Source organism: Gavia stellata, chromosome Z (assembly GCF_030936135.1).
Source record: "Gavia stellata isolate bGavSte3 chromosome Z, bGavSte3.hap2, whole genome shotgun sequence".
Taxonomy (NCBI): Eukaryota; Metazoa; Chordata; class Aves; order Gaviiformes; family Gaviidae; genus Gavia; species Gavia stellata.
The window spans coordinates 14,205,466-14,349,644 of record NC_082637.1 but is presented as its reverse complement, the minus strand read 5'-3'; the positions used below and the strand labels follow the sequence as shown (position 1 = coordinate 14,349,644).

General features: G+C 38.3%; 1 protein-coding gene across 4 annotated transcripts; it reads right to left on the bottom strand.

Moving 5' to 3' along the window:
- Positions 1–54,615: 54,615 nt before the first annotated feature.
- Positions 54,616–117,862, bottom strand: SLC1A3 (solute carrier family 1 member 3). Of its 4 annotated transcripts, XM_009814330.2 has the most exons (9): positions 117,682–117,862; positions 99,095–99,232; positions 73,039–73,243; positions 71,601–71,643; positions 62,526–62,821; positions 60,646–60,879; positions 57,841–58,035; positions 56,258–56,392; positions 54,616–54,820 (listed from the first exon to the last, which is right to left on the bottom strand). In XM_009814330.2, exons 1-9 carry the CDS (start codon positions 117,860–117,862, stop codon positions 54,616–54,618), a joined length of 1,632 nt encoding a protein of 543 aa, XP_009812632.1. The 4 variants fall into 4 exon arrangements, with proteins under 4 accessions (XP_009812632.1, XP_009812633.1, XP_009812634.1 ...); XM_009814331.1 differs by lacking the exon at positions 56,258–56,392; XM_009814332.2 differs by lacking the exon at positions 99,095–99,232.
- Positions 117,863–144,179: the final 26,317 nt, after the last annotated feature.

Sequence of the window (144,179 nt, the reverse complement as noted above, 5' to 3'; positions counted from 1 at the left end):
GCCTCCACTTCTGCTGTAGTCCTTATTTATTCCATGACTATTTCCTATCATCAACCTTGCAGTTCTTCCTTTAAAACAATCTGTAAAAAAAGCCCTTCCTAAATTTTGGGAAACAAACTACTTAGCTACTTGGGGAGACTGACCATATTAGATTATTTAATCCTCTTGTATTTTTGTAGAGTACTAATTTTTTAAAATCTATATAACAATTCCCTCCCCCAGTCCAATTTTTGTATCCATCTCTTCTTTTTATTCCGTCAGCTGCTCTGATCTTGTCTTCTTCTCAGTGATTTTTGCACCTGTGAGAGAAGAGATGTCACTAGTGACATTGCTTTGTCCTCCACGAAACTGAATCTTTGGATCTCACTTTAAAGCCTTCTGTTTGTCTTTGACCTTTCCTTATTGTTTCATAGTATTATACATATTATGAATATTACAGAACAGCAGGGAGTGGTTGAAGACTATATTGTATTATGAAATGAAATTCAACGCTTGGACACATTGAAAGATTATATTATCTGTTCAAAAAATAAGATTTTTTTTTTTATTGGTCAGCCACTGCCAGCACTGATAATTTCTGATGCAAATGCCTTGGCTAATGAAGCTCTGATATTTCCTTTGTCTTCTGTGTTTCTCCTTATCAAGAATGTAATTTTACTGTAATTATTTTATTATGTTTTATAAGGAGATTACTGCAAAGAATTTTTAAATTTCTGTTTTTTGAAAGGATTACTTTTTTCCCACTGTCTTTTTCTGAGAAGCGGATTTCTTCAGGTCCACTTTCTGAAAAGAGAAATGGCCTTTTTATTTTTAAAGACAATAACATTTTATTCAAGAAAGTATGATTTTTCAAATATAAGCTAAAAGTAGAATCTCTTTCTTCTGTTAATCACTTATCTGGGGAAAGACCCAAAAGCAAGGGTGAAGTAAGATCACCTGCAACACTTCACCTCTATATAACAGTTTGAAGTTTCCTGTAGAGTTACTGCTAACTGGTTTTGTTGCAGGTCAGTCCCATTCCTTCCTGCCATCCCACACTGGGAAATGCTGTACACAACCATAACAAAACAATGGTCTCCATTCTTACAGCAGTTACAGCAGGGTAACTAGGGAGACGGAGGTAATTAGTAATTAAGAATAATACAAGTGAGAAGCACTTTCAGTTAGGGGCTAGGAAAAGCAAAAATTGTTCTTGAATAAGAAAAGTAATAATCATCATGTTTATCTTCACATAAATTTGGTTTTGCCTCACTAAAATTAGTAAGTCAGTTTTCAGTCTGGAAGTTTAGGTGTATTCCCTGATTACCCAACTTTCCCACTGGTAACATACTTGTGTCAAAATTTCAAAGGATTTAATGAACGTCATGTAAATATTATGACAGACCATTGTCTTTGAGCTAAAATTCTGTGACAGCTTCTGATCCTGCATACGTTAACCAGAATGACTAAAACTCCATGAACATCAGTGATGTAAGTTAGGGCCCTAAAAACACATTTAGGATACCAATGTACTTGTTGATTATGAATATGGCTTTGTGTTTAACTCCACGGAAGACTTGCATATTTTTCTTAACTGGATATTTATTCGAGTAGAATGTTATAGATTGTCACATATTTTGAGTGACAGCTGTTCTAACGTGGTAGGATGTTTCTCTTAGAAGTTCTTCTAAGACAAGTGGGATAGGAAATTTTAACGTGATATAATTTTAATATAAATGTTACTACATATTGCATTGTGTTCACTATCTTTATTCTGTAAGTTAAAAAAATGACATTATTCAAAAATTTTTACAGGCAAAATTAGTATTTTCTAAATACCTTAGTCCTTTGAAATAGTGTTGAGAAATTGATTACCTTTCTGTTTATATTTACAATTATCAAAATCTCCCATACAAATTAGCAAATAGTGGTGTTTCTGAAGATTCTGTAGGTGAGCCTGTAATTCAGTGAAGGAAATCATTATCAAGAATAAAATAATTCTATTTATCAGCTGCATGAAAATTTAGAAGGCAGTTAATAAATGTTTCTTGTATTTAATGATGCAGGCAGTAAAAAGATCTTCACATTGAGAACTGAAACGAGAAATTATCGTGAGACACTCACATGCTGAAACCTTGAACACAATAAATCCTATGACCAGAACAGAGCATTAGCTTTCTATTCGGACAAGATTAGGTAGAGTTCAGTGTTGAAGCTCATGATTACGGCCGAGAAAGTCATGTAATCTACCTTAAGTGGAAATTGCTGAAGAGGTTTAAAGAGAAGATGCCATATCTATGTAATCGCACAGAACGTAATTGTATATATTCTCAAATCAATGACAAAATAATTGCTGATACCAATAGAAGCAGAACTGAGTCAATAATTTGTGAACAGCAAAATTTGTTCATAGATTTTTTTTTTAATATATATGTAGCTGGCACATGCATGTACAAAGAAATGAAACTTACGGGAAGTATGACAGACCAGTAAAAAGTTATCTTTGATCTAGGGTCAAAGAAATGTGAAACAAAATAAAAATGTTTTAGCCATACGATATTCTGATGTTCTGCATTAAAAAAGTATGACAACTCTCTTTCAAAGTTCAAAGGAAGAGCCTACTTTATATTCAGCATACATCTTGTAATTTCTAGGCAGAGGAAAAAAAACAGTGCAGGTTACAGTAGTAACCACTAAACCAAAGTGGTAGAAGAGTAAGCTGGTATCAGTCTTAGCTATGAATAGAATACTGTAACTTCTCGATATCAAGTTATTCTTGTGTAAGAGAATTGGGATGATGAAGTATTGTGGTTTTGGGAGGGAACACAGTATTCTTTGGGGGATTGGCTGAAATGCTTTCTGTTTATACTTTTTGCTATAGAGGAGAGACACCAGTTGATTTAATCTGAGCAGTTTTACAAATTAATAGGCAAGCTGTATGAGAAAGTGTATGTAAAACATACACTTTAAGATTGGTTGCTGAAGAATTATACATTTACTTTACTAGCTTTTGTATTTAATAAGTAAGTAGATTCACCATGTAGCAGCAGATGCAACATAAAATATGGTAAATGTCATGTTTTAAACTGAAGCAGTGGAAAGATAGGGGACTTCTGGGTGTGTTTACAACATAAATCTTACAGGTAAGATATGCAGTCAAGCAAAAGGAGACCCAAAATGAATCAGATACACTTTTCTGTTACTGCTACCCAACATACCTTATTTATGCAAGCATATCACAGAATCTCAGAATCACTAAGGTTGGAAAAGACCTGTAAGATCATCAAGTCCAACCATCAACAAAAAAACAAACAAACAAAAAAACCCACAAACAAATAAACACAGCACGCACCACCATGCCCATCAAGCCACGTCCCACAATGCTACGTCCACACGTTCCTTGAATACCTCCAGGGAGGGTGACTCCACCACCTCCCTGGGCAGCCTGTTCCAATGCTTCACCACTCTCTCAGTAAAGACATTTTTCCTAATATCCAGTCTGAACCTCCCCTGGTGCAACTTGAGGCCATTTCCTCTAGTCCTGTCACTACTCACTTGGGAGAAGAGACCAATGCCCACCTCTCTGCAACCCCCTTTCAGGTAATTGTAGAGAGCGATGAGGTCTCCCCTCAGCCTCCTCTTCTCCAGGCTGAACAACCCCAGTTCCCTCAGCCACTCCTCATAAGACTTGTGCTCCAGATATTTGCAAAACTAGTATAATTTATTATTTCCTCTCATTTGATTTATTCTTGCCACAGAACAACACCCTTTCAGTATTTTTCCCTTCATTATAATTGCATCATTACCAGTTACAGTCCCAAGCGAAATCCTACTAATTTGAACAAAAGCAGACTGTTTTTCTAAGCACTCTTCTGTGGGTACAGAACACCTATTCTCTATTCCACTCGTCCTCAGACATCACCTCAGTAATGTCTCTTTCATCTTCATTCATAAAGAGGCAAATATTGGACATTTCATAAATATCATAAAGCCTACACCAGCAGTGAGAAATAGGTTGCAAAAATTAGATGTGATGCAAATTATGCTGATCTCCTTCTCCCTGATTCTGAAAAAAAATCCACCCTGAGCTTCACTGCATAATTTTGTTGCTCTGCAGTTGGAATGATAAACAACTTCTGTGATAAACTTCTGTGCTTTGCTTTCTTAGATTTGTTTGCTTATTTGTTTCTCTAGGTTGTGCTGGGGTATGTGATAGGTTATACTTAGAAGTGGGACCATTTGACACGTTGAAGAGAGGCAGACTGTTAAAGCTCGAGACCCTTTGACAGATTCAATTTGCTTATTTCAATAATGTTAGGCTAACTGTGCTGTGTATCCTAAATTGTGATATTTATATGGAATGATGTTATTTACACCACATAAAGGAATGTCAGTTTACATTTGTGTTTAAGGTCTATACATGGTAAGGAGGAGTTAATTACCAGGATTATAGCAATAAACTGTGAGAATAAGATTGCTTTTTGCCTTTGTCCACCTGAGAATTACATCAAATACCTGACTATTGCATATGTTGACATGGCTTACAGCTCTCATGGTGAATCATCCTTTCATTTGGGAGAAAGGAAATTAAAATGTAAGTCTGTAAGTAATGGCCACCTTCCGTTTTTATAATATTTACCATTTGTATTTGCTGTTTGCTAAATACAGCCCTTTGGAGCAAGAGTTGTTGCACGAAAATTGATACAGGGCTTTTATTTCATAGCTACTGAGAAGTTCCAAGCTGACTTGTTTCTTCCAAAACAGGAAAGCAAAACGTTTGAGAGGACCACAAACTGCTGCTGAAGAACCTTCTCTGCATGTGGAGTATTTTGAAACTCTCATTTTGGTTTTCTGTCCACAGTTGTTCTCATCCCCAGTTCTTATATGGTGTTATATTACCTTTTTCTTTTCTCTGCCCTGTTTTTCCCCTTTCCTGCAGCTACTACTGCAGACAGTGTTTGCATGCATCATTCATTGGTGTGTGATTTGTTATTATGGCCCAGCTGAGCAGGGTTGAGAATTGATACATGGCTGTCCCAGTCAGGAATCAGGATGTGGCTTTGTAAAGCCAATGTGTGTAATTGTGTTTTCAGAGTGGTTAATCAGAGCTTGTGGTTTGCACTGGAAATGTGATAGCTGTATTCTGGTATGATGAAATAGGGTTACATATGAGAACAGCGCTTGTCAAGCTTCTAGAGCCTGGACCTTCACTATTTACTTTGGAGATTCAAGATACATCCCCCTCATAAATTGTTATTAATTGCTATTCAATCTACATGTACATACACACATAAAGCCTCCAACACGTGTACATATGCATTCAGTCTTGTGAGAAATAACGTTGGGGTTTTGCCAGATCTCTTTTTACATCTGCAAAATGTCTTGGGTGATATCTTTAAGCCAGTTTGTAAGAAAATGACTGACTTGCACAAAAAGGAATGAATCTTTTGTAGGAGGCTCTTACAGTCTCTTTTGTTGTGATTGAAAATAAATATTTTGGGTGTTCTAAGAGAAAAAAAAATCTTTATTAACATTTTCAAGCTATGAGTGTAAACATTAACCTATGAAATTAGTATTTAACAATATTTTTAGGACATGCTCAATTCCAAAGATCAAGGGAAATTGCGTCTAAATGCACTTAGTGGTATTTGGGATGATGTGGGACATCCTGGACTACTCATTTGAAAAGCAGAGGGCCTGTGCAATAAAATCTGTGAGATCTAACTTGAAGGTGTTTGTACATTCTTCAGCTACTGATTTCTAAATCAGTTCCCTCTCAGATTTCTCACAGGGCTTATTTAATTCTTCTAAAGATGTTCCAGGAAAAAATGCCTGGTAGGTAACATTAAGCAAGAAACCTGTAATAAGCTTTAAGTATTATAAAATTGATGTGTAGGTGATAAACTTGTGAGGAAGGTCCACCTGCCTGTATCCTGAAAAGGGCTTTGCATTCTTTAGAAGTACTTTATCTTACACCATTCTAAAACATGACCAGTATTTCCTTCTTATGTTTCTGTGCATGGTGGTTTTAGATGCAGTCAGTCAGTCTGATTTGGCTCTGTAGTGTAACTGCACTTTGATGTTTATTGCTCTGTAGTGCTCCCGTATTTCAGACTTAAGGAATTTGTTCAACATCACTTCTGTTTTTATAAATTCTGTTGATGATCCTCGTACACTTCTTGTCACTGGACAAGAAGACACATCGTTTCATCAGAGGCAGCAAATGCTCTAAACTCGACAGATAGCTTACGTATTTTTAAGACATTTAAAAAATTATAGCAAATATTTCCAGAATTAATTGCCTGGACAAAGGCATTTTTTTTTCCAGAGAAGATAGACAAATAAAATGGGATAGCTTTAGTAATTGTAGATGACTTGCTGAAGTAAGGCTTTAGGAGAAGTGAAAAACTTTTCAATTTTGACGTACGTTTTACTTGTCAAATCCCTAATCAGTTAATCTGAAACTTTCCAAAAAGCTCATCTTCAGCATATTGTGTTCCTCAGGAATGAGAATATGTCAGCCGTGACTTTGAAATACAATATAAAGTTAACACTAAAATAGCTACACTACCACCATGGTATTTGGGGACTAAAGAACTGTTTGGGGCAAATAGACAATTAAAGAGTAAAGTTCTTAAACCATGAGTGTTCTTGCTTTTCTTGTTTTCTTGGGTTGTCCTTGTTCAATATTTCCATGTGTGATAGTGTTACAAAAAGTCAGAGTGTGCTGATAGAAGAACTTGCTTACAAAGTTTGACAGCAAAAATGATTGGCAAACTTTTAAGATTCACTGGTTTGAGATGATATAAAAGAGGGATGTAAAAGGTGGTTATACAATAGTTAGCCTGCCATGGATCAGATAAAGCATTCCCTACAGCAATAGGGAATAATTACTATACAAATAAAAGGCACTTATGAGCCATAATCTAGGCCACTCTAAGCAAGACTGGCCTCCCATATTTAAGGAAAATTAACTAAATAGGAGAAAATTCAGAGGTTTCTAACCATTAAGGAAATGAAGTTTCATGGCAGCTTTCTAATAGTAGAAATGGTAGTGAGCAACCTGTCTCTTTTGCAAGTGGAGCTCAGTAGATGGATGAGAGAATATGTATTAATGCTGAATTTGAAATCATACTTGTAAAAGGACATCACCATTTCTTTAATGCCTGGACTGTGGTTGTGGTCTCTGTAAAGCTGTCATTTTTCTGTAGATGTCCCTGAGATTTACCCAGCCATTTTCAGTGCTGAAGCTTTATTCTTCTTAAGCAGTTATTGAGGTAAATTGGTAGAACTGAACAGGAATCTGTGCACTTACGCATCTCTGAAACTTGTAGAAGTACAAAAGAAATCTCTTTCAAAGAATACATCTGAACTGAGGATAAAGACAGTTTCAAAGTTGTTATATGACAAAGTTAAATAACTAACCTAATTATCTTTGAATTTCCCTGTAATAACTTTGAAAGATTCTGCCTTTGTCATGCATTCCAATGGGAGAAGCATTCCACGAGTCCCATGTACTCCATTAGTCTGTCAAAATGGCACTATCCTATTTTATTGCTAATTACTCTTTTGTGTTACATGATAGCGAACACATTTTGCATGTGGTTTTTAAGTGATTTACTCTTCCTTCTAATTAGATGGCGTGATTAAAATATACTTTATATTATCTCACTGTTTCTTTCAGAGAATGGCATTTATGTTGGGGGGAGAAGCAGCTCATAAAATAATGACAACCTGCTTTGATAGGATCGTCCCTTTAGTGAATTCATATGGTATCAAAAGACCAATAATTTTTCTTTGTTCAGAAGTCACGCTGTAAAAAGGCAATCTACTTTTAAATGTATACTCTAAGTTGTTTGAGAGCTTATAAAAATGCTTACAAGATAGAGACTTTATTATCATTCTCTTAGAAAACCCAGCTTACTAAGGGGACACAGGAAACTTCTTGGCATCCTCATCCGGTTTACATGGATAGGTGTTTTCCCTTGAATGACTCATTTTTCTGTACTTGGAACTAGTTCACCAGTATTAGAGATGAATTAAGGTATCTGTTAGGTAATTGTACTCTTTGTGATTTATTGTTACCTTTATACATTTTCCATCGTTCTGCATGTGCTGTATACAAGACATTTAATTTCTCCCTCTCCCTTCCCCTTTTGCAGTAAGGCACTATGCTTCATTTCGGACAAGATATTAGTAAAAAAATTAATTTTATCATGCTCCTACAGAAATCCTATTGGAGATATCTGTACTTGGCTTTTAGACTAAGATTTCCAGACATTGATAACCTCTGATTCAGATACACTGTAGTGCAGAGAATCTACAAAGTTTTAGTCGATACAACATTTGTTGGCATTTGTACTATCAGAGCAGGAGCTGCAGTGCAGTGGAAGAGTTCCCTCACTCACCGAGTGACTGCAAGGCATTCTGCCAGTTGAGTAGGCCACAAAGAAAAGGTGAATGGTATCTAAGGAAAGAACTGATGCTGGTTTGGAGGACTGTTCCTGTATCTGCCAGTAATTTCTTGCAAGGCCTTGAGCGTGTCACTCAGGGTGACATCTGTAGTAATTGTGAGAGTTTCTTATTAAGGTCCTAAGTACAGTGTTCTGAGGGGAATTAAATGGGTCCTTGGCTGGAGAAACCTAGATGGGGACAAGAAGCTAGCATATGCTTTTTTTCCTGTTGCTTTGCTCATGATTCACGTGGTCTTCAGCAAATTTGACTCCTTGATTAATATAGTCCTCCAAGAGTAACTCTGCAGGCCTTGTGGGCTGCTAGATGTCCAAATCCTCATGTTCTTACCACTTCTCCACGTCTGCAGGCCACATGTTCCAGAGCACTCTGTAAAAGGCTGTGCCTAGCAGTCCACAAAGCAGTTATTCTTAACCTGCATCTGTGAGGAGCTATAGTGCTGGCACAAAGTAGTACAACCAATGAGACCTGATGTGTGATTAATGTTTGTCTGGACTGTGCCTAGATATAGGTCTCTAATGCTGGGAAAGCTCCAAGGCAATAATATGAAGATACTGGGTTGAAGCTGGGCATCTTCACATAAGCTGACAAATACCGAGTTCAGGAAACTTAAGCCTGTATTGTGTCTACAAAGAAGACAAGAACTCAACTTACCTGCCAATTCTATGATAAGTTGTATGAGATATTCAGCAAGGAGCTGCACTTGAACTTCCAACAGTCCAAAGCCCTCTGCTTTTGTGACAGGGTGTCATAGGTAGCTGACACCAAGGAAACCAAGGACATAAGGGAAGGACCCTCATTGCCAAACCACCAGAGTCCACATTGTCATCTTTTTCACTCTCAGAGGGATTAGCTAGTCCAGAGCAAGTCTCTGGTCTGCTGGGAGCCTGGATTTAATGTGTTTTCTTAAACATCACTTACGGCATCCCAAATGCAATCCTACTCAATGGAGAGGGTCCTGACATGATCTTACGCAGCAGGTAACTGTAGGCCAGTCAGGACAGTCCGAGGCGATTAGAGCATACCACTCTAAATCCAATCTAACTAGAGTATTTATGTCAGATCACCTGCCACAATCCACTGGTCTCCACTATGAATTCTGTTTTCTGGAAGAGTATCTGAAGTAGCAGAAAGTTCTTAATCTGTTCAACATTCATAGCTAAGCTGTAAAGATGGAGCAAGGACCAGCCAGTGTGGTATCTCACAGAGGAGGTCTCACACAGGAAGTTAGAATCTATTTGTTTTCAGCTAAATATATAGATGAGCTGAAATCACTTCCATTAAGAGACACAGGAAGAAGAGACAAGTTTTCCAACAGTATATTGAGAACCAACTCTAGCTGGTGAAGCACAGAGAGCCTCATGTCTGTTCCTGGAAATCTTAGAGCTAAATGCATGTAGCTGAAGCACTAGTGTAGAGAAGAATATATAATGCTGTTGGAATCAACAATATGGATTATCAAACCTGGACATGTCTAAGGTACCCTCATACATTCTGTGCTACAGTAGAGACAAGCTTCCAGGTACTCGGGGGTGCTAGCTGCTCATGACTTCTAGCCAAATGCTATAAGTAAACATGAGTAGCAATAGCCTCCGAAAGAAGGTAGCTGTTGACCTCTTTTGCCATGACCTCTTACAATAATTAAATTACTTGATATTTTAAAACCCTTAAGATTTTTGAAATAAATTGGTTTCTCAAAATGGAAATGCGTACGGACAGAATGAATTGAAAATTGTCTTTCTGAAATGCTGAAGAGGATGAAATCTTAGAAGTTGTTTTGAGTGAAATTTCCTGTGGGACTTAGGTATTAATGTAGAAGTATAATATATAGGAAAGATGGACATGAATTTCAAAATAGCAAGTACTTGCAAGGGTAGTAAAAATTCTGTTTCACAAATAAAATTCTGTGAGCTATAAAAATGAGGAGTTTGTCTAATTAAAACATAACATGAAAGAAAGATGATTGGATACAAGGACGAACATTTTTCATTAAGAGATAAAGAGATCACAACACAAATCAGTGGTGTCAGGCAAGAGAGTTGTTGTGTCCGCTTTTTAATAAAAGGAACAAATGTGTAAAACTACCAGCGTTTCTCCCAGTTTTCCAAGAACTGCAGAATCATTGTTATTGAGCAATAGGATAAAGCTCCAATAAGACTGCAGCAATGAAGTCTTGGTTGAATTTCTTGATAAATGTACAAAGTTTGACTGAAGAGTGGTTTGTGACTCCAGAAATAAACTAACTGAAAGGGAGGTAGATGGTTTGAGTTGGCATAAGCTAGTATTGCCAAAACAAAGTTGTCCTGCTCTCCTAATTCACTGCTGCTATCAGCCCCTTGTCAGTCCTAGCACCTGTGTTCATGCAGTTAGTGAACCCCATCAGCAAGTGAACTGACACTACTTTTTGCCTGTGGTAGTTTTGCCAGGTGCTTCGCTTTGTGGCTGGGAAAGCACTTGCACCAGGACAAAGAAAATGTTGCAGAGGTGGGAACAATCAGAAGGTAAGACTGCTTGTTTGGCGGCATTTCTGGCTTATTTGGCTCAAGACATACATAAAGTTATACCTTGCATTTCCAGAAAGGCACCCAACCACAAAAAATAAGCAGAGATGAGAAGATTACAGTTGCCCAGCATGAAAAGGGATGTTTTTTACAGTAACAAAAAGACACCTGCATCTCAAAGGGATTTGACGTGACTTCAATGGAGAAATCCCATGCTTTTGAGTGGAAAGGCTGGGACAGTGAGTTGAAGCATACAGTATTATCCCAGTATTATCCAACAGACCTAGAACTTGCCTAGTTGCCCTGTACAGGATGCAAAAATAAGCTTTAAGAACTGGATGTCTTTAATAAACCAGGATACATTACATATGGTATCTCCTATCAACAGGGATTCCAACAGAATATAAAAAGAATTATGAATTACACGACTTTTACATAGCACCAAGAAATTAATTACATGATTTTCATGTGGCAGCAAGAAATGAAAACATCTTTGTGTTTGCCAAGATAGTGAGATTGCTATTAAACAAATATGCTGCTAGGTTACTGGACAATCATTATGATAAAACCAGATAAACTAAGAATTATTATAGGCCAGAATAAGGTCCTTAAATATGAGCATTACATCCTGAAAATTGCTCAGGAGAGATTTTCAGCTATGCATGCAAGCAAAAGGTTTTGGCAGCATCAGTTACATAAAAAACCCACAGAAAGACTGCACTTCTCTTTGCTGTGTTTCTATTTATGTGACTTTTCCCTCAGTATTGCCTGTGTAGCAAGGCACACTGACCTGCGTCTTTCAGGGTGAAAATAAATATCAGTGAGTTCTTGATATGTGAGGGACTTGATGACAATGGTGGTCTGTGTAATGCTCTGCTAGGTATGAAAGAAAAGAACTTGTCAATGAGGAGGAACAAATGCCAGGCAGGACTGAATGAGATTAATTTGAGATACGCGTAGTAACAAAGGCACAGGAGAAAGGTGAAGTGTGTTGTACATGTAGAAAATGAGATATTATAAAAGCTTCGTGGTACCTATTAACTTATTTCGGTTAATTCATCCTTTATTTGCTAAAACTAAATGTTTCCCTCAGAAGTCCTTGGACTAGCTTTACAAAGCGAGGTGAATGAGGGGAGGAAGAGAAACACTGGAAGAAATACTGTTTTAAAATTTAACAGCAGCGGTGCATTCTGAACCTTTTTCAAAATTAATCCTATAATATATATGGAAGCTCTTTTTGTAACATCATCTAATTGTTTGTGTTTGCAGATCACTGAGTAAAATGGAGAAAATGGCTGAAACAGGAAAAATTACAATTGTTAGGTTTTCAAGTGGCTTCTTGGATCTGTGGTCATTGGGAGTTCTATAACATTTGTGTAAGGCACCATCTACATTTCAGAAAATTATAATGTCATTACATAATTGATTATTAAATGTGAAAAGCAAGCACAGGCAGGAAGTTCTGAGGCATATTTTCAACTAACTGCAAATAGTGAAAGCAAGGAACTGCTTGAACAGGATTCTGAAGGGAATATAACTCAAGACCTCCAATTTTTTAGAGCAAAATTTGAAAATCTTAAAGAACACGTAATGATCCAATCTGAAGATCGTAAGAGAGAAATTGTAGATAGTTGCTCAACAGAAAAATTTCCAAGCATCTGGAAGCAGAGAAATGTACTGGGGTTATTGAGATGAAATTGCTCCCTACAGTGGCATTCTGTACAAAGTAGTATTCATATTTCACAATTCCTAGGAAATTGTTGTAAAGCTATGTTACACTCACAAAAAATTTCATTTCCATCAGATTTAGATAGACAAGTCAGAAATTTGCGGTAACAGTGAATGTTTTGAGTTTATTAGTCTGGTTTCTCTAGAGGATAGTTATCCCTTCTGACAATAAGACTTGGAAAACTAATGTATCACTGGAAAAGAGGATCTTCTCTTCTCAAGGTCTGCTGCTAATTATTTATTACAATTTAAGTTTGCACTGTTCTGGACAGACACACCCAATCTCTTGTGAAGGATTCAGGAAACCAGTCTGACTTGCAAGTTTCTGTGTTAGAAATGTGCTCTTAGAATTACCACTAGAATACATTTACAGCAGTGAGCCTTTCCTCACAAACAGGAAGGTCATTTTCATTATCAGGGTCTTGTTCAGAGGATTTTGTGAACACCAAAGTCATCTTTTTAGTACCGAATTTTGCCTTTATTTCCACTGTTTCATCTACAGATATATCTGACCCTACTGAGATATATGGTAGCCAGCAAGATCTATTGTCATTAGTAATGCCTTTTATTTGTCTTTTATTTTTTAAAGATGAAAATACCATTTTCCACTTATTTAAATGGGATCTAAACTGTAGTGAAGAAAATTCAGTGAAAGAACATACAGACTGTTCTGGGCTAAAAGGTACTCACTGCAAATACTTGTACTCACTTTTTCTTGCAACAGTAGTGTTTGAATATGGCACCTCTCCCTTTTGTCATGTTGGCACTTCAGAAGTGTTAACTTAATTTTTCTCCTTATTTTTTAACTGTTTATTAGGAAATGCTGATGTTCTTGAAGGAGGTTATTCTTTGCCTGATGCCTTCCCTCTGGATACCATGACACTATGACAGCAGAGTGGGGAAGCATTTCTGTGTTTCAAATATACTAAGTGCATCCTGCAGATTTTCATGGTTAAGGTGTTTAGAAAAATAGCACAATGCACAAGGAGCAGCTACAGAAATAACACATTGTTTCTACAGATGGAACATCAACTGCTGCTTTTCATTTTTCGCAGCCATGGTGTGTTACAGTACCAGTGTATGCATATCACACACTCCCCTGTAATTTTGTAAATTAAATGTTGACATATTTAAAACCTTTAAATATGTCAACATTTATTTAAATGGTAAGTGGCCTACCACATCCACATCAGCCCTCCACAAAGGCAGCATTTTAATATGCTATTCTCAGGAGAGTTTGCAGTGAAATTTCTGCTTCCAGACACTGCTGCCATCTGCACACAGTGAAATGACATACTGTTGATCACCACTGACCAGCCCGGATATTTGCAGGTCATTTGTGATAGGAGAGGAAGGCAGTTTCATCACCAGAGTGAATAATGAAAGAGATAAAATGTAATCTTGATAGATAATCCTGTTAAGAGGGAAACTGGAAAGTATTTAAACATCCTGCTTGATACTAATAGGCTATTCTATAGGATTAAATCTAAGATTAATACTTAGTATTTGTAGACAAAGCTTCCTCTGTGCAATTACAAGCTACGCTGGAGTCTTAGGTGACTTGCTTTTTGCAGATGATTTTTTTTTTTCTTTGATTATAAGAGCAAAACCACATATGCTTTTAGGAAAAAACAGGATTTTTTAAAGGAATATCTGACAACGTTTTATTCTATTTTTTATTTCATTTCAAAGACACAACTAATTTTCTTTTGAAAGTTGACCTAGTTAAGAATTTTCTTCTTGAGAGTCAAAAGATGACTGGAAGTTGTTTGTTTCTACCAGTTGTAATGAAGACAAAGTACCTTTCTTAGGCAACTAAATCTTCAGGTGCTTGCTTGGAGCTAGGTTCTCTTTTACACATGAGCAGAGGAAAGAATGGCTCTGGAGTTCTCTCTGCCTTGGGCAGCTCATGAAAATGCCAAGTAGAATTGCAGCCTTTTTGTAGATGGGGGTGGAAAGGGCTACTTTGCATTCCTGCTCTTTCCAGTGGAATGATACAGATCTCCGCTGCACTGTAAACTATGTTTAACAGATTAACTCTGAGTGTTATCTTGGGACTATCTCAATATTTGATCTGGGCTAATAAAGAATCAGTAAATATGTAGAACTGACATTGGTTTTAAGTACAATTCTTCATTCCTTACTAGCATGGTAAAGATGTCATGATTTGGTTGAAGTCTGAACAGAGAATATGGACTTTAGATAGCTGAATGCGTCTGTCAGACATGTAATTAGACTATATAGTTAAAAAATAGAATATTTTAGGAGCAACAGGAAGAATCTGTCAGTTGTTTCAATCTGCTAGTTTTTATAAGTCCTAATAATGAAAGTAATTTTCACATTTTAACTCATCTCTTTTAAATACCTCGGTGCAAAATTGAGAACTAGAGATTCATGAGAATAAAAATACCTGCAGAATCACACTACCAGTAGTAAGGACCACATTCTGTTATGGAAATCTGATAAATTGAACTTTGAAATATACACTTGAGATTAGGGTCAGATTTTCAGAAGAACAGTTATGTGCAATTTGTGCTTTTGAATTTTGGAGAATACAAATATCAATGCAATAATATCTTGATTATTGAGACAATACTTCAGGGTCTGATTCAGTGGAAACCAATGTACATATTTGACTCCGTGTACTTTAACTTATTCATGACAGACTATTTATTTTTACTTCGCTGGATTAAGGCCTGTGTTACAAACAGAGCAGTCAGAAGGGAGAGTCTTTGGATAGTCTTACGTTGTTAGATAGGAGAGTAAGAGATTTCTGCAGCAAGAATGTGAAGAATGAAGTGAGAGCTCTGGAAGAAAAGAGGGAGGTTGTTTCAAGTTTAAAACAGGTGTAACTGATGTCATGTCAATATCCAGCATGGAGAGCTATAAGCATTATGAGTGGAAAATATTAAGATACTGAAAATCAGAAAAAAGCCTGGAAGAAGACATCACAAGATTAAGTGAAACTACTTTATATGAGAAAACACTGTATAGATGACAAGTTAGTGGAAGAATAATTTAATTATAGACATTACTGCTTTTGTCTTGCATTCATAACCAAAGTGTTTTCTCCTCCTCTTCCTCTATTTTCTTCTACTCTATGCTCCTTCCTGCTTTGCTTCTCCTTTTTCTTCCTATTGAACATAAAAATTATTTTCTAATCTGTGTTTGCTGTGATTTTATGGTGCTCCACATACCATCTTGTTAAGATATTTACGGAAGCTTTATTGTGCATTTTTATTGTAAACAGAAGGAGTAAAATATATGTATTGAGATATGGATAGGCATATTGGAGATGAATGTGAGATTCAGAAATTAAGCTCTTTCCAGAGCTTTTTCCAGATGGAAAGAATGCTGCCAGCCTGCCTGAGGGAAACTAGCTGTGGGACCTGAAACTGAAGAGCCACTATAGCCTTCCACTTCGAAACAGGAGATGCAATACAGAACCCTTTCATGAGGTTAAGTGTTATGTTTCCTGCAGACTTGAAACAAAGAGGTATACCTGAATGAAAAGAAGAACCATAACAGAAACTGCAGAGTTTCAAAGAGGCATCACAGTGTGGGTGTTTATCTCTGTGATTGCAGCTACCCTGCATTTTCACAGGCTATGCAGAGAAAGTCTTACACATTATTGAGAAACGTATAGGGCAGCAAAGAAATATTTTCACCAATTCTAATATCCTTACTATAATTTCTTCCAACTGCAAGGTGTGAAACTAAGAACAATACAGTTCTTCTGAGGAGTCAGGTTTGTGTGGAAATGGCAGTCTCTTCTCTCCTAAAAGCTAGTTGCCTTTTGCAAACCAGAATGGAAATGGCTCTTTTTCTATCACTCTGGGGAAAAGAGAGGTAAGATTTAAGGTGTATTTTGCAAGAGAGGGGGAGAATTCTTCCACGTGGGAAGTGAGATTTTTCCAGGCATTTGTGGCAATATGACAGCAGTCACTGAATTTCAAAGGAGACAAAGCTCTGAAAAGGGGAGTGAGTAAAGCTTCAATAATACTGAAAAATGAGTGCAAATAAATTACCTTGACCTGTAGTACAAAATAAATGGATTCATCTGCTTCTACAATGTATTTTTAATTTCTGAGTTGAGGTCTGAAGAGAGTGTCTTTTTGGTGGTTTTTACTTCTATAGCATAGAGCTATAAGGACCAAAACAAAGCAGCAGGTACAACATAAATGAAAACTTTATGGTTAAAGAGATACATAAACATTTTATTTCATTGTGAAATGACTCATTCCCAACACTTGACTTAGGATAACAATCTCATCAGCGATGAATCGAGAAGCTGCCATGCCTGCTAGCTTCACAAGCTTGTTTAAGTGCTAAGAGAGGAGATGTTTGGTGCGTAAGAGACCTGACACTCTTAGGGAGAACGGACACTGATGCAAAGGGTAGGAGTAAGCTCGGTTCTGATGATTATTTACTGAAAACAACACTCCGAGACGTTGGTGCTGAAGATCTCCTACTAAACGAAGACAATGCTGTGATCAGGAAATCCCACCAGACGTTCACAGGTGGGAATACAGACCATATGAGCCATTTCTAATAATACACACCTTTGGCACGCTGAGCTGCAGCGCGAACTAAACACTCTCAAACTTGACTGGAGTCAACAGCTTATTGTTAGGTTTTCCTACCAGTGTTGTCTCTTTCATCATAGCTAGAGTGATGTTATTTTACCAAAATGCAGGGCTTATGGCATGGTTAGTATCTTCTACAGGTTGTTTGACAATGCAGTTACAAAGACAGCATGGAAAGAAATGTGTATTCCTTTCTTTCATAGTGATCAGGGAAGATAATCTGAAGCGGGCTAGTGGAAACTTTTCATTTTTTCTTTGCTAGCTTTGTAAAAGCCGTATCAGACCAAATCCTCAGTTAGTGTAAATTGGCTTAGTTCCACTGAAATCAATGCCACTATACAAAAGCCTTGGCTCCTGTATATAGATAATACCGAAGAGTCTGAGAGTGTTGGGTGGTTGTTTGAAGTTGTTTGCTTTTGATGAGTGATATACAACATTTCCTCCCCCCCCCCCAAGTGGTAAACAGTGAACCTACACATCCCATCCAGCCCCCGAAGGCACAGGCAGTGAGAGATCAGGACTGGGAGTCAGGACCTGACTAAGTGATTGTTTGAATCATTTACAAAGTGTTCCACAGTGTTTACTGCTTGAGATGCTTTTTGGAATTTCTCAGATGCTCTTTCATCAGTCTCAACTTGAGATAATTAAGCTCTCAGGAGTGGATTAAGCTTATCAGCTTTTATTTATATATTTTAATAGCTTTTATTGGGTTTTTTTGTTTCTATTTCATAAGTTGCATTAATAGTGAAGTACTCAAATGTTCATCGATTTACTTAGTAGGATTAATTTTTAGGTGCTGTTGTAGTCTATCTGAGTTTGCTAAATCATTCTGTAACTTACCTAGATAGAAAACTGCGAATTTTAGATAGCACAAAGAAAATTTATCACCTATGATAGACTACTAAGACATTCTCATAAAACATTACAAGCTGATACTGATGCTTTAAATACTGCCAAACTGTAAGTTTGCTTATTACCTCTGAAGTATAAAAATTGGGGAGCTACGAGGCATGCATAACTTGAAATTCAATATTTTGTTTTTCTCTTTCCTTCTCCCCTGTCTTTCTCCTGCAGAAAAAAAGGTTGAAAGAAGTTCCTATAAAAATGCAGGCATGTCAGTTAAAAACTTCAGAAGTTACAGCACAAGGTGAAAAAACTTTGGATGAACTTGCTGTTCACCTAGTTAGCTCCCAACTAAACATTATTTTATTGGGATATGTGACTCCAATGGCATTCATGATGAAGGATGGAAGAATCTGGATCTTAGCTAGTTTCAAATGAAAGACATCCTAATAAAATGAATTAGTCTTAAAGATATTGTAGAGATTCTAAACCACTTATTAAAGCACAACTATTCCATCAACATTTTTCAAGGGAGATAAATAAGAGAAAATAAGCAGCAACTAATCCACTAGGATTATAGCTATATGGAACATTTATTGCTGTAAAATGAATCACATAGGAGAAAGTTCCAGAGCCAGAACTTGGAAATAGGCCTGTGTTCGTACACTTGGTGATATAATTGGATGTCACACTGACCTTTAGACCTTCTAGAAGCAAATGGGGACCATTTTTTCATTAAAGATATGAGAATAAGATACTATGAAAATAAACATTTTGGTTTTTACTAATACTAGATTAACAGTAAACTGAGTATTTGAAAAAAAATTCTTCAAATTTTCTGGAGAATCTGATGGAACAGGATGAGAATATCTGAAAAATTGCTCTCTACTATTCAGTTTGTAGTAATTCAAATTATTATAAACATAGCTCTTTAATATTTGCTTTACTGTGTTGGCCATAAACCTCATTCAGTACCCAAATCCTATATACCTCTATATTCAGAAAGACATTTAACTCTGGAGGAATTAAAATAAAATTTTAGTGAGTTAAGAGAGATGACATCAGCAAGGACTTTCAGTTTAATTCTTCCTTTCTTGATTTAATAGAATTTTTCTGTAATTACAATAGCACTTATATAGTATTTTTCACCCATAAATCTTAGGGGATGATGAATAAAATTATCTTGTGTAATGAATTATGTGGAAGATATGCTTAGTCAAACACAAGTCCCTTTGGCCTTAAAAATCTGGGGATGTTTGTACTTAGCTTACAAATGAAGGTACAGAGGATGAAAATGAGTCAGCACAGTGAGATGCAGTAAAGAAGATTAGAGATGACACATCTGTTCCTGCATCAAACACCCTCTCAAGCCCTAGCTGAATTTAAACAGAAATCAACTACTCTAACAAAAGTTAATGGCATGAATAGGGCCTCTGAGTGACATAGGCAAAATCAGAGTATCTCCTTCTGATTGGCGAACTAATAACTCTAAAGCTGATAAGCAGCACTTGCTACAGTCAATTGTTGTTGAAGTCCACTTTGACAACATTGGGTTGGCAGATCAATAACTTGGAAGACTGTAACTACTCAGAAGCCGCTGCAGTTAGTGGATCAATAGAAGTGTTGTTTACTGACAGACTATCATAGTTAGGCAGGAGATGTTTTTATCTGTTGTGCTAAAGATGATTGCATCAATGATGATGCAATAATGATGATTTTATAAAGTCCTCTGAACTGTGACAAGCTATCCAGTCAATGACAGGCAGCTGAATCATAATTTTGCTATTGTCCATATATACATGCATTTTATACAGACTAAACAGTGTGCATTTTTAAAGATAAGTCCTGGTGTTACCCTGTGCTCCAGACAGTCATTTGCATGCAAGTGCTCCCCATTAGGGCTCTCTTTCCATTACTTTGCTCATTTTGACTGAGGAGATCCATGCTGCTCTGTGCATCACTCAAAACTGGTTCAAGACACTCACTTGATGTCTAAAGGGGATAGTTCAGGTTTGCCAGGTGTTCCTGGTATGAAGACTGAGGTACCAAACTTCAGATTGTCAGATATGATCAGGGTAACAGGTGGTTTTATGTGTGCAGATGTCTCGCTTTTCTTCTTTGTCTTTCTGCTCAGTACTGAATATGCACAGGAGCCTTTCTTTTGTTAATTATTAGTATTATTTTAATTAAACAGTAGGTACCTAGAACAGATACTAGCAGTCTGCAAAAGAATGTCATGCAGAGTAATAAAAGCAACATAAAGTCTGCTGGAACACTGAATACTGAAACTTAGTTGCTCCAAGAGATCCTAAAGGATATGTAATTCAAGTAATTTCCACTATGTTAAAAAATGTTATCAGCCTCTAATTTGAAAATAACTTTGCTTAACAGTTTTATAAAATGTATTTTTTTTTCTTTGTTTCAGGAAAGGGTACAGAAATTTGAATATATCACACATACATTTGCCCTTTTCTAAGGTCAAAAGAAAAGATTAGTCTTCCCCAAACAAGTTCATGCCCCAGTATCTGCAGAAGATGATCTCCCGAGGAGCAAAACAGAAGTCTTTCACTGACTTTAGATATTAACAAAACCTGTTAGTCAGTTCAGAAGCAGCTTATATTGTAAGTGGAGGTCTTTTGCAGAGAATAAATAAATAACACCATCCTTTTGTGTCTGAATAGGACATTAAGTATCTTGATGTACTACTGTCTGACCTTAATTGTCATATAGGTCAGTGATAGATAGGTGATCTCTTTAAACTGTCTCTAAGACTGTATAGACCAGAACTTCCATGTGGAAGCAAAGAGGAAATCATTGTAGCAGGCACAACCAGTTGAAAAATTGGTGTAATTTCTGCTCCTTATAAATCCTCACCTAGTAAACATTCAGTCATCTCCTTTGTGGATTTATCTCTTTAGTGTCTTAAAACGCATTCAGTGCAGAATCACCTGAACTGATTTAGTCCAGGTGCCAGAAGCACGGGGAACTGAGGGAACTCTGTAATGAGAGAAGCCTACAAGAGATGCCAAGAGATGTGGAAAAAAATAATGCCACTTGTGATTTGAGAAACAACTTACATCTGAGAGCATACTGTAGCTCAAACAATCACTAAAGGGAGCAGAAATCTGTGCCTGTCAAATGTAGGATATTCTTCTGCAAACTGATGGCATCACTATAATCTTGTTCGGCTTGTACTTCATCCCTGTTGTGCCTCTTTGTTCAGTCATGCTTAGCAAAGAAATTTTCAGCTGGCTAATTACAGCCAGTCTCTATGCTTTCTGAACAGAGCAAAGGGTCTTTATTTGACTTGGCTTGCAGCGTGACCACTGAACTTTGGTCTGTTGCAGACCATTTGCAGGCAGAGATGATCCACAAGCTGCCATAGAGAGAATTAGCTCTTTGGAGGTATGTGATTGATAAAAGAGCCATCCTGCTGACTCAGTGTAGAAGTCAGATTGTCTCAGAAGCATAATGGATAGACTGTCCCTAAGGCGTAGGCAGAAAGGTCAGAAATTAAGCCGTCCTGTCAAACCTGAGGTATAGTCAAGTTCAGACTGAGATTTATGATTTTTATTCTTTAACTTAGCAATGAAAGCAAAAGAGGAAAGGGAGGACCTGTACACCGTATCCAGTGAGAGAACATCAGAAACAAGGGAAAATGATCTTGCTGGCTAGGCAGCATCTGGAAAACGGATCCTTATCCTTTACGCAAAAACATTTGTGTTGTCACTGTCTGTATTTGTACCTGCAAGTACCACAGCTGTTCATACAGTTGCATCTGCATGTGTGTGAAGAATATTTTCATGGTTACTGTATTTATGTATGTAAATGGTCATAAAAGCAGCAAGGACAATTTGAGATAAGAACAAAAGTGAACAATATGTTCATAAGAGAACGAAAGCTACTGAACTGATTTCTCTCTAAGGCCAGTCAAAAATGTACTAAGCCATCAGTTTCTGAGGGTTCTTCTTGTAGGAAGAGGAAATACAGGGCACATGGATTTTTTCCTGGGGTTTATTTTCCATTAATTCTAATCTCCTCCTGAAATTCTTGCTCTCACAATGCTTCAATGTTCCTAAATAACTTGATAATTAGTTTAAAATACTAGTCCAGCCAACTGTATTCACATCTATGCCTTGGAGAACTACCTTTTACATTCCTCTAAGTAAGATTGCTTCTGTTGATTTCATTTTTTTCACTTTGATGGTGTGTTTTTATAATAAGCTCTGATTTCTGCAACCTCTACCTTTTCTTAGTTGGCTTGCACTTGATGAAACAGAGCAACATTCTTCTAGTAGCTGTGCTGGGTCACCAGCATAGATCAGTATCATTGTAGCCTTATCATTTAAAGACTTGGGAGGAAAGAAAAGCAGGACTGCAAGTCAGCCACAGAGAAGGTGGGGAAGCTAGCAGACCTGCCAGGATCAAAGTGGATTAGGGAATCTGGGTAACCAGGGTCTTTTCAGTCAGAAAAGAAAGACTACCTCAGTGAGAGAAGGTCCTTCTCTAAGGAAGAGGTGCCATTTAAACAGTGAAGGCTGTGTAGTTCCGACTACATTACACAGGCAAAAGCTGTGCCTGGACAGGCAAAGGGTAGACTTTGGTTAGTACCTAGAGGATCTATGCACTGCAGCTTGTGGAGTGCTTCTTTGACAGAACTTTTGGAAGTAGTGTATTATCCTGGTCCCTTCACTGTGTTGAAACCCAGGCTTGATATATTTCCAACCATAGAGAAGTTCCTGCTTTGGTCATGTTAATAGGGACCCCAGTGCCAGGAGAGGGAATCTAATGCATCATTCATTGTGATATTTGTAAGTTCAGTATCTGGACTTTTATAAGATTTGCCCTGTATCTTAAAAAATACTAAGATGAATGTGGACTCATAGTAGCTAAAATAAACTATTTAGACACTCGTAGTGTCTAAAAGAACTTATTTAAACATGCATAAGACCTTAGTTACTTTCCAGTGTACTAGAAAAGCAGAATTATTCCCATTACTAATGGTTAAGCAATGGCACAAACAAGTTGTGGTAAAATAGCACATCCCAGGATGACATTTATGGGGAGGGATAATGCAAATCCCACAGCATTCTCCTACAGAAATCGGCTGCTCATGGCTTGGACGGGTGCAGTCTTCACTGGGTATAAAACTGGCTGGATGGCTGGGCCTAAAGGGTTGTGGTGAATGGAGTTCAATCCAGTTGGCGGCCAGTCACAAGCGGAGTCCCCCAGGGCTCAGTTTTGGGGCCGGTCTTGTTTAATATATTTATCGATGATCTGGATGAGGGGATCGAGTGCTCCCTCAGCAAGTTTGCAGATGACACCAAGTTGGGAGGGAGTGTTGATCTGCTTGAGGATAGGAAGGCTCTGCAGAGGGATCTGGACAGGCTGGATCGATGGGCCAAGCCCAGCTGTATGAGGTTCAACAAGGCCAAGTGCCGGGTCCTGCACTTGGGTCACAACAACCCCATGCAACGCTACAGGCTTGGGGATGAGTGGCTGGAAAGCTGCCCCGCAGAAAAGGACCTGGGGGTGTTGGTCGACAGCCAGCTGAAGATGAGCCCGCAGTGTGCCCAGGTGGCCAAGAAGGCCAACGGCATCCTGGCCTGTATCCGAAATGGTGTGGCCAGCAGGAGTAGGGAGGTGATCGTGCCACTGTACTCGGCGCTGGTGAGGCCGCACCTCGAATGCTGTGTTCAGTTTTGGGCCCCTCACTACAAGAAGGACGTGGAGGTGCTGGAGCGTGTCCAGAGAAGGGCGACGAAGCTGGTGAGGGGTCTGGAGCACAAGTCTTATGAGGAGCGGCTGAGGGAACTGGGGTTGTTCAGCCTGGAGAAGAGGAGACTGGGGGGAGACCTTATCACTCTCTACAACTGCCTGAAAGGGGGTGGTCTCTTCTCCCAAGTGACAAGCGATAGGACAAGAGGAAATAGCTTCAAGTTGCCCAGGGGAGGTTTAGATTGGAAATTAGGAAAAATTTCTTCACCAAAAGGGTTGTCAGGCATTGGAACAGGCTGCCCAGGGAGGTGGTTGAGTCACCATCCCTGGAGGTATTTAAAAGACATGTGGATGAGGCGCTTAGGGACATGGTTTAGTGGTAGACTTGGCAGTGTTAGGTTTACGGTTGTACTTGATGATCTTAAAGGTCTTTTCCAACCTCAACCATTCTATGATTCTATGATTCTAAATATTCCTCTGCTAGGTGTGTTTAACATTGCAGAATTTTAATATAATTTTGCTGTTCAGAGTATTAGTCATCATGTTCATTATGTGGGATCCATCTGTGCATGACAAACAAAAACCCAACAATGAAGGACTGAGCTGTCGTATACATCTCTCAGACTTACCTGCTGGCAAGAAGAAGGTAAAATTGGTGGAATTTCTCTGCCTTTCTTTGCCTCTTAAGAGCCTTTCCTTAATACACATTCACAGCATGGCTACACTTTGAACTTTAAATGCAATTTCATACTGTTTGGTATTTAGGCTGCTTCTCAACTCTGTTAACTTGTGGAGTCCAGCACATACTTTTGTTTGTGGAGTGGATGTTGTCAAGACACCTGAGTGCTAACTGTAATCTACATCTAGTTGTAATTTTTTGTTACTTGGCATCTCTAGAAGAAATATTTCCATTCCCCCTCCATCCTTTCCTCTTCGCTGTGGGATTTAAGCAAGCACAGGTGAAAATTAAGGCTGTCATTTACAACTAAAAAAGGCATATGGCTCTTGTTGGCACTGTAGAAAAATAGTCATTAAAATGTTCATAAGTGTACAATACAAAAACTGGGAAAATACATGCTGGTTGGGCAGGTGGAGCATTAGCAACATCTTTGTAATAGCTTCAAAATCTCATTACTCTGAATGAGAAACTATCTGTATGAAATCCAAGCATTTAAATTAGCATATGCTTTAAGCAGGCTTGGCCACGTAGCTCAACCTGATTAAAGCTCAACACCTGATTAAAGCTCAACATCTCTTTCTTCTGGGTTCTAAATCCAAAATCTGTTAGAAAAACAGCCATGGACTATCACACATCACATGAGTCTTCAAGCAGCATTGATCTTAGAAATTCTGGGACCTCAGGCAAATGTTTTCCATACTTTCTCCCTCTCGCTTACTCTCATACAGACTACATATCCTTTTCTGTTACATTTTACAGAAGTCTTTTTTCCAGTTAGAGCTACATATTCCCTTTATGCTGTGAAGAGGAAATCTCTTGCAGCTACAGAAAATGCTGTCTTGTTATATAGTGACAGGTCTCCATTCAGTGTTCCTTGCAACACATTACCATAGTGACAGGAGGTGTTGCTAGGAATTTTTTCCAGTGGTTCTTAGGATGCTGACCTGAATGTTTAAACCTTAAAGGGGCCGCTAGATTGTGCATTTTCAATGGTAAGTAAAAGAAATTAAATGGTTCCTTGATACTAACAGATTGTTCTATAATGCTCAACAGTGAAAGTAGCAAGATCCCAGCAGTTCTCCAAGGAGGTGGTCTAGTTTTCTGCTCAGGTAGCCTAGAAGCTCATATAGCTCAGGGACAGAATTCAGATATTCAGAATTCAGTTGTCAAATCACAAATCTTTGCTGTGGCACCTAAGAAGACTTTCTATTACCTGTCCATGAGAGGAACCTGGAGAGCCTTGTTCCCCCTGTAGAGAGGTTAACCAAAAAGCTTATTACTGTGTTTATGTCTGTGTCACAGCCTGAGGCCCATATTCGAGATGAGTTTGTCTAAGGACTAATTAAGGGCTAGGCTGAGAAAACACTGAGATAACAGAAGGAGAATGAAGCAAGAAAGCTAAATAGGAGCCCCACATTTCTTGTCCACCTTATTCCAGACCAGAAAAAGGATCTGTTAGGTTGGTCACATCTAGTCTCCTAGTTTTCAACTTTATTGCCACTGATTGTCTCTTTAGAGTTATTCTAGGCACAGATGAAATTCTAAAACTGGAAGGTGTAAAACATTCCTTTAACTATGTTACTTAGAAAATCAAAACTGAAAAAAGTTTTCATATAATTTTGCTTGTTTTGTTTTGGATATAGCCTAACTCCTCAGAAACTAAGTACTTAAAAAAAATCCAGTGCATGGGTTGCAAACCCTGCAGGGATTGTTTGTCTTCTTTAACACACTGTTATTCCATTTGGAATAAAAAAATATCTTTGAAACACTCTGCTAGATCTTATGATATTAAGTTTTATAAAACCCATAATCTGAGATTCCATTTAGCTCAGCAGTTTCTCATTAAAAATATTAAATAATGAAATGTTTGCAAAACTAATTTGGAAAGGGGGAATCTGATTGTTTGTACTTTATTGCAGCAATGTAAATGTGCTGGAAACATTTATAAGAAAAGCTTCTGGGCTTGCAGGCATGTGTAGAGCAGTACTACCTGAAATACCAAGTGCCAAGGCTTGCTGCTGTTGTATGCTAATGAAAAGTAACAAACAGATATGCTATTACACTGCAGAGCTCAAAGCTATTATGACAGACAGGTCCTGCTAGAAAACATGTAGTTTTAGAAGGAACAGTGAGCTGGATCATTTTTCCATTCCTCCACTCTTTTCCTTACGTATAGAGACATCTATAGAGCAGGCCTATGTGACAGATTCCACAGAAAGATGTCTTTGCCTAGAGGTCATTGAGTATCATCTCTTTCCAGTTCCCTTTTCAGTCAAATCATTCATGATTACAACACAACTCTGCATCATGAAGTTCAAAGGCTAGGACTGGAAGAGAGATTGAGAAGAAGGAATAGGTGCAGTCAGGTTGTCTGTTTAATTAAGCTAAATTGACAGCATAGGCAAGCCTTAAAATTGCAGTTCTTAAACTCTTACTAAAATAGCCTTTAGGATCAGTCTCCTGAGAGATGTGGCTATTCTGCGAAGATTACAAGAAGAGATTGGGAAGGGTAAGCAATACTAAGGCACTTAAACACCAACTGGTACTTCAAGCAAAGGAGTTAATATCTGAGTTAACTCATCCTTAGGGCTGCAGGTGGAGTATTTTTGTAGATTCATAATACTAGTTTTGAAGAGAAGAAGCTGGGAAAGGCTCCTAGTTTAGGATTTACTTATTTATTATAAAACCAGGATTTCAAAATCAGACATAAGTCTTTTTAATAGTTAGGTTCCTAAGTGAAAAAGCAGCTGAGATCTTGTGTATTCCTGGTCCTGCTATTTTTATTCCTGGTTCATTTATTGTCATTTTTCTGAACTGTTCTCTGGTTTGAAGTGTAGTCCAGAGAAGTACATAAACTCAAGCTTGAGCTACCTGAGCAGTGGTACTAACTGCTGTGGGACATGCATAGCTCACCTCAGGTCAGCACTGTTTGACAGTTGATTCAGTGCCTGGGAAATTTCTAAACTTGGAGCCATAAATATACGATGTTTGTATATGGCTCTAAGTTTTGGCTTATTTTCCTTTCTTGCTATCCCCACAATCTTTCTGTTACTAACATGTAATCCGTCTTGGTGGCACTCTCCTCTATTTATACTGGTGATGTGATTCGAACTCTTTAACTACTGCAAGGCTGACTTTTGGGAAGAACTGTTCTTAGGTGTGACAGAATCATGTCCGTATTTACAGCTTGTAAATCCTGTACCTTTCTGATTAAGTTTTCCATCCAGGTGAGGGACTGGAAAAGAACAGACAATGGTGTAAGGTCCAGACCCCTTTTATGAATTAATGGTCTACCGTGTGTATCTTTACTTAGCCCTAGGTGTCCAGGCTGTAGGAAACCTAACACATACGTCAGGAAAATCGAGTGGTTCAGGTTAAGAAACTGTAAATAGTATCATGGTTTTCTTCTCCAAACAGACTTAAAAAATTAAAAAAAAGCAGCTCCTGTCAAACTTGACTAATGCAAAATCAACAACACTTGGAAGGGGCATCTATTCTGCTCTATTGTGTTATAAGATGATTCCAATCTACTTTAACTGTCCAATACTGCACCCCAGAGGTAAGAGAGCATTGTCAAATTTCTAACATGAAAGAAACCAAAGCATAATGCTTCAGTGCCTTTTTGGCCTTCAGTGCTCATTTTAAGCACCATCTAGGACCATTCTGCACTTTCATAACCACTCTGTGTATTGCCATTGAATGTCTTGGTTTTGCATTTGAGAATTACTCTAAGTAATGTGCTTTGCCAGGAGGAAGGACTTAGTTGCTGCAAGTGCCACTGCACTGCTAGTGAAACCATTGCTAGCTGGTGCCTGATGACTGAAAGTGAGAAAGTAGTTGGATGTGTCAGTAGTTCCTTATTGCAGTGTGTCCTGAAGATGCATCTTGGCTCTATTTTGACCCTGGCCTGAGTACTCTAACAACAAATGGTGGTGGAATTCCAGCTACACCACATGGTTATAAATCGCTTTCCTCTTTTCTCCCCTCCTCATCATGTACTCTTTCATGGCCATCGAATTCTGCTGAATTGAACTGAAATCTAAAAGAAGCCTGGAGCCCAGAATACAGGTCAGATTCACCTTTGAGTTGCAGCAAGTTTTGCTTGCTGTGCTGGGTGGGCTTAGCTGTTCAGTGACAGATGTGTTCTCCAGACATGGCACTGCAAACTACTTACAAGACTTCCTTGAACATGGTATTAGTGTGTGCAAGCTTTGTGCAAATCTGTTGGAGCCTAGGCAGATTCTGAGTGCCAGATGACCCCTCTAGAAGCTGAATGCACCTGTACTGCCCCCACAAATGACTGGATCATACAGTGTTTATATTACAACTAATGGCTAACGAGAACCTCCTGATGGATGTGAATTCAGCTTGTGCAACAGGCAGTTTCAGATCACAGAATGCAACACACTAAACGTAACACAGCAGCATGCAAAACACTCACCTCTCAGTGTAACTGAGAGCCCAGTAGGCTCTGGTTTGGGTAGAATTAGCCTCTCTCAGTGACAGGAGAATAAGTGTCACGTGAAAACTGTTCTTAACAAGGTAAGTACTAAACATTATCTGGGAGGCAGATCAGGTGGTTGCGGATGTGGATTTCTGTTCCTGATTCTTTGATTCATGGTGTGACCTTGGCTAAATCAGATCCTACCTCTTCATTTTCTCAGATGTTTTCCCACCTTTTGGAAAATGCTTTCCTTAGATGGAAGATAGCATCTAAAAGCAAAGCATCAGCACTGCTGCAATTCTGTCACCTTCTGAGATATTTCTCCTCTGATTCTCTCTGGTGAGCATACTTCCACTGCACAAAGCTTGCAGTCATTTTCATTATCCATCTGTCTGTCTTTTGATTGACAAGCCATTTTCTAGAAACTCCTGTCTGCCGGTACAAAATAAGCACTTACTGTATCTGATGTTGATAAAATGTAGCTGATTTTATCAGGCTTTGGGAACCCTGCAAACCCATGAATGGAATGTGCCTTCCGTCCTCAATGATAACATACTATTCCTGTATCTTATATTGTTCATTTTATACTGCATTCTTAAGTTTCAGCAAGGGATCCCAGCCGGGTCTTTGGGCCTTCTTAATTATATTAGCATAAATGTTACCATACTGAAAACAGGGAGACTTTCATATCTTTAATAGTTTTCATATGTGGGAAAGTAGTCAGTTCCTTTTGGAACTAAACAGTCTCAGACTTTGAAGAACTCTAAGTGGGGCCTTTGTTCATAAGCCAGTACCCCTGTGGTTTCAATGTAAGAAGCATAGAACTTCCTACTGTCATGGGTCTTGAGGTAAATGTCTTCCTTTCCTCATTTGATTTGGATGATCTTACACGGATGTCAAGACTGTCTAGATATTGGTTCTGCATAAAATCCTATTTTCTGGATTATGGTAATTCTGTCTTTCTTAGAAGCATCCTCTTACAAGCATGCTTCCAAACAGCATTTCTTTGTAACGCAAGTCTGAGTTTTATTTAAAACCAAAGTGAAAAGCCAGTTACTCTGCAGGCAAATGACATGAAGTGAAGAGTCCAGTATCAATTTTGTAAGAATAAATATCATCTCTTAAATTGTCTACTCTTTTTTAACTGTAAGTTTCCCTGTAGTTCTCTCCCTCCATCCCCACTTTGATCAGTAATTTAATCAGTTACATATCAGCTGCCTTAGGTTTAACTGAATAGTCAGCTCTACAATAAATACAGTTTTGTATTTCTTCTGCAAGGCAGTATTTGCATATACAAAACGGGAAGAGATTCTGTATATAAATTTCTTGCCAGCATCACGCACTGTTATACCTGCTTGTTGCACATCAACAGATGTTCAAAATTACCTGGTTTGCCCTTAGTTACAGTTAGTTGAACATGTTTCTCTGGCTGAAAATGTACTGGAAGATCATAGTTCTTTCTCCTTCTAGACCCCCAGCATCCCACACTACCTCAGAGTACAAATTCAGTGAAATGGAATAACAGGAATTGTTATTGATGCTCTGTTCGCTCTTTCTAATTTTCTCCAGAATGCCTTCTTTCACATATGCTGGTCGCTCCTTGGTATTTTTTCTTTGGTATATTGATGTGCAAAACAGTTTCTTGTTTTCTATGAAAATTAGAATGATGAAAATGTTGAATAAATGAGATAATATATTTTGAGTTTTGTAAAAGGGTTTTTAATATGCAAGAGAGTTTCATTTAGACCCTACTGTTTCTTCCTAATGTACGTTGTAAAATCAACCTTATTAGATTGCCCTCTGGTGGTATGAATTGGTAGTTTAAAATACTTTTAATATCGTGAGGAAAACATTGCCTCGAGGAATTAAATAGAGAAAATTCAGTTAACACGTCAATGATATTGTAGTTCAGTATCAATGTGAAATTAAACAGCATTTGCTGCTCTGGTTGAATGCACCATCATTCAATTGATAGAAATTAGTTTGGCTGGGACAATTGCAAAAATAAGTTTGAAATAAGCTGTAGTCATTTTACTGTCCTAAAAACTTCCAGTATGATCATTTGCCCTAGAAGTTTTCCAATATGATGCTTTACAAGAGAGAACTTAATTTTAAAGACCAAGATAACGAGAATAGTCATCCTTTCTGATTAGCACAAACAACATGCTTGCAATAAAGCATGAATAGATATAATGAGAAGAGTTTTGTGCTATTTGTATAAAGGGCTAGAAACTGCAGTAATCTATCTGTTGCAGCTAGATTTCCATTCTCATGCAGAACTCACTACAGATTATGACTACAAGGTCGGTATTTTTTGCCCACATGTGCCTTTCTAGAATGCATAATCAGAAATGAATAATGAACAACCAATAATAATGTGCTGCATTCCTCACCAAATTGCAGTTTCTTACCATGTCATGAAGCTCCCCAAATACACTGGGTTCTGCACAAATGTCTAGGAACATGCATCCCTGCCTTAAGCAGATTACCTACATTACTTTCTGTGAGAAAACAAAGTGGAATTTTCTGCTAATTATTCAATCCATGAAATTTGACCTTGTAGTTGTGTTCAAATTACTTGGCATGAGTTTACTCTCAGTGTTACTGGTTCTGTATCTGCATCAGTACACTGCTTTCAGTTGGTTGCCTACTTTATAAAAAAAAGAGAAAAAAATAATTTGTGCCATTTTCTTCCCTAGCACCGTAAAAACCTCTGCTTCTCTCTCTCTCTCTCTCTCTCTTTCTCCCCCTTCACCCCAGCTCGGGAGAAGAGATTTCATGGTGTACAGACAAAGCGTCCAGTGTAGGCCATGCTTTCTCATCATGTGTTAGGATAACTAAGAGCCCACATATGCAGACCACGATTATGTGTGACTGGGGTAATCTTGGTTTTTAATGGGTACAGATACTTAGCAGTAATAAGCCATATTTTGACACACGTTGTTTCTTTCTTGCTTATGCTACGAAAGGAGAAAATCGTCATCGGCTGCTGTGCAGAGATTCTCCCAGGAGAGGCAGATGAGCCCATCCAGCTCCTGCTTTGGATGTAGAGATGCAATTCAGTGGCTCCCACTTCTTCTCCTCCCACTGTGTTTCCTGCCTCTTGCGCAGCTGCAGTGCCACACTGCTCTTCCCTCCACTCCTGAGCTCCGGACCTGCTGTGCCTAACACAGGGGTCCTTCACAGCGGACAGGCCGTGTGCAGGTGCTACGCTTGCTTTCTCCTTTTCCATCACATGCCTGCAGCTTTATTCAGGTCAGGCAAAGCTGCATCCAACACATGACATCCTGTGGTCTGGTTTGTGAGCTTGGACTGCCAGCATTGTGTTCTACAAGATCTCGACGTGTTCTTGCTATAAGCAATGTGTGATCAACGGAGAAGAAACGTAACTTGACCACTGGCTATACCAGCTAGGTAAAAGTGGACTTCAGAAGACAAGTCACAGAGGGAATAACTAGCCGTAAGATTGTTCTTGGCATGGAATCTTAAGTCACAGGGAACGGAAAGGTTGCATATATGCCAATTAAGTCACATCTTCAACTGATGGGGTTTTTTTTAGAAAAGTATTATATTAAAACATCAAGCAATATGTTGCCAGTCTTTCTTACCACTCTTGGCATTTCTGGAGCATTTTAAGATATTCATTTGCTCCAGGCAGTGTTTTTTTCTTTTTCTCTGGAAAGAAGAACCACAGATGGTGGGGTTTAAATATATCTGAGTGTGGAACAGTTTCAAAACATCTGGCTCCTAAAATCATCCCCAAAAAGTCCACCTGGCAATGAAAGTGAAACCATCAAGGCAGCCAAAAAAGGCTGACATTGGATCTTAGCTCTGATCAAAAAGATGCCACGCCTGTTTTGTATATACTTCAGATACTGTGTACAGAACCCAGTAAGCTAGTTTGTTTTTCTTAAATATGAAATGAAAATTAAGGTGTCATGTAGCAGAAACCTCATTGTATTATTTATCATTTCTCTTAAAAATGTTAAAGTGTGCTGTAACACAAAGCATTATTTTTGAGGCTTTTTTAGTGATTTCTTGCTTTCACTGGCATTCATGAAAAGATATTTCTTTTTGATTTTTAAATTAGAGAAAACAGGGTGAAACTCACAGGATGCTTGTGCCTGCAGTCAGATCAGGAGGATGGAGAAGAGCGGATTTAAGTGATATTTTGGGGTTTTGCCCTCCTCTTGGGTCTCTCAGCAGTTCAGTCACCACAAATCTTTGCAGTGGGGATACCGTCAGTGGAGCCTCACAGCAGGTGAAGGAACAAAATGCTTCCATGCACTGACGGAGGACATGAGCACCAGTGTAGGGCTTCTGGCTGGCTCATGGCTCCCCTTTGCAATGAGCAGCCTCAGGGACTGTAACAAACAAAGTCAGTAGAGGTCATTGTGCTTTCTAGAGTACTTCCAGTGATGTCTTTAAAGGTTGAAACTCTGGACATAATGACAATAGCCATAAAGTTGCCATGCATTTTTGGGAGAGAGAAAGGCAAGTCCATTTACATTCCTTGTAATTGCTTCAGTCTTGCAAAGTAATTTCTACCTGTTCCTGTTACACTCACAGATGTAGTTCCAAGGTATATCTGAGGTAGGCAGAGGAACCCGGCAATGTTGCATCAGGTGTAACTGGGAAAATCCTTGTCTGATCTAAAGCACACATGCAGGCTTAATCTGATCGGGTAGTACAAATGGTTATAGGCAAGAATCTGGCTTTTTGATTATACTGTAACTTGTACACATATCTTTTCTTTGGGTATGTTGCATGGCTATTACTTATCCCTAGGGGGGAAGCTAAAATGCACAGTTATGAGTCTGGAACGCGTTGTGTTGGACAAAAATGTGCTCAAACATTTTGCATTTTGCAAATGTTTGTCCCTGCCTACTGGAAACCAGCCTTTTGGTAGCATTGCTCCTAATTCCACGGACTTGTCTTTGGTGCATTTTTCCTGGGAAAGATACGAGGAGTTGGAAAGAAATCTGGAGAAAGGGCATGTTGTACACCAAAGGGATTTTACATGCTTTTTTAAAACTGCCAAGCAACAGTGCTTCTTGTTGTGTCGTCTTGTCAAATCAAATGATGTAGAATAGAACAGAACAGAATGGAATGGAACAGAACAGAACAGAACAGTTGGAAGGGACCTACAACCATCTAGTCCACTTGCCTGACCACTTCAGGGCTGACCAAAAGTTAAAGCATGTTATTAAGGGCATTGTCTAAATGCCACTGAAACACTGACAGGCTTGGGGCATCGACCACCTCTCTAGGAAGCCTGTTCCAGTGTTTGACCGCCCTCTGGGTAAAGAAATGCTTCCTCATGTGCAGTCTAAACCTCCCCCAATGCAGCTCTGAACCATTCCCAATGTAATTCTTGGTCCCCTAAAAAGGCTTTGTTTTGCAAGAAACAGTGTACGGTGACCCATACAGAGAAGCTGGAGTTATTCTGGAGTTTGCCAATTTATGTAAAATAAATTTCAACTTTGCCATGTCTAGCTGCTGTCAAACACCTTATTCTCTGCTGTGTTGAACCAGGATTGCAAGAGGCAGCATATTCTCTTAGTCACTTCAAGGAGCCACTACTCTGTTGTGTAGTGTGATGAGAGACCAGTTTTTTAAAACCATCTTTTGGCTTTATGATTATGTCTTTGTAGTAGCAGAGGTTTAGCAGTCCTCTTTTATGCTAGTTCAGGTTGTGTTATTTGTGCACCTCATAAACCTTGCATTTCCAATATATGAACTTTATAACACCTGTATAAGCTCAGCCTGCAGTGAAAGAAAGTTAGGCTAAGTCACATTGCCTTACAATTGCTATGTACCCAGAGCACTCAGACAGTAGTTTGCTGCAGCTCACCCGGTGTGCAAAAACCTGTCTGCCTTTGTCCACAGGAATGACGTTACTGTGACATTGATTTAGATGCAAAGTATGAATTCTGTTTTCTTGTACAAGGTCTGGGCCAAGGATCTTTCCAGGAGGTCAGACTTGTAACTGAAAAGGTAGGCATAGAGCTGCACAGCAGTAACTACAGATTCATAGTGGGTCCAGCATGGATTTTAGTTTTGTTGTTCATGTTTTCTAATATGAAAGCCAGACCCCCAAGATGATAATCTATGTAGTTTGCATCCCAAAGATTCTCTCCCATGTGAAGAACCCTACAGGATCAATCCTATGTGGAGGTTGACGAGTAGGGACAGAATTGTGCTTAAATCATTATTTGAACAAAAGAGCTTATTAAACATCTCTCAGGGCAGCATGTGTGCTGTAATCCCACGAAAATCAATAGAGGCTGGAAATGAGCTAGACTGTAGATGAATTTGGTGCTTTATGTTTGCAATATTCTAATCTCTTAATTAACAAGATGTTCTTAACTCCATCACTTCACTTTTTGGTGATCTCAGCTAATGGTATGTCTCTGCACCTCGGTGAATTTTAGAAGCCCCAACAGAGTTTTATCAGGCTTTGTGCACAATTTTGACAACAGGAGATTGATAGGATCTCGCAGCTAGAGATCTGTGGCATGCAAAAGAGTTGAATGCTTGGGGTGAGGCTGATTCCTATGGATGCATCATTTATAGTTTCTTAGCATTTAATTCTGAAGCCAGTAATAGGTTTCCTGTCCCCCTAGGGTGAGAGGAAGTGCTGCTGGAACCACAGACCTCCCCAGGGCTGCAGGGAAGTATGCCGAAGTTATGTGTGTGCTCCCTTTGCTCATAAGACCTCCATATATCCTGCTGGCCCTGAATGGGCCAAGGTAGTGCCGGAGGCACCTTTTGTCATGATGAGGAAGGTTACACTGCAGTAACTCCCTGTCTCTGCCTCATGCTTTGGTTTTGTTGCCCTATTTGCATTTTGCTTCACACATTTTCAGAGCTCATGGAGGAAGGGAACAGAAAGGTGGGAACTAATCCTTAGTGTTCAGAAAACATTTAAAAGATGCCAACACATGACTGCTATTGCCGTTGTAAAAATGCATCTTGACCTCTGTCGTGCATGACAGAAACAGCACCTGCCTGTTCTGAGGGTGCTCCCACCAGCACTCGGCTCCCCCAGGTCGCAGTGCTGCTGCCCTGCTGGGCCTGCTTACTGAGCCATCCCTATTTACATCTGACTCATGCATTTTTACGCTGTCTGAATAATTACTCTCTGAAATTAAAATGGTTCCAACATATGTATGGCAGAGATTTCTTACTTCAAATTAACATTAAATGTTGCATGCATGAATCTTGTATAGACCTGAAAGGGAGGGGTGGGGTTGCTTTGTGGCATCCAGTTCCCACATTAGATGATACGAAACTAATAAACAACCAGGTGCCAGGAACTGGATTTTCACAGACCAGCTAGAGCTGCAGTGGAAGATCCTCACTGTGGGGAAACTGTGGCTGCAAACATGACTTGGGCACAATACCCTATGAAGACAGTGAGATATTTACTTGAGTGAGCTCAAAAGGTTCAGACTGAGGCAGATTTGCTGTTTCTGGCAGAAATAGATTCCCCATGAGAATCTAGTAATTTCAAGACATCTGCTTGCGGATGCAGACAGAGGATGTTCTTAGCCTAGAGAACTCTTCTCCACCTGATCTATCCTGTTATAAATGCCACTTACTTCAAGCAGGAAAACAGAAGAGCTGTGAAATGAGCAAACAACCTGTACAAATAGCTAGTTAGTTATTGCTCCAGATGACAATAAATACTTCATTGAAAATCCTAGGATCCATACAGAAAACTGAGCTCCCTGTGCTAGCTTAAGTAAGGATGCTGGTGCATCTGGCACAGGGGCTGTGTCTGGCCACATTCCTTCCCAGTTTGCTGATGTGCTTAGGTAGATGCCTGATGGTGAGCAGTTGACTAGTTCCCATGGCTTTTGGAGACTTACAGGTAGATCCTGCAGGAATACCTATGATACTGCGTAGGTCGGAGCACAATATCCTATTGTCCACTCAGCACTTTGCAGGAGTTACTCTGTTGCTGAATCAAGATGATTTATTTCCCTTATAAAGTTACTCAAATGTGAACTGAGAAGGTCCTTGATCATGTGAGGGGAATTCAACATAGTCCACTGCTGGCACTGTCTGTCTGACAGAAGATAAACAAACATAATTTTGTACCTTGTTCTTTCCCATGGTGGAAAATGTCCTGCAAAATATTATTGCATTCCCTTTCTCACTTTCCCAGCCCCTCTCCCTTTTCTTCCTTTCCCTCTGCCTGATATTAAACCCGGTTTTAATGAAGATGCCACTGCCAGTAAAATGATGGCTATATTTGTTTAATGATCCCGTTCCAATGTGTCGTTTAATTGCTCCATTATTTCCTTTGTCAGCGCTCTGGATAATAAAGTTATTGGTATTTGACTAATTTTTCATGCTTGAGTTAAAATATATCAGTAAATACAATGTCAGCTGCAAAGAGGAACTCCCAGCAAACTGTGGGGATTTAGGGACTTGTTTTTTTTTTTCTCTCCCTAAGCAGTAATTACTAAGGTAAATGAAACTTCTGGGAACTGTAATTTCAAATTGTATTTTAACTGCTTGCTTCCTGGAAGGGAAGACATCAAGCTTACTGTCTGAGTAAAGTATAAACAATAATAAATACAGAGAGAAACTTAGTGAAGGACTCACAGGGAAGGCAGATAGGGGGAAGTTTACGCTAAATCATATGTTATGCCCCTCATATTTAGGTAACAAAAAATGAAGTAACTCAAGTGACTGCTACCAATGTAATGTTTTTGTCTGGGACAGAGTCATATCCTTCCCTGAGGAGATATACTCCAAGGGCATTTCAGGTCCATTTTCTTATTTTCCTTTCCAAAGAGGGAGGGTTTTATAGCATGATCACTGGCAAATCAGTGCTCCAAGAGGAAAATATGTTGCAGTCCCTGTGGTCGGTGCTGTAGGGGAAAGACTAGACCTGGCTCCTGTAGTACGACTTCCTCCCCCACAGGGCACCTTCCTGACCTGCATCCACCTGTCCTGTTCCTCCCGGGAAGGGGAAGGGAGGGAAGGGAGAGCGGAGGGAGAGGAAGAGAGAGGGGAGGGGAGGGAAGAGAGAGGGGAGAGGAGAGGGGAGGAGAGGGGAGGAGAGGGGAGGAGAGGGGAGGGGAGGGGAGGGGAGGGGAGGGGAGGGGAGGAGAGGAGAGGAGAGGAGAGGAGAGGAGAGGAGAGGAGAGGAGAGGAGAGGAGAGGAGAGGAGAGGGGAGGGGAGGGGAGGGGAGGGGAGGGGAGGGGAGGGGAGGGGAGGGAAAAAAGAAAGTCTGATTAAATTCCACACTGAGCTTTTCATTACACCTGAAATGAGTGGTTGTGTAAGTAGGTAAGGGCAGTGTGTGACCCATAGTGGTATCAAACCCATCAATCTTACTCAGAAAATGAATGGATAAAAGCAGCTGAAAGCTCTGTTGACTTTTTGTAAGATACTTTCAAGTAGGACTGATTCTGAAATCATCTCACGTAACAAAGACAGAGTTTCCATAGCCTTTTAAGCTGCAGAAGACAGACGTTTTCCTTCTGTGTTGTGGTGCAAGCCCAGGCTTCTATAACCCCTTGAGACATCCTGTCACTGATTAGCATAGAGCATCAGGAAGCCGGAAACTTGGAAAGCTACCTGCGACTGGAACACACCCTCATTATAAAACCTGTGATTGCTGCAGGACAACATCCTGTCTAGCTCATTTCATTTAAGCACAGGGCAGCAGAAGGTGAGATGAGAGCACATCACTGAAAGTCCTACTGCCAAAATCAGCATAGTGAGCAGCAGAGGAGAGTGGGGTGGGGATGGCACTATTCTCTGAGACAGATAAGCAGAGGGGTTCATGTTAATAAGGTACAGCTGCCACTTGGGGACTGTGCTCTTGCATCAGGTGTTCAGGCACTTTCATCATGGTTGTTCTGACAACAAGACAGGAATTCAAGCCTGTAAACTGATGCAACAGCACTTACAGAGCTGACAGGAAGGGATTAGTTACCTCTGTGATGGCAAGGAGTGAAAGAAAAACTCCTAAACATATAGTTTAGGCTCTGAATTAGAATACAAAGGAGGACCTCCAAAATAAATCAGTGCTGCAGAAAAAATGTGTGAGATGAATGAAATTATATCTGCTGTCAAAATGATAAATTGATCTTTAAAAAAAGGATAAAATCTAGAAAGTGCTAGTACTTTACTAGGGTTTCTATCTGAGGAAAGGTTCCATGGGAAAAGACTTAGGAGTCCCTTGCAGCACAGGATGGGAGATCTTGGAACATGGCAAGGCTCAGGTTTCAGAGATAAGTCTCCAAGAATCTGTATTCTAATGATTTTGTATGTCTGTGTTTACACATTATATCTCCTGAACGTCTCTTTTGATTATAGCATATAGAATCATGGGATCAAAATACCTACCTTCTTTTAAAAGGAATTTGATGAATTTGTGGGTAAGCAATGTTACATGACTGTTCATCTAGTTAAGAGAGCAAATAGCTAGATTTCAGGTCCCGCTTCAAGCTGTGTTTATGTGTTTGTATTAACTGACTGTTTAATGTAAGTATTTAAGTGTACGTTGGAGCAGAGGCCCTCCTTTCTCCTACACAGCTGCGTATCCAAATCACCAAACAACTGATGATATTTCTAGCTCAGCATCTTATATTCTTTTCCATGTAGTCGTACAACTTTAAGCAAAGGAAAAGACCACACTGTCCCTGTCTGCCCCCATCCTGAGAGGTTTTTACAGGGCTAGTTCTTACCTCCTGGGCAGGTGTACCCTCTGCAACTGTGTAATGAAAGGTACTTTCCTTCTGCTTTATCCAAGAATCAGTCAAGAGGAGATTAGCACCCTTTTGCTGGCAAAGTGAGTGTGGCAGAGCAGCAGCCATTTACAAAGCTCTGCCTTTTCCAGAGAGAGCAGGGTACTTTGTGACCAGGCAAGCACTCACTGCTGGATTACCCTGTGATGAGTTCTTGCAGGAAAACAGGAAGTGGAAAGTTACACATTGACTGAAATTTCATTTGAATATTCTTTGATTAATTTTGAATACTGCAGAAATTGATAGAAATTTTGTGATGATCATAGATGTAACAAGTAGGCATGACTCTGTAAAGTGATTGAAGTGACTTAAGTTTTTAAGTCTGTAGGATCAGGGCTTCAGATATGTAGAGGAGAGGAAAAAAAAATTCTTCAAATGGGCAGCAGGTGCATATATTTGACTGACACACTGTGAAACATTTGCTTTGCTGGTTACCAGGCTCAGGCAGATCTTGTATGTATTTGTTTGTACGGGCACATGTGTCCCTGTGTACATGTTGCACAACAAATACTCACTGTACTGGTTACCAAGTTTCATTCATGCTTGAAACAGGAATTACAGGATTGCAGGGAAATTATACTGTAAATTATAATGAATAGGTTAGAATACATAATAGTTTAAATATTATTAAATAAACTGGAGAAAGTCCCAGAGAGAACGTGAAGAAATGTAAAAGGTTTGTAGAACATGCTGTTAAGAGAGGCTGAGAGAACGGGGTTTGTTTAAACTGCAAGAAAGAAGACTGAAACAGCCACAGTCTATCCATATAGCAAGACTATTATAAAAAGGTGATCAATAGTTTTCTGTTCTGGTTGGGGAAAAAACGAGAGAAAAACATCATCTTTTGTTGCAGAGAGGGCTTGAAGTGAGCAGTAGGAGATACTTCTAACTGGGTGTGGTTAATTGAAGATTTTCACAGCCATGTTAGTTTCTGAGAGCAGATTGGACAAACATCTGTCAAAGATAATGTTGGTTGTACCTGATCTTACCTCTGCACAGGCACTGAGACTGTACAGAACTCTCTGAAGCCCCCATTGCTGTGATACCAGTCTAGCCTGAGCTTGGTAGAATGTAAAGACTTGGGAAAAATCAGAAAGAAGTGAGATGTGGGCACTAAATGAAACAGGATAAAATGCAGTGTGGGTTCACGATACGTAGATCAAGCCAAACTTGCCGTATCATTTTCTTTCTAAATACAACTAATTTTCTTGAGAAAAGCAATTTACTAGATCTCATTTATTTGGTGTTCTACATAGTGTTTGGTATGATGTCTTGAAAAAAATTATTAACTGAATTGAAGAAGATTGGTTTATATAGAACTGCTCAGGAGTTTGAAACACTGGTTAAAAGAGAAAAAGAGAAGAGTAACATTGAAGGGGGGTTACTAGTAAAGTTCCCCACTTGAGACAAGTCTTAATAATTCTATTAATGACTTTGAGATAAAAAGAAGTACTGATTGAATGCAATGAAATTCATTTCTGCAAAGTGCAAAGTCATTGCACTTAGGGACTAATAACAAGAATTTTTGCTATAAACTGGGAGATAATTAGTTGAAAATGTTTAAAGGGTGACTGCATGAAGAGAGAATGAGATGGTAGTAAAGCAGTAAATGAGATCTTGGGATGTGTCAGTGAAGTATTTGGTAGCTATTAGGAAGAATTAATGTTTTTGTGCATCCCTAACTTCATCTGAAATACCATTAGAAATTATTGTCGCTTCTATGCAAGCAGGGTAAGGGCTCAAGTGTAGAAGGGGACTGCTAGCACAATCGGGGAGCAGAGATACGTGGGAGTAGACTTGAAAAAATTTACTCTTAGTCCAGCCAAAAGAAGGCTGAGAGGAAATACTGTAACTCAACATGGGGAGTGAGAAGAGCTACTTGTGTGCTAGAAATTATCTGGAATAAAAGCAAATGGATATAAAATAGTTTTATAAAACAGGAAATTAAAAGGGAATTCCTACTATCGGATAGGTTAATAAACAGCTTCCCAATTATAATGATAGAGGTAAAAAGCCAAATCCTTACCACTTTTAAAATGGAGCTTGGTAAATTCATGACAGGAGATGTATGATTTGGTATCAATGATAAGAGGGCATCTGCCTTTCAAGCTCTTGCTTTCTTGTCTTCCCGTCCTCCAGTAATAAACATACATGTCTTTTGCTTTTACGTGCTGCTGTGGTAATTGGGGACATGACAACTGCCATCCTGGATCAGACCTCCAGTTCATTTCATTCGATAATTCGATTTTGGCAACAACAGCAAGCCAAAGCTTCAGAGAAAGTGCAAAACTGATGAAGAAGGCATGTGATCTTGCATGCCCCAGGTGGATTTTCCTCCTACTCAGCACACAGAGACTGCTGGGTGTCCTGAGGCATGAGAATTTATGTCCCTTTTAAAAGTTTGTATATTAATTTATCTGATGTGACTATGGGTGTTCTCATTGTCTTTATAAACATGGAAACTCATCTGGATTCTGCTGAAATCTTCACCTTAATATAACCTGAAGTAACTAACTGTAACGTGTGTATTTTCAGCTTCTCATTTCATGGACTGCCACTTTGCTTCTTCATTAGAAGAGAGCATAAATGGCACATCTTCTCTCCACTTAATGGAGATCTTGGCCTCTTAAAGTCTTCTTTAGTAGCACTCCAACTAGTTCTACTCCTTCTATGCTCCTTTCAGCTGGAAGGTTTTCCATTCCTCCGATACAATTTCTCTTGCCTTTCTTGGAATGCCTTTTTGCTGTTGTGTGATTTTGTAAATGGTGTGGCCAAAGATGAACCGTGAGGAGTTGCTATTCAGCCCATTGGGAAAAAAAACCCACACCAATTTTATGCTTTTATCTAGCCTTTCTGGGTATAGACTTTTTTGATACTGTGTTTGATACTAGTGCTTCTTGCGTGTCTTTTTGAAAATTGTAGTTGAAAGAGATATTAAATTCTAAATCAGAATAATGAAGAGTGATGAGTAAGGTACATAAAATCCAAGATGAATTTCCACCTATCACTTATACTGAGTGCCATGCCTAAAGGTAACATGATTATTCTGGAAAATCTGTATTTTGTCTATTTTTAAAAAACAGGATGATTGTGTAGCATAGTACAGTTATTTTACTGGTCATATATCAGAGCTGTTCTTCTTCTACAACATGCTTGTGCACATGGGAAAGACCCATGGCAAGTGATTCTCTTGAATACTGATTGACATCTCTATGCCCTTATTTAAATTTTTGCTTCACTTGAAAGGTAAGCAGAATTCAGGTCAAAATCCTGATTTAAATCATTTTCAGGGGAAAATGCTAGAAAAGACCACAGGCCCTCCATCTGAAACAGTAAATTTTCACATAATGTTCAGTCTGAGTGTGTACTTTTGAAAGGGGAAACTTGAGGAAAAAGCAGTTCGGAGTTGCTGAAAAAGTTTCTGTTTAGGACCACTAGATGTCAGGCAGAACGAAGAATTCACCCTGCCTGATTTGGGGTGAATTTCATCCTGGTGTAAGGGGTTACTGCAACGCCTGTGAATCCACTGGAGGAAGGGAGGAGGAAACAAGCTCACAGTCCTTGGACTGGCTTTCTCTGCAGGACTGTATGTCACATCTATCGCTCAAGCTTTCTCTGCACTTCTCTGTATGGTGAGCTCTGCCCTTACAAAGGTTGAAATGAGATATCGTAGGGACGGTGCATCTTCTGGACAAAAGCCCCTTTGCTGAAGGGGCTTTAAAACTCACCGATTTAGTGCAGGTTTTGGACGCAAAATTTCTAGTGTGTGGAGGCTAACAAATTCTGTGCTGCTTCTTGTCTCAACCAATTTCATGACATGAGGATAGATGGCCACTGCCCAGTCTCCAAGAGGGACTTCAAGGAGCCCTCTTGCTTAACAGGCAATGTACATAAATGTACAAAACCCGCCAGTCCTAGCTCCAGAGAGCAAGAGGCAGGAGGGAGAACTGAGTAAAGAAGGAGAGGGGTGAAAAGAGATACAAATTCAATGAACAGAGCTGCTGTCCTTTACAGTTTGCTGTAAATGTGTGCTTCATTCTGTGTTGTCTGCTGACGGAATGTTTGATCTTGGCAAAAGTAGCTAATTGGGCCACTGAATGATGACCCCGTGACTGGGTTATAACTGTTTACAGCCCTGACCTGTTAAGGGGAGGAAATCACGAGTCTCATATTCCCTCATGCTTGGCATGCTAGTTCAAATAGAGACATCACATTATATCTGGACCCCCCAGGATTTTACTACAAATGATATTTGTGTCTATCATGAATTCAAAACACAGCCCCATACTAGCTACTATGAAGAAAATTAACTCTATCCCAGCCAAAACCAGCACATCAGGGTGACTACTTTATGCAAGCTTCAGAACCTCAGGGCATGAGTCAGTGAAGTGGAAAGCCACAGAAGGAATTACTGGTGCCATAGGATACTTATCAGCAGATAACAGAATGGGCCATGTTGTGTTGCCCAAATGCCTGCTCTTGTAGGACAGGTGGAAAAAAGTAAACACATTAGAAATGTCCTGCTAGGTCAGACCAATGTTCTGTTAAACCCAGTATTTTCTCACTGCCCTGCAGTGGAGACACTGTTTAGTGAAAGCATGTGAGCTGGCCACTTCTTAATTTCCAAGTTGTTGTAGTAACGATGCTGGAGGATTTGTCCTATTCCTTTTAGTATCTGCTTTTAGGCCTCATGAATGTATATAATAACTTTTTGAACCTGTTGATACTGTTGCCTCCACTGTGATACTGTCTGCCTGCATGCCCTGTGACAACCAAGTTCCAAAGTTCACTTTGTAAAGCTGTACTCTCTTTAACTAGTTTATACTCTCTATTTTAAAATGCTCACCCAGTAGTGTTGAGTTCCCCCTGTGTCTAGTGGTGTTGGATATGGTGAATAGCAGTTCTATTATCCATTGCCTTCTTGATTTTGTTATCCATCATACAACCTCTCCAAGAAAGGAGTCCCAGCCTTTTTGTATCACCTCATAAGGCAGCTGTTTTATTTCCATGCTCATTTCTCTGTACCTCTCTTAATTCCTGCACATCTTCCTTGAAATGCACAGACCTGGACTGTCTACAGGACTCCAGGTGTGGCTGCACCAAGGCCTTTACATAACAGCAAAATTATGTCCTCTGTTCTTCTTGTTCTATCTTTGCAGATGACACCCAGCATCTTGCTGCCTTTTTTGGCCAGTGCATTGATCCAATGATTTCAGGAGATGGTCAGTGACAACTCTAAGATCCTTCTCATGGCTCATAACCGCCAGTTTTGAGTCCAGCATCATGCAGACATGGTTTAGATTTTTTTTTTCCATAGGTGCACCACATTATATTAGTTTAAAGGGAAGCTTGACAGGTAGCCTTTCAACCGTTCAGTTTTGTAATCTCCTTCTGGAATTGGATGCCATTGGCAAGGAATTTAGCTACTTGAAAGAGCTAATGTCTTCTGCACACTTAAAGAATTCTCACTGCAAACTTCCTTCTCCAGGGAATTCATAAAGGTGTTCAATAAAACCAGTCCCAGCACTAATTTCTGGGAGGACTCACTTTGGACACTTCAACCTGAGAAATATTAGTTAAGCCCTACCATTTGTTTCTTATCTTTTAACAAGCTTTAAATCCACAAAGAACCTATCCTTCAGTCCATGGCAACTTATTTTCTGTATTAACCTTTGGTGTAGGACATTGTCAATGGCTTTTTGAAAATCCAGATACATTGCATCCACTGGTTTCCTTATCAGTGCAGTTACTGAAGTCCATCAGGTCCATGAGGCAGGTTTTCCCTTTGAGAAACTGTGTCAGCTCCTTCGCAATATCCTGTGTTTGTCCATGTGCTGACTGGGTTTATGCTATTATCTTACCATGGCTGGAAGTCAGAATTGCTGCTCTGTAGTTCCCAGTATCTCCCCCAGCACCCTTTTCCTCCTCCAATACTGTCTCTCTTGTGTTCACAGCTGAGTTTATATCTGGAGAGTGCTTTACCCACCAGACTAAAGTATACTGTGAAGAGTCATGAATTGAAAGGAAAGAAGGAACAAGCAAAGCTTGACTCTGTAGTTTATTGATTACAGCTCTGAAATAGAAGAGCTGCTTTGGGTTGGCACTAAACAAAGTCCTGCCCATGCTCCAGGAATTATTTTCACAATTTTAAAACTCTTTATATTTTTAGCAGGTGATGCAATCTTTGATAGTGGTGGAGTTTCATGGAGGTTTGGTTGTTGCTAAACTGTGAAAGTCCTAGTGCAGTTTGACAAAGACAGTAATTGACAGGAAGGTCAGTATTTGCTGGAGTAGCTTTTGAGGAATGTTATTTTAGTAGGATTCAGTGTTACAGATGTCAAATGTTCAAAATAATGAGTTGGGCCCTTTTAAGACTGACTTAAAAATAATAATTTGGACCTCTTTTTCTTTACTTTCTGGTCCTTTATGTCACATCATGTTTTTAGACAGCAGTGAGGGCTGGAAATGTGTTATAAGACAGCGTAAGCAAAATTCTCCTAGTTTTGACTCTAGGAGCTTGCAATACAGTACTGAGTACTGCAAGAGTTGGCAGCACTGCTGGTCTGCAAAGGAAAAGCTCAGGCCCTGGCCAGATGCCACATAGCTTCACGCTAGCAGAGAGCAGCCACATAGCTGGTGGATGTGGCCCTGGAAGATCTCACCTGACTCATCTGAATTCTGAAGCAGTTCGGAGATTCTGAGGCAAATCATCAGCCCACCAGGAGGAAACACAAGGAAGAAAAGCCCCCCTCTGAGGGGCTCTGTAACTTCTTGGCTGGGTAGAGCAGTTGGGTCAAGGAAATGGCATGGGCCATTTATCATTTTATCATTTATCATCATATCATCATTTATCAACAGTCCTGGTTAACAGAGGAGGTCCTGGATGACTGGAGGCTTGCCAACATGATGCCCATCTACAGGAAGGGCTGGAGGGAGGATCCGGGAAACCACAGGCCTGTCAGCCTGACCTCAGTGCCGGGGAAGATTATGGAGGAGTTCATCTTGAGGGCTCTCACAGGGCACGTGCGGGACAACCAAGGGATCAGGCCCAGCCAGCACGGGTTCATGAAAGGCAGGTCCTGCTTGACCAACCTGATCTCCTTCTATGACCAGGTGACCCGCCTGGTGGGTGAGGGGAAGGCTGTGGATGTTGTCGACCTGGACTTCAGCAAAGCCTTTGACACTGTCTCCCACAGTATTCTCCTGGAGAAGCTGGCGACTCGTGGCTTAGACAGGTGCACTCTTCGCTAGGTAAAAAACTGGCTGGATGGCCGTGCCCAGAGAGTTGCGGTGAATGGAGCGAAATCCAGTTGGCGGCCAGTCAGAAGTGGTGTCCCCCAGGGCTCAGTTTTGGGACTGGTCTTGTTTAATATCTTTATCGATGATCTGGATGAGGGGATTGAGTGCTCCCTCAGGAAGTTTGCAGATGACACCAAGCTGGGTGGGAGTGTTGATCTGCTCGAGGGTAGGAAGACTCTGCAGAGGGATCTGGACAGGCTGGATCGATGGGCCGAGGTCAACTGTGTGAGGTTCAACAAGGCCAAGTGACGGGTCCTGCACTTGGGTCACAACAACCCCATGCAACGCTACAGGCTTGGGGATGAGTGGCTGGAAAGCTGCCCCGCAGAAAAGGACCTGGGGGTGTTGGTCAACAGCCGGCTGAAGATGAGCCAGCAGTGTGCCCAGGTGGCCAAGAAGGCCAACGGCATCCTGGCTTGTATCAGAAATAGTGTGGCAGCAGGAGTAAGGAGGTGATCGTGCCCCTGTACTCGGCGCTGGTGAGGCCGCACCTCAAATGCTGTGTTCAGTTTTGGGCCCCTCACTACAAGAAGGACATTGAGGTGCTGGAGCGTGTCCAGAGAAGGGCAACGAAGCTGGTGAGGGGTCTGGAGCACAAGTCTGATGAGGAGCGGCTGAGGGAACTGGGGTTGTTCAGCCTGGAGAAGAGGAGGCTGAGGGGAGACCTTATCGCTCTCTACAACTACCTGAAAGGGGGTTGCAGAGAGGTGGGTGTTGGTCTCTTCTCCCAAGTGACTAGCGACAGGACAAGAGGAAATGGCCTCAAGTTGCACCAGGGGAGGTTTAGACTGGATATTAGGAAAAATTTCTTTACTGAGAGAGTGGTGAGACACTGGAATAATCTGCCCAGGGAAGTGGTGGAGTCACCATCACTGGAGGTGTTCACGGAACGTGTGGACATGGTTTAATGGGCATGGTGTTGTTAGTTGATGGTTGGACTCGATGATCTTACAGGTCTTTTCCAACCTTAGTGATTCTGTGATTCTGTCTTAGGAGAAAGGAAACTTGGGACGTTTTGTATGTTCTTCTCTTCATCAGATATACCAAATGCTCTTTGGCCACAGCTCACAACCTGGATGATACTTACTCAGTTAGGTGTTAATCAAAGGTTTCTGTAGAAAAGCTAACATTTGGCCTGACTCTCAAGTCCCTTCAAAATGCATTATGTCAATATACTGTCTATATGTGCCAATAGGGACAAGGTTTGGCAGGTAGAGATTCCAAGTGTGGAAATCTAGCATTTTCATAGCACCTTGAGGGACATCTAATTACCAAGAGAAAGCACCTTCAAAGAGAAACAATTGAGACTGGAAGAGAGATTAATAACTGTGTGAAACTCCACTGTGTTAGCAATTAGTGTTAGCAAATTAGTCCATAGACCACCATTCCCCCAATACCTATACCCCCATACCCAATACCAGTTTCTGGAACTGTGGCACACTTTTTCCCCAAGACACCTTCTTCTTGCCTGAGAGATGCTTAGATAAAGCACAGACAAATGAACACACCCTAAAGAATCAATGAATGAATGAAGGTGTTCACAGCTGAACATCTTTAAGGCTGTGCTGAACAGAGGACAAGATGAGTGAGTATATTCTTTATGCGACTAAATTGGATTATAATAATAATAACAACATTCTGCAGCTGAGGCAAATATTAAGTGTTGTGCTCAACTGTTCATCAGAGGGTTTAACTTAATTTTTTTAATTGGAGGGAAAATATTACTGGTAAAAAACGTTTGCCACACGATGGCAGCAGAATCCAATGAGACAAAGATTTTGGCTGTCATTGCTGGGAAACATTTCGCAGTTTTTAGGAGGCTGGCTGTTACAGAACCACAGTACATCTAAAAATGAAGCATTGGCAGCATCTGAATAGCTCCTTTGCACTGTGGAGGCTAAGTGGCACAGTGGGTTAGTACCGTAGTCTTTTCCTTCTGCAGACTCAGCCTTACATCCTGGCTTAGCCTGTAAATGAAAGCGAGTTGGGTGGTCTTATCCCAGTCCCCATTTGTGCATATCACAAAATCACCAGGCTACTTGGCGTGGCCAGGAGTTGCTGCCTGGGAGAGGAGCGGGATTTGAATAGGAGGGGAACTGCAGGTCATGAGCAAGGTGAACTAGCAGACCTGTGAAGGGAGGTTAATGTAGCACCTGCTCAGACCAAATGACAGTCACCATCTGTCATCAGTACTAATTTTATTCTGAGTATATTTGCACTGTAGTTTATTCCCTGTTTGTGAAATCCAAGTCAGACCTTTATTTCATCCTACTCCCTATTGCTATTCGTGGGAGTTTTGCCAGTGAAAGGAGCCAGCAAGCACCACAGGATTTGGCCTGTGTTTACATACAAGTACGATGAACAAATTCATTTAGGTGTTGTTTTGAAGAGAAGGTGGTATAAATTCTGAAGTTCACCCTAAGTGTCTACAGCACAGGAGATAATAGTACAAAGGTACTATGCACTAGGGGCAAATCCTCACGGTTTGGATGGTGCACGAGACATGACCCAGGTGTGTGCGTCAGCTCTGTTGTACAGACTCTCTACTATCTTGATTTCTCTGGAAACAGCCCTGGTTCTAGGGCAATGCTATTGTCCCCATTTCATTGGTTGGGAACCAAAATACAGAAAGGCTGAATCCTGTCTAGGTTTACGAAGGAGACCAAGAATACTACTGAGACCTGAATTTGGGTTTATGAAGGGCTGCTGCAGTGGAGTTCTTGGAGGAGAAGCTGTAAAAACGAAGAGTAAAGCCAAGAGAGAAAGTAGGGTAACTGGAGAGAGGAATATGGTACTGCAGAAAATGGGAAACTGAGCCGTTGAAAAAAACCACGATGCAGGAAATGAACACAAGTTTGGGAGCAAGAGTAATAGTAACAATATTGGAAAAAATGTCAGGAAGTAGTTGTGTTTTATCATTTTTATCAAATATCAGGAGGTTTAAAAAGCTCTTAAAAAGCCAGTAGTACAATGAAGAAAAAATCTAAGCAATCAGGAAAAGCAGAAAAATGTGCAATGTCTGGAGAAAGGAAGTTGTAAAGAGCAAAGAAAAAGCATGAATATAAAAATATACTGCTGAAAAATGCTATTTTGAGGCAAATACTTGTGAAGCTGTGCCAACTTCTATAAAAGCAATTGGCTTTAATGTGAGGAGATATTATTGAAAAGTTGAAATATTTCATTTTAACATTTTCCTAGCAAAATTGTTCAATGTTTTATTTCCAAGTTACAGTTAATTTTACAGTTGAGTTAATTTTAATTTAAAATAGAGTAAAAGCGATCTAGAAGTGAGATAAGATGTTTCAATAAGTGGAGAATGAAACATTTCGTTATACCTGAAAGAGACTTTTCTTTCTTTTTAAGCAATAAAAAAATTGTTTCATGATGGCTTGGAAGAATTTTTCTCCCCAGTTTTTCAGTTGTCTCACTGAAGTGAAAAATCAATTATTTGTGCAGCCCTAGTTGTGTAATGAGGCATGTTGAAGAAAAACTTTGGCTAGAGATGCAAGTGCTCCTGTACTAAAATTTTGGAATTTTAGATACTTCTGGGTATCTTAGAGACATCTGAGGAGCCAGGTGGGGGAAGAGAGGAAAGGAGAGGGCTCACCATGCAGGATTATATCATCTGACTACAGCTGTCTTTGTTATCAGAAGGAATCTTGCTGCCTCACTGATGTTGCAAGTCTGGGTTTTCAGTTCGGCATGGAAGAGTACAAGTCTGTCTTCATCTTCCAAGTGTCTTTCTCCATCTTACTCCATGCTTACAGGGTAAGCTGCTCTCTTTAAAAAATGACACAGAAATCCAGACAAGGAGTGATCTATCAGTTAATCTCAGAATTTTTATCCTGTTCTGGGAAATGGTTGATCACACTAGCAGCAAGTTGATCACACACTGTTGATCACAACTAGCACAACTAGCATACTGTTGATCACACTAGAAACAAGATACACCCTTCTGTACCATTTCCATTGTAACTTTATTAAACCAAGCGTGTCTTACAGGGTTAGTTAAAAAAAAAAATGCCCTAAATTTCTTATCATCAGTTGTGCCTGTGTTGGAATACAAATGTCACTTGTACAAATTCAGTCCTTCAGAAGGGAAGACAGGAATATTTTCCTGTGCCACTAGTTGATTTTCCACATGTGTGATCACTTTGCTTTATACTGGCCACACACTGCTACAGAGACAGAAATTCTTGCCTAAGAGTGGCATGGCTGTTTCGTACCTCAACTTCCAAATGAAAACACTGCTGAAAAATTACGGAATACCAGAGATCTTTGTTCTGCATGGGGGCACAGAAGAGTAAGCAAGGCCACTGTGCCAGTAATACCTCCAAGTGATACACTAACCCTCTTTCTTTACCTCTTCCCATCATGATAGTAGTTCTAGAAACACAAAGATACTTAGCTGGATTGAGTGAATAAATGTGTAGATAACTAGAAAAAAAAATGGGAAATATTATGCTCATGCTCTTTAGAACACCATGTCTTCTCTGAAATTTTTTACAAAACTGGTTGCATTATGTATTGTTTTCACTCAAAATACCACAGACAAATTCACAGCGGTCACTGTCCAGTGGTTTGTTGGTGTATGTTCAGGAAGGCAGGACTTCTTGCTGCTGCCTCCATCTGCTCCATTCAACACAACTTTCCTGATGCAAGTGATTCAGCTCGTGTCTTTTATACCTTCCCAGTCCTTCTGACAAGGCATTCACTTCCATCAAATGACAACTGCTAGCTGAAGTTGTAGCCGAATGAACCCTGACACCATCACAAACCACTTCTGTGAGAAAAACAGTGGATTGTCTAGGATGGCTGTAATGTTATGATGTTGTAATACCCAGTCAATGGGGGTTTTGGACCATCTAATTATACATTCAAAATGAATTGGCAGCTTTGCAGTAGCTGAATCAATGAAAATGTAAATACTTATCTTTTTAGTATTTTGCAGATATCAATATGAATTTATATACCTGAAACTGAATTAAGTAGGATGAACATTGGTTCTTTTAATTTTTAATGTCGTCCCCCCCCCCCCCCCTTTACTTATTTATTTTTGTTCATGACACTGTAAGCAGGTATTTGAAGTGAGGAATCCCTGCTATATCAAAGCCCTGCTGTATAAAATGGCCTGGATTTCCTGAAATCCCATATTATGTGTTTGTCAACTGTGAGTGTGTGTGAAGCTTCTATTACAGAGCCTTTGAAGGAAATTCTAAATCACAAAAAGCAGTAATGTAAAACTATTTTTATTGAAAATACATCTACAAAGTAATGTTTCTCAATCCACTCTGGGTGCAGACCAATGCAGAACCAATGAGGGATGGGGAAGGGAATCTTTCTATAATACCTGATTTCCATAAGAAACAAAGTTAGTATAAAAAAAGATCACATTCTTTGTGACACAATTCATTTTTCTCAGTTGATGTCATAGAAAGACAGCCATTTACATTGTCTTTGCAATGTATTTCCAAACAAAATCTTAACAAAAAATTAAATTGTTATGCCATGAATTCTACAGTTAATGTTTATACACACATTCTGAATACAGTATCTATATAAAAATATCTCTAATTACATATCAGAAAATGCCTGTCTGTATCCTAGATTTGTATTCTCTTAGCAACCACCCCCACCCCACCCCCCCCGACTTGTTTTCTTTCAGTCAGAGATTCATTTAGAGCTTTGTTTGTTTGACTGCTCAATACTTTGTATTAAACCCTGCTCACTTCATTCACTGGAGAGTTCCTGCTTGTATAGTTTGGGTTACTCAACTGGAGAAGATGGGCAGGAGTCTTCAGTCCTAAAAAAGCAGTCTTCCCTGGGAAAAGATTTGCCTTCAACCAGCATGCTGACATTTTCACTACAGTTACTGGTACACCGTATTTATGTTCTTTTAGTGACAGAAGCAACATATGGAATGTTTTTTGAGTGGTAGCTGGGACATTGCAAGGGAATCCTTCATTTCCATCATCAGAATTTTTTGGTAGGGGGAGGGAGAAAGAAGGCAACCGCATATTTTAATAAAAAGATTACTCAACACTATTGTGCCTGTCGATTAATATTTTTTCATTCCCCCAACTGTAACTGCATTATAAAACTTTCCAGTTGAACCTGTATAATAATACAAGGCAAAAAGGAAAAAATACATAATTTATATTTCTAGAAAAGGGCTTCGTCAGGGAATAATCTTGAAATGAACAAAAAAGTCACATGATTACAAGTGCATTGTCTCCCTTTTTTCATTCTTTCCTTACCTATTCCCTGAAAGAAACCTACAATATTGCTCTTTAAAATCCTTTCTAATTAAAATTTCAATATTTATTATAGTATTTACTATTTTGCAATTTATATATTTTTCCTAGTAAAAAGTAAAAAAGCACCCATTAGTTTTGTTTTCTAAAGGGTTATTTTTTCTTTTTGAGATGCTACTGATAAACACACAAGGATTTCGAAATTTCACATTGAGATAGGGAGCCTTCTTCTCCAGATGGAAAAATGTAAATCCAGCTAATAGCTCTATAACTTACCAGTGGGATGACCAAGCATTTGGGAGGTTTCCAAACAGAAAACCTCCTGTTGGTCTCAGGGATTCAGATTTAGAATCCAGTCCCTTTAGTATCTGAGCATCTCACCCTTCTGCAGAAGGCTGGCACTGCCTTCTATTCTTATTATTGCTTATTAAGTAGCTAATTGGCGTACCCAGAGTATGCTATGGATTTTTTCCAAACAGAGATGAAGACACATTTTCTGTCCCAGCCTAGGGCCTTGCTCCTACAACCACTTACACACATAGATTGTTCAGCTAGGTTGTGATGTTGAAATTAAGGGGGCAAATCCAGATTGGAGGTACATATATAAATGTTTGCAAGTCAGTGGGAGCTGACCAGGCTAAGTTTTTGTCGAGATCAGCTGGGCCTAATGTGAAAAACTTTGTCTAGATAAAATAACTTTCTCAGAAATATTTCTACTCAGCTCATAAAAGTGCTGATTTGGGGTATTTTTTTTCTTTATTTATATATCTTCCCCCTTTTAATCCTTTCAATTAATGTCCTCCTTTTTATTTATGTCCTGCTAGTAGTTGAACAACTATATAACACTAGAAAAAAAATCAGGTAAAAAATCAAAAATCCTGTTAATTTACTTAGCTGGATGCAGTTATCAAGTTAGAAGTATTGATTGTGTGTTTATAGATATTAGGAATTTTGCAACAGGTATTTAAAAAAATAAAACCATTTTCAGGCTCTGTTATCTGTTTTTACTTTCCAGTTCATAAAAAAAAGAAAAGAATAGTTCACAGGACTGAGTAACATATACTCTGATTTTTATTTAATTGATAATCTCTCTTTTTTTATCCCCAGTTAGCACATGTCTAGCAGGAACAGTGTTGTTGCCTGTTAATTTTTTTTAAGTGGGAAGCCAACATATGCCATGATCACTGCTAATTTGGAATGTATTTTCATTAATTCTTTCCAGTGCTAGCATAAAGGGAGAAAACAAGGAATAAGGGAACTTGGTAAACTGAAGATATAAATGGCTGGACAAAGTGTGTGTTTTCCACACTTGTAGTGTTGGACTCATGCTTTTTTTGCCCTACATCTTGGTTTCACTATCTAATGGTTTCTCACTCTCATTTTCTTGTGAGATCAGTTGGTATGGTTTCTTCATTTCATTCTCTTCTATCACAGAATTACCCATTTCAGCATCCCTGTTCTTCAGCTCATGCCGTGATAAATGTTCAACAATTCCTGCTCCAATGGAGTCTCCCAAGACATTGGTAGTGGTACGGAGACGATCCCTAAGGAGAAATAGTAAGTTAGCCATGATTTCACCACTTGTTCAGGGAAGCATGAAGACTAGCTGTTAAAATGGCATTTACATGATGATGAAGGCTATTGATGATTTGGCCTAGATGATTTGGCTATTTTATGTATATTCATTTATCTGAACTGTTAATGCCATGATTTTTTCTACAGAAATTGACTAATATACTAAGATTTGGAGTCACAAAATATGTTAATACTCTTGGCAACTTCACAGCAAGAAACAGCTGTGTCATGAGGATGACGAAAGAAGCATATGACAGATGCTTCTCGGAGGCATTTCTATACTCTGGTGGTTTGGGTTTATGTCTTCTGAACATGTAAGCCATTGAGAATCTACCTTGTTAGGGTCATTTCCCTCCTGACCATAAACTACTGTCAGTAATTTAGGGTGGAATTCTGCTGCAATAATTCAAATTAAACTACCACGATTCAGCCCTCTTAGAAGGCTCTGCCCAGATGTAGGAGGCAGCTTGACGAGGAGTGACTGGCACTGTTACTTGATAAGCATCCACCTACATAAGGCTGTGGGCATGTGGTTAGATAATCATTTGAAGACATTATGTTCTGATAACAACATGGACAACTTCTTGCAGGGATCACTTGAGAAGAGTGAACGGTAAAAGTCTCTGGAAACTATAACTAATAGGGGTTAGTTGAAATAGAGGTCAGAGGAAACCTTCTGCCTTTGATTTAGTTCCTGGACCTAAGGGATTTCCCCATTTACCTACAGTGTCAGATAGTCTTCTACAGACAGAGGAATGGAAAAACTGAGGGGCAATACATGGTGGTGGCTGGATAAGAGAGTTATACAACTTTTTCATTTCTGTGTCCATGGGATGGACATATGAACCTTTCCTAGGTTAGATAGTCAGCAGGGCTGCAATGAATTGGGTCAGATCTGAACCAGCTCTGAGCCTGATTGATCACAGAATCACAGAATCACTAAGGTGGAAAAGACCTGTAAGATCATCAAGTCCAACCATTAAAAAAAAAAAAAAAAAAAAACAAAACCCAAAAACAAACCACCCACAAACCACAAAACACACCACAACCCACACCAAAACAACCCATGGAAAGGTTTTCATTGCCATCCTGCAAAAAATAGGAGACTGAAGCAATTCTTTGCTGTTTTAATTACAGTGTGTCTGAAAGTTTTCTTAGTACCCTAAGGATCCAGGTTTCTAAGTAACCCTTTTGCGTGCAAGTAACCATCATTAAGTAACAGCCCTCACCATCTGCTCTAAGAAAATACATTCATCACAAGAACTTGTGATTCTTTTTAACACTTCTTTCCAACTGCCTTCCACAGCAAAAGAAGTACACCACTGATTGAAGTATTGCTAAAATGTCCCTGGCTATTGCACTTCTAAATATGGTCTAAGTTCTTAGTGACTCCAAAAAATACTTACAAGAACCAGTCCACTGCAATGATGAGAGTGATATCATCTGTAGGCAAACCTACTGATGTAAGCACAATGACCATGGTGACCAGTCCAGCTTGAGGAATGCCTGCAGCCCCAATACTGGCAGCTGTAGCTGTGATGCTGTGCAAAGAGATGGCAAGAGCAATTAATTGACTTCCAGAATAAACTCTCCTTATCACCTGGCAGACATTAAAAACAGATATGAAGCAAGAAGGCGTTTGCTCAGTAGTAAATAAAAAGATGAACCCAGTCCCTTATCTGAACACTGCATAGCTGCAGGGGAGTGTGGATCTTAATCCAAAATGTTTACACAAAAGCTTTATCCAGAACCCTCGAAACATGATTTTGTTAGGTTGTAAATCCCCTTCTAGATGCTAAGGGCCAAACAAAAACATTATAGCTACATGCCCCCACCCATTGAGTAAACTCACTCTACAAGCTCAAACATGTTAAAAGAAAAGCTGAGGGGGTAATTTTGTACTGGCAGATCTAATGCAAGAACTTCTGTTCTCTGTCCATCTCACTATAACTTCATGCCAGGTGAAGTATCTGTCCTCCAGCCGTTGGCATTCTGCCACGAGAAAACAGAAGGCTGCCAGAAACCCTGAATCATACAATCTAGTAACTTGATAGAAATATGCTTGTTCACACCTGGTTTAGGAAGAATTTGTTTTGTCAGGTGATTTGGAAGGGAACAGCTCTAGTACTAATGAATGTGGAACTATTGCTTCAGAGTGTGAAGGCAGAGTTTTGCCTTCTGTTGATGATTATTGAATTAAGCTGGTGGTTTTTACGGAGAGAAGCTCTTCTTCTTGAAAATCTTTTACATTCCCAGTTCACCGTATCTGAACTTTCAGTGTTCCTGAGTGATAAATGCATGTCTCTCTGTCCCATAGTGTCCCCCTCTCCCCTTGCTGACATTTCTTTCTTCTGCATATGTACCCATGACCCTTTTCTCTTAAGCTGTTTGAGTCACATAACGAAATTAATGCAGATCGGTTGTCATTGAGTGCTATTTAGTGGGTTGTTTGCTGTTCTATTTCAAACATGAAGGCTTGTGTGCTTGAAAAAATACCTACCTTCTCCACCTCCATCAGCTGGTGTAATACAAGGTATTACTGCTTCTTACATAGCTTGCTCTATTTGTATCCTGATACCATCAGGACTAGGAAAACACTACCTCTCCTAGCATTAGCACTGTGACGCTTTTATGCTACTGCTTTGTACATGCATTATAAACAACCTCGTACTGGTTGTAAGTCTATAGCTCCCAACAGCTGCATGGGTTCTTACGAAAGAAAATGTAAAAGTCACTAAAAACTGTTCTTGTTGACCCTACTAAGTGCAGTGGTAGGTGCATCATGTTACTGTTTTTAAAAGGTTTATCTAATGGAGAATATGTGCTGGGGGGCCTCTTCTGTGCAGAAGATGTAAATCATTACAGTTAGTCAGCTACTGTAGCAGTTCTTGTTTTTAGTTCTAGATGCTTTTGTTTAATCCCACATATATCAGCAAGAAGGAGTCATCACAAAGGTGCTTTTATTAGATGTAGGTAATTGCTTCTGTACCTGATTGTGATAATCTGCCCAAAGTTCAGATCAAAGTTGTTAACCTGTGCAATGAAAATTGCAGCCAAAGCCTCATATAAAGCAGTTCCATCCATATTAATTGTAGCACCAACTGGGAGTACAAATCTTGTAACTCGTTTGTCCACTCCGTTTATTTCTTCTAGACACTTAAACGTAACAGGTAGTGTTGCAGAACTGAAACACAAAAAAAGAAGGTAATATATGATATAAATTCTACAGAGAGGGAAGGAAAAGAGTGTCATGCATTGTGATGACAAGAGAGGTTGTTCTAACTGTCTTAATTTTTATGTAATCTACAGAATATTTTCTTTTTAAAATGTGAAGGCTGAATTTAAATACTTCTAGTGATGGAGGTTCTCCTAATGCTCTTGGAGAATTTTTCCAATGGTAATTACTGTCACTGGCTATGTAGTCCCTAGTCTGAATGTGTCTAACTTCAGTATTTTGTCACAATTCCCACTTCTCATTTTTTATGTCATGGAGTTATGATTGAATCATCCCTAAGCATTGTTTTCCTGAAGTTATACAAATAGACCTATTGAAGCTTTCAGTAAACAGCATGCTTTCTCTTATTTATTTGCTGCCTCCTCTGGAAAGGCCATTTTAGTGGACGATTACATTACTTTACCACTTTTGGGTTAACACCAGTAGTCAGCTAAGCACCACACAGCCACTCGCTTACTTGCCCCCATACCCTGAGTGGAGCAGGCAAAGAGGAAAGGAACAGTAAAAGCAAGAAAACACAGGGGTTGAGATTAAAAAAAAAAAAAAGTTTAATAAGTGAAGGATAAGTGGAAGAAGAGAGAAAGAAAACAAAACAAAACAAAACAAGTGATGCAAAGGCAATCAGTCATCACCTCCCACAGGTAGACCAATGCCCAGCCAGTTCCTGTGTAAAAGATGGCTAGCCTCCCTGAAATCCCCTCTTTTCCCTTTTTATTGCTGAGCATGATGTTATACGGCATGATGGAATATCTCTTTGGTTAGTTTGGGTCATCTGCCTGATTGTGTGCCCTCCCAACCTATTCCACACCCCTCAGCCTACTCACTGCGGGGGCAGAGTGAGAAACAGAGAAGGCCTTGGTGCTGTGTAAATACTGTTCAACAATAGCTAGAACATCAGTGTGTGGTCAGGGTTGTTTTGGTCACAAATCTAAAACATGGCACCATATGAGCCACTATGAAGAAAGTTAGTTCTGTTCCAGCCAGACCCCGTACACCACTTAATCTTGTCCCCCTGCTGCTACATCCCAGTATGATATAAATGATAATTTCATTTAAAGACCAATCCAACTGATCATTTTGGCTTCACATGCTACAGGAGCGCCCATTCAGCCCACATGATGCCAAGTTCCTTTTCAGAGACACTGCCTCAGAAGGAAGGATATGGTGGCCATTTTATAAGAGCTGCCTGGGCTCTTTGTTCTTAAAGATGTATCGCTACATCTGACCACACCAGAGTAAAGAGGTTTTTCAAGACCCAACAATTCAGATTACTCTGTCTTAGTGACCTCTTCATTGCTAACTAATTAACAGACTTCCAGGTCTTTGAAAACTTTATCAATATTGATAAAATACTGATAAAATATAAAATAAAGAAGGGCTGTGGAAGATTGTGCTAGAAAATGTCTTTGATGACAGTCAACTTACAGTTGAATTTTAAACAGCTTTTAAATCCACTCGCAGTATAGTATGCTGTCTTGTATCAATGCAGGTTCTTACTCAGAATCTTGAGCAGTGCCAAGTGCAGTGTTTTACAGAAGGTGGAACATACCCTCTTAATGCTATTACTGTTACTCACCGAAGTTGCAGTTTCATTTTATTTTCTCTTAAACAGTGTTGAGTGGCATTAGTTTTATTATCTTCTTTTAAAAATTATTATTAATCAAATTCCCTTTTAGGCATTCCACAAATTTGCAAGGATTGGCATCAAAATGTCAAATGTGAAATTAGTAATTGTCCCTCTCTACCCATTAATATACTGTCATAATTTTTTCAAGTCCTCATGAGCTTTTTCAGTTATATAAAACTTAATCAGATTCTACATTAATGGTCACAATAGCTTCTCATCTAGATCTTCAAAATAATCTGGAACACCAGGGTCTTGAATGTGATAATACAGAATGTCTGACTTAAAACATCTGTCTTTAGGAGACACTTCTAAAATCTATTAAAATGAAAGGTGTTTTATGAAAGGTCATATGGTATAGAAATGCATATTTGATGACAACAATGTTTCCTTTCATCATAGATGCAAACAGGTTTTTTTATTCATATGATATACCTATGTTGACTTCATCAACAAAGAGCAAAAGTGGTATTTCTGTTGCAGGTTGTATATCCATCACTGGCTATCAGAATTTTGAGCACAAAACATCAGCTGCCAATAAGGGCTCTCAAAGTCTCTCAGAATCCCCTTTGAACTTTCCTGTTTGCTGCTCCGTTTTGCCATGCACATCCTTTGCCAGCTGCATCTTTTACCAGGAAGCCATTACAAGCTACTTAAAAATCTCAAACACCAAGGCTAATCGAACTCACAAGGGTTCTGGCCATACAGTCTGCATCACCAAACAGACTCATTGTATCTCTGTTCAGGGATTCATATAGAAAGTAGAGTTCAAGTCAAGATAATGATAATAGTTACCTCTATTGGGGAGCAGCAGAACTGAAATAAAGTGCCCAAGTGAATACTTGAATATTAATTAACCAATTACATTAGGCAAAAATTTTTCTCAAACCAGTAATATTATAAAAATAATATGGCCTTAAAATATTGTGTTATACCTGGAAGATGTTCCCAAAGCTGTGACTAATGCCTGGATTAAGCCTCCAATAAATACCCAAGGGTTCTTACGAGTGATCAGGAAGTAGAGAAGAGGTAGGACAATGACAGCATGAATTAGCAAACCGATGATAACTGTTACAGTATACATGGCAAGCTGACCACCGATCACACCCATATCTTCCATCTCAACGATTTTTCCAGCAATCAAGAAGAGGATTCCAAGTGGAGCATACCTGCAAATAAGAAATCAAATCAGTATTGTACGGAACAAAGTAGAAATTCACTCCTCATCCATACGTTTTGTGTTTATATGCATGCATGAATGTAGGATTTCACTGTAAGGATGACTGCAATTAATCAGAAGCAGTTCAAGAGTTTAACTCTTTAGCTCTTAACAGTTCAACCTGGATTAAACCGCAGCAGTGAGTGTTTCTGATCGGCTCTGTTGGATTCAGGATCTGGTAAGGATTTCAAGATGTATAGCATGCCTTTCAGACATGTAGGGAGATGAGCTCGCTTTGGAATTCAAGTGTCATTTAAAAGCTAGTTTAGCCAATTCTAATTCTGTCCATATGAACGAAGACTCAGCTGACATAGCTGTAGACTATGGCAAGCCCCCAGTTCTATTATCTCACCAGTGCTGTTTCCCATGTTGTTGGGGAAGGAACTCACACAGAAGGCTCATAACTTCCGATGATTTCAAGCTGGGGAACTGGATAAATACTTTAGCATGAAGCCATCTGTATGACAGAGGTTAGCCGCATTGTGAGGCAGCATCAAAGGTGGTATGATCTGCTTTTTCCTATCGGTAAGCACAGCTACAGATGAAAAAAGAGCTAGTGCTCTAACATAAAACATAAAAAACTCTAACATAATTCTGCTGCAGCTGGACTTTTGGTATAGCCTTATTTCTATAAATGTCCATTTGTCTTTTCAGACTAAGTTACCATGGAACAAAATTTACCCAGCATATCTCAATTGCACTTTAAGACATCAAATACATGTAGAAATTTCTCAGAAGTAACAATTCTTATCCACTGCTTTATCGTCTTAAGTGTGCTTGTAAAGAAGGAGAAAAGATTTGTGCTTTATATGGGTGTTTCCTGGCAGAACAGAATTTTAGTTACTGGAAAACATATTTTCAGTTTTGTATCTAGTATGCAATATACGTTTGTGTTCGTGGGTAGGCTTTTGGAGCTGATTTGTTTGTTTATTTGTTTGTTTGTTTTCTGTAGTAAAAAAGGCAATAAGACATAATTTTTTTTCATAATTAGCCTTCTTCCTGACAAATAATGAATTTTCATTGTTGAAAAGACTTTATACCTCATGTCTGAGGGAAAAGGTATTGGTTTTGTTTACCTATTGAACACAATAAAGAAAGTAGGAAAATTACGTGTATGTGTAAGCAGTGCAGCTACAATGCCAGGACATGTGTACACACTACACAACTGCAGGAACCAGTTGTGTTGGAAACTAATGATAACAAGGTCTTGCTGTGTAGAAATAAGTTTATGGGAGATGTTTGTTGGTTTCCTTTAGCAAAGTCAGGTTAGAATATAAGGAAACTTTGATAGCATACTGTTGTGATCGCTATCTTTATGAAGACATGGAATGGCTCTGTATAAGCTTAGCAAGTTCTGCAAGAGACCCTGATTTTTCTTATGTCAAAAGCTAAACACACTGAAAGAGTAGGTATGTTTGGGCAAATTATTGACACACGGAATTACAGTTCTTGGATTCATTTATGAAAAAAGCTACAAGGTAGTTAAGATCTTACTGTCTGACTTCCTGACAAACAGACTTTTGCTATCCAGTGCCGGACTATGATGAAAAAATACAGTTAGTAACTTAAAATGGAATTTATCAAAGAGGCACTTACCACATGATTAGAGCTACCAATCTCATGATAGCCTCATTAAGGCTGTCAAAGAAGTCTTTTAGTGCCTGACCTTGCTCCTTCATGCTTCCAATCACCAGGCCAAAGCTTATGGAGAAAACCACCAAACCAAGGGCGTTGACTCCATTTACAGAACCTGGAACAGGAACTATTTCCTCTTTCATTCGGGTGAGGGTTTCCATTGCTTCTGATACATTGCTTATTATGGAAGCCACTGTAGATGTGTCATTGGATGGAATATCTACTTTAAACATTCTCTTTTCATAGTTAGTTTTGAACTGTTAAAAGAAAAATAAAAGAAAGCTAGGAATTCTGTGAATTATAGCAAGCAAAAGTAAAAATCACACATTAAATTACTAACAAATACTGTAGGCCATTTGAATTCTTTGTGCAATATTTGTTGGTAAAATGTACGGTGATGAAAACCTGGCTTTCCTGAAAGCACCAAAAATCCATATTAACTTCAAGAGCTAAATCTTCACCTTTAGCTTCCAGAACCCATTTTCTCATAAATATGTCAAAATCAAAGATGCAGATTTGTCATACTCATGAGTTTTGTGACAAAACTATTGATTCTTAGTTTGCATTTTTATAAATTGCTATTTTTACCAACAACATATTTCCAGCTGTAAAATAAATCGGACTTTTCTGGGTAGTGAAAACATTTTAATGTGCTCTGGAGTTTCCTTACTTTTTCATCTTTTTTAATTAGAAAAAATAAGACTGAAAATAACTTAAATATAACATACCGCTTTTATTCCTTTTGCTATGACAAAGCCATTAGTTTTCTATGCTTTGCAGTAGCCAATTACCACTTTTCTTAATGAAGAAAAAGGTTCCACCTTAAATGGTTCTATTATGGAATGGGCAAATCAGTTTCAAAATCTGAATATGCTCCTAAACGTCTACTTTGAAAACCAGTCTTTCACCACCTAATGCTTTTCCAAAGAGAAATGTGCATCCTGAATATTTCTGTCTGGGCTCAAAATACCCTGCAGCCCTGTCCTAATTAAATTCTGTTGAACACAAAGAATACTAAATATCACTAGTAAAATGTTTCTAATATATCTCAGGTTGCTAAATACCCTATTAAAGCAATGGGATGCTGGTGTCAAGGTTATTCAGCAACTTTGGATTTTTGTTTCTTTGGGCCTGCCAACAAAAGACAAATATTAAATCCAGGAGCTGTAATATTATTAGTAATACCATGAGACTGTTGCACATTCCAAAAGTATTTGAGTGAAATGGAGTACTTATGACTAAGATGGGAAACCTGAATATCAGCATCTATCAACACTGACCTAATTTTCTGTTATTTTCCACACCTGAAGAGTTTTATGCACTCCTTCCACATATTTGCTGTATCCCCCTGAAGGCTTTAAGTCTTTCAGAATTTTGAATAAAACTTGCTTGCAGGAGATTTATGGAAAGTGTCTGAATAAAATGTGGCAGAACAAATCTCCATGGAGGTCAGATATTCTTGAGTTTTAAATGAAAGTTGCTAAAATGTTTTAAGATTTGGGCTGTGGTTAGAGGAGACAGCTGAGCTTTTCAAACAGTTGGCTGACACGGAAAAGCCCAGTTCCATTCCCTCACCCACTCACTTCCAACCTGTGAAAATTTCTCCTGTGTGTCAGTTCTAGTTTGATCTCTCAGTGAGCCAATTCTACTTTTTAAATTGGCAGAAAACTTACCAAGCAAAAAAAGTGGCTATTTTTGGGTAAAGGCTATGGAGGTGAATCAGCTCACTGACTGATGAATGCCAGAGAGGGAAAAACACTGAGATTGAAACTACACAGCCAGGGAAGGAGGGATGGGATTGCCTTTTTAAGTAACAGAGATGTATTAGAGTGGAAGTGGAAATTTTCTAGAAGTCCTCACTAAAGGGTTTTTAATTCAGTCCTGACAGGAATGTTAAAATACTGCCTAACACTGTACAGCAAACACTGCTAATTGTATTTTTTTAATGTGTGCAGGTATGATAATTTTGTTTTATATATATATTTTTATTGCTGTTTTTCAGTAGAAAAAAAAACTTAGGTAAAAATTGCTTAATGCAAGTATCTGAAGGGTGTAATTATGCTGGACTTGTGGGTATACAGATTAGACAAACATAAAAAAGCAAGCTGCTTAACGAGGACTGGAATTAAAGCCTAATTTCCTACCAAATTTCCTATTCATTTCCTGCTTTCCCTAGACACATCATAACTGACTTTGTCCTGATTCCCCTCCATTACCCTTAGGTCCTTCTCTCATTCCTACTTATTTGACTAGGTCAAAAGCAACATGTGATATGGTTGTTAGTGTTAGACGTGTGCTGCCTGGCTGGTTGGCTGCTGCCTGTTGAAAACAGGCCACGAGCTAAGTCATAAACTGCTTTTCTTTCAGTGGCAGTGCAGTCTTGATTTGCGTGAGACTGGAATTGGTCATTGGGCTCAAAAAACACGACAGGGGACTGAGAAGAAGTTGGGCAGCTACAGGGGAGAAAGCACAAGCACATGGCGTTTCTTACCTTTAAAAGCCCCAGTTAGAAATCATTTTAGGTTGTAATAAGCATACTCCTTTTTTGTGCTGATTCTGGAATTTTGTCTCAGCAGGAAGACACTTTTAATTCTTTATTAGTTAAGTCTCTTTAGGGGTATAATATGGATTTTAGGACCTCACTTAGCAAAATCTGTTTCCGTTTGAGTTACTAGACTGGTACGCAGAGATGTAGACCTTACCTGTTGACTGACCCTGTCGGACAGACTTGACTATTCAGAAATGCTACTAGGGAGCACAGTCTTTCTCAAACCCCTTCCAGAGCAGTGGAGAAATGGTTTATTTAGAGTGAGATTCAAAATGGGAATCTGAGCAACAGGAATCTGAGCAGCTTTATTTGCTCTGTGACAGTCACTTGAGCTAGCCTTTCTTTCATTATTGCTAAATGAGGTTAAGGATAAGTCTGTCTTCTTATGCCAGAAGCTGTCTATCAAAAGTCATGAGAAGGTTGCTGGTGAAGCAAAAGAAATTAAGGAAAACTGAATATGGGAAATGCAAAGGTGTTCTCTACTAAAGGAAAAAGTGTAGGTTGAGCTTTATTCTTCTTAGTGCTTTTTCAGATTACACTAAAGGCAAAATACAAGATTGCTTGACCACCACAAAACAAACGGTGAAAGAGCCAACTGTTTATAGGAAGTGACAGGATGAAAGACCACCTTCAAGATGATAGAAAATGTCAAAGGTTTTGAAATAGATGAGGTGATAGCAGAGTTGACTATTACTGCTCTGCAGAGAAACTGGTGATAAGAGATCATTTTGTGAGCTTTTATGAGATTCCTACTCTCAGGCAGATCTCTGTCTCGGTGGGAATCAGAGTTATCAGCTGTTCATGTAGCTCAGAATGGCATTTTAATATCACACTGTGATTCTGCAGATCCTCGTCCTTTTGCAACATTCAATAATGGAAAAAATTAGACAAAGAAAAACTGCTCATATAACAGATTGTAGACTTAAGAGCTGGTTATGTTTTACTAGAAGTCCCCACACCTACACTGATAATCTGTGATGGGCTAGACAACATCACTGAAGTCCTGTTATTTCTGAGGGTGTTTGGTGCATTTTGTTTCCAGGCAGAGATATTTTTGCCTGGTAAGATTTTAGATGCAAAATACTTGTAATTTTTCCTTAAGTTCATGTACAGAGAACAAATTAGGAGCAAAGTAAGTATTACTTGGAACCTGTTAATACTGATAGCTTTCTATGAATAACCTTATCTGCAAGTAAAATATAAAAGTAACGGCATTTCTGGACATTTTTACAAGACACTGTGCTAATGAACAACTGCAAAATGAATTTTAATTAAGTTATCTCATTATGAAATAGACAATATAATTACTTTATTGCACAATATAATGAATTAGTTGTTTACACTTTTACTATTATTTTGTTTTCATTAATGGTACAAGATACCCACAGTCATTTTACTTGAACATATTGCATGACTTTTTAAGAAGCAACATTATAACATAGCAGTAGGACATTCCAGTGGGAAACTTGCAGACAAGGTAATTGCATGGGTAACTGCTCTGAAAACTCGTAATTTACTGTCAGTACTCTGAGATAGTAATTAACACTGTCTGTGCCAAGTCTGTATGATGATGTAGTTTTTAGTGAATGATGATTTTAAAAACAACAAGTTTGCTTAAATGCAAGCCTAAAAAAATGAAAAGAAATTAAAATAAAGCAGTGATATCCCATCCTCCTAATTAATTTTTTCTTTCCTTTCCGTATGGGCATGTGTGAAAGCATTCTAAATTGTCTGCAGAAGAGCTGATGACACAGGTTAAAATATATTTTAACTAGCCAAAATTATCATAAGGAATAGACAGCATATATTAGTTATTATTCATGTCTGGATGTGTGATTAACACTTCCAATCCCTTTGATAAGGATGAGTTCAGGAAAGAATATTTAATTAAAAATAGCTCAGAAGAAATGCAGTTATCAGATGCAACTTTCCAGTTCTTTAAGCTTCAGCTGGCATCAAATTCCACCTATTCACAACAGAATGACCCTCCCCAAATTGTTAGACTGATTCTGTCTTGCTGGATTCACTTGTGTTTGTCTTTTGATATATCCCCAGAGCAGAACACAAAGAACAAGCAGTTAAAAAGCAGTATCAGTTTAACAAGCAGACTGCTTAGCCCCAGGCTAGGTAGCATTTTTGAATTTAGCAAAGAAAGAGAAATGAAGAGAGAATGGCGAGAGCTAGAAGATAAATCCAAAGATTTCTTTAGATATCCCTAAATGGGGCGTGAATATAGTGGTATAGAGAAAATTTTGAACAAAGTAATCTAGTTTTAGGTAAGTGTGGAATATTTATCTGCTGTCAGTCTTTGCAGATTCTCCTGTTCCTGATAAAAATCACAAAAGCCCCCAAATAATCAGTGCATAGTGAAGAAGGTAGCAACATATGTCATATGGAAATCATCATCAGAAAGTGTGCTCTTTGGATTAACAGTCTGCTGTTTCCAGTGATCCCTATCTGCCACTGATTTAAATGGAGGAGGTCCTGGTAGAGACAGGGTGCCAACAGGACTTTGGCCTTTCACAGGAAGAGGGGACTAACTAGTGAAGAACAGAGTGAAGCTAAAGCCCAGTATTTTCCAGATCATTCTTCCTAACTTGACCTGCTAGGCAAGGGTGGCTCTTTGTCCCCATAGACTTCCCTGGGGCATGGGCCTGAATGCCACCAGCTAAGCCTGAGATGGTTCTGCCAATTCTCAGCTGAAAGGTTTGAATGAAAGGATTTCCTTAGCTTTTCCCTGGGCTCTCTTTCTCTCCTACGGGGACTCCTTCTGGCTTCTGGGATCCGCAATGGAAGGTCATTTTTGGAGGGGAAGGAGCATTTTTTTCCACCACTCTTCCTGTCTCTGGGGAAGAAAATGTGCAGAGAAGGAGGAGGAGGAGAAGAAGCAAGAGGAGGCAGCTTTGTTTGCCTCACAGACTTGCTGGGAAAGAAGAACAGGAAAGGGAATCCAAAGGACCAGAGGACTGAATGAGGAACAGTAGAAAATTTAGGAAGATCCTTCCTAAATAAGTCCTAAGGTCCCAGTCTTCCTTCATGACTCTTCTTCTCCTCCCAGCAGCAACCCTATAAAAAGCTTTCCCAACTCCACCTAGAAGCCCTCCCCACCTTGGTTACTCTCTCCACACGGCTCCATTTCATTTTGCAGGAGAGCAATGCCACATCCAGAAAACTAACTCTACTTCACTAAAATTAATTATGCAAAGGAAAGAACAATTTTCCACGTCTTGGTGTTACAAAATTTGAGTCATAATTGATCTTTTGAGGTTGAAAACTTTGGAAATGATAGTTGGTCCTGTGTATTAGTGAGCTGCTTTGGGAGGTGCTTGCTATTGATAGGGCAAGTAACAGGTTCAAAACTTGCTGTGAGTCATTAGATGACCTGTCTGCTGGCCATGGTGAGAAAGAAAGAAAAACGTTCCAGTGGGTTCCAATGCAGGTCTCTGTCAGGAAAGAAACCTGCCTAAGGATGCTATGAGACAGAATGTGAGCATAAAAAGATGTGATTTGAATGTGGAGTGCATATGCCAGTGATGGTTTGCAGGTGTGCAAAGCTGTGGATCAGTATTACGCCTTTGAGCGTGGATGACTATAAGTAGTAGTCTGTTTTGTGTTTGGGACAGCAAACATGGTGTTACAGAACCAGATTAGTGCCAGATGGATCATCCTTCTTCACAAATCTTCTGAGAAACATATGAAAAACCTGATGTAAGTTATGGACTCAGATGTACAAAGTCAGCTGGATAGCTGTGAATCTTACACATTCTTGTTTCTCCTGTAAAATGCTTTTAGTTTAAGAAATCTGCTACAACAAAATAACTTGTACCTAAAAATCTAGCTTTTGATACCTGATTCAAAAGGAAATAGTGTCTCTATGAGAGATTTAAAATCCTGGTGCTTCAGTAAGCATAGCTGCTGCTGAAAGTCAGAAAAAACTTTCATTAAACATTTCCTGGTTTTTGAACCATTTTTTGGAAATCCCTTTAAGCTGTAAAACATACGAGAAATACAGTATGCTTAACGTAAACAGAATCTACAGAACATCTTTAATTATCAACATAGATTTAGGACTGATAGTCACTCAGTCTATTTTCCTGTTGCTGTAGGATGCTTCATCGAAATAATTTTTCAAGCTGTATCTTAAAATGGATGAGCTAGCTTGTTCCCATGACTCCTAATTGAAGATTTTTCCAGGACCTCACCTTTTAGGTAATGAAGGTTAAAAAACTTACTGATTCTCACTTTAAATTCAGTCATAGTGATGTCCATTTCTTCTTGTATAAACATTTTTCTTTATCTTATACAACTGTGTTCCCACTTTGATTTTTGTACCTGAATAGTTTTTAAATCAAGTTTCTTTTTGCTTTATACGCTGTGTTCTTTTGATAATCCTAGCAACTCCTTTCTCCATTGTGCTCATTTTGCATGAATCTTCCATGAATCTTCCCATGAAAGTAATGACCTGAATATACTCAGTATTTCAGACAGTCACATTCCTCTGGTTTTATTTCCTCTCTTGTAGTTATGTCACCTAATATGTCCTACAGCTGAATTAGAGGTTTTTTGGTTTTTTTTTTGTTTTTCTTTCTGATGATGACTTCCCATCTCAAAGCAGAAATAACTGTTAATTTCTGAATGTTTATTTCATATGTGATGAAGAGCTACAAGGAGATAACCAAACATGCCAATGTCTGCAAGAGCCAATTCACTTTGTTGTTGTGATTTTATAGTATTACAGTGCGCCAGGACATACCACCTTTGTTAGATATCTTGATACAAAGTGCTTGGACTTTCTTGTCACCTGTAAATTTCATTGCGTGCATCTTATGGCAATGTCATTCTTAAAAATCTGAATTGCGGTATGCCCAGTCCTTCAGCAACTTCCATTGCTATCTCCACAAATTTTACAATTATTACAATAATCTTATACCCTGCTCAACTATTTCACTTCGCTCATATTAAAAACTCTATTTTAGAGAAGTCCAAAGAGATTAGATCCATTGCACTTCTGTGGCACAAAAAAAAAAAAAGAAAAAGAAGAAAATGAGCAATCTTTTGGAAGAAAGATGGAAGGTTATTCTGGTAGATTCTAGGTTTTAGAAACCTGTGTTATTATTTATCTTTTTTTTTTTTAATGTTTTTTTCGTTTTCATTTATTATGAAGCCTTTACCCTTTCCTTCAAGGTACTTCTATCCTTCAGTACAACCGAGATCAAGCTAATGAGTTATTGACTGCTTACATCAATTCCCAGATCTTTTTGAAATTGCAATTTGAAAGGCACTATGCTTTCACCATTTATAGATAATAACTTCCCAGCTTGAGAGATTTATTAAAAATACTTGCTGCTAGATCTGTAACTTTATGCCCTAATTCTTTCATTGTTTTAAGATAAAGATGATATAATTTCCTGACTTTATTACATTAAATTCTTTGAATTTTGTTTCTAATTTAGATATAGACTTTCGTATTTCCGTGCTGCTCTTCTGCATCACTGTCCTGAGTTCATCATCACTGAAAACAGAGGCATAGCATTTGTTGGTTTTGGACCTGGGTCTAGTTTATCTTTAATCTTGACCAAATCTTTAATCTTGACCAAATCTTTAATCTAGAAAGTCACTGCTTTTTATTGGTCTCTGTTTATGTAACTAAAGAAAACATGACTGTTTCTTTTCAATTCTTCTGCAAGATGTAACTCAGCTGGACTTTGGAAAGTTTCTACTTCATCCTCTTGCTTCTTGACCTCCACATTTCAGCTTTTTTTTATTGCTACAAAAACAACTGGTAAATAATATCAGTTCAAGATTGTCTGTGGGGTCAATATGAAGCAATTAGATTATGAAAATACACATAGCAGTTTTCACTGAATCTATAATGTCCTCCTTTTAAAAAAGGAATGTAACTAGTCGCTATTGTTTTCTCTGTATAACAGTTAAGGTTAAGACCAGGCTAATGATAGAGGTATTTGGGAAGCAACATAGAAAGAGCATTCCTATGCACTCCTATCATAGGTGACAGGAAGTCCCCTAGTTTGATTTTGTTATTGATGTCCACAAAATTGTTGCCTCTGTTTCAAACCTATGTACATTTCTTACATGACATTCTTGAACCTCTTCCAGTTTTTGTACAGATGGTGTATATCTCAGTATCTCCCAATTTAACATAACACTGTTTTTGAAAAGTAAATTCTGTATTGACTTTAATGAAGCTTGTTGTAGATTTAAGAATTCAACATTTTGAAAAACCTTATTTTTTGATTTGCTGTGCCAGGTGTGTTTTCTTCACTTCTCATAGCAAATACCAGGACAATATTATCAAAAACAAAGAACAGATTTGGTTGGTTTGCTGTGGGTTTTTTTGACAGCTGGCAGCATACATAAGATTTGCTTCTGCTTTAAGAACAAGTACGTGATATTCCTAAAGACAATGCTATTACATTTCAATTTCTTACTTTGTTATGTTTTAGTTGGAAATAACAAAACATTTTTACCTGTTTAAAGCAAGCTTCCACCAGATTTGGAGGGAACATATTTCTGTGAAAAAGAAAGATAGTAACATGAGAAGTAGTAAGACTCCAATCATATCTCAAATAGGGGCACAGCTAATAAAAGAATTGACCAGCTAATTTTCAAAGGAATCCTAAGACAAATATGTAATTATGTATACAGTGAGTAGAGCTTTGCATATAGCATTGGCCTGGTTAGCTTTATCAGGATGAAATATAGTAGGGTTGGATAGATCCTGGCAGTTGCAATCTCTGTTTCCAATATTGAATAGCAGGTCTGGTTATGGAGGAGAATATTAGCTAAATTACCAGATGAACAAAGCTCTGCGGGTCAGCGCTGACTTTTAATTTTGTATTTATTAATGCTTTCTGAATCCAGATTAATAAAGAAGTTATTAATATTTAACGCATTTCTACTTCTCAAACAATTTTTGCAGTCACGTAGCCTGATATTTGATATTTGTCACTTGATTTAAGTCTTGTCGTGATTAAGAAAAAAATATTTCTTAAGTTTGATTATTCTTTAATAATAATACATACGCATATAATTATATATGTGTGTGTATACTTGTTACATATGGGGGTTTGTTTCTTTGTTTTCCAGAATGGTGACATTTCTGAGGGAATTAGAAGCAGCCTAACTGAATAAATCTTGAGGAATCTGAGTGCAAACCTCTTCATGGGTCTTTCTGAAGTCCCCCTTCCTGGCAGCATGACTCTTGGAGGCCTTTCTCCATGTCTCTGGCTTCTCCAAATGGGTTAGTGGAACACAAAATTTTGGTGGCTTTACCTGTGGAAAAGCTCCCGAGTTCAAAACCTCAGCTTCCCTACTCCCTGAAATACATCTGTGACATATTAGCTCTATAAAAGAGGCATTGCAGAGTCTCTGAGCAAGGAGAAAACAAGGTTTTGTATCTGTGCCCCTCTATTTCAAGCATTTTACTTGCCTGTTCCTGGAATTTATTTCCCATCCATACGATTTAACAAGTTGAGTAGATGCACCCAGATTGGAGACTACAATTCAAAATTCACATGAATAGCTAAATCAGGGATTCAAGTGAAGTGAGAAAACTATTGAAAGTTGGAAGTAAAGGAAAGCAGAGGAATTTGGTAATAGGGATTGTGCTATGGAAGGAGGGGAAAAGACCCATGCAAACAGCAGAACAGAAGTCTTTCTTTTGTGCGTGAAAGAAAGAATCTTTCTTTGAATATTAAAAGCAATTTTTTCCCTTGCAACATCTTGATTTGAAAATAATTCTATGTATTCTTTTGTAGGGTTAGAAAAATTGGTATCACATAGTTGAAAGAAATCTGGCTAGTTTATGCAGTCACTATCTAAAATTCTCTACTTTTGTTCTCATGTGAATCTAAATATTACTGTCGTTGCTATTGGTACAGAAAATGTGCAATATCATAGCCATACCTGATTAAATCAAGAAAGGCATCAGCTGCTGTCACTTGCACAATTTTGCCTTCTCTGTGCATGTTTTCTTTAGTACCTTTCCCAGGGTGGATGATGACCACAATGATTATACCAATCAGTACAGCAATGATCGTAGTACTCATGTAGTAGACTACTGCTCGGACTCCCATCTTCCCTGATGCTTTACTATCCAGGGCAGCAATTCCTAGTAAATTTAAGCACAAGGACATTCACCTCATACGGTTGTGAGTAAAGACTATAAACTCAGCATGATGAAAATGGTTTTGTGGGAGGAGTTTTGATGACCAGTACCTTTAAAGCTACCCAAGGTAAGTCAGCCCTCTTTTGCAGCTCATACTGCTGTTGTCTTCCCATCCCACCCCTAATGCTTGTTATTACATCATTTTCTATCACAAGTGTTACAGCTTTGTGTGCTTTGTTAACACTTTGTTAAAAGCAAATATTATTGGTCTGATGCAGTGTGGCACTCCCTGTATTCCAGTGCCCATTCATGCTTTTTAGTTAGCATAGTGACCATAGTCCGAAAAATGTGCCTTAGAAATGTGCTGCACCTAATTTGTAATAGAAAGAAAGAAAATAGAGTTCTCTCAAGTAATGTTGATAATGTTTGCTACAATCAATGTGTATGAAGAGTTTTCTTCAACCCCTAATGGAATGACCTCAGTTTACCTCTCTCCCAAGCCATGGAAGTTTAAAACAGATTAAATGCTGTTAACTTGTTTCAGAAAATCCTTACTATTGTATGAATAGGCATTTAGAGTCTTTTATAAGCTTCGCAAAACTTGCAACGTTAATCCTAATTCTTGGCTCGTCCTAATGCATCTGATCTAATGTGAATACTAGGGTGCTCACTATGGCATCTGTGACAGTGTTTGTTCACCAGATTGCACCAACAGGGCTGCACTGTGTTTTCTAAACGGAGGTGCAGTTCTGCCAGGGACAGAGCTCTGAATTTCTGAGACCGAGTGTCTCATGAGGACTGTCAGAAATGGAAATGCTCTTTCTCTTTCCAAGCAGGTGCAGTTAGTGTTCTTCTCCTTAAAATTCCCCTTCGCTCCTTCTCCTTAAAATTTCAAGTCATCCATAACTTCCCTGTACTTCATCTGGAGGGCCACACCATCTGTCTCAAGACAGTGCTGATGCTTCCTGTTGGAATCAAGCTTTCAAAGTGCAGAATGAAAAAAGAGGTCAGGAAAGGAGCTCTTTGCTTTATTGTCTCCTCCTATGGACCCCTATATGGTGCTGCTAATCCAGACTTCTGCGGACTGCCCACACATTCATCTAGATGCCATCTTTGAACATACAAAATCTAACGAAAGTTGACTGCCTTCTGCTCTGGGTACCTGTCTCAGAGGAGAAAACATTTAAAATAAGGCAACAGGACTGCATGAATATAAAAAATATGGAAACATAAACCCAGAAACCTGGCAAAACTAAATGTTTTCTCAAATTATTGTAAATATATTGTACTCTGTCTATCTCCTAAAGGAGGAAATATGTGCTACTGGAGTTACAGTGAAAGTACTCTGGTTACTGATGTAACTGAGACCAAGGCTGTGTTCCAGGCTCTGATCAAACCTTCAGAGTATAAAACCAATCACGTGCTTCATACTTACCCTTTCATTTCAGCTACCTTTTGGCAGAAGCCGTGAGAGCCATTAAGATTTGTACCCACAAAATGAATTGCAAAGGGAGATCACCAGATTTGCACCCTGAATTACTTGATTTACACATGCTATTGTAGTGGAAGAACAAAATGTTACTGGCACAGTACGAAATTGAAAATGGAAATCCAACATTTGAAGCACTTGGTCCTTCATTTCTCTGCTCAGCTTTTCCATCTGTAAAACTGGGTGACAATGCTTGTGGTAAGTTTCTATTTATGTTTTGAAATTCTGTGAGAAAAATGGTAAATACTACCAAGTAATAAATAGTTTTCTTGTCTTTACAAACAGGAACTAAGTCCCCATAGCAGTCATCAGTGGATGGAGGATTAGTTATTATTTTTAGAGTCCTCACAATGAGGCAAATGCAAAATAATGCAAATATAATTAACCAATGCATAAAAATGAAGTTAATAATTTGGGGGGAATTTCAGATCTGCTACTGAGTTGCACAGTGTTTATATCAGACAACATTTGTTAGAAGTTTTATTTTTAAAGTATCGGTATGTAACTTAAAATTAAGTGTAATTTAATAAGTGAAAAATGAATGCATGCATACTAGTCCAGTCAACTTTATCTTTGCATATTTTAATTGCTGTTTTATGTTCTTACTTGCTATTTCTAAAGTAGCAGCAATGGGCTGTGTATTTTTTCATTTTAGCTAAGATCAGCTTTAAACTCAGTTTACATCCTGAGCATTAAAAGGTTAACCTATATAGTTTGGTAGGAAGGTTTGGAAATGCACAGATATTAAATCAGGCAGTTCCCAGTATCCTGCCCTTGCCAGGTAATAGAATCAGGACAGATGCTGAGCCTTGTCAGTCTAGAGGGTTCATAGGCACACGCGCTTACTGCTTTAACCAAGCCTGGTCTTTCTTTGTACTCCACGCTTGATACTAGGTTGTCTCCTACACTCCAAAAATCACTAGGAGTCAGCGTAGGGCATCTTTTACCACTAAGGATTGCTGTGTTGAAGGATTAGAGCTTGTGATCCTATTTCTTTCTTGGACTGAGTCTGGGATTGAGTGGTGAGCCGTATGCAAGTGATATGTCAGGGAGCAAGAGTCATGCTCTTCTCTTTATAAGCTGCTTTCCAGCTTGGTTTCCTATTATGCACTCTGACTGTGGCTACATGGCCCCTTATTTTACGTTGTTTAGTCTCGTTCCTGCTCTTGCTTATCATATAAATGACTTCTCAGCTTGAAAGTAGGAAACATCAATTCCTCTCTTCTTGAGCTCTAACCACTCGTGGCGTGTACAGCAGCAAGCATTGAAAGCAGTGGGATGACAGGCCTAAGTATGAACAAAAGCGATAGGAGGAGGAAGCAAGTTCTCACCTCAGAGAGCCCTTACTGGGGAGCTGCTGGGCAGCCTTCGCTCCCACTGAAGTTAATGGGAACTCAGGGAACTCACAAGAGGGACACTTGGTACTGTCCAGGGCTGAAACTGCAAAAGCTTCCAGCATACCAACAACAAGAATTATCTAAAAAAATATTTCAAATCTGTTTTTAAAACACGAAAAAATGAAGGGGTTTGTTTTCTTTACATTTTAAGATGTTGACAAGATTTCTTAGAGCTGAATGGGACTCTGGAAGGGTCCTTAATGGAGAAGCAATAAAGTTTGCCCCAAAGCTTTCATGTGTCACAGGCCATTGTATCCTCACTGTGTCCTTTTGTAGCCAGCCAGCAAAACTCCCGTACTCCCGCGGGAGATGTATGTGCCCCTTTCATCCTGCTCGCTGCTTTCTCCTCCACACGGCTGCTGGCTCCAGCACCTCTGCCTCCTCTCTTCCTCTCCCCTCCTCTTCCCCAGGGGGCCTGGGAAACTTTGCTGTGCCACCGGTCCCCACGCACAGGGATGCCTTGAAGTTGTCAAGGCAACCTGGAGCAGAGCGCCTGTAATTTCTCCCAGCGTGTGCGTGCACACAACATGAATGGGAATGATTTTTTAAGTATTGATGGGGAGGGAGGGAGGCAGGGAGGGAGGAAGGGAAGAGAAGAAAGGAGGGGGCAGGCGTAAGTCTGTAAAATTGCAAACAAACCCAAGCCCTTACCCCTGTCCTCTCCTTTCGCTTGCTCTTTCCCTCTCCTGAGAAGTAAGTGAGGTATCAGTCACACTGTGGGCAGAATCAGGACATGACAAGAAGTTCTCCAGAGTGTCAGGGCAAAAAGCAAAGCATTACGTTGTTCTTTAACAAAGGTGTTAGAGAAGAAATGAAAATACTTTAGGATGTAGGGAAGGCAGCAAGGAAGTAAGTAGGGTAATTGCAAGAGAAGGAGAAAGAAAGGTTGTAGGAAAACGGAGAAAAAATCTAGTTAGGGCAACTTGTTAAAAATTCTGAATTGTTAATCTGATAGTTCTGATTGTTCATCTGACTTCATCGTGATTCTGCAAATTAGCATGAACTAATGATGCAGTAACTTTCCTGAATGGCTACTATACTATGACTGGTTTTGTGTCAATTAAATTTTTTTGTATTGTACTTACGATTCTAGATTATACAGAATTCTAGAATTTACAAATTACAAATCCAGAGTTGCTTCTATTGTTTTTAATTTTCTTGACCTGGAAAGCATGCCGTACATAATCTGTGTGTAATCTTGGATTATAGTAGGGCACACTAACAAAGAGGGATGGTACTGTACTCCTCAGTAAAATCTAAGGTAAAATACACTGAGCATGTTCTCTTTAGATAACATTTAAGCCAATAATAGCTTTGGATCCACTTGTTAAAAAATAAATTCCAAGGAATTATTTTAAAAACCAAAAAACAGAGCCTATGCTAAGAAGTCCTACAACTTCAGAACGCTTTCTCCCTTTAATTAGCGCAACTGCATCAACTGATTTCTTGCAGAACAGTCCAATGTCCTCAAGTCGTAAGTTATGAGCTATTTCAGTCTGAGATTTGAGTTTAAGCACATACGTAATTCTCCTGTTGCAGTACTTAAGAGTTCTGCCTGTGGGTTTTTTTAGAAAGAAGGAATATACATATTAACACAATTAGATGGAATATGTATATTTACTACAGTGATAACTGTTTGGCAGTTGGTATGACTGAGACCCTATTTCTGTGTGTAAGCCCCTAGTCAGCAAGCATTCTTAGACTTACATTTGTCCTTAACATTAATCACTAACTAGCATGGGATGTCAAATCAGGGCCCATAACTAGCAGTTTTTAAATGGGATCTTTTTCTTTACGCTCAACAGTGAGTAGTATGCCACTGAAGAACTGGGCAAGTAGCAAGATTCATTTTCTTCTGTTTTTCCTAAAAAAAACCAGTCACTAGGTACTAGGACTTATCCTAGTACCTTCAGTGATTTTATCATTTTTCAGAGCAAGTGAGACTCTGTCACTGGGGGGAAGGGGTGTGGATGTGAGTGTATGCATATATGCATGTGTATAATTTCAGTTTGAAAACAGTTAAAATGCTCAGCTACTGCTTTTCATGTTGAAAGTCCCTGTTTCTGAAATTTTTTTGCTGCTTTTTAAAAACTTTTGGAAAACATAAGAAGTTTATGTGGTTGCTTTCCTATACTAAAATTCTTGTATTTGTACCAAGAGAATCTAACATTTTGCCCACAACAGTTTTAACTTCTGGTTTCTTTAAAATTACTTTTGATGCATAATGATGAAAATTTGAAACATAGAATAGAATAGTTCAGTTGGAAGGGACCTACAATGATCATCCAGTCCAACTGCCTGACCACTTCAGGGCTGACCAAAAGTTAAAGCATGTCGTTCAGAGCATTGTCCAAATGCCTCTGAAACACTGACAGGCTTGGGGCATCAACTACCTCTCTAGGAAGCCGGTTCCAGTGTTTGACCACCCTCTGCGTAAAGAAATGCTTCCTCATGTCAAATCTGAACCTGCCCTGGCGCAGCTTTGAACCATTCCCATGTGTCCTGTCAATGGATACCAGGGAGAAGAGATCAGCACCTCCCTCTCCACTTCCCCTCCTCAGGAAGCTGTAGAGAGCTATGAGGTCGTCCCTCAGCCTCCTTTTCTCCAAACTAGACAAACTCAGAGTCCTCAGCTGCTCCTCATAGGATAGTAGTAATCCTGCTCAGTACAAGAGGAACCGTAGGTCCAGAGCCCTGGTTTGGGCACTTGGCTGAGGAGCCGGTGGTGCACGGCTACCATCTGTGGGCATATGACTGAATGACTCTATGTCAGAATCCTGCTGAGACGTAGCGTTATGTTGTTGCAAATAGGTAAAATGATGAATCAGTTCTGAAAGTGTGTGTGGAACAAACTGTGCATTCTGGTCCTCATACATAATGACTACTGGAAATATAAAAGAGAGGGTTTCTATGATCATTATGAATTCTTTCCTTATTCAACATATTAGAATTGAATTGATGGCACTTCCTTGCTAATGTAGATTTTTATATGAATTTCCTTTAGACGCTTTGGACTCAGTCTTTAAAAACAAAACGTTATGAACAGAGCATCTTTTTATTGCTAATTATTTTCCCGTTTTTTTTTTTTACAGTCTCTTCATTAGGAAATTGCAGTTGCTTGTCAAGGAATCCTATGGTGGAACTGCAACTGTTCCAACTATGGCAACTGTTGACTCAGGAGTGTTGCCCTAATTTTGTTCATTTAAGGTTGTCTCTCATTGCTAATGGAGCAGTCTTAAATGGGCTACTCCCTACCCCCTACATCCACTAAGCACTGTGTGATGAGTAAACTCTCAGTGTGAGACCATGAGAACAATCCCTTTTGTGTATGTTGGTGAGGATTTGTGGAAATGAATAACACTGTGCAAGGTCATGGTAAAATATGCTGGCAGAAAAATTCTAAGAAAAAGCAATAGTTAGGTAAAGACAGTGGAAGTATTGCCTGAGTTTAATTAACATGATTAAGCTCTAGACCTTTATTCTGGTAGCTGCGGAGCATGTCCTGAGTGGTGCTGAGCATTCCCAGAAAACAAAAGTTAAATAATGTTTAAAGCTTTGACAGTTGAGCCCTTCACAAGATCAGGTTCAAACTCTAGATTAATGTTTTTAATAGCAGTAGCAGTAAAAGAATAAAATTGCAAAGAAAAAAAGCTAAATAGCATTTTCAAAGAACTAGATGCATTAGTGAAGTTAATTAATATTAAATCAATACAGCTAATTACTTCCTGAAGCCACATAAAATACATGTCTGAAATACAGCTCTGTATGGCTTTTTGCATGAACTGATGAGACAAGCTGCCCCCAAATCTCAGTTTAACTTATCCTTATTTGAATATGGAAATTTAAATAATGAAAGTAGACATTTTAGTAATTTTTCCAGGTCCATTAAGAACACTGGGAAAATATCTCACAGGAAAAATAGTAATTGTATTTGATCCAAAAAAACATGACCGTGATTAAGCCAAGCTGACTAATGAAGCCCATGGCTGGGATATAGGAATACAATTCAATGAGCCAATTAAAAGGCTAAGAGTCGCTCCTAAAGAACTAGACCTGCCCCACAGCTTTGTAGTCCTGCCCCATCCCTTACCACCAGAAAACTATTAACTTTGGGTTTTGTGGTGTTAGTTTTTCTGTCAGTTTGTCATTCTGGATCATCTCAGAATCATGTCATGTGAACAGCAGAACTTATACAAGGGAAGCAGAAGGAGAGTGTGTCTGGGGGCAGAAAATTAGCATTTTGGCAGCAGTTTGCTGTGACTTGAAGTTGGCTGTATTGTTAAACTGCCTCCTTTGCTCTTTAGTGGCAGCGCTGCTAAAGGAAGTTAAGCATTCCTTACTTCCCCTTGCTTATCTTTAAGCTGGCTGTGTTCTCACCAGGTAGCTGAGCAAACACCATCCACCATTTGATGACAAGAGGAGAACAAGGGTGTGTGAAAGAACACCTGGTCTCAGGAGAGCTCTGGAGGGCCACAGCTACTCAAATCAGCACTGCCTTCAAAAAAATCTGCATAAAAATATACCCTTATGAAGATACACACATGTTCCTGTTACATGTAAGAAAAAAATCTCACTGCATGAGTGCATCAGAGAAATCACAGACTTTAACAGAAAGGTGGGACTTACTTAACAACATGTAAAAGAGTCCACCTAAGTACTTAAATAAAGTGATGTACCTTTCTTTGTAGATTCTCCACTACTACAGTGAGGAGAAAGGTTGTATACGGTGATAAAAGACCTTTTCTAGAGGATGCTAACCTAACGCTGCCATACATCCTTATTTCTGTAATTCTGTAATTCACAGAATGCTTGTTTTGAAATATACCTGAATGTGGATGCTGTACATCTCTCAGTGATTCTGAAAGCTCTTGCACATGCAAAAGCGATGCAAACTGAACATTGTACTCTTTCTGTTGGTCCCATAGTTCTTGATGGAAACAGCGGAAAAATATGCTAGCAAATAGGTGTAATGTGTGCTAGCTTCAAATATATTTCCTCCACCCCTTTCTAACTCTTATTAAGGGAACTTATATTGTAACGGACCATGTTTTTTTCATCCTTCATCCTCTTGGCTGCAAACATGTGCTCTTCTAGACACAGTTTAGTCATTAGAAAGAAAATGTCTGTGAAACTACAGTAAGATAATGTCAGAACATCTGACTGACTAATGTGAATGGTAGAGGCCCAAATGATCTCTACTGGCTTTACAGTGATTTCTACCTTTCAGTTAACCATGAATAATGAAAGACCATTTTGTTGTTATCCATCACTGATACTGCTCTTTCAGTGGAATAACTTCACTTTATGAAACTCTGCTGGGTTTCAGTGCATCAAGATTAGTTGTCATCTTACAAAAAAATATGACAGCAGTCTATGCTGGAAAGTATTTCCTGGGCCACCATGTATAGCATTCTGATAATGCAGGCAAATATATTATACAGTCTTGGTTAGGACTTTATTGAGCTTGAGGTTCAAATCAGTTGTTATTTTTACCCTAACTATTTTCATGGTAGGGTATTCTACAGACTTGCTCACATGTTACATTGGTTGTTTCCATGCACAAATAACTTGATTTTTCTTCCTTTAAAATGCTTCTCTGTGTCAGGACAGTCTCAGTCAGTGGGGGCAGGGAAGAATTCCATAAACCTCCTCATACTGTGCTTGTTGTTGCTCAATGATCTACAGACCAAAGTATTACATCTCCCAGTAAAACTAAGTATGTAAATATGGTACACTTAGATGCTGCATTTATTGAGTGTCAGTGATATTTGCATTACTGGAGGAAACCTCTTGCAGGAATATGCTCTACTGTTCTGGAAAGTTTAGTTGATTTACTTTTTGGGTTTGCAAGATAACAGAATACATTTGGAGAACCAGTAGGAAAGTACATTTCCTGAAACTCACATCTGCCTGAGAAAGACCCCGCTGTGGGGCTGTTTAGATACCCATTTAACTCTTCGCATTATTCCATCTTTTGCTCACAGTATTGGAATGTGCCAAACAATATGCTTTTTGAAGGGAAACTAGGGAGTAATTTATCTTCTTTATGTGTGCTAAGCAGAGCAGGAGGGAGAGGCAAGCAGGGATTCACAGCAAGCCATGGAGCAGTGATTAGTAACAGCTGACAGTCTCAAACCAAGACTCTCTTTCTTTGGTTACCTCATTGTAATAACAGAGCACAAAGGACTGACTGTCTTCAAGCCAAGAATCAGAGACCCAGGAACACAGAAAATAGCAGCTCACAATTTTTTTTGGTAACAAAACACTGCTGCTACCTGCACAGCGCAATTCTAAAAAGACATCCTTTTCTGTCCAGACATTTGGACTAAGCTTTCCTGGAAATGGGATTCTTCTGTTGGGCATAAAGCTGCTTATTTTCTGTATCAGGAGTGAAAAAATGAGCACAGAACATTTGCTTAAGAAAAAGCGTAATGTAACATGGTAAATTATTTCAGTTTAATGAGGAAAAAAGTTCATTGTGGTAGCTGATAAACCATAGCACATTAAGTTAGCTTGAATCCTACAGGACATGTTGTTACAAGACTGAAATAAATATGCTAGTAGTTGTAAGACTTCTACTGAAGCATCCATTCCCCAAGGATTAAAATATTACTTTTCACTTATTCTGAACATATTGCCAAAAATACCTACTTTAAACATGAAACGCACCGCATCCTGGCCAGATACCACTGACAGAGATACCTTTGCCTTCTGGATGATGTTAAGCACATTACTTAGTGCTCCATAAAAATCTGTAACACAATTTCTTAAAATACATGTGGAAGCTTTTAATCTGCTATAAACACTGGTCTAGGTTTTGCCAGACTGTGCCTGGAGTCCTTCAAAGACATGTTTTTGTATGTGCAGCACTTCTTATTAAACAACATTCCACAAATGTACAGTTCTTCTGTTATCTGACTGGCTGTATACCGTGTGATGAAGCTGTAAACTATTTACTACGCTAAATCTCTCCTGATCTACTTTAGCTACTACTGAAAAAATAATATGCCATACTTGAGAATACAGATGTGAGATTCGAGGTATCTGTAAAGGAACAGTAGCTAGTAAAGCAGTCTAATGTAAAAATGCATTTGCTTTTACATCTTCAGTATGTAACAGATGTCTGAAGAGACACTTCTGTTGAATTGCTAGAAAAATGAAGTGAACATAATTCTAGTCAGAGAGGTGCAAAATTACAAGACTGGAAAACTAAGGTTGCCTGGCTAAAGAAAGATAGAGACATATCTCTGTGTGCAAAATGAAATGGAATTTGGGGTACGGGATTGTACTGATTTGTAATTTGTCACAGCTCTATGCTGGAGGCATCACCTTCTCACTCAAAACATGATCCAGTATTGTTGGCCAGCCAGTTCATAGAATCATAGAATTGTTTAGGTTGGAAAAGACCTTTAAGATCATCAAGTGCAACCATTACCCTAACACTGCTAAGTCCGCCCCTAAACCATGTACCTAAGCGTCTCATCCTTGGCTTCTTCACTAAAACTTGCAATAATAGAGTCTATTGCAGCAATAGTGTCTTTTATTTGGATCATTGTCCACTAGTTCTGACACTAGTTAATTTTATAGAGCTCATGCAGCAGCCATCATTTGGGAAGAAGATTTGTCAGCTGGATGTGACTCAACTGAGATTTGAACTAATGGTAGTGTGTTACTAATGCATCTGGTAACAACCTGGCCTTTCGATTTCTGCTTGGAATTTCGATTTTACCACAATTTTTAAAACCCTGAGATCATCTTCCATTGCTAATTCAGCAATATTAAGGTAATCTGGAAAAGAACAGTGTGACATTGCCTTTAGATATGTTCAACAAGACTTGATTTTTTTGAGTAATCTGAAGTTACTCTAGGAACTGCCCACTCACTAAAGAATCCTGCATATTTTTTGTTGTTGCAGTAGCTGCTATCTATCCTTGCACCAGGTTCACTAATAATCAAAATTGCTCTTTTTTTTTTTTTTTAGAAATCTTCTTAGTGACACAACACTGATTGATGCATCTGTATCCAACTTAAAAGTGATATATTTTCATTTTGCTTTCAAGCTAGCAGTTCATTCATCTGCTGCTGTTTTATCCATTGATGTTCCAGAGAATTTATCTGAGCTGCTCATGGAGCTGTCGCTTTCCTTTGTGTTTATGTTACACACACCCTGCTCGTGTTTACATATTCTTGTAATCCTTTTAGTTTACTACATTCCTTCCCATGTGCCAGGCATTTTTTGAGTTTGTACTATTTTGCAACAGCATGTATACTTCCATGGGCTGTTCTTGATGGATTCACACTTTGTTCGCTGACTTTTCTCCTCCCACACCTAAAGTATAATTTTAATTTCTGCCAAGTTGTAGTGCTATCTGCATTCACATGAAGCAACATAAATCACTTTGAATGGAGCTCCATCCTGCTGTTGCTATCCTGCTCCCCACATTGATATAAAATTAGCTCAGTTATCTATGTACCACAGTGAAGTCAGCAATGTCGACATAACATCTTCTGGGGAAGTTTGTCCTGAAAGACATTACCCCCAATACTGTATTGACTTTGGGGCAGGATCTAGTATAGTGGGCCCTCAATCCCTCTGATAGTTCAGGTACAAATAAGGTGCACCACTCCATAGTATTATCTATCCATGTCAAAAGGAAAAGCATGCAACTCTTTCGTGTCTCTAAATCATTATTTGCATTAGAAATTGCAGAACAGTAACTAATTTGACAGTACATAGTACTTTTAGAGTCTCATTTTTCAAAGAATGACATTAACTTGGATTTGATAAGAAAAAATCTGCATATAAAGTCTTATATGGCATCAAAAAATGAATCTTGTATGAATAAGGAATCTAGTAACAATCTGAGACTTCCTTTATCAAGTATAGCAAAGTTTATTTAAATAGTATGGGATCTGATGCAAACATATTTTGAAAAATTGTATAGACATTTTTAAATTTATGAAGTAGCAGCCTTTTAAAACACCACTGTAATTCATAAGTTAATATCTTAATAATAAATGAGAACATCCTAATGCATAACATCATAAGCATTTTTCTGTTTTTTTCATGGACCATAGGAGTAAATGGTAATTTAATTACACTCTAAATTCCCCCCAAGAATTTAATGGATAGCAATCTAATCAACTTTAGGAAAAATATACTTCCTATTTGTGAATTAAGGTCCCATATGAATATGAATACTAAGGAGACATTACTTTAGCTGCAATTAGTCTATTACATTTTAAAATGTCATTATAATTCGGGGTTTTTTTCACAATTCAGTAATGATGTTAAGGCTTTTCTGAGAACTCATTATGAAAGTGTGGAATTGGAGTTTCATGGGAACAGGCTTTTGTTTTCCTTCTTTTCTCTCCTTTGTTTCAGTGACCTCTTGAACTTTGGGTCACTGATTCAGTTACAGCCTTGCAACATCAAAGCTGTACATTTTTCACTTTGTCTTTCTCCACCTTACAGACTTGTAGGAGGCAATGGAATGAAGTTACAACTTCCTCTGGAATGCCTGACAGTAGCAATCAGTGCTTTTTAATAATATTATTCAGCTCTTTTCCAGGTGCTAAGTATGGCTGAAAAATAGGTTTTGGCTTCCACAATTCAAGTGTTATACAGTTGCCATCTGGGCATCATCTGCTTTCAGGCATGATTGAAGATATGAATTTCTAGGAGAGGTCTGAGGTAACAAATAAAATATCAGCTGATTTTAAACTAAACAAATGAAAAAGAAGAGGGTTTTTTTGGATAACCGTTGTTATTGGACTGTGATGTTCTGCAGAATAGAAAAGAAGCCTATTTACTTTTTAACGAACTATTAAACATCCTGTCTTGTATTTGAAAGCTTTATTTTCTCTATGGATGCAGGCCCTTTGCACAGCTTCATTAGCCTTGAGACAGATATTAGCCAGGCTTAGTAAGCTAATGTTCTCTAACTTTGTTTTCAGGGTTTGGGGAGTTAGGACATACTGCAGTTGGAAATACTGGACAAAGCTGATTTTCAGTGCAAGAATGTATTCATTAATGAAATAGCCATTCATTAGGTGAACTCTTGACCAAAACCTATTTTTCTCTAGCTCTGAAAAGAAACTATATTCACTGGAGAATCTCTGATATTATCTAAGTACTCAGATCTAAGTTAGAAGTGGGTGGTGAAATGTCAGAATAAAGTAAGTATTTAGCTTTGCATATGAGTAGAGAGAAAATAAAAGAGCTGTTTATGCAGGAAAGAATCAGCATCAGTATGTTAATTCTAGTGCAAATAGTGTACTTCTAGCACTATGCTGTACTTTTCTTTTTCTTATCTACCACCTGTAAGGAGCTAGCGGTATAGCTGTCTGAGCATAGTAGGTGTAATTATCTGAAAAAACGTTAATTCTGCTTAAGTATATAACTATTACAAACCGAAGCCTGATCCTGAAAACGTGCTTAACTGAGGCATGTAAATAAATGTTTGTATTAATGTACTTAGTCCAAACAACTCTTCACAACTTGTGATATGCTTGAAGCACTTCAAACTCTTCAGTGAAGTAGAGAAGATGAATATTGCTTAAAGATGAATACCAGATCTGATTAACTACTCAGGAATTACAAGTCATTCTCTCCAAATACTGGAATATTCTAAAACGCGACATTTTTTCAAATAAGTGCTCTTTGTTGTATGACTCTTGAGTTTTCAGAATATAGTCAGGATCTATTTTTGAGCTTTTCTTCACAACCAGGGGGCTAGGAATTTAATTTGCTTTGATACCTGACTTCCAGAGGTGACGGGTCTTTAAGAAGAACATTAAGATCTGAAAGGTTCTGTTGGCATGCGAGTTGAGCACTTGACTGTTTTCTTTATTTGCATGTTTCTTACTCATTATTAGAACTGAATTGCTATTCAATTGTGTGAAACTGTAAAGAATTTTATCTTTTCACTTCCCACATGATATGGCCCCATAAATAATAAGACCTTTTTTGCACAAGTCTTTCTGTATCCTAGTAGCTTTTACTTCTCTTTGTAGATCAACATTGGTATTATCTGGTTTTGATAGACTCCTGTAGAGGAAAAGGTCCCTTTGAGATACTATCAATAGAAGGAATACATGGAACTTGTATATCTGTTGAGCCGAGGAACCAAAATTTAAGAGCTTGGCATCCCAGGTACTTTTCTTGTAATTTTGCTAGATATAACTGTCTTCACAATAGCAGGAACTGAAAGTCTGTGGTGTACTAAACCACCCTGTTTTGCAAAGTGTACAAACCTCTGAGGAATCTGTGTTTGTACTGATTGCATGTGTCCCTCTTTCAGATGGAAACGCCATGCTCTAGAATGATGGACTTTTGGCCAAGATCAGAAATGCTAAATATACAAACTTTGTCAACCTGAGAAGCACTGAGACAGGTAAGTCAAAAAAGGCCAACCTTGAGAACAAGTAGGGGTCAGTAGGAATTTCTTTTTCCCCATTTCTGGAATGCAGATGGTACTTGCTACCTTCCAGAGACACATAGATGGGATTTTCAGTAAACTGAATTTGCTGTGGTATGTATCAGTGGCATCATTCAGTCAAACCTGGGAAGATCAAGTCCTAGAGAGAATCAAAGGAAAAAGGCCTTGTGTAAATGGGGAAAAGTGGCATCATCGTGGCCCAAGTGAAATATCTGAGGCAGTGCATAGAAATGGCAGAGTATGCCCGGACCTAGCCAAAACTGATGCTTTCTAGAATAAGCCATCACCACAAAAAACAGTCATTTCTGGGACTGGTGGTACGTTACAAGAGTTTTGCATCAACCTTCAGCAGTATAACAGCACCCTGGTATCATCTGCATGAAGAAAACCAGATCAGAGCGTGTGAGCCTGAAAAATTTCACATCGAGAGACTTTCCACCCAATTAAAAAAGGCTGGTAATTCTCTAAGTTGGTTCTAGGCTTCAACAAACATTTTGCTGTGTTCACAGCTGCCTTAGGCATTCATCTGGAGGCAACGTTGCAACAAAGAAATAAGGAAAAGGTATTTTACCCTGTGTCAGCCACATCTCTGCAAGAAGTTATCAACTGTGAAAAGGAACTACGACACAACTGGAAAGCAATTCCTAGCAACCAAGCAAGCACTTAAATATTTGCAGTGATATCTTTGGAGATACTCTCCATGCCGTATACAACAGCATTGTTTATATTTTGTTGCATTCATGTCTCAGGGTCTGAACTGGAGGATATAGAATATATGCAGATACAGCCTGGAAGAGAAAGTAATGAAAAAATACGCACTAACAGGAGTGTCTGGATGAAAGGAATTGTAGCTGGTGCAGGATCTGCTTTGTGACTCTCTAACATGCAGCTCAAATCCCAGATGTTGCTGATCCTTAGTTATATCTGTAGTCTCAACAAATCATTGGAGGTTCCTGTCCTGAGTGTCTCTGTTTCCTCCTTCTTATCCTCCATCACCAGTGAGAGCTGTGTCATGCAGCCAGATACCAAGAGGAACAATTAGCTGGGCAGCCTTGCTCCTCTTCCAAACAATCCAGTATTTTACTGGCACCCAGACCCAGGGCTTGAGTCCTGTACCTCTTGTGAAGCACAGTGACTTTCCTCATTCTCTGTTGCTCAGAACTCAGGTGGGGCATCCAGCAGTGCTATCAAGAGACAAGTATTCAGTATCTCTGCCTCCAGTAATGATGATAATGATGGATCTGCCTTATAGAAGTTTATAATCCAAATACACGGCTGAAGGACAGCATGTAGCAGATCCAGCAACTGATTTTGAGAATTAAATGGAAATAATACATTATAGGTCAACAACTGCCTATTATCAAAACTTGGGAAAAAAACCAAGGGTGAATCCAAGGGTAGAGGACTTAATGATAGCATTACAGTCTCCTGTTTCTCAAAGATTACAACGTTCTGTGTGTGGTTTGGTCTGCAGTTGGTCCTTCCGCAATGATCTGTGCAGCTGATGCAGTGGTTCAGAAGTACTTTGTGTCTGTCAGATTTTACAGCATTGATGAAAGGATGATACGTGTTACTTCTGCTGGTGTGCAAATACTCCCAGTAATGTTCCTGGTGTCCCCAAAATGCGGCCTCAGGAACTTTCTTGATTAGATTCTTCTGGTCTCATGAGCAGTTATAGCAAAGACAAACTGACAAGGAAGCAAATACGATGCAGTTGTGCTACATTCACATGTAGGAAATGGGGATGCAGATCATGGCATTCAGGCTAGAGGTATAAAAGAGGTGAAAGAAGTAGGAAAGTGAAAGCTGTTAAACCCTGAACGAAGCCTCTCTGCACCTACCTATCTCTGGGTGTAACTCTTCGCCAGTTTTCAGGCTGTTTTTGTCATACATTGATATGGCTCTGACACTGTTGTTATTTGTCAACTTCCTGAGAGTGGCATAATTAAGAGCTGCTGATATTGTTGTGCATAGTTCCTTCCTTCTTTCTTGACATATGGTTTGTCTTATATCTCCTTTATTTTTAAGTCTAATTTCATGTCAATGGAGTGACTTTACATTTGTTGAAGGTGAGATGATTCTCAGATCCTGGAAGAGTTTTAGCTTGGTTTTGAACTGGCTCTCAAAAGAGCTATGTGTGTCAGAAAGCTGAAACTGTCGACATTAGTCATTGCCTCAAAGCAATTGGCAGGTGGAATCTTAATGGGTGAAAACAGAGAGACCCCTTCAGTCTGATAGGAAATTCTATGGAGTACAACAATAACATAAACCTATGGGAAGTTAGTCTGATGGTCGGCCAACCCATTTCTTTGTCTTCAGCTCTACCTGACAACAGATTCTTACTGAAAGACTGAGAAACAGAAAAAGGTAGTGTTCATTGCCCTGTCTTGCCCTCCCTGCACCTAGCCACCAGTGGGGACTAGGACCTTCCTAAATTGCTAGTTCCCCAAATTTAATAGTCAATGATGGCTGTATCTGTGAACTCTCTAGTTTAATTTTGAAATTATGAACTTCTGGCTTGTGGCACTGTAAAAGGCAATTTAATTGTGTGCTGTGTGAAAAAGTACTTCCTTTTCTTTATTATAAATGTGCTCCCTAGTTATTTTGTTGGACACCCCATATTTCCTAGGCACCGTTCTAGTTCATCTGTCATTATCACGGAGTTATTCATTATTGAACGCATTGTTCTTTACAGTTTCAATCTTCAGTATCCTGAACAAAATGCTTGCTTTCAGTGTCCTAATTCCCAAAATGCTGAGGAGTCTTGGTTTTGCATTGTTGACATTTTGCTGTACAAAATACAAAACCCAAGTCTCTTCCATTTGCAATCTAATGTAACTAATCTTACATTTCCTAATACTTTTGAGTTTTTTAACTTTCAGGTGTACTGTTTTTCTGTAACCAATTCATATTTGTTTGTATTAAACTAAAAAAAATTGTTTTTGAGTTGTCTCTAAGATATTTTCAGTCCTTCTGCCTTTGATTGAAACAGAAATGTTAATAAAGAAACAGCGTGAATTTACAATGGTCTATCAGTGCTCAGGCAAGATGCTTTAACTCTTACATGTTCTTCCAAATAGTTCTTGCTTTTTGTTTTGCCAGTGACTTGCCTGTCAGCAAGCAAAGTCTTGATATTACGTATTTGAACTAAGATAAAAAAATCAAAACTAAGTCTTTTGTGGATGGGAGGTTGTTACCTATTATCAATTCAGTTGGAATCCCATGCAGAATGCAAACTGAATAAAAATGTGTAACAACCTGTTATTCAATACTTTGCGAAACAATTAAAAGTAGTGGTCCACTAAGAAAAGCCATATTTTGCAATGAAATTTAAATCAGCCTTTAATCTAGGGCTTCTAGCAAACTTGAATGATTTTAGAGGGGGTTTTTAGTTTTGTTGTCTTTAACTATTGCAGACTTTGTTCTTGAACTCCCTTGCTATTTGTGCATTATTGCTTGCAGAGACTAAGACTTCAAAAATGACACTGCTGCCTACTTTCTGCTTTTGGATGCTGTATATCATGCTTAGGTTTTCTTTTTTAAGGTATAATCGAATTTTATTTCATACAGAGTGTCATTATTTGCAGGATTTTCATCTCTGCTCTTACTGAATTTTAATTTTTAGTGGGATCTGTGTTCACTTAGAATTGTTCTCTCAGACTCTTGTGAAGATAGATTGCTGTATACTTCTTATTGCAAAATTGTTTCAGAAATGGTTCAGAAATGAGTTATATTTTCATTTTATGATCCTTTCTGTAGCTCCTTGCTTTTAGTATTTGCATGGATTAAGATACTTAACACTTTCTGAGTAAGAGGTTCCACCCAAAGCTGTATTTATTGTGCAAATATGTATGACATTTCGTTACGATTTTCTAACATCCATGCCTTGCACAATGCTTTCTGACTTCCAGCTGGGTATAGTTTGTTTCTGCCTGGAGCACTTTCTGTGCAAAAACTTGTTCAGGAAACATATTCAGGAATGCCCACATTCCCTTAAAGACTGTGGAGGGGAACAGTATAAGAAGGTTCCAATTTTTTTCATCTTTGAGTGCCTGTCTAAATAATGATTATTAGATGCTGTATGCCAGACTTGATAGACATTTGTTTTATACAGTAATACAGGTACTGAAGAGCAGGTGTTTAAAGTAATTATGTGTATAAAGTTTCATGTTTGTATATTTTTAGCTGCTGTTGGCCCAAATCTACAATACAGATGCTAGCTTGAGCTGAAATTGTTAAAAAGCATGTATCAACACTAGTAATATTTCTTCAATTGTTTCTTTATCCCTACAGGAAATCCGTTTACAAGATGACTGGATCTTTACAAACTTGCATGCACACATTTTTAGCCAGTCTTGGTTTTGAAGACACACAAATCAAAGCATGAGTTTTCCTTTATTTATGGAAGAAAGTATTTGGATGTTCAAATTAAATAGCGCTGTTGTCCAGTTATGCAAATTGCATATGTAAATACTTATATGAATGCATAAACCGATGTGTGCATGAAATCTATAGGTGCATAAAATTAAAGCTGCCATGCAAGTCAGCTTTTACAACATTGACAAGCTTATAAGAATTAGGTGGGAGAGAAAGAGGGAAGAATTGCCTGGAAAAGAAGGTAAGTTACTTTTTTAATAACATTTTATGTATTAAAAGAAAGGCATAAGTAAAAAAATAACACACTCCTAGGATGTTCATGGATTGGTTACTCATAGTAGGCTTACGACTGTAGAAGATATCTACAGCGTTCCTCTGTAGAAAGCTTCCAATACAGGCAGCTCAAATACACTGGCAATCCAAAAAGTGCTTCACTCACAGAGAATCTGTCAGTTCTCTTCTCTTGCCTATAACTACAGTCAACTGAGAGCCGTGTAAAACTTCTCATTTATTTGATCGGTCTTGATTACTATGACTTCTAAAATAATTTCTTTAGGAGATGCAAAAATCAGAGAATTTTGGGAAAATCAGAATTTTTATTATTTGGAAAATGAGTTCATTGCTCTGGTCACCAGCTAAATGGAGCAAACACTGCCTTATTGTTTCTCACTTTTCATGTACGAACTATATGAACTGAATCAGGAATGCTATATTTCTTAAACTGAAACACAGAAGAGTAAGACTGACTTTTGTTAAAATTTTTGGCTTCCAGCTTTACTGTGAGTACCCAAGATGTTGCACAGGCACTGGTTATAGATCTGTTCTGCCAGAATGAATTAAAGGGAATTACTGCTAGGCCCCTCCTTTTTCTGCTTGGGAGTAGGATAATGCTGGCTCCACAGCATTTGTTCCCCTCTCTGGAATCTTGCTGAATGAGAGACTTTCCATCTGTTGAAATTACCGTAAACATTTGTGGCTGATATGAGACAGCACCTGGGACCTTGTAGTAAGTGATAGCCTTTTTTCCACAATAGACTTGTCAGCGAGTAGACAGGAGAATGCTGGAACTACGTAGAGACTTCATGCAGTATGGCTCCTGCTTCCACAAACCTAGACACAGGATGGATTCCCAGCCTCTTTTTTGAAGAGGTGATGCACAGGTCTTTTTATGAAACCTTCCTATTGTGTGCTCTGATGAGAGGGGTTAAGATGAGCAAATTCAAAATTCTGGCCCTTTATGTTTACTGCTGTTAATTTAATATGTTAATAAAGCACATTACAATTGTCAAAATGAAAAATGCTAATAATTAACTAGGTGTTTTGATAAGATTTAATAGCATTTGCATCCAGTTACACTTGATGGGTCGTTTACTGCCTCATTCCAAATATTGGAAAGGCAAATATAAAACTTAATTTCTTAAATTTAATAACATGAGACTGTATTATTTTCTAGAATTATGTCTTCACAGAAGACTGGATACAGCTGCTATCTGGATGTGGGAGGCTGTGCCATTGCATCATAGTTCCCTGTCAGACAACCCAGTTTAGGTCCATCACACCATATGCTAACTTCAGGAGAATTTTTTTTAACTTCATGGCTAACGCATTCCTGTTAAACAGTTGTATCTAGTAAAAATATATGGTCCATTTATGCTATCTGATTATTGGTGATATCATCATAGCTAGGTGCAAGCAGTCACTAGGTAACTTTGGGTGTAGCATTTCTACAGCAGCTGTCTCAGTGATGGCCCTATATACCATTCTTGCTGTAATTACTTGCTTAAGTTTATTTCCATCTCTACAGCGATATAACTAAAATAGCTATATACTTTGTGTCGGCTGAGCTGTGACAACTCAATCTACATGTCTCCATTAAAATTTCTATCGTATATAGTCATCTTCTTTTCTGCCTACAAAAAAACTTCACCAGCACTGTATCTGAAAGGAGAAAGAAAGCAGAGATACAAAAGGGAAACATGATTTGCCTAAGGTTATACAACATGTCACAGCATTCATTTTCCACATTTTACATCCATAAGTTGCTTTGGGCAAAATCTGGCTTTTCAGCAGTTGTATCTGCTCATATCCAGATTCTGCATTTTTCCTGACTTACGTAAGGGAGTGGCTTGGAGACTATTTCAAGTTCAGTTGTTTCTTTGAATATTATCCTTCTTTCATTATAGGTAATTTCAAGCAACTGTGTCTGCAACTTGGCTGTTAATTGTGACCTCTACTTGTGTTTTGGTTTATTACTTGAGTCACTTTGTGTGCCATTGCTTTTATCCCAGTGAGGAGATAGACCGTCTTCCTTACTACTTGTTTTTAACATTGTCACCATTCATTGTACTCCTTTGATAGCTGAAATCAAAAGCATCATAAGTACATAGGAGGCTAGTTAAGGGGCATCCACACATGGAAATTCCAGATTTCTGCACTTTGTCAACACTTTCTATAGTTTTTGTAGTGGTAAATATTATGAACATGTTGAAAAAGTCTGGGGACAAAACCTTGTGTCTCTGAGTCTGCCCAAAGGAAAGTCACTTGTGTCTCCTGCAGTTGTCAATGTTGTGGTCAGTTATTGAAAGCCTGCATCAGAGGCAGGGAAGTTTCTGTATCTTCCAGAACCCGTGAAAGTCAGTCATGTCATTATTCGAATTAGAAAGGGGAGTGAACGTAAACACAGACATACTATGAACTACATACTAAGATGTTTTTCTTCTTTGAGGTAAACCTTCCATACTCAGTCTTCTAAACTGTTTTACTATACGGCCCTCTTTTCTGTAAGAAGATTCACCATCTTTTTCTTTGTGTTTGTACAGAAACTTGCACACAAAATCCTGGTCTGCGATTAAGATTCTTTTGTACCATATTAGTGTTACTCCCATTAACAGTTTGGACAAGCATTATCATCTAATGCACACTGCGTTGTACTGGTATTCATGATTGGGATCTTTGCTTGATTCTGTTATTGCTGACCTGCCATATAATCTTTGGCAAGCCAGCGGACCTCGCTGTTTTACTGATTCTATATTCCCTTTCTCTTTTCCCAGCTTGATTTATGTTAGCAAATAAACTATTTTCTTATTGTTTCTGCAATGTGCAGCAGAAATCAGGCTCAGATCTTGACTGGGCTTTTTACGCTTTGCTATACTATACCAGACAAAGATATTTGAGATAAATGCACAGAATTTAATCCTTGTTTACTTGTATTTAAACGTAGTGGTCCCTGTACAACTAAATTCCAAGCTTCCAAAATTTTGGGGAAGGAGAATCAGCCTGTCTATTAAACTGAGCTATGACCAGAATTGTGCAAAGTATTAGGAAATAACCCTTATAAAATATATTTAGCTTTAATATTTGTCATAAATGTTATGCTCCAACTGCGCTTTTTATAAAGACTGGTCGTGAATCATTTTTGTGAATGTGATTTCAGGAAATATATTATTTGGTTAAGAACAGGTACCTCATTCTGATGCCCTTATATTCAGTGAAAAACTGAAACTTGAAGATAAAACTTGTGGGCCAGTTTTAAGGGCTGGAATTTCAACTTCATTATGATCTTGCTGTAACAGCTCAAAAAATGTTAATGCATAGTGCTCTTAATGCTGGTGCAAATCTTGCAGTCTTTGCCTATTTCATGACGAGTTGAATTGTCATCATGTGTGTATATATTTATTTTATATACCTTTTAGGGACAATGCTTTTTTTAAAATAATTATGTCAAGCAATTTGTTTGTGTCAAATGCTTCAAGTGATAATGAAGTAAGAAGGTATAAAATATTTTGAACTCCTATAACTGCAGCAAATTCAAAACAGAAATGGAGCAAAATTGTCAGCCCTGTGTTTCTATAACAATTCAGGCCAGATTTGGCCATAAAATAATACAAATGGTAATTTAATCTATCTCTTTGGTTATTTATGCTACCTCCCATATACTATGCTTTAATTTTGCTTTTGACTTTGTAAGAGATACTGATTGGGAATGCTGACTTAAGAGTTCTCCCATTTGAAAGACTGTAGAGAATAAAGGCCAGCATAGAGTATGCAGTTGGATTTGTGTCTAAACCACAAAAGATGAAGAATACAGATATTCATATAATCATATTTTCCTGTAGACAGTAAAAGATGGTGAAAGGTATGTAAATAACCTCTGTTTTCTCCCAAGCAGATGTTAGTACATGCCTGGTAACAGACACTTTGTAAGATAGAATCTCATGGAGAAAACTGCATACCTGCTTGAGCCACGTGCAATAATGGTAAGTCATAAGGCAAACGTGAGTAAAAACCTCTGAATGTGATCCTGCATTGTTTCTTTCATGAAAGTACCAAAACAGGTTATAGACAAATGTGACTGGGTTGATTTCACCTTTTATAGTTTATTTTCCCAAGACTCTGTGAATAACCATCAGAACTGTTTACCTGTATAGGAGAAGTTTTCAGTTTCTCAATTTATCTTTCACTTACGTAACAGCCCATAGCTTCTGTAATTATTACTTTGTTTTTATTTTTCTAATTTCTTTGACATTCACAAAATTTGTGAAGGAATGTAATCATCCCCAGCCAATTTCTAATACCTCAGAAACCATATGTCCTGATGTTGTCATAATCCGTTATATTGAACCAACTTACATAAATACAAATGGAAACCCAGAATACCGTATCTGAGAGACACTGTCATGCCTGCAAACAGCAAAAATATTTATTCAGTCATTTACAATTGGAAGAAGCAATTATATTATCAGTGTGCAAGCCCCTGGAGGAATCTTTCTGGGGTTGGCTAAGAGGCATCTGCTTTGCTTTGCCAAACAAAATATAGGCAATAAGAGATTTGGCTCATGGATGCCAAGAGTGGTCTTAAGACCGACTTGAGAAGCATAAGACTTTTATCCAATGAATTATCCTATGATGTGTAAAAAAAAGAAACCAATAGCATCTATAAAATTGCACAGTAGTATACCTATAATGGTTATATTTCGTTATTATTTAGATAGTCAATAATACCTGTATATTTACTTGAGTATGAGAGTTCTGCAGCAATTATGTAAGAGCATCTTTTTTTGAAAAAACAATTTGTATGCTAAATGTATTTGCTCAGTGTAGCGAACAGTGTTTCCAGTTTTTAGCAATAAACTGGGAAATGTCTTTTAATCCCATGAAAAAAGACATAGTCCTGTTGTATTTAATGATTTTTTAAAAAGAATGAAATCTGTCATTTGTGAACTGCATTGAGTTTTCTCTGATTGTTCCCTGCCTGACTAAAGAAGTTTAAAATGTTGTTATTCACCTTGAAAATTACTGTCTCTGTTTCAAAGGGAAACTCTACGAATAATCCACTTACTATTGCAAGGCACTTGTATGATAATAAGACAAATCTTACAGATAGATAAAATTTCTCTTTGCCAAAAGCCTTTATATTATAAAGGAAATTACTGTTATGAAAAAAGGGCATAAAAAAGGATAAATGGCTCCAAAGAATTTTAGAGAAAAAAGCTATCAAAAAGAAGGGTATTGTTTGAATCCAGAGATAGAAGATTCTTTTCAGAATAGAATTAGTTGGAAACTCTTTGTTCTGGTATTCCATAAAATCTCTACTGAGACCTGGTGATACAACAAATGATCGTGTTTTATCACAAGGCCAGTTCCTTGTGACCCTTGTGACTCTCTGAGGTGGATTTGCTGATCTTTACCTGAACAAAGTGTTTCTACTTAGAATTTTGAAAGTGAACTCAAATCCTTTTATAGGATGATCTACCTAATTTCCTGTTTTACCTTGAGCTCTCTCAGAGAACCAATATGGATGCAGAGTTACAAGGAACTGAACAGGTAATTTCCCCTGCAATAACTCATCCTACAAAATGGAGCAGCAGTGCCAGTCTCAGCTGACACTGAAGAAGGGTAAATGTCTCTCCTTTTCTACTTTTAATGATTCTTCTATCAGCGTCCAGCCAACCTGCAGAAACCTGCAGGTGAAAGGGACAAGAAGACAGCAAGGAGATATGGAACAGAATTATTCACTGGTTGGGAATAAAACCTGTAATCATTTTCCCTACAAGATTTATAAATTTCTCTCTAGTTTCAGTGTGCATTAAGCTTTCAGTATCCATATATTATGTGTGTATAGAAACAAGCTTTGCTTTCTCCTTGGAATATGTGAAGGCAAATGATTTTCTAACTGTGAACACCCTAGTTTTCTGCTGTGGTATTAACAAGTTATATACATACACGCTACCTTTGGTATCTGTGAAGATGGGGTCTATGCTCCTTTGCATTTGTAAGAGGAGATCTTACTATTAAATATTTGAAAATCAACGAAATAGGGAACAGCTTATAGTCTCTCGATCCTCTGACAATTAAGGTAGTGTATTAGGTGTTTAGATCCTAGGACTGCGCAGAGGGTGATTTTGACTAAGTTCTCCAAGCTGTACCACTGATTCGCTGATAGACCAAACTCCATACTTTCTTTTCTTCAGATAATTAATAGGGTAAATACATCACAGGTACATCCTGAACATTCATAAAAAATCTGAGAGCTCTTCCATGAAACTTAGGTGGAATGACAAAGCATACGTCATCATAAAAAAATCATTATTCTATCTCTAGCTCAAGGAACAACTTAGTAAAGAGGGCTTGAAGCTTAATAGAGTTGTTGACCAGAAGACAGGAAACCACAACTGGTGGAATGAAGTTTCTTCCAAACTATCCAATGTATCCCATTTATCATCTATTTTTTCTAATCGGTTGCTAAAAGATTGGGAGGTAGACAGATGTTTTACAGGCATGGGTTCCTGCCCATGACCAATACTTCAAACTTTCTTGGGTCTTGGAACTATTTTTCTGAGATACATTATCTTTGATAACAATAGGACATTGTGCAGGAAATATCTGTTCAGAAAGTAAGAGAAGAAAGTGGAGTACAGACTCAGCATAACTTGTACAGTTATGGTCTTGGATTGGGAAAAGCATCTTTTAATTTCTTTGTATATTAATTCAAAGTTTTTGCTACATTGTCTCTAAAACAGCAATAGCAAAGCTATCAGTTTCTGCAGGTTGTAACACTTCTAGGACATGGAATGTTGATTTTTTTTATGATTTACTGTGTCCATCTTTATCGAATTATTTAAAAGAAAAAAAACCAACTTTCTTTTTTTACCTGTGACTAAACTGGATACAATTAGTGGCAGGACCAGCATTTGCAGCATTCTCATGAGTAGTTCTCCTGGAAATGAAAAGTACTTGACTTCCCGATAGCTCATCTTATATGATCGGAGAGAAAATCCAAGAATTACACCTGAAGAGAGGGAAAAGATATCATGACTTACTCTTCTAAAGTAGTAGTAATATCTGAACATGAATATCTGCATAGTACTTACTTGACATATCTGATTGTAACATGCCGTTTTTATTATGCTCCAGATTACACTCCTGATTTGCTCTCTCAAATAACAACTACTATTATGAGTAGTCCTACTGAAGCCGGTAAATTATTTTTCACTGTAACAGATTCAGGTTATTTGTGCTCCTATTTTTTTAAATTTGGATTAATATAAAAGGTACATCGTGAGCATTAATGCAAAGGAAACAGTCCCTGCTACTGCAGCCAAGTGCTTTGACCTGGGATTTTGAGTGTAATCATATATGCAGTGCATATACATATTAGCCACCAACCTTCAGAAGTCTTGTCCATGCCTGTTTACTCTGTGGGGCCTGATCCTGTAGATGTGCTTCAAATTGGATGAGATAACCAGGACAGATGTATTTGAGAGTCCCCTTGTGGTTAGGTCTTTACACAGCAGAACAGCATCAGGAGGTAAGCGGCTTTACACAGGCCTGCCTTCAGAAACACAGGCACTGGCAAAGAAGCAGCTAGTCGGGGTTGGAAGGTCTTACTGGATGATTAAGTGGTGGGTTTCAATGCCTGAGGGAGTGGCGTAAGGGAGTGCCTGGATCCATTTATCTTTCTGGGAACAGATAAATGGTGCTCGAGATATATTTACAAACAGAAGCCGTAGATGGGCTGACATGTGGCAACCTAAACTTCTCAGCTAGAATTTTATAGATGTTGTCCTGTACTTGGCACCAGCTGCTTTATTTGCTTACTTGGTTAAGTATTTGGTTAATTGACACAACTAGTTACAATTTACTGAATGTTAAATGGTTTGGTGCCTATCTGATGTAGGTTTTCTACATCCAGACAGGATCTGGAACACTCCTTAAGCATGCAGATGGTGAAATTAAATGATCCCTCCTTCCCATTCCTGACTCCATGTTCTTCCCCACTGCCTAGTACTGGCATTTGTGCTAATTGTGGCTGTATAGAAAGTTGGATCAAAGAATTGATCCTGCTGCAAAAAGAATTTATTTTACCAGGTTAATTTTCAGCCAGGTCAGTCCCTTGAGGTAGTTTGTTTGCATGGCTGCACAAGTGTTGGTACCTTCACAAGGGAATAGGTAGAAATGTAACTTGGAGAAGAGTGGGACTGCCCTTTTTGGCAGATAGGCAGACTTAGCTTTCCTAAAACTTTTCATGAAACTGTGTCCTCAGTGATGTTAGGCAGCAGAGCATTCAAGCTCACTTCCAAATCATGTTAGAACATGGGTACATCCTGAAAACGCTGTAACACTGAACACTTCTGGAAACTGCTAGTTCCAGTTCTTAATCACTTTGTGGGTTTGGGTTTTTTTAATCAGATTTTAGATTGGTACATCCATACAGCCGATATCTTCATGCCAAATTCTACTAGCTAAAATATGCTGTTATGCCTCCTACACTAGCTTATTGCCATCTGCTGATGTAAGGGAAGAACTATAACTCTTATGTTCGTGACCCCTCTCTGTCTGATCATGATTTTCTACTTTTTGCATGAAAATACAGTAGAGAGCATGTATATTTAAAAAAAAATTAACTCCAAATAATGGTATGGTCTTAATTCCTATGTGTTTCTGAAATAAGATAGAAACCAGAAACTCGTAAGGATTCATTTTAAAAATTGAGACTTCACTTGCTTAATAAAATTGCTGCTATTGTTCACTTAAAAACATCATGCCAATTAGGAGCTTCCTTATTCTCTTAAAATTATGAATTATTTGAAGTAGTGAAGAAAACAATCCTCTCTCCTCGTTAAATTTTTATATCTAATTCTCCTAAGTACGCTAAGGAGCAGGATAGACTTAATCTTCCCAAAAGTTCTTCAATGAGCATTTAGATCTGAGTAAAGCCCCATCTCTCATCTTCTAAGAGTTATGGTTTTTTTTTTTTTTTTTTTACTGTTGTGGTGTTTTAAACCCATGTGTAGGTATGCAACCTATTTCATCTATGCAACACAAAGAATCACGTGAAACAGCTCTCTACCATTGTGAGACCAAGGCATTTTGTAATACAATTAAGAACTTCATTTTCTCCATGGAGGATTTTAAAGTTCATTTTCAAATTCAATTTAGGAAATTATATATAAGTTGATGATACTCTGGTAGATCACTACAACAACTTTTTTTTGTAAAATCCAAACAAACAAAAAAGAAGAACCATCTCCATAACAGATCTATTCCTAAAAAACTGAGTATTAAAGTATTAAATTTTGTCTTGCTGCTTCAGACCCTGATTTTAATGCTCACTTCATCACACCTCGATGTTAATCCATTTAAGAAATTTTATGTAGAAGGTTGTATGTTTCTTAGCAATTACAGGTATACCCATAGTTCTTAAAGCCTGACATGAAGACTTTATTGTTTCCTTTCTGGTACTGCAGCCTAGAAGTGAAAACTCATTCATCAATGCCTTCCTATCTTAGGAATAAGCAATCCCAAATCCTATCTGCCATTTTTGCCATTTACGTCCCATTCCCATCACTGTCAGAATTATTTTCACCTTCTGCTTCTTTCAAGTTTTAAATCCTCTCTTTACTGTATTCATACAGATTGAATTTTATTTTTAACATCTACATTGATATAAAAATGCAATACAATGGTTTAGTTCAAGGACTCTTCTGATTGTCATCAGGATTATTTGCAAATCAAGTTTTCCATAAATTTGACTATATCACTGACAAGAACACCTCAAAAATATTTTTATAACTTTAATCTGATTTGCTTCTTCATTATGAACTGTATAAATCATTCAGCATTATAGTTGTTACACAACTATACACAGGTATAGAATTCAGCTCCTTAACTTAAACAAGCACTACTGATTTTTGTCCAGAAAAAGCCTAACACATTCTCTCAAGAAATCTACTCTTCCCTGCAGTGCAGAAATGGTACACCATTTACCATTTGAGAAGTCAGGCTCTGATAGCGTTGATTAGTTGTTCTTTTCTGTTACAAAGGGTAGACAGAAACCTGCACAACAGGTTGTGGGAGTTTGTTTCACACAAGGCTTTGTTTCATTACAGTTTTCAGAATTCATCAGAAACTTGAAACTTTCACTGAGAAGGGCAAGCGCCAGTATTTAATCTTCTCAGTCTTGATCGTAAAGCATGCTAAGCACTACAACTCTTACCACACACACAGATGTGGATGGTTGTTGAAATACTGCACACCTTCCAAAGGTTTAGTACCTCCTACCAAATATTACTTCCCGATTTTATTTTGATATTTTGTCATTGTGTCTATCTTTAAATCATCATTGTATGCTGTTATCTCACTATTGAAAACCTGTGAATGTTGGTTCTGAGAAGTGAATTCAAAGAAGTCAAAGCTACCCTGCCAAGCTTAACTTTTTTTTAAGTTCATAGTTTTTGTTAATACAACTTCGTCAGACAGGATGTAATACTCACTATCTAGGTACTTAAACTCAGAACAGAAAATAAAGTTTCATCTCCATGTATTCTAAAATCAAGAGAGACTGGTAAAATCATGCTGTTCTGGTTTCATTATCACAGACTACAATGAGGAAATAATTTGCTTAAATTCCTTCTTGCACTGCCAAGATCACTATGTGAACATAATTTTTAGAAACATCTGTGAAGCAACCACTACTATACCTACTTTACAAGTAGGGAAACTGAGTTAGAGAAAGGTTCTTATGGCTTAGGCATGACTGCGTATAAATTAATAGCAGTGCTAAGATTAAGGCTGAAGAATTAGTAGCTATCGGGTGTTGACCCAGTTCACCAGAATACATCAGGGCACATTTTTTCCACATCGCAGAAATTCTTTTTGTAAACTGCAGTGCTGGGTAACCCTGTAATTACACACAGAGCACTTTAGGACAAAAAAAGCAATATTTTTTGGCTCAACAGGTTTACATGGAGCTTCAGAAACTTACTCTCACCACTAATAATATTCATTCAGGCCCTGATTCTCTCTGAGGCCACTTCATACTGCTTGCACAGTAGTGGACCAGATAATCAAGCCCTTATAGCATAGCATAAGGACTAGTTCTTATAGCAGCCTCAGAAACCCTTACTAACTTCAGTGAGGCTTTGTACTAGTGCAGAGATTAATTCATGTGGAACTAATTGCAGGACTGTGTCCTAGAGTAAGAAACTGGTCTAGCTCTGTTTGCTTGTTATCCAGTTGTCAAAATGTAGTGCTCATTAAGTGCAGAAACAAAGGGTTCAGATGGATTCTTTATATCTGAGAAATGTGTTTCCCATATAAAAAGAAAATAATCAGTGACACTGCAGTGGAATTTAAAACCTTGTTGAAAAGAAGGGAAATCCTAAAGCAGGTCTTTTAATCAAGAATAGTTCAGAGGCCTTTTCTCTATGCAGTTTATGATCTACTTTAACCTAAAACCATCATTTATGCAAAACGCACTTTGACTACCTAAGTCTATAGAACATGAATGAGACTAAAATAAATGCCTTCTAGTCCCACCACTCTCTTCCATAGTGTGAACTCCATGCTTGGTTCCAGTTGTGCTCTAACCACTTTTCTCCCATCCTGTAACACTGAGATTTTCTGTCCTACACAACACATTTCTGGACTCCTCTAACTTAACGAACCTGCTGAAGTTCCTAATAGCATGACTGCTAGAAAATCTAGCAGTTTACTTTTTAATTAATCAAAAATCACTGAAGTGTATTTCAAGCGGAAATTACTAGGTGGTATATTCACAACAGTGCAAGAGCTGCCTTTTCCGTATTAGTGCTTGCCAATTCAAACAGAACACACCAATAAGAGTTACATACACGTCTGCTTTTTACCAGTAAAACTCAAAACACCGTTAAATGAGGTCCCTATCAATATCCTTCTCCTTAATAGATGAGGTACAGACTTACTTTTTCTTTTCCAGCAGGAAATAGAAAACTTTGTAATAACTGGAAAAGAATACCTTAAACTACATAGAACAGTGCACTAAAGTAAAAGCTTTTAATAGTGCTCTTCCAGAAAACCTTGTAACCAGCAAGCAAATAACATTTTGTTCTATAACAGAAATTGGGCTAGAGCCAGTAAAAGAATCAGACTCCTACCAGTTTAATGGGACATTGTATATTTTTGTTAGCTGCACAGCCATTTCATTCTTATGTTCTTACAGAGCTCTGGAATGAATGCTTTTGTTCTTTGGGTCATTTGTTTCTGCTTAATTTACCATTTTGTTCCGACACCTTTTCTTCTAACAACCAGTTTCAGATAAGGCCGCAACTGTATTTACTTGAGACAAACAGGTAAATAACTTCTCTAGTTATAAGAAATACTTCAAGTGGCCGACAAAATCAGTCGTTCTTAATCTCTTTCTTTGCTTGCCACAAGAACCACAGACTCGCCAATTCACTTGCATGCTTTTGATTTTCACCTTTTTTTTTCCATAATTTTATATTGAACCTTCCTCCCACCCTTACTGCCCTTGTATATCACCCCCTTCTTCCTTACTTTCTGGTTTTCCCTAAGTAGGTAGGGAGGTATGTTCCCCTTGAAACCATTTTTTTGAACCTAAATACTAGGTACTTAACCAAAATGTTCAATATCTAAATACTGCAGCAGATTTTGTGATTGTTTTGTAACTTTTATTAATTTTATCTTAAAGATTAGCTCTTATTATGCTAATTATTTTTTAGTAGCAAACTAGTTACTTTTTTTACTCAAGTCATTTAATTTAGGACTGCAGCAGAGTTACTGCTCTTAAGCATTTGAAAACTACTTGTATTATACAGTCACCAGTGCTGCCTTATTACGTCTCTTTGACCTTTTTTATCCTAAAGGTGTAAGATTATGACCCTCTTTAAAGGTCGTTCACACAGAGTATATTTGATGGGATAACCTAAAAAGCACTTTATGAGTCTTCATTCCAAAAAAGGGAGAAATGCCCTTGGTTCAGGAGCGGCAGTTACAGGGTCTTTTGTCCAAGTTCTGTGGTAGGCAAATAACTAAGGTAAGGAAGGGCATGTATGGCATCAAACGGAGGCAAATAATGCTATGGAGAGCACCAAATTGCTACAGCCAGATAAAGACTACAATTTAAGCCGATCTTTTTTATAGAACAGAATAGCATAGCATAGCATAGCATAGCACAGCATAGTATAGCATAGCATAGCATAGCATAGCGTACCATAGCATAGCATGGAGTAAAATATTTTCCATTGGAAGGGACCTACAATGATCATCTAGTCCACTTGCCTGACCAATTCAGGGTTGACCAGAAGTTAAAGCATGTCGTTCAGAGCATTGTCCAAATGCCTCTGAAACACTGACAGGCTCGGGGCATCGACCACCTCTCTACGAAGCCTGTTACAGTGTTTGACCGCCCTCTTGGTAAAGAAATGCTTCCTAATGTCCAGTCTGAACCTCCCCTGGCGCAGCTTTGAACCATTCCCATGTGTCCTGTCACTGGATACCGGTGACAAGAGATCAGCACCTCCCTCTCCACTTTCGCTCCTCAGGAAGCTGTAGAGAGCTATGAGGTTGCCCCTCAGCCTCCTTTTCCCCAAACTAGACGAGCCCAGAGTCCTTACTTCAATGCACCTGTACTTGTACAGATACTGAGATGAGCTCATTTGAGGGCTAAACCAGGGAAGAACTATTTTTTACTGGGTTAGTTTTCCGCCAGATTAGTTCTCTGGACAGATTTACTGCTGTGCTAGATGATGGTGGTGCTGGTGGGATGGCAAGGGAGGAAAACATTTGGGGGTGGAAATACGCAGACACAAACGTAGGACTGGCTTAATCAATCACAGAAACATACCCTTAAGCAACCAGTTACTCTTCCTATGGCAATCCAGAATTGGAGCTAATAAGCAGCTTAAAATCCCTTTAATTGTCTTCTGAGGCTGAATTTAGAGCAAATGTTTTCCATGTGAACTTGCTTCTCTGTTTCAGACCTGAAGAAGACCAAGTATCAACTGGCTTAATAAACTAGCTGTTATTCCTCTACAGCTCCCGTCTGACAGAGACCCAGCAGAGAATCTCACATGTATTGGTGTATTTATTTTTGTGTGATATGTTCCTTCTCTTTTAAGTGGATGATGCCAGTTCACTAGAGAGCTTAAGGACCTGTGCTCCAAACAGCTCTGACAGGTGTCTATACTGAAGTGGAATATGGGTTAATTTGGACACAAATAGCTACCTCTCCTTTGCTTGAGAGATGTCATCAGGGGAGTCATGGGAGAAGTACCGCAGAAGAGCTAGATATCCTAGACATGACTGGGATCCGGAAGATCCTGACAATATGGTATGTTGTGGTACGGGATGGTTCTAGCAGCAAAGTGATACCCTACAACTTGTTGACTTAATTCTGTTGGGAAGAATGAACTACCTGGTTTATCTGTATATAAAACACATACCTACTTTAGCCAAGATGCACTATACTTACTGTGCACAAATAGACTCCCCGTGGTAGTTGTGCTTGGCACATACTGATTTGTGTCAGGCCTGACACTTTCTGGGAGTGCTAAAGTCATTGCCCACATGCTACAGAGTCTACTGTGCATGCACACACGTACCCTGGGTCTCTCTGAGACTTCCAGACATCAAGCAATGTAGCTGAAACTTCTGCCCCAATTAAGCTGTGAAAGACCAGAAAACGTCAGGCAAAAAAGCCTCCAATTCCACCTGGACAGAATTCTAAGGCTGTAAAAAGAGACATGTCCAGAGAAAAGCAAGTGTATAGAGAAGTAAGAGTTACAATGATGTCAGAGAGTTGTTCCCTGCATCAGGAGAGAAGTCAGTGTGTTACCTTTGCTCAGGGATCACGAGAGTGCATCAGGAACACCCGCCTCCTGAACCTGACCCTGAAGATTTTCTTTATCCAGTGAGAGCTATTACTTTCCAAAAAAATCACACCAGACTTCAAACATTACTATTCAGTTACAATTTGCAGAGATCCAGAGGCATTGTATAATATTAATGTATTTTATGGGCTTTTAGAGCTAAATTAACATAGGCACTTAATTCGCAGCTCAGAATTAAGACACTCACAACCTCTGCCTGCCATTGCCTAACTCTGGAGGTGCCTGAAGTCCTGAAACACCTTTATAGCTTTGGCTGAGCACTTGCATGTTGTCTTTACTTGCAGACACAGCAGCCCCTCCTTGGATTTTGTGGAGAGAGACACACAATTGGAATGAACCTGTAAGGAAGAACTTATGTAACCAAGGAATGAGTAAAATCACTATTTTATGAGGTACTGCGTAAACCAGGACACTTCTTATACCAAACCTGAGAATATAACAGCATCTGAGTGCTGTTTAAAAAAGCTTTTAAAAAAAACAGTGAAATCTGTCCTTTGCTACTTCTTGGCTCCAGTCTTACACTCATACATTTTTTCCCTTCTCTCTCTAGTTATTTGGTTCGTTTGCCCTTCTTCCCCAATTAGGAGGTAATTTCCTTCCTTTGAGAATATGTCCAAAAGATTGTTCTCTTTTTATCCAACTTCTGCTTCTCTGTTTGCCTTCAAATTTTTTCTTAATTTTTTCCTTGTTTTCCTTGAACTCTTTCTGTATTTATTTATCATCTTTGATTTCCCTTTTGTTGTTATTTATAAGACAGGCAATTGCAGGGCCTTTGTAGAGGATTTGGAATGAAGAAGAGTTTTCACTGCTGGCACAGCAGCAGACTGTTCTTTATGGAATAGGGACATTATTCCTGATTTCATCCTCAGACAAAAGACTTTATTGAAAGACAAACTAGTCCTAGTTTATGTACTCTTATTATAGAAAAAGTACTTTTGATGCAAAAAATAACAATTTCATCAAAATTCAGGAATTGGCTCTTACTATGCATATAAATAAGATCAGACATTCACAATATATGCAAGATTATATTTTGTGAAGTATTATTTAGAATTATGGTACTACTCAGTGCCTTACAAAGTTACTGCAATAACTGTTTTTTTCATGCCTGGGTTTACTTTGCTGCTTCACCATCTTGACTAATGTTAATGTTTTTAGTCGCGTAAAGAATAATTCCCAACAGATAAGAAAGCTGCTCTCTTAAAGTTTACACAGTTCCTTTCTTACCTTTACATTTCTTTCTTTCCTGTTTTTCCTCAAGTGGAAGCTGACGTAGTCCTTAACAGCGCCAAATTCTGTTTTTCTCTACTACAGTTTCAGCTGCCTGTCTGTATTGTTTTGTCTTTTTTACAGTATAGTAACACTGAGAAATAGCAGTCAATGAGACTGAGATCCCTCAGTGCCAAGAAGTTTGTGCAAACGTGCTCAGAAAACAGAGCTCTACTCTGAAGAACTTCTAGTGTAGTTTAACGGAGAGCCTGAGGTTAGACCTTGATAGTTGCCTTTATTTGCTTTTTTAATTCCACCCTAGGCATACACTACAAAACAGTTCATTGTAGGCTTGGCTTCCTTGATATGCAGTTTTACACCACCATTTGTGGGACATTCAAATCATGCATTCATATCTCTATGGAGCTAGCCCAACTTTTCATTCCTACAAAACCACCTGTAAATTTAGCTTAGTCTAAATCTGTAACTGAGATGTTTGCCACTGAGGATTAAATATTTTGTTGAATCAAGATATGCCTATGCCAAAAGTGTTTGGGTCATGGAACATAACTCACGTGGCAGACTTTGTTAAAAGATTTTAAAGAACCTTTTTTATCCAATATTTTACTGACAGATGCAAACAAACTGGAGAGACTGAGAGGAAGCGTTTCCTGTTGTAGAACACAAGACTTTTGCCATATCAGGTGTAAGCATTACACTTGAATCCTTTATTTAAGTTTGATTTGCCATTCAGTGAATTCTTTCGATAAGGAAATCAGGTTCATGACTGAAATTAATCGAAACATGTTACCATCTTTTTAAAAAGATAGCTAGGATGCTTTCAGCCCCTAGCTGTTTGATTTTGTTAGTTGATCCACTTCATCCCTAAAAACCTCAATACGACTATGAAACTATTCATAACTAGAACCTCCCATCTATGTAGTTTACTGGTCAGCAGCCTGTTTCAACACATGAATTTCCAAAAGTGTTTTACTTCAGTTGATTAAAAGGAGGTCTCATGCCTAACTTCTTGTGAGTTAATTCATCTGAAGGGTATTTTGTAGCATAGAGGATTTATTTAGATGTAGCCTCCATATAGGTTATGATACCTCTCTTCTCACTGTTAGATGTTATTCAGAATGGCAGAATTTCACTATCTTAAAGGTCACAAACCCAGCAAAGGGAAACAGGCACCTGGAACAATACTTAATTACATAGTAAGTACCTGAGTCCAAATTGTGACCTTCAAGTCCCTCTAGATAAAAAAGCTTAGTTCTGGAAATCTATAAAGTTAATGGGCACTTCCCCGTTTGTTTTGGAAGGCACTTCTCACCCTTCTACTTGTGTTTTTCTCAAAATTGCTATGACCTAAACAGCTATTTGCCTAATTCCCAGCTAAGTCCTGGAGATCTAGAAACTGAACATGACTGACACATGCATGCAGAGAATCACCTGGATTTGGGATGCCCTGTGTTCCTGTTCTTGCTAAAGGGATTACTTCACAACTTGGAGCTCCCTGTTATAGATGAGTGGTTTAGCCGTTAGGTTAAAACATCATGATGCCTTTTGCTCTCTTGGCATATATATTTAGAAATCTTGGATTTCCTTCTGCCTGATGACAGAACTTTGAAAGGAACGGTGGAATTGCATCCTCCTGTAACTTGCCTTTTGAAAGGAAAAGAGTAAGCCAATTCCTCAAGCACTACTGACACCATTCCCAAGGTGAGGCCTCTTGTGCTTCTGGATCCTGACTGGGTGAAAATACCTGGCATGGTCCTGACTCACTCAGAAAGCAGTGGGTGTTGGAATGCGAATCTATTTGTTGGTGGTGTTTTTTCCTCCTGGCAAGTTTTAGGGAGTTGTATGCTTAGCTTGTGGACTGGTGGGGTTACCCTTCCGAGTTTCCTAGCTCTCACTCATGCACTGAAAAGACACCCAGCTCCGACAGTTAGATTCTGTATGCAGCTTCCTTTGCTTACATTTTAGGCTTTGAAGGACTAGATTGTACATCCGTGTTTGTTTAATGTATGTATTTCCAAGTCAAAAATAATTTAAAAGACATCAAAATATATGCAGTAGCCGTATTTATCAACTGCTTTGGTTAGTACTCCCAGGAATTCCCTGATTAATGGTCCTGCTATATTCACACAAAGGCAATTTTATTCTTTTTTTTTAATTTGGTCCTTGTGAATAGTAAAACCAGAGCATTTACTATTGCCAGTTTGAGGGTCCAGCTTATGTTTCAGTGTAAATGATGCTTAACACTTAAGCCCCATCTTTTATAGACTTTTTTGAATAAATGAAATGTCAGTTGTGCCAAGTTACAGTAAATGATGGAAACCAAGCACACACTTTGTAACTGTCAGGCTGATTTCCACTTACGATCTTCTATCCGTGCCAATAGAAAATACACAGGCAAGTCAAATTTCACCAAGAAAATGCATTTCTTCAACGTACAGAATTAAACAAGAATTCAACAGGTGGATGTAACTGCTGCTAAGAGAGAGGACATGGGAGAATCATCACACAATATGAGTAACAGTAGTACTTTGTTATCCTCCTGATTATCCTGTTATCCTTCTGGTTTGCTTTGCCTCTTTTCCTGCTTTTAACTGTTTTCCTTTTCACTGTTGTACCATGACTGGATGTATTATGTTCCTCTCTTGTTAAAAAATGCCTTACAAAATCTATCACCAAAATAAATTTATTTTCTATGGGTTTTAAAAAGTTATACACCCCATGGTTTCATGCTGTTGATTAGAATTACAGTGTCAGTACAACTTCAAGTCTGATGGGTTGACGTAATAAATGGAATAATCCAGTAAAATTGGTAAAATTTCTCTAGAATAATTTCCATTTGTTCTTTCCCTATTTTCCATAGTTTCTTCTTGTATCCATGACTAATTTAAAACTCCGTGGTCAGGAGCCTAGTTGTTTCCTGATATACATTGTAGACACCATGGCATATTCTATGAAAAATACAGTTGGAGAAATTAGTATGGGAGGAAGAAATCTGTTAGCTCCTTACTATTCTTTTTATTTACCACTTGCATTGCCTTATTGCTCCAAAGCTCTAAGTGGAACTAAGCTGTAATATACTGAGAAATAAATACATGACAAAACGTGCTAAGTCCCAAAGAAGCTGCGTTGTAATCTGAAACTAAATGAAATACAAAATCTGAAGGGAATACACAATAAACGAAAGGAACTGGGAGGATGGACAGATGATACACACAACTGATACGACTGCATGGATTATTTTATGCAGTTGGCAATTCCAGAACATCTCATTTTTTTAACAAGGCATGAAAAAATAAGGAAGCCAATATCTCTCAGCTGCTGATCTAGAAGTCAATGCTGCAGTACAAATTATCACAATGCCTGTGTTTATAGCTCACTTTTTAGCAGCGTTATTAACATCCAGAAGATCCAATTTCTTTATTTACCTCTCTCTAATATTGGATTTGTTTGTATAGTTCTTCAAATGCACTTTATATTGATTCACCTAAAAAGATCAGTATTTGATAAAAATATTTTTTCTTTGGTATCATAAAATCCGCAGAAACTTTTAGATGCCTGGTTATTTCAGGAAATTATGTGAGAAATTTAAGCCACATGAAATAAAGTTTCAGGAATTCATAAACAACTGAACATACCATCTTCAGCTACACCTTCATTGTGGCCAACTCAAAAGCATTCCAGTGCAGATGACAACTCATTCTAGCTTTACAATAGCTAGGATGCCCGTAAGGATCTAACAACGTTAAACATTTACTCAGCATACAAATCATTGGCACCTTGCCTATGATTTTGTACTGCTTTGCAGTCACCATAGTGACTACAGTGCACGCCTACTGAAAAGTGGAAAGGACTGGCAAACTCTAATACTCGTTCATTTGATGCTGAAACATCTTTTTAGTCCCCTTTGATGCTCAACACCAAATATTTTTTGACAGTCTTTGAGATGACCACTGTTCCTGTTGTAACATATCTTCTGATAGCATAATTGCCATATTCTGCTGCCATTCAGGGAATTTTCTTGTAAAATCTCTGAGAAACCACGTAAACATCCTAAATGTCTCATGCAGTTACTGTCCTGCATTCCACCCAGGATAGCCTTGAAATCTGCTTTGTAAGAAATGGTATTACATAAAATAATTTAAATTTAATTTCAAGAGAGAGTTTTGAAATAGTCACCTTCTTTTTCACAAGCTGTATGCAGAGTGCAGTAAATATGTGTTTCTCTGGATTGTTTTATGACCACTCAGACATACTACTTTTGAGGACCACTTTGCAAATCCACTGATTTGACAATTTAGAGCAAATAAGAAGGTTGTAAGGCTATATTCAGTACATTTTGTGTCTTTACTGTGCATATATGCACAGCTGCTGTCTCCAGAATGCACAATTGTGATTCACAAAGTAGCCAAGTTTATTGTTGTGACTCTGTGCTGTGCCATGTATGGCAGTCCAACAACCAGTGCTGTTTCATTTCAGTAACACCAGAGTGTATGCTAAGAAATTAAGATTGTGATAATCAAGTAACATAATTTTATTTTGCAAGTAACTGCTAAACTAGCTTGCTGTTCACATTTCACAGTCTGACTTATTACTGGCTACTTAATAGCAGAATTGAAGTTCTTTGTATTTCTATACCTTTTCTCCTTTTTGAAAAGGATTATTGCCTTTGAGTTTTTAAGTGTTACTCTGGATCTCACAGTGTCTGTTTATGGTTTTTTCCCCAAATTATAACTGTTTCTTAACTTCAAAAAGAATTAAGGTATTCCTTAGCAATTTTTTCAGAATATTACTTAGGAAGTTTTTGTCAGTCAGTGAGCAAGCAATTGTGCTGGGCACGTTCTTTAGGAGAGCACTGGGACAGAGACAGCCTCTGAGTTCAGCATAAATAGAATTAATTTCTCCTTAGCTGTCCCCAAACTGTCTTGATTTTCTTGTATCTATCTTAATCTTTTGTATGGTATCGCATTTCTCTCCTTACGTTTTAACATATTCTCTCACCTAGGACTCACCTCCCACAGCTGTTTCTCCTGTAGTGATGGATTTTTGCCTTGTTCTCATGCAAATTTTACCAAGGCTGCCTTAGGCACTGTCATCACGTTCATTGTCAGTGTGTAATGAGGTCAAATACCCTTCTCTGGGTATGTCAGCCTCAGTCTTCAGTGGATACAGACGATCTGCCAGCAGCAGAAAAGGGGTCACTTCAACACACAAGAAACTGTCTTTGTGGGCGTTATCCAGGATTCTGTCTTCCTGTGAATTACAGACTTGTACCTCTTAGGACTCATTTTAAACTATCGCTCAGACCAGGAGTGTGTTGAGATAGGAGAATCTGCTACTCTGCACAGCTTTTCACTGTTCAGATATTTTAGGGGTTTTGTGAGTTTTTTGCCTTCTGTATTACGAAGGATCATATGCAGGCTTTATTTAAGTCTCTGCTTTTTTCAGGGACATGGGGACACTGGCAGTGTCTTCATGTCTCCTGTCTTCTTCCTGTACTTTTAGCTAGTTTTTTTTATAAAGATGTTGGGAAGTTTTGGAATCTTATATATGGTGCACGCTGTTGTAGAACAGCTGTTGTATGTACCTATCTACATTTCACATCTATTGTGAGACTGCCTGCAATTACAGAGGACGGGGTTCAATGACACGGCCAATCCTGCACTCCCTTGGGGGGACAGGTAGCCAGAAAACAGAACTGGCTCCATCGCCATCCTCCTTGAACGTCCTAGTGGACGACCGCAGCAGATAACTTCGGCAGTGTAAAGATTTGGAGCTATAATGGCTTCATAACGATGCAGAAACTGCTTTTTATAGTACTTGCTCCACAACCTCCCTCTACTTCACTGAGCCCCTCCATTAAAACAGTATTTCTCTGCGAACAGCTTCTCAGGATCTCTGCTCAGCAGCTCTGTGTGTCTCGATCTTTCCTTCAATACAAGTTCAGAATCCACAGGAGATTCTGTGGCATTTAGGAGTCCTGCCAGAGTAAAGTCTGGACTCCTGTGGCATTTTTGGAAAATGGGAGGTAAGTAGCAGAGAATCAAGACAGTCTGCTGAAGGAAGGGTATCTGAAAGGAAGGCATTTTGGGGACAGGATGATGGAGCTAAGTAGCGTGGGAGAGAGGGCACTGCTTGAGATTTTGCCAGTAATTTGGCTATCACTTCAAAGTTTGTAAGACTTCCTGCAGATTTTCCATGAGCCACCATGACCCCTAGCCTACCTTAAATTGCTCCTGGTCATCGTGACACTCTGAATTTACCAGCGGTCAGCTTCCCAAATTCACTTCACTTAATTATTCTCATCTACTGGCTCTTGCCAAGATCCACTGCAGAAAACTAATTTAGTATTTCTACATTTAATGGTAATATTTTATATTTCAGAAGAATCTGAAAAACTGCATCATAACTCACTTATTGACCATGCTTTTCTCAAAGTTTCTCAAAGGGCTTGAAAGCCGTTTAAATTTCACTAAAAACAGCAACAACGATGATAACGATGATGTGCTAGACAGGCCCTACCTATGCAGAATGTGAAGACAAAAGGACCTTTCTTGAGGTTTTTGGGAAATGGAGCATAGTGCTAAGTAATTCTCAACATGGATTATAACTTCTCGCATCTTCATCATTAGGTTTTTAAAGATTAATTGGTTTTGTATTGTAGCAGCTATGAATTCAGTTTAGAATTCAGCTCAGAATCAGAGTGACAGCAGAAGTTACGAGTAAATGACTATATGTCTCCTTATCACATGAATGCCAGAAAATCTCTACTGTGCCTGCAAAATATCAGTATGCAACACAAACAAATGCATGTTGCAGCTACTCACTTCACAACAAAGTGCATGTTTCCACAGACACAAACTCAGTTACCTGTTTTAAACTACAGTCCTGAAGCTGGGCTAAGACATATGATCGATCCTATCCACTTAACCTCTACCAGCATCAATCCTGCTCAGCAAAGAAGTTTGAAATACTCTATTAAAAAGGCTTTTTCATGTCAGTCCCTTGACAAAAGAATCCTGAAAGAAATGTTTAACAAATTTTGCTCTCTTTAAAGCTGAAATTTTGCTTTTGCTGAGTTCAGTCTTTATGAAAATTGCTGGACTGACAGCCCTAAAAACTGATGTCATCTGTCTGTTTAGATTACAGAGAGCAATAAGCATTGTTTCTTGTAAATGATTCAACCCTGGCCTGAGTATAGTTTGCTTTCCACCTACACTCACATCCAAGCATCCCTGATGAGACAGCCAGTGGTGCTAACTGAGGAGTTAATTTCGCAATGTTGATTACTGTCTGCTAGGAAAGGGATCAAGCCCACCACCTGATTTTCCACAGATCATCAAACAACTGAGCGATTATAACAATTTAGTCCTTGCCAAAATAGACAGATGGAGTTCAACCACTGAGTGTTTCCTAAACTCTTTAGCCAACTGTTTCCCACTTCTGAATTTTTCCACAACAGCAAAAAACTCTCCAAAAAACCAAATTTTACCTTTTTATGAGATACCAAGTGTGAACTTAGTCTTCTAATCATACATATACTATAAAATTACACCACAAATAACAAAGGTGAGAAAATCTTGGACTATTCCATCATAGTAATGAGAAGACGTTTTTCCACATATTACACCAGATATGTCTATAGGTTCATGAGCAGAATTGGAGCACCCAGTTCATCCTAGGCTGCACATTTTCATTAGTTCTCCAACTTGTGTTCCAGCCTTACTGGCACTCTGTCATTGCTGTAGGTGGTAGTGGAGCTGTGGGCAGACATTTGTCACTAGCCATCTAAAGCTAACTGGAACATGCAATAACAGTAAAAACACTTGTCCAGCCTACATTTCTGTTGCCACATTGCCAAATTTAGGGCAGTCACACTGGAGCTAGAAGACAGCAAAAAAATTGCAAGAGCACATTGATCTTGTGCAGTATGCACAGGTGATAATCTAAGAATTGCATTCCTTTGAGGTTGGACAGTGTTTCAAAATCTGCTTAATTTGTTCTGCTTTCCTGACTGGTGTAGATAAAATGCCTAAATTTTTTAGCCCTGATATTAATAGGGTTTTTGCATTGAACAAATTCTTATTTAGGAATTAAAAGCACTTGTGACCAAATACTGTTGATATGAGACTGACATTTCTGTTATAGCAACAAAGTACTTAATTTTGCCAATATGCAAATTAATATAATTGTCTCCCAGAAAAAAATCATCAAACCTGAAATTAATTTAAAATAACACTGTCAAGCAAGAACAATGGTAAAGCCCTAAAATTTTAATTCCTAAAAAAGCTGTAGAAACATAGCAAGCAGATTTATATGGAACAGCATCATCAAGGACGTTAGGGCCTACACAGGTGTAGGATATATACCCTTATCTTTCAGTGCTAACATTTGGGTTTTCATGAGCAGATTCATAATTTTATATTTAAACTAATTAGAAAATAAAAATGAAAGTAGTACAGTGAAGCCATAATGTTCTTGCTGACACTATAAAGAATGGTATTTCATGAAACATATGGTGTCATTTAGAAAATCTGTAGTTAAAGGAAAATTACCAAAAGCAGTCATGTAATTATATAAAGGAAAAATTGTTTAAAAAATTGTATGTTTTTCTCGGAAGATTCTCTTTCTAATGTAAATTCAAAATGTGTAGCAATATTTGAAATTTACATTTTTGTGCATTCCAAATCTAAATACTGTTTGATGTTCCGAATTCCTCTCCATATACTCTAAAAAGGCATTTAATCAGGTGCTATCTTGCAGTCCCTTGAATAAGTAGCATTGCCATTGTTGCCCCAATTGCATCTGAAAGATGCATGTGTAAGATTGTGAGTGACTGTGAGTGTAAGCTTGTACTTAGATTTGATTGTTTTGCATTTATCAAGGGAAAACTGAAAAGACTGAGTCTCTAATATATACCTTTGCTTATAAATGTCACTTCATTTCATTTATTGAGGACTTCTTTTTGTCATTGCAAGGTGCTATTTTTTGATAGATGAGGTAAATGAAAGTTACATCCTGAGCATTTTGCTGCAGCTGGCTTTGGTAGAAAAAGATTTCACTGAAAACATTGAATTCAGTTATTGTATCTGATACTTTAAGAGAAGAATCCATAAAACAGGTAATTTTTTTCATCAAAATTCTCCTCAGGAATACTAGAAAATTAAAATGGCTCTTCCCTAAACTTCAACGTGCAGCTGTCAAAGCCGAAACTCTCCAAGCAAGAACATTCTTATCAGTGCAGAAGAATTTAGGATCTCATTTGTAATGCAAATCGCCCAGGCAAATCGTCATTGTCAAATGCACTGGAGAACAGAATATTCCTGTTGAACAAATTACTTACCAAGAATCACAGCAACAACGGTGAAGAGCACAAAGGCATTCCTCAATAAATAACTTTTAACATCCTCCTTTGTTATGCTCTGCACTTTTTTTTTTGCCAAAAGTGTACGTTTCCGGACTCCTTGTTGAATGCGTTCCATCCTACTTCCAGTTTTTGGATCTTCTCCGTTACCTTTAGTCATCTATCTTGCAGGGAGTTTTCTTTTACAATTAACTTTTGTCACTATCCCTTCAGAAAAATGGAAGACTCTTTTCCGTGGGAGGTACTGGAGAAACCTGCAGGACAAGAAATATCAAATATTGCAATAAGATTTTAGAGGAATGCTTAGCCGTATGTCTACATGGAAGCAAATATTTTTCATGTTTCTGTAAAACCTGTGTTATTTGTAATATCTAAGTTGTTGATTGCAGTTTTTGATAACTAGCCTCCATGACTGTTAAAGAACTCTTTGAAAGAAGGATTATATGGACTGATCAGATGTGTGTCCTGTGTCTTCAGAAATCAATCTGAATTGCTGTCATGCTGTAAACCCCAGGAGTAACTTTTTTTCCTGCAGCTCCTAGAGATATACTAATGTAAAATTAGTACAATTCGTAGAAACGTAAGGTGCTATAATGTTCAAAACTATCTGTCAGGATTGCTTTTCTTCTGTTTAGCAGGCCCATGTTATATGAAAAAAATTCTAGCTGACCTTCACATTAACCATTGGAGAGAAGTATTTTGCTTGAAATGATACATTTAAAATGTTCTGCATTTCAGATGTTTTTAAATGGTTGAATGCATTGGCTGAATTCCTCTTTTTCACATGGCAAAACACAGCAGGAATAGTTTATTTATCCCTCAACCACTATTTAGAAGATATGCCTTTGACAGTTTTATGTTGATAACATTCATCTTTGAAGTGTATAAACTATTCAAAGCACATCTGTAAAACATTAGAAGCTATATCCCACTTAGTTTGTCGCTTCACACTGTAATACAAGTTCACATTGCAAAGTAATGCTTAGCTTGGTCTGACAGCAATTACGTGGATATATTCTGATTTTAAGAAATCACACACTGAATCACCCTTAAAATGTTTTAATATCAAAAATCCTTCATTAGGACATTGATATTAATTTTAAAATTAATTTTTTTGTGGCTGCTTGGTATGGATTTATTTAGTAATGGAGCCTGCACAAAGGTATTTTCCAGACTGAGAATCCCATTTTCTGAAGTCTTAGTTAATACACTGGCATGTTTTTATGAAGAAATTAGGAATGAATAAATGGATAGTTAGTTGCTTCCACTGAAATCTCCCCCCAGTTACACTTAGTCCAACTCTTAACATCTTACTTTAAAAAAATCTAGTGCCTACATACCTTTTTTTAGGAAGCACTTAGAATATAAATACACAGGGTTTTCAAACAGCGTGTTTTAGAGGAAATACCATGTTGTAACAAATTTGTTTTGATGGGATTTGATCGCTGCTGCTACCATATGTTTCAAGATTGGATTGGCAGTTTAGCGCACTATCCTTTCTGAATTTTAACAGAATGCTACATGCTTTGCTTCTTCAGAGAGGGGAAACCTTCTGAGACTGAGCTAGATGTTTAAATCAGTAAGTATTCTAGCTTGGACACGACTACAGTGTGCAAGCAGGATTTTTTTCAGAACAATTGATTTTAGCATTTTGTAAAAAAAAAAAGTTCCATTTACAGTGCCATTTCTTTCCAAGTTGATTAGTGCAGCTACTCTGTCCTTTATAACTTACATTAAGACCAAGAAACAACATGGGTACAGCCAAAAGGATGATTACATTAAGTAACATACAAAGGCAGAGAGTGAAAAATTAAGACCGTGTGCTCAAAACCCACCGAATGAAGCTATGGGCTCACCTTTTCAGATCTTCAGTGCTGGAGGAAGACGGTGGTGGCAGGTAAGGTAGGGGTTTCACAGCAAAGACAACAGAGCTGCAGAGCTGAGCAAGCGGGAGACAGAGAAAACTGACAATCTGCATGTGCTCTGGAATACAGCAACTTACTATCACTGTAACTTAAGGAAAGGGGAGGAGACTGTTAGCCCAACTCTGAAAAAAATAAAAACACAGCAGAAGAGGGGAAAGCCGAGCTTCTGGCATATTGATTAGTCTTGGCACAGTGAAAGCAGGGTCACTTTCTTTGTTTTTCCTTTTAGACCACTTTCACGCTTTGTCAGTTCAGCTTCGTTAGAAATGCAAAATCAGAACCCAGGAAGAATTGAAGGATTGCACACACACAGAGAGAGCAGGGGAAGCTGGAGCGCTTCTTCATGAGATATTCCAGGCTGGAAATCTGAAAAGCCTAGACATAATTATGTAACACTATTCCTCTGCTTATTTTTTAAAAATAAATGGTAAAATATGTGAGCACGCTAGTTTGTTCTAACAAGACACATGGTGTGAGGCTATCACGTATTTTCTAATTCTTAAAGACAGTTACTCATGATCTACTCTTCCCAGGGTGGGGAGCCCAGCATATCTTTCAGAAGCAACTGGAGTATTATCAAGAATAGAGAAAAACATAATCAGCTATAATTCTTTGTATGTTTCTTGTAGATATTCAAAACACATGACGAGACTTGCCTCTTGTTTAGCAATTCAAACTCACTGGTACTAAGCCCCATTCAGCCTGTTTCAATAGCATGGGATGAATGATGAAGGGAAAAGCATAAAATATCCACTTTTGAGAAATAAGCGGCCTTCAGTTCTTTTAGCATTTAAAAGTTTGTACTATTGAGAAGGTATTTGCAGAGAAGAGTCAGGGGAATTCCCAAAGACCTTCTTTCACTTTTTAGAGGAACGCTTTCATTTTAGATGTTGGTAAAGTCAGTTTAAAATATTCAATAATTATATTTCAGCGCATCTTTCATGAGATTTTTAAGTGTATTTTCTTATAAGACGAACAAATACTGTAAATGGAAATTTATATAAATGTATGCTAAACATATAATTTAAGAGGTTTGTTTATAGATGATGTGGCCTTTGATTTTTTTCCTGGACAGTAATTTTAAGTGTACAGAAATAATCTTCTGTACTAGACATGCAAAAAATAGTTAGGTATGAAATAAAATTAAGAGCAGTGTTACTTCCACACAGTCACAGTAAAGGTTTTGCTAAAGTGTTTTCTAATTTAAAAGTGCTTCAAATAATGATGTATCATGTAGAAAAAAATAATCTTACAGTATCATGCGAACTTGCTCATGATTAATGTGGGTTTGAGACTGAACTGTGTACTGCGGAATCTTGATCCTAGGTATCTAACTTAAAAAAGAAAGTAAGCATCTAAATTAAGTTATTAATTGACTTTAAAAAGCAAGAAAAAATGTTGACAGCTTGCGTTACAAAGATAGAAGCACATGCTCTTTTTTCTTATACCTGGCAGCTTAAATGTCTCTCTCATTCTTATTTTTTGTGGTGCGGTTTTTAAATACTTTCACCATTTCGCCTGGCGATGGGAACTGACCTCTTAACTGACCTTTGGCCTTTAGTGATCTGCTTGTTTGATCTTTCTCTTTAGAGTATGGCATGCTTTCTGTGAAACCTCCCAGATAAGGACTTCATTCTGCCCATATGAATAGTAATGGTCCAGTTGCCTTAATGGGACAGGGGTCAGGCCCCAAATGAGGTGATCCAAAAGTATGTCATCATTTAATGCTTTCATTAATAATGGAGTCTATGAGAAATTAGGATAATCCTGTGAGAGAATTAGCTATTCAGTGAGACAAAATGAAGATAGACAATAAGCAGTCATACAGCTTAGCTTAACTTCAACAGTGATACTTTTATTAGCTCTCAGTGGGCAACAGACATTATTACACAGTGCTTAGAAAAACAGAATATTAAGAGCTTTTTGGCCACATGTTCTTGTTCAAAATTGCCTTTCTGTCTTTTTTCCTCCCCCTTTCCTGACATCTCTTTCTTTTATTAACTTTGATGGTGAAATAAGGAAACTATACTATATAAAGAGTATTATCCTTTATATTGCAACAAACATGTATTTTAGATATCCCTGGATAGCAACAAATGAGTCACAGTTCATAGTACAGTGTCACCCTGCAATACTTGAAATTACAATGCACTGGAGTTTCCTTTTACATATAAAGTAGATTTAACAGATTTAGTATACAGTATTTAATACTAGGAGAAATATAAAATATTACAGGTTAAGTGCTTCTATCTGTAATTTTCAATAGTATTATTAGTTTCTAGGAAGAGCAACTTAAAATATAAAAGTTACTAGAAACATTGTAGACTTCAGATTGCATCAAAAGCATTGGTATGTTTTGTAGAGTAACACAGAGCACCAGTCATTGGTGTTACCACCAATTTTACATTGACAAAATAATTTCTACTTGCTTCAGGGTTTTTTTCATAAACATCGACAAGGAATGACCTAAGACCCTGGTGAGCCTGTCTGTGTTGTTGTATTAGCTCAGCACTCCAATTTGTGCTTTGGGTTTCACTTTCAGCCCTTCTTTGACAATGCACCGGGTGGCTTGCAAAGCAGGGAAATGCAAGTATAGGGTAAGGACTGGCTTTAACTTGAACCTCATCCTCACAGGCAGTGTGGATTCAGCCAGTTGAAATCATGTGTCGTGGTAAACTCAATCCCTGTTTGGTTGTGGCTAACAAAATCAGTCTGTATACGTACTTTGCATGTCGGCAAAGTATCTGAGTGCCTTTGTAAAATAAGTAAAGGAATTAGAGTGGAAGCTGCTGTTCAAACATAAAGTATTGTTCTTTTCAGCTGACTAGAGCCATCAAACAAAAACCCAGGAAAGTCAGTTGTAGCAAATGCAAGAAGTGGAAATGAAGCAACAAATTGTACAACCATTTCATTTCCCAGATAGTAATAAATCTAGTATGAGAGTGCATGGATCCCATCTGAAATAAGCTTTTCAACTTCCAAAGTAACCCAGTCTTCACATTAATAAATGGCACCATAAATTAATACTGGCTGAATCTTTGAAGTTTTGGAGTTTTAGGTAGAAGCTCAGTGAAGTATTGTTGAAATTACAATGGCAAAACTGGAATAAAATTCTTGGGAATGAATATGCTTATTCGTGGTAAATAGTGTGTTGGTATGTCCCCAGTCTTCAATTAAGTTGGACAAAATATGAATATGTCTGACTCCCTTGCAAGCTCCAATCCTGCTTAGAACTGTTAATTACCATGAAGAAACTGAGTCTTTAAGAGGCCAAATTTAATCCATACAAGTTAGCAAATAGTTGGCAGAGCTAAGACACAGCCTTAGGCTCCTAAATATCTCCGCAGGACCATGGTATGTTTTTTTTCCTGAGATACTTGGTTGGATCTTGCTTTTTTGAGCATGCTAAAATGAGTATGAGAAATTCAGGTTTGGTGCTTGTTTATTTTCAGATCTGTTTATCACAGGGGGATTTGACAAATACCTCAGTTTTGGCCAGCCAAATGTGAAAAACATACTTTATTTTTTATTAAGATCTGATGTGATGGAAGTTAACACATTGCTTTATTGAAGTCAGTGGGAAGAGATAGTGTGCTGTAATTTAGATACTTGCATGTGCTCTACACACATCAAAAAAGACATAGGCTATGTTCTGTTAGCAAATATGAAGAGCCACAGGTAGATCTGTAGTTGCTATTGAGGACATGACATTTGCAGTGTACGCACTGCAGGAGTGTTACTTTGGATTAGTTCTTACCCTGTTTTGTGGCCCGAACGACCATTGGTGCTTGGACTGTATGATCTGGTTTTGTTTCTCCTAAAGGCACCCAGTTCACACCTTCTAAGACCACTCCATGGTATGAATCGAAGCATGTTGCTGTTGGCCACTTTTAGTAGGAAACTTCCTCTGCTGGTTACGCTGAGCTGGAGTTTATCTTTGATACATTGCAAATCATTGGTCAAGCTCAATTATCAATAAAAAATATGTTGTAAAATGTTCTGTTGATGGTAAAGATTAAATGATTATTATAAAATGTTGTTATTCCATCAAAAGAACATTTCAAAAGCAAAGTGTTTTGCCTGAGATAAGGCAGAATGATCAGTAGTGATGGCCAATCCAATCAGCAGGGCTCAGATTGTCAGTGATCTCTTTTGACACTTCTATTTAGTGTCCCAACACAGTTTTAACATCGCTCACTCAAAGCAGCCAACAAAACCTCTTGGACAATTTTTTTCCTGCATTTGAGGTCTTGTCCCATGAGAATAATTGTGATTTTATGCTTTCAAGCTCTGTCAGTTGTCTGTCAGAAGTTGTACAACAAAAATGCACCATTCCTTTTCTGCTCTGTGAAAATTCCCAGCAGAGAAACACGAACCTTTAGTATCTCCATTCAGCATCATGGGCTGTCTGGGCCTTAACACATACTGTATGACTGCAGCTGAATAGACAACCTTGTTTCCTTTCAACACAGGGAGTCAGATCACCCACTCACTCTTGGGAGAAGGGGGAAGGGAAATGAAGTTATACCATCAGAGGATGTGGCTCATGAACTTTTCTCCTGATTGTCTTATCAAGGATGTGAATGTCTGTATGTACAATGGAGCAATTCTCACCAAAGAATAGCCAAGGTTGTCTAGGAAGGATGGGAGATGGGATGGGATTGTGTCATTGTAAGAAATATAATGGGATCGCATCAACAGCTGATAGCGTTTCAGGTCCACACTGCTGTATAGCATGGCTTCACCGCCTTTCCCACAGCTAGTGGCAACCACTTAAATGGACGCCAAGGGGCAGACAGGTTCATCTGACAAGTTAATACAGCATTGTGGCTAGTTACAAAAGTGTGTGGCATTGGAGCCAGAAACTTGCTACCCCCTTTCTCTCAGGTCCCTCTCTGCTTCCTCTTCCTGATTTTGGGGTTTTTTTAAACATTTTCACTGATCAGCTGTCAACGTCAGTAGCTTGTGCATCGACTGAGCTACTGTGAGCCCCCTGGGGAAGCTCTGGCTGGAAGTGCACACTGTCACGGGTTCTCTGAATCGTGACCTCCGATCCCTGCTGGTCATGGAAGCAACAGAGCAGTGATCCCACATAGGTCCTATTTTGGGATAATAGCACCATTGGTGGGTGTCCTGCTGGCTGAACTGTTTTATGTCATTATTCCCTACCAAACTGGTTGTTGAAGAAGCCCATTTCTTGGATCTTGTGATGCTCTTTACACTGGGTGTTCTTTACACAGGGTACAGGCTTATCACTAGTACATGTGCTAGTCTGTACAACAGACATAGTCTCCAATTCCTTCTTCCTTTTTCATTGCTTTATTTTCTTGACATGATCTCCTTAAACAAAGCAAGGGCAGATAGGTAAGAAAGAAGACTAAAGAGAAATGTGCATTTCTGAATTAGAATCTGGTATTATCTGCCTGAAACACATTTCATATAAAACTTTCCTTTTCATTTGACATCTTTGTCCATAGTTATTTTTATAATGAAACAATGGTTTATCAGCTGTTTAATACATCCTAGTGTTTTGTTAGCATAGCAAGTAAGATAAATACAAAGCAAACCACTCATTTGTATGAAGTTCATTTAAGGAAACTCATTTATTTGGAGCAGTAAGCTAACGTGACTTTTTAAATACACATTTACTACTATGGAATCATAATTACTGCAATCAAGACACATAAAAATCTTTTGTAAAAATAATTATAATTTAAAAGCACACAGCTCAAAGTTGCTTTTATAATAATGACTATAATAGCACTGTTTAGCATTCGGACATTTTTTTGGCAGGAGGGCTTTGCATTGTTTATTGTGAGAAAGAAACAGGCTCTGAGAAAACATGCAAATTTTCAGCAAGGGAAAAAGCAGCATCAAGTTTGGAAAACAGAATGGCAGAAACTCTTCTTTGCTTCTGTCTTTTCAGTCTACATAGGCTGAGATGATTTAAAGTCATTAGGTTCTTCTGGATGATCTCTATATAATATACCATGGAAGATCTCAAAATATCTCTGTTTCATAGTATCCCTGGCATCCAGACACTCAGGCTGTCTGGTGGTCAGCATTTATTTTCTTGCTGTGTTTTTCATTCTGAAATTCCATTCTCTGTTGGGATCCAGGGCCCACAGAACTCATTGGTAATCTGCGCTTTACTTAAAAGAAAATAGGAACAGTCCTTTAATATTTCTCATTGTTCTTCTTGAAATGTGATCAAATGCCTGTCATCAGATCTATAGAAAAATTAAGCGTTAGATAGCAGGGTGAACAAGTATGTTTCAAAGGAAAGATGACATATCACTGGTGTGATATATTACCTCAATTTGTTCTGTTCAGAAGGACTAGGTTCTTCACTCAGTGTCTGAGAGGATACGAATATTACTGTTGTACAAAAGAAATTGAGAAAATTGTAATTAAAAATTAAGAAAAATCAAGAAACAAAAATGTGTTGACTCCACATTTTAAAACTATCTTTTCTGTAACAACACAAAGGATTGATACACTGTACATGGTTTTTATTTAGATTTTTGTGGTGTACAATGAAAGCTCTTCTGAGACATAGATTGTAACTGCATCTGTAGAAAGAAGTCAAACAGTAGTTTTTTCATTCAGATGAGAAATTGTTAAAAGAAACATGTAAATCAAATATTTCAGCCATAGTATAGTATCCTATCCTTCATTTACAGATTGACTATATAATACATGTCAGGTTTGCTTTTTCATGCAGTCACTTACTCCATCCCTTCTGCTCCCTTCTGAGCTTCTACCCCAAGAGTGCGCTACCTTCCCCTTTTGTCCTCTTTTCCTTGGTAGAGCAACTACTCCCCATGTTTTTGCAGGTTCATTGCTCTCCTTCTCCCTTTACTTCCATTAAGTCTACCTCCCTTTTTACTCCTTAGCCCACCACTACTTTTGTTTAAGTCAGAGAAAAATGGCTAAGGACAGGTCTTATTTTCATCTGAATCAGTGAGTTGAAGTTTTGAGGGAAGCTTAGAACTTGGTCCTATTTGGTTCTTAGACACATATTCCAAACCATCCTTTATTTTATGCTCCTTCTGTGTGTAGTCTGTAATACTCCTTTTCTCTTTGTTCTCTCATGCTTTTTTCCCTGTTGGCTTTCTTGTCCTGCTATTTTGGTTTTTTTCTTTACATCACTCTATCTCCTTTTTCACCTTTAGCCTCTCCCTGTGTTCTGCTTATTCCAACTCTCAGCTGGGTTGGGAAACGGGATTGAAGGTCTCACTCATACTGACATGTGTTCATGGAGGAGTTTGCAACACAAATGTATAGCTGGGGGTGTCTTTATAGATCCATGGATACGCACTTCCACAGCAGCATGCTGAGAACTGGTTAGTTAGAAATCTCTTCCTACTTCAACTAAACAACGATAGAGGTATGGGCAGTGGAACAGATGTCCGTTTTCAGCTGCAAGGTTGTCAACTCTTTCCTTCCAAACCGGGATGTGTCTTCCGACTACAGACAGCATGCAAAAAGGAAATTATTTTAATTAATTTGTTAAACCAAAGGGAATGTTGGAGCAAACAGCCAGATAACTTTCAAAACAAAAACGTTTAGGCCAAAATAGGGGGAAATAAGAGACAATACATTTGAAGTGCTGCTTTGTACAAGTCTTTCACATGGCTCCAAAAATGTCTGTGTTTCTTCCAGTTATGTCTACCACCTAGTGTTAACTTGAAAATGGTGATGTATTGGGTGCTTTACTTAGCTACTCTGTGAATGGCTCCCATTCACCACAAGTCCCAGCTCACTCCATATGCAGGCAAAACTCCCAGTGAAGACAATGGGAGTCCAGGTCTCCTGACTCACATTTTGCTCAGGCAAAACCCCCATTGTCCAGTGATTGCTTTGCTCAATGAGCAGTGATTCAGAAGTGCTGAATAGGAACCCAGTCAGCTGTGCTTTCATATTAATTCCCTGATGATTCATTAATTCTGTAAAATCACTATAAAATTCTTTGTAGAGTTAGCCAGGAATTTTGGTTTAGCCTAAATGTTAAAAACACATCACCTATGAGAATGTGTCATCTTGGGAAAAGTATCCCTAAAGCAGTAGTTTCTCTGAGATCTGAATACTTCTTGAAAAGTATTTGTTATTCTTGACTTCCTCTAAGCCCAGGAATATGAATACATTTAATTCTTTGATCAGGTTCCTGGTAAATTATTGAAGAGAGAATTGCAGTGATTCAGTAACTCAAAATAGGAGCATAAAATGAGAAATGAATGAAATGAGATGATCACATTCAGCTGCTTTTGTCATGCTGTATTCAAACAGCTTAAAACAAGCTATGTGAACTTTGTATAATCATAAGCTATTAAAGTCTACAATGGTTCAGTAACAAATGAAACTCAGAATTCCTGTTTGCACACAAAACGTAGCTAGAACAGTTGAAATCTTGTTTGAACTATAGGAATAATACTTTGCTTTGATGGGCCTATGAGAATACCATGAAAATCAAATACATTTTGCCTCAGATTAAATTTCTTATTTTGCATTTCCCCCATTTTATTTGTGAAGTGTGAACAGATTCATTCTTTTTTTTCCTCAGATACCTAAAGGTTCTCTAAACGTAGTGCAAAAAAAGTGTAAAATGATACTAATTTCACTTCCCACTAATTCCACTGATGTGAATGCTTATGTAGGTTGTGTGTATTTAATATTTGTTCTGTAAACATTTTGAATAGAGGCTGTTTTTTACACATTCACAATGTACTACAAAATTATACTTTAAATAGATATGAAGCATAACCCTTAATATATTTCATTTGCATTACCAGAAACTCCAGGAACCATCTGTAACAATGAGTCCCATCTTCCACAGGTAACTCACTGCTCTGTAAAATGTGGGAGCAGTGATCCCGAAAGTGCTGCTCTCTGCCTACCGCAGAACTTTCCTTGGATTACATCAAAAATGTAGATGTTTAGTACAAGCCCCTCAAAGCATCAACAATGACAGCATAGTGTAGGAGTCATTAAGTACATTGTTTGTATATCAGATGAATGTATTAGCAGGGAATTTATTAAATAGGAATCTTTAGATAATCCTGGAAAGGCACTTTGCCCAGTGTTCTGCTATCAGATTTCCATTGCCAGTGATCAGTCAGGATTTTGCTTTCATTGGGATTCTGGTTCTTTCCTTTTCACCATTAGGTACCCTATCATCCTCTTGTATAAGCAAATTTTTAGACATAGCATTTTTATTGAATATTCCAACACTTTTCATCCTGATGGTTCTTTTCCTTGTAGGGTTTTTACTTACTTTTAATGGCTTTTTGAGGTTTTTTTTTTTTTTCTACAGAGGTAAGTTTTTCCTACCAGACTATAATGTTGGCTATTGTGGTTGATACAGGGTAACCACAGGCCTTCTTCCCATCCCAAATATTGGTGTCCTCAAGTTTCTTCCAGTAAACATCACAAACTAATCTCAAAAAACCCCCAAATTTCCATACAATCTTGAAAGGTAAATATAAACTCAATTTTTTTTTTCTTCTGTGTCAAACTGTTTCCTGAACTGTTTTCCTCTGAAATCACATTGGTAAATGTAAAAGGACCTATCACATCTCTTTTCATGTTATCACTATGTTCTAACCTTTAAATTATTTTCTTTTGTCATTGTGATAATGTAGATTACAATAAAAAAGCTGTTTGAAGAGGCATACCAGAGATCTTTTAGTTTCCCCTTGATCTTTTGATTTTTTAAAAAGTTATTGCTAAACTTCTTTCCAGAGGGAGGTTTCAGCTCTGGACTTCTAAGCACTGTTAGAACAATTTACAGTTCTATTAATTTTCTGAGTGCTTCAGATAAGAGCCCTGGAGAAGGTACATATTCAGTTCCTGCAGTAGGGCATCAGTACATGGTAATAGCCTTTCCCATTCTTAAGATCTCAGAAGTATTCTCTTCATTCTGGTACTTTCAACTCAGTACAATATAACAGGATTTTCAGAGTCCTCATATATCACTTGCAGCTGAGGTCTCAGCACCCAGGATGCATAGCAATCTTCAAGCAGCCAGATAATTTCTACTACAATCTGTCTCTCTTTTTTTCTTTTTTTGTTTCCCTTCTTTTTTTTTAAATTGCACACTTCACTTCTTTTTCAGCAGAGGAGCTCTATAAAGAAAACTGGTTTTAGAGCATGTTATATTTGTTTGTTTTCCTTGGAACTCTTGTTTGTAAGTAAGAGTACGAATCTGTATAGCATATGTGTAAAACAGCACCCCAGCAGTCATTTTGAAAATACTATTTGTAACAGACTATAAATATTATTGTATATTATGGTACATCAGAGTATTGCAAAATGAACATAAACGTTCAATTTTTTTTCATTATTTCTTATTTTTATTTGGTTCAGACATTATAAGCAACAGTAATAATATTTCACTAAGTTATTCTTAAATTTTTAAAAATGAAATTGCCATTTATGGCATTTTGGAATCTTTCACACTGAGCAAAACAGCAAGTACTCTTCACAGCTATCCATAGTAAAGTTGTCTTTTAAGCAGTCAGGTACATTTTGACATAGTAGATCATTCTTGAAGACAGAGTAACATTCAGTAGGTTTTAGATCTTATAATATATGTAAGTAAATATTATTGCCACAAAAGGAGCCCAACATGGGAAAATGGGTTTTGTTTTATTTGATATTTTGTGAAATAGAACTGTGAAAGTGGTATTAAAATCATAGTGAACTGTGTGTTTCTTGGTGTTTTGTTTTTTCAGATTTGAACCTTAAAACCTGTAGCAGGTTACAGCAGTTTGACTTTAATAAAATAATAACTTTTAGAGTAACTAGTATAATAAAATACTGACCTTAGAGTAACTACTAGAAAAGAAAACCAAAATAAAATTTCTGCATAAGCTGATCAAAATCAAATAGTAAGATGAAATCTCAACTTACTGTGGAATATTGGCAATGATATTCTATGTATGATGCAACTTTTGGTCTTTACACAAAAAATGTTGTATGAACCAACCACACAGGTGTAATTCTGTCTGAATAATCATGCTTAGTCTGAAAATTTAAGGTAAGTTATCTGTATATGCCACTATTTTGACAAGTTCCTGAACAGGAAGACACGAGAGATATTCAACTAGGGGGCTAACTATTTAAACTATTTGAATGTATATATTCAATGACCTTATGTGGTATGAACTTTTCCTTTTTAAATGTAAAATGAGAGAAATTATCCTAGTGACTTCCACCAGATGCTAAATTAACTATGAGAGTTAGAAGGTTTTGAGGTAATTTTTAAGCATCATAACAAATAGAGGAAACAGTCCATTTTTCCTAGTATAGATGAATCAACATCTTCCTACACTGCACTGTTAAGATCCCTTGTAGATAAAAGCTTATGATTTTAGTTGGCATGAGTATAAGTCAGTATCTTTGAATGTGTTGAAAGCTAGATGTTTTGAAAAGGTGTCACTGTAGAGGATCCCATGAAACTTCTTTTTAGTAGCTGATTTTTATCTTGTTCAGAAGATATTCTTCAGTCTGAGATAACATGTTAAGGTATCTACCAATTGCTTTGGATATTTCTTAAGAAAAGATCTTTAAAAAAAACCATTACCCTCATGAATATTCTGTAGGTGGCCATTTGATCACATTTCTTGCTAGGAACAGTTCATAGAAGAGAAGACTTTTCTGACATCTGTATTTGCCTTTTATGAGCCTGCAAAATTTGCAATTTTGTATTAAGAGCTATATGTGGCTTTTGAATGAATCCTTGACCAACAAGTGAGATTACTGGCATATAGCCTGGGCTACAAAGAAATCTACAAATTGTTTAGGAACTTTCTTATTTCAAAACTCCTTGTTGCTTTGTAACTTGAACCAAATCACAAAAGGATCCAACAAGCATCAGTTCTAGGTAAGAATAAAAGACAGGAGAGTTCAGGTGGGAGTAGGAAGGGGGGCAGAGCCGAGAGAAGATGACCCTTTGGAAGAGCTGTGGTCTTTGATGGTCTCACCCATCTTATGAAATTAACTGGCATAGGATATGCAAATATTTCCAGGGAAGCAAAGGAGCATGTTTAAGCATATGTTGTGTTTACTGACACTCACAGCACTGTTTTTCCATTGTTTATTCATTGTTTATTTGTGTATCAGTCCTTGACTACAATACTAAACGCTTTCATGTCGAAGACTTAGTCTTAACGGTTCTCAAATGTCATTCATGTAATTTTTTTAATGCCTTTTGGATGAACTTCATTTCAAAAACAGCTTTGGTGTCGTGCATAAAGCAAATGCAATACATCTTTCAGAAAGGTGTAAACAGTTGATTATATGTCTAAGTCTATTCAGTCGTTATTTAATATCCTTAGCTAGTACAGGTTTTTATCATTTGGGCTGAAACTATGATGTCTGTAAATGCCAAGTGCTGATTTTTATTATTTTTTTTTTGGTCATAGTCAGGATAATGTCTGTGTTTGCTGTGATAATAATAGAAAATTTTAATATCATAGATTTTGGGTTTAAAAAAGGTGGTAAATGAAGGAATAGTCAGATTCTCCTTTATGAATCAACAGGAACTGCAGCCCAAAGTGATAGCTGAGGTGGAAGAGCCCATGAGAAGCTACGTCAAAAGGGCTGGCGCGATACAAACACAAGGCTGCAGGACTGACAGGCTGTAGTTGTTGATGAGTGTGTTTGCCAGAAGCAGAGAGCAAAAGAAAACACAAACAGCAGTGGTGAGCACAATCCTATTAGGCAGCTGAGAGTCAGAGCTTCTTTGGAAAATGGTTGTCACTAGAAATGTACACTTTTCTGAACTTGGAAATGACCTGTTAGCTCATATGCTCAATACTTAGTGAAGCAGGACCTTGTGCACATTTTTGAAAATAAAAAGGTACCTGGCTATCTTCTTTCTTGTCAACAATCTGCTTCGGTTCCTGAAACTGGCCAAATGCTGAGGGCTCTACATCTTTACTTGCCCCTCTTTACCATTACCAACAGATCAAATAGCTCTTGAGTGAAATACTCAGTGAAATCTGGATGCTGCCATAGAGTGAGTAAAACGTTGTGATTCTAAACCTAGGCTTGAATATTTAAATAAGCTATAAGTGTTAATCTAAAAACTATTCTTCTCATGCTACGATCTGTGAAGTCTTTCATTCTCTGGACAGGAATGTTAGTTCTACCACAGGGCAGAGAAAGTATACACAGTTTTACTTGGAATTAATGAAAGCAGCCAGAGCTGAGTAATTTACATCCTGCCTACCTTCCTACCCTAATAATATCCTTCGCTTCCTGAATTTGATCAGAAAGAGCCCGGCCTTTCCTAAACAAACAAGCAAAAAGACCCTCCCCCTTACCAGTAATGCTTTCTCCTTTTCTAACAAAATATGTAAGATAATTCCATAGCTTTTTTCTGTACTATGTGAAAGTCAGTACGTGCACTGACTTTTGAATCACAGGAGTTCTGTGCAAACTGCACAACTGATCAGCAAATATGTAAATAGAAAAGTTCTGGACCAATGGATTTGGGACAGAAAAGTCTTAAAAGGGATCCTCAAAGAATAAATGCATTAGGACCACCTTTATAGACTATTTATCTAGTTTTACTGCCACTATAGCTTTTTCTGTTAAACTGACTTGATCAGGTCATTCAGAAAGTGTTTTTTACAGTATTTTGGGGCCATCAGTATAGCATTCTGTAGTATATTTGAACAGGAGACTTGCAGACAGAAAAACATTAAATTCCTTCCCCCTGTAGGTACTCCTGCATTTTCTCATTGTAAATTTTACCAAGATTAAAACAAGAATGTTATTAGAAATGTTTAATATTGCAATATTTTTGCCATAGGCACTCTCAGAAAATTTAGTGGGAGACTGTTCCAAATAGCTACAGAACCACTTTTAAACCAGACATTCTTCTGGGGTCAGACAAGCTTCCAAACCTCTCACTTCCAGCATGTTAATCCACCACTGATTATATTGCACACATATGAAACTTGAGGGACAAATCTCTCAGCTACATTTTTGCAACCTCATTAACATCACTATGCCTTTCCTCTTTATGCTTGCCTCTCCCTTTTGTTCACAAATGTGGTAATGAGTGAAATCTTCTAGGTATGAATGTACAGTGATTTTGTATAGTTAAAGCGGTTTTGTTTTCCTATTCATTGTTTTCCTGATAAATCTGCACTTTGATCTTGAAGCTGCCTTACCCCTGGCACAGCTCTCATTCCGGTGGCGCCTGTGGATTCTTTGTGAATGAAGAGTAAAAAGGAGAGTCTCCAAGCACATGAGAATGTGAGAGTTGTGATTCAGATGAAGTATAGAAATTTGCTTTTCAGAAAAATGTGTCTCCGGGCAAACTCAGAGGAAAAAAAAAAGCTATTTCACATAGCTTACACTAAGAGCTAAGAATTCCTACCCAGGCCTACTGTGAAGAAATTTCACATAGAACTTAGATGTAAACTAACTGAAAGAGTGAAACTGGATTGAAAGGGTTATCCCATTATTTCCCATCATTATGATATCTTCTATCAAAATTTTAAAATGGAACAATCAAAACAACTTTAGAAAACTATTTCTCTTCCTCAGATCTGTTTCAAATTAAAGTTCTAATTAATTTATAACTATGAAAAGAGACAATTCAAATGATTAAATTTTTTTTTGTCACAGACGGTTTATGTGAAATTCTATTCCTACAGTATGCACCTTCTCCGTAACCCACTCAAGGGCAGGAAGCTGGTGACTGAAGAGCTTGGGAGGGCTCTTGTCCTTAAACACTGCATTGCAAGGGTACCCTTTGGATACAATTCATTGACTGACAGTGATTTGATATACACCAGAGTGAGAAAATAAAAACTGTAAGAAAAGTATAGACATTCTTAAACTGCATTTCTCTGCGTATGATCTTTTTCAACTTGAAAAGTATTCTCATCAGCTGTTGTGCATTTAGAAATGCCTAATTCTGAAGAAGAATGGCAGTGGAACCCCCGCAAAGATCTTTTTATTCAGAGCATATGCACTAGAATAATAAATACGGCATGTACCGCTGGCATGATGTAGTCTTGACGCTTCTTATTTTTCATTCCATATTTGTGTTTACAGAGGTTGATATGTTGGCTCAGTGGGAATCTTGTGTTTGCCCTCTAACCATATACAGTTCTGTGTGATACAGGCAGCCACACTGGGAGCTCCCTGGTACCCTGCCAAAAACCTCAACCCCTGTGATCAAAAGCAATATTTTCATCATGGACAAGAGGTAATTCAGTTTCTGTGCATGTTCGGTTTGTGTCTAGTGTGACAAAATGTTTAGAAAACACCTTTTGTATTTGCATGGTGATTTCATAACTCCATATGGACAGTGGAGTCAAAAACGCTTGCAGGGATTTGTGTTCCATGTACTTACCACTATGACTACTGTATCTGCAATTTTTGCATGTTCAAAAATCCATATTTGAACGTGTATATTGGGATGTTTGGTTTCTGACTCTCAGGCCAGCTTATATTACGCTGCATGCAACTACAGGGTCCTGTGCATGGTAAATTGTGAGAACAGATTCAGAGATTGTAAAGGATGGATTCATTTTGCTTAGGCTGACATACAGGAAGAATAAGGACAAGGAGTCTTTTTAAAAGAAGAAGAAATGTATGTTCGTTTGTATATGGATTTAATGTCTGATGACAAATGTAGAAGAGCCTCAGCACTCTGAGCCCGATGTCTTGTAGGGATGGGCTGATAATGGAGGGAGATCAAAGCATCTGTTAGAATCCAGATAGCATCCAGTTTCCCAGCCAGGGTTGGGCCTTTTATGTCCTTTAAGCACAGAAAAGAGACAGACTGCGCCCTGAAAGGCTCTCTGTCTGAAGACCCAGAATAAAGGTAGGTTGTACCAAACAAATCAATTTTTTTGGGAATTGGCCCTGCTGTCATAGTTATATGGAATGCACTCTATTTCTTTTGTTTTTCTTCTGAGTCTGGAGATTGGGAAGGAAGGAGCATTAAAAGGAATACAGGGATGGGAAACAGCCACAAAATCTTTATGGCTGGAAATTTGCCAGGAGCTTGAGGCCTTACGGAAGGATTTGGTGGAAATAAAGTAACTTCTGATTATTTATTGGAATTTTAAGAGGAAGGTTTTCCAAAGCACAATATCATCATAGAAGGAATTTTAATTGTGCTTAGGGTTTTGGTTACAAAAGGGAAAAAGAACAGAATGTAAGGTTCTTATAACAACAGACAATATTTATGGCGTCATTGATACAGACACATAACTATCTGCTTTTAGTCACCTGAATAGGATCACTTGTTAGGATTTATTTAGGAATCACACACATGTTAAGATTCCCTCTGAATCCTGTGAACTTGACTCAGTTTGACGGGAATGGCAGTCAGGAGATGCTTGCAAAGAAGCTCTGCTGGCAGGACAGAAAGCAGGGTAAACACTGCAAGGGGTACACCATTGAGTAGCCAGGGATGAATAGCAGTTGTAGCTGCTTGAGCTGGCACAGCCACAGCCAGAAAGGACGCATATCCTGTGTGTGCCCTAAAATACTCGTACTCTGCTGCTGTACGAGTAGGTATCTCCAGCGGAACATGCCAGGTCAGCAGGGAGCGTGAGGAAAAAGCAGCAGCAAAAGAGCAGAACAGTCTCATCACCTGCCCGGTAGTATGAATGACATAATTCAGCTCAGCTGTAAACTGATCCTGTCTGTACGTCTTCCAGGCAGGGTTCAACATCTGATCATGTGGCTGTACTGCTGGGGTTCAAAATTAATCCGTTTTCTGCATTCTGCTATGTTAAACAAATAGAATAACAAACACCTCCCCCACTGTTTTGTGGAGTGATGTATTTCAGATACAGTTTACTAATGGCTGTATAAGAGACTCAACAGGCCTGGAGATAAATGGAGTGCTAATAATTTTTTTGAATTCTCTGGAATGTAGACTTTTTTATGCTATGGAAACTTACTTTTCTACAGGACTTTTGATACTGACTTTTATTTTTAGTGGTAAAGATAACTTAATTTCCTTTTGTTTTGTTCCTGCTGTGCAATCACAGCAACTTCTACATGACTGTTTATGGCAGTGATTCTAACAAATGAATGTAAACTGTCTTCGTCTTTGTTAAGCAGTTACAGTTGAATGTCATGATTCTTTCTTTTTTCACACTGCCGTGACTTTTGAACAGCTGCAGAGCATTTTTTGGTTCCATTGACAGGTTTGCACAGCATCTTCACCTGCATTAGTTTCTGGGGCTGACTGTAAAATGCTTATATAAGGCAATCAAGGAGACAGGGCATGCCAAAGTCTTGATAATAAACTGCTGACCTTTCTGGACAGTGCATCTTTGATCATTTTATCTTGATTTTCTCAACAGCTCTTTTTCTCTGAGTTGTTTTTTCTTGCCTCTACTCTTGGCAGAATAGCTGCTTCTTTCTGGCCACTGGATATAGCCTTATTTTATTTATTCTTGTCTTTAACTTTTGTAGGACAGCCAGATACATGGGGATGGGTGTTATATAACAAATACAATAAATAAATAAAGCCCTATTTGCAACATTCTTGCTGTCCACAGTGAAAGCTGTGGTCATGGAGAAAGGAGTTCATTACACAAAAATGCCCTGTTTGATCCTGTTGGGGCAAATGGCTAAAAAAAAGGAGGGGTAGTTTGAACACAAAGTTTGAAAGCTGAATAGTGAAATTAACAGAAAATCAGCTGGTTTAGGGACAACTGCTAGACTTGTTGAGCATTTTTGTTAAAAAATAAAATTGAAGCATAAAATGTCCCTTTAGGCCAAACAAGTCACTTTAGATTTAAATTCTTAGTCCTTCCAAATTTAAAGTGGTTTAAACTCAGGTTGCTGCTGGCACTGGCCACTAAGAAGCAATGCCAGTCTCAGGGTACTGCTGAAAGTTGATTATGCAGAGCCAAAAGACTGATCAAGGATTCATGCACTGCAAGCAGTCACTGAGTTTATTTGAAACACTAGGATAGATTTTATAGCATTTAGAACTTTAAAAGGGTTTGAAAGAGGAGGTCAGCAGGGTCTGTTTTTACAGTAGGCTCTAGAGCTTGAGAAGTGGCCTTTGCTAGTGTTGCCAGACTTTCCAGATGCTTATAAAGACTAAAGACTATTTCTTCCCTACCTTTCACCTCTACAGTAACTTTCTTGCCCTTTCCCTTACCTTTTCCCATTTTGCCCTTTCATTAGTCCCTCTTCCTTTCTTCCCATGCCATTAGTCCTCCTTGCTGCTTCTCATTACATCTGTCCCCTTGAACCAGTTCTTCCTATTGCACTCTTTAGTCATTGGGGTCAAATACCGTTTATATTATTTTTCCCTTAGGGGCTAAGGAGTAAGTTGCCATCCTGAATGGAGAATGTCTCCTAAGCAGGAGAGTAAAGTGTAAGAGATGCATAATTGTTTTGTTTGAAATTTGAGTAAGAAAGGCCTGGTGATACATTTAAGCATACAATCAAAACAGAACCTTTGTTTTTACCGGCCTTGTAACTCAGTGTCAGTGCATATGTATCTTCACCACTGTTGGGACTAACATATTTTCACAGATACATTAGTGTGCCCTTGCAGAAGGCCAACCACATTAACAAGATGACTTTTAGAGTGTAGCCGGTAGGTCAAGGACACTTGTTTTTCCCCCCTCCTTGGCCCCAGTGATACCTCAATCAGACTACTGCATCAAGTCTTAGGCTCCCCAGTACAGGAAAGACATTGACATGCTGGACTGAGTGCAGCAGAGAGCCATGAAGCTGGTCATGGGGTTGGAACATATAGAGGCATGAGGAGAGAACTGGGATTGTTCTGCCTTTAGAAGAGAAGATAAAAGGGGGCAGATCTTACTGCTGTCTTCAAATATTTCAAATACGGGAGGGTGCAGAGAAGACACATGCAGACTCTTCTCAGAGGTGCACAGTGAAGGACAAGAGGGCAATGGGCACAAGCTGCAGCAAGGGAAATTCTGACTTCATATGAGCATTTATTTTTACTGCAAAGGTAATAGACTTTGGAACAGCGGACCAGAGAGGTTGTAGACTCTCCATCAGTGGAGATATTTAAAATCCGTCTGGACAAGGCCCTGAGCAGCAAGGCCTTAAATGATGCAAATCTGTCATTCTGTTGACATACTGTTGACCTTACACAGTGTCATTGTGTTGAGGACATTACCCTGAACACATAATTGCACATTATGTACATAGTAGAATGTAATTTGGGCAGCAGCATACTACAGATAAAGATCATAAGCCAGCTCAAATGAGTAACAGGGATCAAAACTCTCTTGAGCTACTGAGTTTATTTACATTTTGCTGCAGTGAATGTAATGCTATTTAAACTTGGCCTGAGATGTGCATCGCCATTAAACAGACTCAAAGTCTCCTTCCATTCTCTTGCTCTTGAATTCCAGCAGGGCAGACTGAGGCATCAGGGTGTAGCCCACAGGGGATGTATTTGTGCTGGAAGTGAATTTCTCACACTGCCACACAGTGCTTTTGGAAAAGGTAAACAGTGACATACAAGGAATACACAAAGCAAAGCCTTCATTATTAACACAAGGAGAAAAAACCTCACATCTTGAAGGGCACTGGTGTGTTGCTTCTTGCATTCCAGATGTTGATTTCTCCATCAATATAACAGTATCTTAGTCGCTATAGCAGTATCTATTCACAGTGCTAGTAAACTTAAACCAATGCAAGTATGTGATGAAGGAAAAAAGTGAGTCAGTTTTGTTCTGAAATAACAAAAAAGATTTAATAGCAGAGATGCAATATACCCAGTGAAACCCGCCTTTAGTGATCATCCAAGTTGCATAGATTTAAGTTGACCTGGAAAGGTTTTCCTCAATGAAAGCTTGTACAAAATTAAACTGAAGTACAAGGTGAGAATTGAAGTGGATACTTATAGAGGTTTTTCTTTATTTACTTGTAGAGAATATTAGAGGTGTATCACATGTGCAAGAAAATTTCCACATTACTGGTCGTGATGACATCATGAATTATTTTATAAATGTCTGGCTTTTTCTCAAAGGAAAAAAAATGCTCTTCTGCATCTTTATATCTTTATTGTCATAGTGCAACAGAGGCTGCTTGAATTTGCCTCCATAAATGATGCAGTAACAAGTTTTCATCATTCTTACACTATGTCAATACAACATGAATACAGTCTTTAAGTGCTAGGAACATCTCCCCAAATTTTGATTTCTAATTTTGCCTAGAACTTAATAATATAAATCACTGCATTGGTGTTACAACATCTGTATTAATAAATGGAGCAGTGACATGGTATGAGTTGCAGCATTGGTCTGTAGCTGTTCATTCTGCTCAACTGAAACACGCTACCTGGTGTTGTTTTGGTTATGGACCAGCTAATGCTTTTCTGTATATTGCCGTTGGGCACAGGTCAGGATGCAAAACGTGGCAGGGACTATTATACTGTCCTGTTTTAGGAAGGACGGACATTTACTCATGTAGATGAGAGTTGTACTGTGGCACTATATGGCCTTAATGCCACATTTTCCCCTTCTTTCTCTTCCCGAGGTTTCATGCAGTCTGTCAGAGCTTTTTCCATTATCATAAGCTCTGGAAAAATAAAATAAAATCAGGGTAAAATTTCAGGATGGTAATGAAAAACTGCACTGGTCAAGGTAGTGAGTCAGTGGAGACAGCAGTTGGGTAACATTGGCCTTTACTGGGTCTGCCACTATACAGCAAATTAGATTCTGTCTCTTTATCGCTCTTCTGTTGGCAGTTTACAAAAGATTTTTCCAGAGCCTGGAATGAGGGGTTGTGCTGGCTACTTTCTTCCTACAGAATTTGATGTGGACTTCTGCTAGTTGTCTGTATGCTAAGAAGTTCTGTTCAGGTATAAAATCTACACTATTCCATCTTTTCATGAGTTATATGAAACTGTGCAGCTAGGTGTTGTTTAATAAAATTCATACTCAACAGATTACCTGTTCAGTTTCAAGCTGTAAATAACAACTTTGGCCAAGCACCCATGTAAGATTTCCTCCCCCTAAGACAGGTCCGTGAGTAAGTCTAGGACTTGGAAAGATCAAGGGAAGTTACCAGTTTCATCTGACTCCTACTAGAACACAGGCTGAGTGTTCCTTTTGGGTGGAAATGCATGTAATTTCTTGGTCTGAATGACCAAAGTACTGGAAGGGCTTTTTTGGTTACTAGTCTCATAATTTAAGCACAGATTGTCTACATGACACATCGCTGAGTCCTACATTTCACCACTAATATTTGCCATGTAGGGTTGAACACCCTGAAAATTCCCTGGCTTGCTTAAAAAACAAATCCTGCTCATGGTGGAGCCTTAGGGTGTTCTGTTTTAGTATAATCCTCTAAGACATACTTGGAGCAAGTATAAGCCAGTAACACTGGGTGAGTACATGTGGAAGTCACTGTGTGCTTGCTCTGTTCTTTGATGTTTGTTCTGTTCTTATACTCTTCCCTAAGGATCCTCTTTTTGTCCACTACTGGAAACAAAATATTGCGCTAGAGAGATCTTCAGTCTGACCCAGTACAGCCATTGTTATATTCTAACAATTAATTAGAGTTAGAGGAGGTGGGAATTTTTCAGCTGTCTTGTGAAAGACAGAGGAAACTGTGTAATATGTGAAATATCTATACACAGTTTTGTGTCTCTGTTTCCTTACCACTTTTGGGATTTGGGAAAATGTCCATTCAGTGTTTAATATTCAAAAAGACTTCACCCCTTGCTTCAGGCTTCTTCCTTAGATTATAGGGTTTTCTTTGTTATTTGTGCATATTTCCTTTCACTGTCAACTGGTAAGACAGTCTAAAAAGTTTCTATTTTTTCAGGTGGCATGTCCTTTTTGTTCTCATACTATTAGATCTCAGTTTTTAAAACAGCTATGAACATCTTGGTTCTTTGCTCTGTTCTTCCACGTTAGACACATCTATCAGATCATAACTATTAAATGCTAGTAACTTCTTTGGTTGGTTGGTAACTTCTTTCAATGTGTTAGGTGGCTGGGTCCTTTTCAGCCATTTGTGCATGAAGGTTTGGAGTAGTACATGTAATTCATAAACATCAGAACTGAGTTTGCGTAATTTATGGAAATAAAATTTAAAAATGTGTACAGAGACAGATCTAAATGTCTACAAAATTGATACTCTGAACAAGTCAAGTTTCAGCAGGATTTAATTAGAAAACTTTTGCCAGTGTATTTCCTTTAAGGTTCCTGGAGAATATTAGTCTTTAGGAGATGGAATTAGAGAGAGTGTTCTGTTCTGTCTTTGTATTTTTGTAAACTTATATTTTATCATGGAACAACTTAGGAAAAGTCTGATCTTGAGAATAAAAGAGGCTAGGAAACTAGTCATGCCAGCTACAGGAATAATTTAGTGCTAAGATATCCTAATTCAGTGGCCTAGAAGGAATTCAAATTACTGGGGCAAATTTGGAGAAGATAAGAATGAGATAATTTACACCTACTTCTGTGCTGTATAAACCCTCAGGCCAAATTCTTCCCTTCACTCAGAATTTCCATGTCAGGGCAAATATTATCTTCATTCTCTCTATTGCAGAGCACACTTATTTTTTTTCTTTCTTTCTGAGGACATAGACACAGGGATGTCTTGCTGTGGGTTCCAGGTGGCCTCAGGTGAGAGCTGGATAGCTGACAGTGCATCTGGAATGCAAAGTATGTCAAGTTTAGACAGGTAAAAAGTTTAGGCTTAAATCATTTGATACTGCAGATGTTGCTTGTCACAAACATAAGCTTTTAAATTCTGCACAAAATAAACTTGTCGTGCCTATATTCTACTTTTGATTTTGCCAAAGATGGGGACTGACAAGGGAAGAGGTTTAAACATGTTTTACTAGCCCTCCTCAACATTGTTAAGGCTACAATTCTTTTCCTGCAACCACACTTAGAGTTATGAGAGATGCAAAAAAGAAAACTGGCCTTATTTAATTGATGTTTGAAACATATTCCTACTCTGCTTCTTCCTCTGAAGGGGTAATATGAGAAATATAGAAGCTGTGACTTCAGTATCTGCATAATGTGATTAAAGCATTAGCAATGACTACACACTATGATTTTACTTACACATAAATTGTTTCAGTTGAAGGATGTGTGTGAAAATGCAGGAAATGCTATTGCTAGAACTCATTTACTAGAACTCACGTTCTCAATGAACTTTAGAGAAACTTGAACAAATACTTATTTTCCTGCTTTTCCTTTGGTCTGAAGTTTTCCTCTGGCAACATGAAAAACAGGTTCTTTTATTTTGCATTTGTTAGCACTTGGATGTCTATAAAGACTCCTAACAATAAGTAGGCAATGGGCTGAATGCCTTAAAACCTGGAGAAACGTTTTTAGGGGTAACTAATGTTGCATATTAAGTTGCAAAACTGAGGGAAAGTGAAAAAAGAGACGCTATTTTGTACTCATTATTTGGGGATTTGGGTATCCAAACTAAAGCAAGAGCGCAAAGAACAGGAAGATAAGGTCATAGCTGTACTGCATGGAGTGGACAGAATCCAAAAAAATCTGTTTAAATGTATCTGGTTTTGTATTGGGACAGACTGTACTTCTAGACAGAACAAACATTAAAACATTATAGAGAGCACAATGCAAAGTGAATTCATTTTATAGATGGAGCTTTGATCTTTACAGAATTAACTGCATATACATTTAAAAAAATCTAATTTCTGGTTTCCACATGATTCTGTAGTTACCTCATTTATATTCTGATGAACAGTAGAATGCTTTACTCAGATATCTTTACTGACTCTATGAAGACCAAAATACTCTAAAATCAACATTTTATGTGCTCTTTTTTCACATTTGTCTTTCATGTGTGATGTAAGACCAAAATAAAAAAAACCCACAATCATTGAAAATCTCACAGGAGATTGAACACGACCAACATTTTCTAATGACAAGGAAAATGCTGAAATCACTAGACTGCCACGTTAAATGTGAAACTGCCAGTCCCTACTTACATTCTTTTACATTTTTAGGAGAAAACAATGATCTGTGTGCCAGTACTCAAATGCATGACTTTGCTTTTTGCTGTTAACAGCTGAAGTGACTTAACATCTACCTCAAACAGTTCTGACTGCTCTAGCAGTTAGTCCAGCCTGTCTCCACTTTGTTCCCTGTGTGCCCTGCCCTCACATCACCTCTCTGACCCCCATCACACTCCTCAGTGTTTTGCATAGTATCTAAGTGGATGTGGAGACAGTGGTGAGATCTGAGGGGAATGCAACTCTTTTTTTTCCCCCCATAATGTTTAAGTTAGTTTAGCTTTCTGACCCAGATCACTGACGTGTCAAAGAAGCACCGTTGTGAATGCAAGGGAAGGAGTAGAAGCATACCAACAGGGACCAAGGGGAGAGCTATTCTGTCTGTTAGCAGTGTTCAGCTATTAGATGCACTTAGCTGTACCATTATACCATACACTTAAGCTGCAGTTTCTTGATTTCTTTAAGCCTTTGCTCAAGCTGCTGCCCAAAGTCTTATTTGCCAGAATGAATTCTAGCCAAGCTAAACAGTTTTGGGGACTGATCTGGCTGAGAACTAACTTTGC

Excerpts from the sequence above, each read along its gene's own strand:
- SLC1A3 (XM_009814330.2), bottom strand. The coding sequence starts at position 117,862 with ATGACTAAAGGTAACGGAGAAGATCCAAAAACTGGAAGTAGGATGGAA. Across the intron at positions 73,244-99,094 it reads TGTATCCAGTTTAGTCACAG|GAATTGCTGCCCTGGATAGT; the intron begins GTAAAAAAAGAA and ends TAAATTTACTAG. Across the intron at positions 60,880-62,525 it reads TTGGTAGCTCTAATCATGTG|GTATGCTCCACTTGGAATCC; the intron begins GTAAGTGCCTCT and ends TCTTATTTGCAG.